Here is a 144,179-nt window from a genome sequence, read left to right as displayed (position 1 = left end):
GTAGCACTCTAGTTGCTCATTAGATCACTGTACTGAATCTACTGCTCACCAGGGAAGTCTGCTGCTGGTTTTCAAAGTGCATGTTTCAGTCTGCATGTCAGAATTTTTTAATCAAATAGAAGAGGATTTGAGAAGTCAAAACGTGCCCTAATTTTTCATTCTGCAGCACTAATCATAATTTCTAAGGCGAAATGAACCTCCTCATTTTGTTCCTTTGCAAATTAAATGTTTTAAGTGTTACCACTTTATTCCAATCAAGATGGCTTCAGGTGTGCCATACTTTTGTCATCAGAAAGACTGTTAGCGCTCTAGTTGTTCTTTAGAACACTCTGGGACATTCTGACATCGGGCTATAATTGGGCTACATCTGGGTGATATTTGTGCTACATTTGGGCTCTTTTGTGTCTGGTGGCCATCTTGGGAGACTTATTTGTTATGAAGTTTCCTAATTTCCTCATTTACTACAGTCTCCTCAGTAGGAAATACTTTCAGTTTTTTTACTTTGATTCCATCAAGAAGGCATTCAGATGTGTCACACATTTGCCATAAATTCGGAATGTTAGCACTCTAGTTGCTTATTAGATCACTGTAGTAAAGCTACTGCTCACCAGGGAAGTCTGCTGCTGGTATTGAAAGTGCATGTTTCAGTCTGCATGTCAGAATTTTTTAATGAAATAGAAGAGGATTTGAGAAGTCACTCAAAATGTGCCCTAATTTTTCTTTTTTCAGCACTAATCATAATTTCTATGGCAAAATGAACCCCCGCATTGTGTTCCTTTTAAATTAAACTACTCACTCTCTACTACTCACTCGCTACTACTCTACTACTCACTCTCTACTACTCTTTACTACTACTCTCTACTACTCACTCTCTACTACTCACTCTCTACTACTCTCTACTACTCACTCTACTACTCTCTACTACTCTCTACCACTCACTCTCTTCTTCTCTTTACTACTCTCTCTCTACTGCTCCCTCTCTACTACTCACTCTACTACTCTCTACTACTTACTCTCTACTACTCCCTCTCTACTACTCACTCTCCAACTACTCACTCTCCAACTACTCGCTCTCTACTACTCACTCTCCACTACTCACTCCCTACTACTCGCTCTCTACTACTCTCTACTACTCACTCTCTACTACTCACTCTCTACTACTCTACTACTCTCTACTACTCTCTCTACTACTCACTCTCTACTACTCACTCTCTACTTCTCTACTACTCTCTCTACTACTCACTCTCTACTACTCTCTACCACTCACTCTCTACTACTCTACTACTCACTCTCTACTACTCTCTCTCTACTACTCACTCTCTACTACTCACGCTACTGCTCTCTACTACTCACTCTCTAGTACTCTATCTCTACTACTCACTCTCTGTTACTCTCTACTACTCACTCTCTACTACTCACTCTCTACTACTCACTCTCCACTGCTCACTCTCTACTACTCACTCTCTACTACTCTACTACTCTCTACTACTCTCTCTACTACTCACTCTCTACTACTCTCTCTACTACTCACTCAATACTACTCTCTACTACTCACTCTTCACTACACACTTTCTACTACTTGCTCTCTACTGCTCGCTCTCTACTACTTTCTACTACACACTCTACTACTCACTCTACTACTCACTACTACTCCCTCTCTACTACTCTCTACTACTCACCCTACTACTCCACTACTCTCTATTACTCACTCTCTACTACTCACTCTCTACTACTCACACTCTACTAATCTCTACTACACTCTACTACTCACTCTCTATTACCCACTTTCTACTACTCTCTACTACTCACTCTCTACTACTCACTCTCTCACTACTACTCACTCTACTACTCTCTACTACTCACTCTCTGCTACTCTCTCTACTACTCTCTACTACTCTCTACTGCTCACTCTCTACTCTCTATTACTCATCCTCTACTCTCTACCTCTCTCTAACTCTCTCTCTACTACTCTCTACCTCTACCTCTCTACCTCTCCCTCTCTCCCTCTACCTCTCTACCTCTACACCTCTACCTTTCTGCCTATCTCTACCTCTCTCTACACGCACACATATGCACATATATGCATATGCATTTATATATATGTATGTGTTTATATATATACATACATATATAAACATATATATAATCTGCATATCTATATAAGTACAAATATAAATGCACGCATACATATACATATACATATATGCATGCATATGCATGTTATGTACATGAAAGTTTGAAAAACACTAATAAAAGCAAAGCTAAAAAGCCACCTAATTACTAACAGAATTGCTTTAACTTAAACGAGGGCGAGACCTATTGCATTTTCAATGCTTGTTTCCTTTGGTTCCATCAAAAAGGCATTCAGATGTGTCACATATTTGCCATAAATTCTGAATGGTAGCACTCTAGTTGCTCATTAGGTCACTGTAGTAAAGCTACTGCTCACCAGGGAAGTCTACTGCTGGTATTCAAAGTGCATGTTTCAGTCGGCATGTCAGAATTTTTTTATGAAATAGAAGAGGATGTGAGAAGTCAAAATGTGCCTAATTTTTCTTTCTGCAGCACTAATCATTATTTCTATGGCAAAATGAACCCCCTCATGTTCCTTTGCAAATTAAATCTTTTAAGTGTTACCACTTTATTCCAATCAAGATGGCTTCAGGTGTGCCATACTTTTGTCATAAGTAAGACTATTAGCGCTGTAGTTGTTCTTTAGAACACTCTGGGACATTCTGTCATTGGGCTATACTTGGGCTACATATGGGTGATATTTGTGCTACATTTGGGCTCTTTTGTCTCTGGTGGCCATCTTGGGAGACTTATTTGTTATGAAGTTTCCTAATTTCCTCATTTACTACAGTCTCCTTAGTAGCAATACTTTCAGTTTTTTACTTTGATTCCATCAAGAAGGCATTCAGATGTGTCACACATTTGCCATAAATTCAGAATGTTAGCACTCTAGTTGCTCATTAGATCACTGTAGTAAAGCTACTGCTCACCAGGGAAGTCTGCTGCTGGTATTGAAAGTGCATGTTTCAGTCTGCATGTCAGAATTTTTTGATGAAATAGAAGAGGATTTGAGAAGTCACTCAAAATGTGCCCTAATTTTTCTTTCAGCAGCACTAATCATACTTTCTACGGCAAAATGAACCCCCTCATTTTGTTCCTTTTTAAATTAAATGTCACCACTTCATTCCAATCAAGATGGCTTCAGGTGTGCCATACGTTTGTCATAAGTAGGACTGTTAGCGCTCTAGTTGTTCTTTGGAACACTCTGGGAAGCTGCAGTAGAACACAAAGGAATCAACTGACAGTCTCTGCCCTTGTTGGATGTACATGTTTTACTGAGAATGTCAGACTTCATTCTCACATGACTGAGAAAGATAATGTGAATTTACAGAAAATATGCTCTCAGTTTAGCTTATAGTTCACCTGCCAAACCTCTGTGTGAAAAGCATGACAAAATAGTTTTCTCTCAAACATGATTCATGATATCCCAGAAGAAGGCTTTTTCAAAGGGTAAAATCACCTTAGAACATACCACAATTCCTAAAATGAGTATGGTACCATCAACAAATGATTTATAATGTAACTAAAGTCTTAAAACCTTCTATTAACTGCACTGCTTTTTAATGAGGTGCTATCATGTATATTGGTCCCAAGATGGCTGCCAACACTTCTTGGATGAAGTGCTGACAGCCAATCAGATCTCACGATGAGATGTGTGGTTAGGCTTCGCCCAGATATATATGTGATTTTACTTTTGATTTTCTCAGGAACTGCTGAACGGATTTACACCATTTAAGCAAAAGGCAGGACTCTGAACCAAGGTCTACCTTTCTGCCAAATTTGGTGTTATTCCGTTCAGCAGTTCGGGCTGTAGCTGCGGCTAAAGGTCCCTATGGAAAATTGCATGAGGAAAACACGTTTTGGGACCACCTTTTTTCTCGGCCCCGCTTGACGAATCACCCCGAGACTTTCAGGATAGGAGCGGACCGAAGCGGGCCGCGAGTTTTGAAAATTTGGCAAAGATTCGACAACTGGCACCAAAGTTATTTTAAATAGAATGTTGCAGATTTCCTATGGATAATAGGTCCTAACTATAACTACCTACTGGCGACCGGCAGTAGGTAATGCATATATATATATATATATATAAGGGGAGGATCTGCCAAAAGCTCCACTACTCACTTTTAGACGAGCTAAATCCCTACGCAACATATTGGTCCAAAGCCATTGCGAGAGTGACAGTAAAGTTCAACATTTTGGCAAACTTGCAGGATTCTACCCATGTCTTAAATGTAGGGCATGCAAGAATAGCAAAAAAACACTGGAGTACAAGGTACCAGGAATGAGGGAACCTAAGAAAATCAAAACTCTAATGAACTGCAACACAACCCACACGGTATATTGTTTGATATGTCCGTGTGGGTTGAGATATATTGGCAGTACAATTCACCCGACAAAGATCAGAATTTTAGAACATCTCAGGGCCATACAAAATAGAGATCCCACTTATCCAGTGGCACGGCATTTTGAGATGTTCCATCAAAGTAACAGAGACCTTTTAAGTTTCTTCTGTATGGACCAAGTGCCCAATAGTGTGAGAGGTGGTAACAGACTGCTGCAACTACGCAGACTGGAATCACGTCACATTATTGACAATCAGACCAAAAGACCAGGGGGCCTCAACAGTGGGGAGGAAATGGCTGTACATTTATAATATTCTCTACTCTGTAAGGTTTTGTGTCTTTTTGTTTTTCTGTTTTTTTAAAATGAGAGATCAATGGGTTAATTATTATGAAAACGTATATTAGGATGTTAGCCCATCCAGGGCATAATTGCACAGTTTTCGGTTTTGTATGCATTAATGACTACATTATGTTCTTTGTAGTTTGTTTAAGCCCATCCAGGGCATAATTGTTTATGTTTATGTGAGTATAATGCATAGCATGAACCCATTCCAAGATGGATGACACCTTCACTGAAGTAAGTGTAGGTGTCCCTTGTTGATGTCTCTTAATGCAAAGATATTTAAATCTGTGGTAAAATGGCGCCGGCCTCTATTGACAAAGGCGGCAAGCCGAAACGCGTCTAGTGTGTGTGTAGACCTTTCAATTAAATACTTGAGAGGAGCGTTCTTGTGAGTGCTGGTGTTTTTTGGCCACGAGCGGGGGATTTGGAATCCGCACGGTTTCCGTCACCGTGCATGAAAGCACCCGATCGCGAGTGCAGGGCTCAAGACGGAGCGAGAGCACGATATATATATATATATATATCCAAAAATAAGGTTGCCCTTCAAAGTCCAACATACTGAATTCGTTGCCAATACTATGTCTCTCAATCTGGGCCTCCCATTCCGTCAGCGTCTCCAATTACGAGTCACCCCAGATCCGCTGTTTGTCCTGCGGCAGTGCATTTTTGCGGCTGGACCAGATCTTTATATCGCAAAATAAGGTTGCCTTTGCAAAAAAATGCACTCACGGGGAAGGTATTCCTCTTTATTGAGGACTGCAATGAAAACAGCAGCCTACTTTGCCTCACATCCAGGGGGTCCTTACGCATTTCAGAATCACAAGTCCTCGCTCACAGGCCAGTTCAAAGAGGAAACAGCAGCTATATTGCAGCACACCTGCTTAAAAACTGAAGTTCCGCCCCCAGTGGGCATTTGCATGTGAAGTACATTCTGGTACTTGCAGTGCTGCAACATTATCAAATCCCATGTGGGTGTTGCCGTGTCTCTAAAATACATAAAAGTTCTTTACCCTCAGTGGGTATATATCCATTTCACCATTCCACCAATGTTGCCAAACTCCTTAACCCCTTCGCTGCCAGGTCTTTTCCCCTCGTGTGCCACGGCCTTTTTTGGCTATTTGGGGTAGTGCGCGCTGAGGCCCCTGTAACTTTTTGACCACATATGGTATCCACGCCAAATTTGCGTCCTTTTCTTCCAACATCATGGGGATTCTGAAGGTACTCAGGGTTTGTGGATTCCCCTGGAGGGGTCACAGAAATGAGCCAAAATACAGCAAAATTTAGTTTTTTGGGGGGAAAATGGGAAAAACGGGCTGCAAATGAAAGCTTCTGGGTTTTTCCCTGCAAGTGTTATAAAAAAAGGGTTTGTGGGGCTGCAATCACCATTTTCCCAGCTTTTAGGGGATACCAGACTTTTGTCAGAATTCCAACATTTTTTACACAGTTTTGGCATTTTTCTGGGACATAGCCTATTTTTGCTATTTTTTGTGCTTTCGACCTCCTTCCAGTTAATGGTAGAAATGGGTACAAAAGCAATAATGGATCCTGGAAAGCTATACATTTTAGAGAAGTAGACAAAATTCTGAATTCAGCAAGGGGTCATTTGTGTAGGTCCATTAAGGTTTCTTTATAGAAACTAACAGTTAAATACAGGATAAATTGAAAATTTGTTGAAAAAAAGCGCCTTTTGTGTCAACGTTTTCACCGGTAACTTCTTGTAATTATGACAGCTGTTTGAAAGCAATGTACCGTTACATCCGCTGGACATTACTGGTTGTGGGGATACATAAGACTTGTAGGTTCACCAAGAACCTGATGAACCCAGAGCCAAAAACTGGCCAGCAACTTGCAATGTTTTTTTATTATGTACCGGGTATATAGTAATTATTCTGTAAAAATGTGTACATGGAAAAATCGGTATGAAAGACACCTATGTATTTCTGAAATGGGAACAAAATATAGAGTTTAGAAACAGTAGATATTTGCACATTTCCGAATTTGGGAATACTCATACTAGCATGAGAATTATCAGTCATTTTTCAGAATGACTTCTTTTTTACACAATGTCTTTCATTTGGAAGGCAGAAATGCATCGAAAGTCAATAGGTAATAACAGTTCCTTTACAAAACTGAATTACCCTAAGTCTCCCGATAAAAATGGTACCTCACTTGTAGGGGTAGGCATAGTGCCCACAACAGGAAATGGCTCAAAACCCAACGTGAACACACCACATTTTCACAATGCAAAATTACCCTTTTTTAGCAAAGTGCCTAGCTGTTGTTTTTGAACCATAGCTCTACCGGCACCTAGGGAAACCTAGCAAACCTATACATTTTTTAAAACTAGACACCCAAGGGAATCCAGGATAGGGTGACTTGACTGCCTCCCACCAGGTTCTGTTACCCAAAATCCCTTGTAAACCTAAAAAATTGCCCAAAAAAAAAAATTCTCCACATTTCTCTGGTGGAAAGTTCTGGAATCTGCGTGGATCCACAAATTTCCACCCACCCCGCGTTCCCCAAAGTCTTCCGAGAAAAATGGTACCTCACTTGTGTGGGTCGGCCTAGTGCCCGCGACAGGAAACGGCGCAAAACACAACGTGGAAACACCTCAATTTCGCTGTGAAAAATGACCCTTTTTTGGCAAAGTGCCTAGCTGTAGTTTTTGAACCATAGCTCTGCCGGCACCTAGGGAAACCTAGCAAACCTATACATTTTTGAAAACTAGACACCCAGGAGAATCCAGGATGGGGTGACTTGACTGCCTCCCACCAGGTTCTGCTACCCAGAATCCCTTGCAAACCTAGAAAATTGCCAAAAAACCCAAATTTCCCCCACATTTCTGTGATGAAAATTTCTGGAATCTGCGTGGATCCACAAATTTCCACCCACCCCGTGTTCCCCAAAGTCTTCCGATAAAAATGGTACCTCACTTGTGTGGGTCGGCCTAGTGCCCGCGACAGGAAACGGCGCAAAACTCATCGTGGACACACCTCAATTTCTCAGTGAAAAATGAACCTTTTTTGGCAAAGTGCCTAGCTGTAGTTTTTGAACCCTAGCTCTGCCGGCACCTAGGGAAACCTACCAAAACCACACATTTCTGAAAACTAGACACCCGAGGGATTCCAGGGAGGTATGGTTTGCGTGGATCCCCCAACGTTTCCTTACCAAGAATGCCCTGCAAACCTCAAATTTAGCTGAAAAAATCACCTTTTTCACACATTTTTGTGTGGGAAAGTTGTGGCATCACCGGGCTGACACAAATTTCCTACCACCCAGCGTTCCCCCGGGTCTCCTGATAAAAACAGTGCCTCAATCGTGTGGGAGGCCCAAGTACCCGCGACAGGCAAGGGCCCACAACGTAGTGAGGCGACATGAAAATTGCCTACCTCAAAACGACCTGGTTTTGCAAGGGGGTCACCTAGGTTTTTGGCCCGGTGCTCGGCGGCCACCTAGGGGAACCTACAAAACCCACACATTTCTGAAAACTAGACACCCGGGGGATTCCAGGGAGGTATGGTTTGCGTGGATCCCCCAACGTTTCCTTACCCAGAATGCCCTGCAAACCTCAAATTTAGCTGTAAAAATCACCTTTTTCACACATTTTTGTGTGGGAAAGTTGTGGCATCAGCGGGCTGACACAAATTTCCTACCACCCAGCGTTCCCCCGGGTCTCCCGATAAAGACGGTGCATCACTCGTGTGGGTGGCCCAAGTACCCGCGACAGGCAAGGGCCCAAAACGTATTGAGGCGACATGAAAATTGCCTACATCAAAACGACCTGGTTTTGCAAGGGGGGGGGGTCGCCTGGGTTTTTGGCCCGGTGCTCGGCGGCCACCTAGGGGAACCTACCAAACCCACACATTTCTGAAAACTAGACACCCGGGGGATTCCAGGGAGGTATGGCTTGCGTGGATCCCCCAACGTTTCCTTACCCAGTATGCCCTGCAAACCTCAAATTTAGGCAAAAAATTCACATTTTTCACACATTTTTGTGTGGGAAAGTTGTGGCATCAGTGGGCTGACACAAATTTCCTACCTCCCAGCGTTCCCCTGGGTCTCCCGATAAAAACGGTGCCTCACTCGTGTGGGAGGCCCAAGTACCCGCGACAGGCAAGGGCCCACAACATAGTGAGGCGACATAAAAATTGCCTACCTCAAAACGACCTGGTTTTGCACGGGGGGTCACCTGGGTTTTTGGCCCGGTGCTCGGCAGCCACCTAGGGGAACCTACCAAACCCACACATTTCTGAAAACTAGACACCCGGGGGATTCCAGGGAGGTATGTCTTACGTGGATCCCCCAACGTTTCCTTACCCAGAATGCCCTGCAAACCTCAAATTTAGCTGAACAAATCACCTTTTTCACACATTTTTGTGTGGGAAAGTTGTGGCATCACCGGGCTGACACAAATTTCCTACCACCCAGCGTTCCCCCGGGTCTCCTGATAAAAACAGTGCCTCACTCGTGTGGGAGGCCCAAGTACCCGCGACAGGCAAGGGCCCACAACGTAGTGAGGCGACATGAAAATTGCCTACCTCAAAACGACCTGGTTTTGCAAGGGGGTCACCTGGGTTTTTGTCCCGGTGCTCGGCGGCCACCTAAGGAAACTTACCAAACCCACACATTTCTGAAAACTAGACACCCAAGGGATTCCAGGGAGTTATGGTTTGCGTGGATCCCCCAACGTTTCCTTACCCAGAATGCCCTGCAAACCTCAAATTTAGCTGAAAAAATCACCTTTTTCACACATTTTTGTGTGGGAAAGTTGTGGCATCACCGGGCTGACACAAATTTCCTACCACCAAGCGTTCCCCCGGGTCTTCCGATAAAAACAGTGCCTCACTCGTGTGGGAGACCCAAGTACCCATGACAGGCAAGGGCCCAAAACGTAGTGAGGCCACATGAAAATTGCCTACCTCAAAACGACCCGGTTTTGCAAGGGGGGTCACCTGGGTTTTTGGCCCGGTGCTCGGCGGCCACCTAGGGGAACATACCAAACCCACACATTTCTGAAAACTAGACACTCGGGGGATTCCAGGGAGGTATGGTTTGCATGGATCCCCCAACGTTTCCTTACCCAGAATGCCCTGCAAACCTCAAATTTAGCTGAAAAAACCACTTTTTTCACACATTTTTGTGTGGGAAAGTTGTGGCATCACCGGGCTGACACAAATTTCCTACCACCCAGCGTTCCCCTGGGTCTCCCGATAAAAACGGTGCCTCACTCGTGTGGGAGGCCCAAGTACCCGCGACAGGCAAGGGTCCAAAACCATCTGCCCTCCCGGGGGGGCAGAAAGACTGGAATTTCTCTGGGGGTGGGGTGGGGTGGGGTGGGGTATTGTCATGCCCATTTTGGGGAGCCCTTTCCCATCACTAATAAAACAAACAAATCCATGGTTTCTAGTGGGCATTCTGCGCCCCCAGGGGGGGCCAGATTGGGGGCTACAGCTCCCATCTGCCTCCTGGGGGGGCAGAAAGACTGTCATTTTTGTGGGGGGGAGGGTGGGGGCATTGGCGTGCCCGTTTCGGGCAGCCCCCACCCTAAAAACAACTGAAAACAAATCCCTGGTGTATAGTGGGCTTTCTGCCCCCCCGAAGGGGCAGATTAGGGGCCAATGCCCCATCTGCCCCCCGGGGGCAGAAAGACTGTGTTAATTGGGGGGTGGGGTGGGGGCATGGGCCTACCCGTTTTGGGAAGCCCCCACTCCTATTTTTTTTTTTTTACAATTCCCTGGTGTCTAGTGGTCTTTTTGCCCCCCCGGGGGGCAGATTGGGGGCCGATGCCCCATCTGCCCCCAGGGGGGGCAGAAAGGCTGTAATGGTGGTGGGTGGGTGGGGGCATTGGCGTGCCCATTTCGGGCAGCCCCCACCCTAAAAAAAACTGAAAATAAATCCCTGGTGTATAGTGGGCTTTCTGCCCCCCTGAAGGGGCAGATTAGGGGCCAATGCCCCATCTGCCCCCCTGGGGGGCAGAAAGACTGTGATTATTGGGGGGTGGGGTGGGGGCATGGGCCTGCCCATTTTGGGCAGCCCCCCCCTATTTTTATTTTTTGGAAAATTCCCTGGTGTCCAGGGGGGCAAAAAGACTAAATAATGCCCAAATTATTTGGGGGGAACAAAGGCCCTTGCTCCCCCCTCCCTGGTGTCTAGTGGGTGGATCCCTGCTTGGGGATCGCCCTCCTGTGGCGATCCCCAAGCAGGGATCCTCTTCCACTGGGGAGGGGTACCATTGGAAAGGGGAGATTCTCCCCTTTCCAACGATACCTCTCCCGTCTTTCTACGTGCTCAGGGGGCTGAGATAGCCCCCTGAGCACGTACAAAGTGAAACCTGAAATCAGCCTCTTGGCTCATTTCAGTTTCACTTTCACTGTAATGACATTGGCGCGATGTCGGTGCGACGTGCGCGCCCATCGTCATTACAGTGAAAGGGGGGGGGGGCCTCAGGAGCTGGGGAAGCTCTTCCCCAGCTCCCGAGGCTATTTGCAGTAAAAGGGAATCCCTCTGGTGCGGGCACCAGAGGGATTCCCCAGGAAATGCCTCATGACGAGCTGGACTCGTCATGGGCACAGCGCGACTGTCCAGCTCGTCATGGGCACACAAGGGGTTAAGGCAGGTGCTCCATTTGTGAGGATAGAGCCTCACATGTACATACCACCAAACCCTACAAAAGCAGGACGGTCACTCACGGGGTCACGTACTGGAATGTATTGGTATTGAATGAGCAGACACGTTTTGGCGACCTTGCTTCCTCAATGCTCATGACAATAAAACACACACCATTGCAGTTCCTTTAAAGTTCATCGAACTGTGCTCCCATTGGATTGTGCAAATCGGGCAAAAGAGGAGGAACTAGCCTTCATAGTTAAATACTTGTATTCCTGCGACAGCCATATTAGCATGTCCATCAATCTTAAATGCCAGATGGCACAACGCTCTACATCTGACCCATGAGGCACAGGGCCATGACTGTTTTGCATATGGCTGGGTCCAAACTGGGGTGGCGTAGTGGGCAAAAGAACGATGGATTTAACCCAGATCTCTTGACTGGGGGAGAATGTTTGAATCATTCAGCATTTCATCCATCATTTGTTGCAGTTACACTACAACATTCTCCCACCACTCACACAGCCACTCACAGATCCATTCAGACACTCATGCACCCAATCACATACCCACTCAGACACATACACCCACTTCCATAGCCATTCACAGACCTACTTAGAAACTAACATAGCCATACAGCTACTCACACAGTTATTCACAGACCCATACAGAGACTTACACACCCACTCACAGATCCACTCAGAGGCTAATACACCCATTCACAGACCCACTCATTCACTCTCACAGCCATTCACAGACCTACTTAGAGACTAACCCACCCACTCGCAGACTCATACAGCCACTCCCACAGCCACTCACAGATCCATTCAGACACTCATGCACCCACTCAGACACATAAACCCACTCACAGACCCACTTCCATAGCCATTCACAGACCTACATAGAGATTAACAAACCCACTCACAGACCCATACAGCCACACACAGTCATTCACACAGTCATTCACAGACCAAGACTAACACACCCACTCACAGACCCACACAGCCACTCACAATCATTCACAGACCTATGCAGAGACTTACACACCCACTCACAGATCTACTCAGAGGCTAACACACTTGCTCACAGACGCACTCAGACACTCATGCACTCACAGACTGACTCACACACTCATGGAGGCACCCACAATTTCACTGAGACACTCTCATACCTACTCACATACACAGTGAAACACTTATGCAACCACTCCAAGACCCATACAGACACTCGAACACCCATTGAGATAGGCACACACTCCATCACACACCCACTAAGCCACTAATGCACTCACTCACAAAGGTTACAGGTTACAGTTAGGATTTTTTTTTTAACCTTATAAATTAATTTAAAAAAAACAAAGGCTACAAGGATATTATAGTTAGAAAAGAACATTAAAAACTATAGAAATTCATTTTAAAAAAAGGGATGTTATAGTTTGGCTCACATTTCACTCTTACAAAGCCAGTAAAATTCACCAGTTATCGATAGTGGAGCTAACTATAACTTACGCCCCTGCAATGCACTGCTTATGACATCACATATTACATCACTCATGACATGGTCAGTGACATCACAGATGATATCGCAAATGACATCACTGATGACATCATCAAGTGAGTGTAAGTGTTTTTAAGAGATTATGGGTGTTAAACATATATACTAAGCTACTACAAAAGCTAAATTAATTTACTAGGTGCACTACTATTGAGTGACATTAAAACAAAAAGGAAGGTGCACCAGTACAAAGTCCAAGTTCAAAATGAAGTCCTTATACAATTCCTTTATTCTTGTAAAAAATGTATGGTAAAACTTCAGCCAACGCGTTTCGTTCTTAGCACAAGAACTTCTTCAGGGCGAATTGGAGTATTTGTGGCAACTAACAACGACCATATAGTGTAAAAGGTCCCATAAGTATTCCTTAAACAAACAGTTGTTACGATAATCCGAAATAACGGTGATGGTCATCAAAAAGTAAGTATATATCAACAAGTACGTATTAGAAAAAGTCCAAGAAACTCTCATTGAGTCACTCAATGATACGAGTGAACAGACCCATACACGGAATCCAAAATCTAGGAAATTCCGCAGCACCAACTGACAGCACGATAAGTAACAATGTAAGTTACTTATCGTGCTGTCGGTTGGTTGAGTGACCCAATGAGAGTTTCTTGGACCCCCCTTTTTTCTTGCCCCACTTGACGGCTCTCCCTGAAACTTTGAATACACTTTTCTGGGTGTGCGAGTAGCTGTGTGTGTGGTTGTATGGGTGTATGAGTAGGTGTCTAAGTAGCTGTGTGGGTGTGTAAGTGGTTGTGTGAGTGGATGTGTGAGGTGTTGTATGGGTGTTTCAGTGGGTATGTGAGTGGTTGCATGGGTCAGTAAGTGGGGGTGCGAGTGGTTGTATGGATCTGTGAGTGGGTGTGTGAGTGGTTGCATGGGTATGTGATTAGATGTGTGGGTGTATGAATGGGTATGTGAGTGTGAGTGCTATCTGTATAAGTGCTTACTGTTCAGGTTTAATTTTTGTAAAATTAGCATCAGGGCCAGAATGGACCTGGGGATCCCACCCCCCAGGGCCGGCCACGAATCCCAACCCCGGGTACGTGCATAATTTATTGGGGGAGGGGAGCCATGAGGTTCTTCTCCCTGGACCATTTTTTGCCCTGTGGATCCCATTCCCAGGGCCCGGACACAAATCAGTTGGGAAGGGGGGGGATCACTGGGGTCCAGCCTTATTTGAATGCAGGAATTACGTACAATCACTCACACACCCACTCACTCACCCTTACAACTACTCACACAGACATACACACTCCAATACAACCACTCACTTACCTATACACATTCAACTAGCCACTCACTCACCCATACAGCCACTTACACACCCATACACCCAAATCCTAGTAGAACATATCTTTAGTGAGTCATTAAATTATATTATTAACCAGTGCATGGTAGAGTGGCGAGATCTAGTTAATGTAGTTAATGTAGTGTGGTGAGTGAGGAAGCACGTAAGTGATATGAATTGAAAGGTGGTACGTAAGAATAAATGTGAGTGATAAGTATGACTTACAGTAATATGAAAGCAGTGTGTAAATGATCATTTGAACCGATAAGTCTAAGTTATGATTTTGTTATTGTTGTGCAGTGTAAGGTCTGTTTGGGAAAAATTAGTTAGAAATAAGTGTGTAAGTGGTGCATAATTAATAAAATAACTAGAACTGTAGAATGTCTACTGTTTGTGGATTTTAATTTTGATTTGTATACCAAACCTAAATAAAGTTCCCTAGCTATAACTGCTGTCTAACCTTTGTTGTTTTGTGAATTTCACTGGTTTTTACAATGTTAGTAACAATTTTGTAATATTTGTCTAGTTTAGTTTAGTGGACTAGAGTGTTACTAAGTGGAGTGTGGTACAATATTGTGGCGGATACTGTTGTATAGTGGGCTGTGGTGCAGTATATTGTGGTATAGTAAAGTGGAATGAGTTTTACTTGGGTACTGTACAGTCAAAGCCATACAGTGGAGTGGCAGAGAGTGGAGTGCCACACAGTGGAGTGGCATAGAGAGTGCTCACATACAATAGATTGGCATTTATTGGAGTGGCATAGAGTTTATTGGCATACAGTACACTGGTATGCAGTGCAATAGCATACAGTGTAGTGTGGTAAAGTGGATTGATATCCTGTAAATATTGTACAGTCCATTCGCTTATACTATAGTGACTTACAATGTAGTGGTATACACTGCAGTGGGGTGCAGTTTAGGGGCATATATTGCAATATATTTTACTAAAATGGCACACAGTGGAGTGGTGTATAGTGGACTTCGGTACAGTGGAGTGTCGTAAACTGAAATAACATACACTGGAGTGGTGTATACTAGAGTGCTACTGAGTGGAGTGGAGTAAAGTTTAGTGGTGTACAGCGGGCTTACATAAAGTGAAGTGTGGTAGAGTGTAGTGTTGTAAAGTTAAATTGCTTATAATGGAGTGCCAAATATTGGAGTGCCGATACTGCAGTGGTGCAGAGTGGTACACTGTAGGTTACAGTGGGGTAGAGTGTAATACAGTAAATTGCAATTGCATAAAACTAAACTATTATGAGATAGAGTGAAGCATGGTAGAATGTTGCAGTGTTAACTGTAATATTGTTTGGTTTAGTGGTGTTAACTGTTTAGATGTAGAGTGGAGTGCTAAGTAGTGGAGTAGCATTCATTACAGTGGGGTCCAACTCAATTAGGTTAATTATACAGGTGTAGAGTGTAGTCACATTCTGCGAAGGGTGTTTTATAGAAGTGGCACAGAATGTACTATTTAAAGCAAAATAGCATACAGTTGATTGTGTTCTAGTGAAGTGGCGTTTAGTGTATTTTAGTACAATGCAGTGATGTACAGTGTTGTAGCAGACACTGTAATAGCATACACTCCAGTAGTCTATCATAAAGTGAGCCATCGTGGAATAGCATGTAGTGGAATTGCGTAATTTGGAGTTGGGTACAGTGGAATATCGTTGAGTTGTGAGCACCACTGTTAGTTACCTGGCATACATAAAAGTGAAATAGAATACAGTGGTAAACAGTATAATAGCCTCGAGTATAGTGGTTTACATTGCAATGATGTGCAGTCCAGTTGCGTTGAGTACAGTGGAGTAATATACAATGGATTGGCTTAGAATGTGCTGGCATATACGGTAGTGCCGTAAAGTGGAGTAGCATACTGTAAACTCTGTACAGTGGCATAAACTAAGCAGTTAGACAAGAGAGTGGCGTAAAGTGAAGTGTGTATGTTACAAAAAATGTACTGTTAAAGTGCATGCAAAGATGGAAATGTTTTTTCCCCAAAAAGTATACTATAATATGTAAATGTTGTGGTCTTCCCAAAAGTTGATCGAGTTCAGTGCATGTTGCTTAATTTATTTCAAAGTCTGTGTTGCGAAATCTGTCATTTGGTGAAAACATAGCTGGATTACATATTATGGTGCACAGATGGTTATTTTGGGGAGTACAGGTAAGTAGTGTAACTGTTTTATAACTTATAATTCATGTAAAGGTTGTGAGATCAGTTTGCGCTGCATGTTTATGAAATATGGGTATATTTTGCTGTACTTCCACAATACATAGTGATGCCAAATCATTGCTGATTGGCTAAGACTGCCTTTGCAAAAGTTAAAGGCAGGCATGTTGTTTTAACTACAATTTTCTGATGAATTAATTTGGTATTTTTGCCCTACCTACTGACACTTTACTAAGGTGGCAATACGTTTTGTAAAATATGTATACATTTGTTAATTTTGTTTGTATGAATAAGTAGTTGTGTGGTAATAGAAAATGGTTTTGTAAGGTCACCATTGCTATTTCTCTAGAATTGGTAATGTTTTGTAATTAGCGTGCTACTCTGTACCCTTTTTTGAGCATATTTAAATATGTTAAATTTGTAAAATGCACTTTATTACACTATATTTACTAAATATTGCGTCTTATTGTGTTTTTCATATATAACCAAAAAAGGACAGCTCCTAACTAAATCTACCACATCCAGAAGGTACTGAAAATATGAGAAACTTTTTTAGCATTTTTTTGAAAACTCTTAGCTTTTTTAGAAGAACCCTATAGATTCCATATACAAATTTTACAGGTCATAGGGAAAGGTTCTATGTAACCCTTTCTCTCTTCTTGTTGATTTGATTATAGTGTTTTTCTACATTTTACAACTTTTTATTCTATCTTTATTCATTTTTTGGTTCTATGGTAGCACCGTGGTACACTGTAAATTAAAAATATATATATCTATCAAGTTATAAATATTTTTCCCTACCTATAACTACTTTAATAAATTAGTAAAATGTATAGTGAAAATACAAAACCTAATGCGTACCTTCATTACAAGGCATAATGCAGAACACAAGCAAACTCAAGTTGAAAGCAACATAGCTGCGTTTAACTTTAGCAAAGGAAGTCATTATCCAATCAGCTAATAACTTGTCATCTCTATGTACCTCAGAAGTACCGCAGTACTACAGAACCAACATAATATAGCTAAAAAATGAGTAAAACATATAAAATACTCATCCTGCTTGCTTACTGTACCACAAAGAATCATCTGGGCACCATAATAGATAATCCTTCCATGTTTTGTTAAAATAGGAGTGATGGTTTTTGCACTACGCAAAATACAAAAATATATGGAAAATGTATTTAGTTTCAAGCTTGTTTTGGGTCCCCCCTTTTTCTTTGCACCCCTTTGACGAAATGCTGTTGAACTCTCAGGATTCCAAGAATGAAACATGGGTAGTAGGTCTACAAAGTACCACAGACATTCATCAAACGGGTGCAAAGTTATTAGGAGCCAAAAATCCCAAAAGTCTTAATCTTCGGTCGCCCCAACTAGAAATGCAGAGTGGCTAATGCCAATATATATATAATAAATACACTTAAAAAACCAAAGGTTACAAGAATGATATAGTTAGGAAATAGGATTTTTAAAAAACATTCAAATTTGCTGAAGAAAAGCAAAGGTTACAAGGACGTTATAGTTAAGAAATAGAAATAAAAAAACCTTAGAAATTCACTGAAAAATCCAAAGGTTACATGTGCAAAGGTTACATGTGCATTGTGGTGGCGTAAGTTATAGTTAGCTCAGGTAAGTATAACTGCTGAATTTCTATGGGTATGTATGAGTGAAATCTGAATCTAACTATAAAATCTGTGTAACCTTTGCTTTTTCAGTCTTTTTTAAAGTTTTTTTAAATTCTATTTCCTAACTATAACGTCCCTGTAACCTTTGTTTTTGCAGTGAATTTCTAAGGTTTTAAAATTGTATTTCCTAACTGTAACCTGTAGCCTTTGAGAGTGAGTGAGTGTGTGAGTGAGTGCATGAGTGTCTCAGTGGGTGTGTGCATGAGTTTGTGAGTGTCCACCCGGTCTGCAAGTGGATGCATGAGTCTGGGTGGGCCTGGGAGTGGCTGTATGAGAGGGACTTTGAGTGGGTTTGTGAGTGTCTGAGTGGGTGTGTGAGTGGATGCATGAGTCTCTGATTTGGCTTGTGAGTGGGTCTATGTTTATCTCATTGGGTCTGTGAGTGGGTGTGTGAGTCTTTGAGTGGTTCTGTCAGTGTATGTGTGTGAGTGCCTGAGTGCTCTCTGTTTTGCCCTTTTCTGCTCTGTTTTGCTTATTTTGCTTGTTTTTCTTCCCTCAGTTTTGCCTTTCTTACTTGTTTTTCTAACTGCCATTTTGCCTTTTCTGCAAATTTTCTGCTCTGTTTTGCCTTTTCTGCTTGCTTTTCTGCTCTCCGTTTTGATTTTCCTGTCTGTTTTTCTGCTCTTTGTTTTGCCTTTCCTGCTAATTTTTCTCCCCTCTCCTTTCACTCTTATGAGCCCCGGAGACAACCACCTCCCAGGGCCTTTACTGATATTAAGAAGGGGTCCCAGGGACCCCCTTCAATAGAGCTCCAAGAGCCCCGGTGTCTGCCACCTCCCCGGGGCTTGATTGTAACCAAAGGGCAGATGCTACATGGACCCCATCCTGGGGATTTCATATGGCCCAGGGACCACCACCTCCCTGGAGCTAACTTAAAATTATGTGGGGGGCTGCGCAGACCTCCTATGCCATGGGGACCGCCACTTGCCCTGGGCCACAGACATTCTTTAAAGTGAAAGGGAGCCACACAGCCCCTTTCCCTGGTATCATACAGCCCCAGGGACACCAGGGCCCGCCTTAGGGGAGCTGGGAATCACCATTTTTCAGGCTGATTTTGGCCCAACGGACCCCATTCCCAGGGCCCGGTCATGTCTCCTGTGTGCCCCCCTGGGCACCCAGTGTGCTGCTTTGGGACTGCAGGGGGAACCTGAATGCCCTATCGGTCCCAGCCATCTCCCTGCCTCCTGCATGAGCCAGCATTTCTCTCATAGACAGAGAGCTGCTACACATGCAGCTCCTTGTCTGTGAGAGCAATCATTTTGTCTGTTTTCGTCTGTTTCCCTGCCTACTGAAACAGATGAAAACTCTGATCTCAGCAAGCAGGAGAGGTTTCATAGCTCTCGCTCATAGAGAACGGAGTTTGTATCTACTTGACGTGAGCTGGCAAAGCTCCCACCAAGTCAGAACAAACAGTTATGTACCAGGGGTGGGCACCCAGGAACATAGCATTAGCTGGGGGATGGCGCTACCAAGGGCCATATATGGCTCCAGGAGGGGGCAGTGTGTTTGCATGTGTTGGCCCCAGAGAGGTGGTGGTACCGGGGACCGTAAATGGCCCAGTATATTTACTGTGTGGGCCCCAGGGAGGTGGTGGTCCCAAAGGCCAAGTGGGTCTTTGCTGCCCCCTACATATTTGCAAAATTGATTGCCCCGGGTAGGTGGTGGTCATGAGGGCCTGTAATAAACCCAGTAGGATGTCCGTTTGGCCCCCTCCACAATTAAAATGAAGGCCCCAGGGAGGTGGTTGTCCCCGGAGCTTCAAGCAATCCTAGGAAAGGGGTCCACACAGCCTCCCCTCCATTATGAAAATAAAGCAGTGGGAAGGTGGTGGTCACCGTGGTCTAAGAGCTTTAGGAGTGGGTCCCTGTCCTCCCCCTCCTCTTTTAAAACAATGCCCCTGGGTGCTAGCTCATCTGGGGGCTCATTTCAAAACATATGCGGATCCACCAATATTTTTGGCAAGTATATTTTTTTATTATTTTTTGCCTTGGCAGGGTCCCCCTGGTTCTCCAACACTAGAGTTAAGTGGTCGGGGTATTGGACATAGAGCTACCCTTCTATCAAATTTGGTGTAATTCCATCGAGTGGTTCAGGCTGTAGTCGTGTCTGAAATTTCTATGGAAATTAACACCGGAAGGACGCTTTTTTTGACCTCCCTTTTTTTTGGCCACTGCTTGATAGATCAGCCTGAAACGTTCCATGTTCCACTAGAAGGACCAGGGCACTTTTATGTGGAAACATTATCCTAACTATGACTGACTACTGCTTCCTTATCGCCAGTGGTGCCGTGTAGTAAATGCACCTGCCAGCGCAAACAAGTTCCTCACACTCTAACCTGTCTCCTCCAAGATACGGCACTAAAGGTACTGAAATCACCATTGTAAGTTTAAAGCCTGAAGAAAATCTCAATACGTTTCAGTTGCTTTGTGCAACCTTGTTCATGAAATATACGCCGTCTTTGTTTAAAGATATTTAAGTACAGTGACATCACCAGTGAAAATAAAAAAACACTATGTCCTCAGCTGCAAATTTAGTTGCCATCTTGTAACAATAGGTTCTTATTACAGTGTTGTATACAAAGTAAAGTAAATTCACAGAGAAACGAAAATATAATCATTGTTGCATAATAGTGCATTGTACCTTAATTTCCATGCATCAAATTCTCAGTTCTTACTTGAATTCCATCATATTGCCTAAATGGGAATGTTTATAAAATACATGATCATTTGTATTTGAGCATTTGCTCGACAAAGAATCTGTTGTTGAGAAGGCTTATCTATTATCCAGTCTAGGTTAATAAAATCATTATACTTTGTCATCCCAGTGGGAAAATCATATTAAAGGAATTGCTTAACATTAAATCATTTACACAACCCAGTTTACTTTTTTACCCAGCCCAAATTAATCATTATCACACCCTAGTGGGCACATTAAACCACATATAATGTGTCACTTTTGAGCAATTGTTCAACATTAACTTAATTTCAAGCAGCACAAATGACCTACTTACCTACATAATCACGCACCAGTGGGCACATTATAAAATGACTCCTATAAGTGAAACAATACAATCTGGTTGAATCAACCATTTTGCTGTTGACTTCAAGTATGTACTTAGCTTCTATATTTTCTTAATTCTCTCTCCCTATCCACACCCTTGACATCTTTGGAGATTTGGGCTAGTCACTATATTTTAACATGGATTCATCACCTTCATGAAATCTTTCAAAGTGCCTTGTTACTGGGTAGCTATGGACTTGGTTTTTTATTGCCCTTATATGCTGGAATATAAATGTGTGTATTGGTAGGGTGGTGCTTCCTATATAAACTTTAGGACAAGAGCATTTTAGGAAGTATACTATGAGCTTACTTTTACAAGTGAGTCTGCCTTTTATCTCAATGTTGTTATTGAATGGTGAATATATGTATATATTCACTGAAAAAAACAAAGGTTACAGGGACATTATAGTTAGGCTCAGATTTCACACACACAAACCATAGAAATCCAGCTGTTATAGTTACCTGAGCTAACACAAACAGTTGTTGGCTATGACGAGAATATTTGCATATCTAAATACATAAGTCTGGGATATGGTCATGACAGGATAATAAACAGCATGAAAATTGGAGGTGCTTTCGTGGTACTGGTCACCCAGCCACCTGGGATGTGTGTCTGCCCGGGCGAGACACTTGGAAAAATTTGAACAACAAAAAAGTAGTGAAGCACACATAGAGAGTCCATACAATTAATTAGATCATATACAGTAAAATGATGTACATCAAGGTGATTATATGTTTTCCATTCTGCAGCATTCTTCTTTCCTCAAAGATAGATTTATTCTTTCCAATCAATGTCTTGAGAGGTTAGAAGGACAGAAGCAGCCAACACATGTTTCTTCGTTGGGACTTTTTTAAGGCTGCAGATAATACATATACACATATGTATATAACGTAAATAACACAACTAAACTACAACAGTTTACAAGTTACTAAATAAAAATTGCTAAATAAAGAAAGAGGTACAAAAGGTAAATATACCAAAATAGTAGAGAAGCCTCCTAAGAGGAGCGAAGCACTGAAGTGTGACACAAAATTTAAAAAACCATACATGAAACAAAAAGCGTTTGTGCAATAGTGAATAGTTCATGCAGAGATCATAATTTCAAGAAGCTTTTGAAGCAGCAGTCGGACCGAGAAATTGAAAATATTAAAAATGTGAAAATTGTTAAGTAATAATGGTGATCCAAGGTGTGTTGAGGTAGTCTTTGCACCTGTGCCCCTTGGTGTAGAAAATCAAGGGAAATGTGAAAATAGCAACTCAAATAGTAAAATAATTGTAGTTAGTACCTAAATGACTCATCAAAAGACACAAGGGACATTCTTGAAAACCCAGTTCGTATGTATCCTGAAGTAAGAGGAATGTCACACCGTCTATTAAAGACAGGTGTATCTTGAGGAAAGCAGTCCATTATGAAAACGAGCCATGTTGTGTATCAAACTGTAAAGCAATACAGAATAAAGTCAATATTTAATTTAGTACCTAAGAGTCTAACCTACCAAAAGCAGAAATAACCAGCATTGACAAGAACCATCATCTAAACAGTTGTCCTTTCACGCACTGTGTCAGCAGGTTAGCCGCAAATCACGAAGTAAAAAAATAAAAGAAACTATCGCAATCCTCCACACTCCCGAAACTTCCTCTCGGCGGAGAGAGAGTAACGGACACCCAGGGATGTGTTGGCAAGATGTTTTTATTCCTTCTCACTCCTCACTTTGATGGCTCGGTTCGAGCAGCAAGTGCCAATGTTCACCTACGGAACGCAGTCTGCCATACTCTATTTAAATGCATTGTACACACCCCCTTCCTCCGTGTCACATGTTAATGAATATAGAGAAAATACGTTCAGCATAGACTCACTATAACGACATCCTTTATCCTTAGTTGTTATCATAGATGTTTTTACACATTCTAGGACATCATCAGTATAGTTCTCACTTATACCACATGTCAATAAATAGATAAATATTTCAAAATACAAATGGATTAATAAATATACAAGGCAGGTTATAATTTTCTAAAACGTGTTTCATTTAGAAGTGAGTTCATATTTGTGCAAAAATGCGTTAATGTTTCCACTCATTTGATATGCACTATTTACTCATTAGTGTTGTCTGCCTGCTGGATTCGTATTCTCTCTGCGTCAATGCTGTGCATTCCCTTTACCACCTAGTTGGTAGTTTCCCAGTAGTTATTATACATTTATATTTATAAATAAATACATTGGCTAAGCTAATAACCACAGCTTAAAGCCATGCACTGTAACATGTGTAACGGCACAATGGAAACTCTGCGGAAGGAATGAGAGGCTAAAATATTAAAACACACAATTGAGTCCAGAGCTGCAGTGTGTCAAATTGTGGAATACTAAAATGGATTCCGCAGTCTGGAATATATATATATATATAAAATGTAAAATCAAAATTTACGTCCAAGCCTGACATCGTATGTAATGAAAGAGTTATTAGATTTAAATTGAAATGGCTTTCTGTAGTAACCAGAACCTTACCAAAGCTGCTGTGTACGTGGACATTTCGGTAAATGTGGTAAGGTAAGGACTGCAGCTTAAGTCTGTATACGAGTGCTCCGTAGTAATGTGGCAAAGTAAATACTGTTAACGGTAGGGGAGAATGGCCCGAGAAGCCTAGGGAACAAAAAACCTGAAGTTTGTTACTAAGGAGTCCAAAATGTGGGAAAACCAAGAAATAATCTGGCATAAAAGGGCCGTAATTCTACCTGAAGCTGTATACTCAGTCCGTCCATTTGAGAGGGAGGTCTTCGTACACAGCCATAACCCCTTGTAAATCAAAGCAAACCCATGTGTGTGTGTTAGAAAGTGAAAGAGTGAGTAAACACAAAAAGAGTAGGTAGCCAAAGATCTAAAGAAAGGGGAGAGAGAAAAGTGGTTCATACCCAAAATCCAGAAAAAAATATGTCTTTTATGAGACTAAGAAGGAGGTCTAGAAGACCATCCTTAATGGTACAGGATGTCTCACACACAATATTGTGTCATGCTTCATCATAGACATCCTCTCCCCAACCTGGTAAGATGATACTACCAGGGCGGACTCAACCTCCGCAAAGACTTTTTGCGGTGGGAGTACTTAGATAAATCTTGCAGGCTAAAACGGGATCCAGTTCAATTAAAAGTGCCTTCAGGTTCCTCAGTTATCACCTTTATTAGTGAGGACCTGAGGTACATTAAAACCAAAAACAGTCAATGGACCCTATAGAGAATAATGTCTCTGATCCATCTATTCAACGGCCAACATGTTTCTGCCCACGCAAAGAACCATTTATGTCTGGGGCATTCCTCAGGGTTGTGGGATCCCTAAGGTAAGTCTAAAGGTGGTGCCCCCTATGTCCTACTATCCCATGGAAAGGGGGTACACCTAAGGAGTACCAGAGTAAGGCCTACCTGAGACGGTATTATGTGAGGCTCATCATGTGCCTGTCAGAGTGACAGATAATCAGACGACAATACTTTTAGTGACAGTTGCAAAAAAAACTGGGCTGTAGAACACCATTAGTGAAACACACTATTTTTACCTGAATCCTCCTAAAAGGATCACCCAACGTGTGTACAGACAAACAAAAATGCTAAGGGAATGGGTGGAACAGTCGCAAGGATCATGATAAACCCACTATGGAAAATCCTAGTGACAAACTAAGTGATAACCCACTTGTTCAATCTATGTAGAGAAATCACTTGTACTACACTGAGAACTTTAATTTAAGTTCAAGGAGTGCTGAATCCTACATGTCGGTTGACTGGTACTATATGCTGCTAGCAGTACACAAACAGAAACAAAAACAAAAACAAAAACCCCTTTATTCCTTACCCTTACCCTCAGTTAGAGGGGGTACCTCATATTCAGTCAAAGGGAGGGGTGGTAGCCTTCTTAGTCACACACTGAGAAATTAGATTATGGAAAGGAATGGTAGTGATCAATGTGGATATTGGTAATCCACCTAGTGGGCGATCAAGTTCTTCATAAATACATTCAAGTTGGATTATTCATTACGAATTCCCAAAGCAATTGGGTCAGGGAGGCGTGTACCATTATAATAACCATCCCTACCTGGCTATGTTGGATATATCATTGAATGTATTAGTTCCGATCCAAAGACATACATAGTTGTGCCTGCTGACAGAAAACTCCTGGTTACATGTTACCTCAGAAGATCACGAGATGGTGGCGTCTACTCTACACTGCGGGTGATTTTCACTGAGTACACACGGGGAAGGCTTGCCACAGAAAGTGAAAGAGGACAGGAAAGTCTTTCAAAACTTTTGCCATGTTGGCCTTGATCCCTGTAGCTAGAAATCACACTATGTTGATGTGAACCAGAGGGAAGGCTAAAGTAAGAAGTATATGGAGAAACTTATAGTAAATGTTGATCCACTTGGTAGAGAGATAATACACATATCCAGTCATTACATCATATTTACATTAAATGGGACTGATAGATGGACACGTTCTTGTGCAGGGCGACAATGAGAAATACATTAGGGCATGTTTAGCAAAATTCACATGCCGGGAAAATGCCAGTCTGAAAAAAAAGAAGCGTACATCTGTGGTCATTGTAACATATTTACATAAAGTGAAACATATCAATGTAAATGCTAATGGTCAACAAGATTGTGTGAACATCTGTAATCAATGCATCATATTTACATGAAGTGAAAGATATGGATGGAAATGTTAATGGACATTGATGCAACGTACATTGTTTGTTTAGTAAAGATTAGTATCAAAATTGCTTCATAGTAATACCAATAGACCTCAGACAACCATGTTTTTAAGTGATCAGTTCTTATTTTTACATACATGGAGCCAGTCACAAAGAGGAAGGGGTCCCCTGGGCACCCCTTTCCATATGCAACTTCATTACCACCCTCTTGAAGAGGGTGGTAATTTGCAAGTGTCTTGCGACTGCAATTGTGGTTGCAAAACATTCGTACATGGCTTGTGAGTCACTATTAGGAAGGGAACGCCTCTTCCTAATAGCGAGTCGCAAAACCTATTTAGCGTGTGGCAAATAAATTGCGACTCACTAAATAGGCTTTGTACGTGGTCCTGTAGGTTTTTGCATGCACAAATGGTTCGCAAACCTGTTTGCCCATGCAAAAACGGGTCATACATCCGGCCCTTAGTAATTTAAAAGAGCCATGGACTTGGCTCTCACCAGGAGATTACAAGAAAGAACCCACTCATCACACTCACTACAGATTGTGCTCTGATAGATCAACAATGCATTCAAATTCATCACGGATTTCAGATAATTTTTAGGTCTCAAGAGACATTTTGTGGTTAATCTGTGGGCTTTAGTACACCCACAGACTTCCCATATGCTCGCTCCATCATCTGTCTCAAATTCTTTGTCACCATTTGTTCCTGGCATGCATGGTCATGCCTCTTCTTGTGTTTATCCCTCCCTCCAGAGCATGAACAAAGTACTTGTAAACATTCACTGCTCCTGTTTTAATAACCATTATATGACCTACTTGTTTCTTTCTTTTTAAGCACTCTACACAATGCTCTTGCTTTTATCAGCTTCATCTCCTCCCACCCACCCTCATGTCCTGTTTACAGATCACCCCCGTAACTGCTTTTCCCATTGTTGCAGCTTTCTGTTTCCTCCACCTGCTCCATCTTGCCTCTGCTGCCTCCCTCGCAGCTCCCAATGCATGCCCCATCCACAAACTACCCCCTCCCCCATCACGGATTTAAACCCCCATTGTAGTCTGTTTTGTTCTAGTGAGTGGTGGTGTTCTGCCTTTTAATGTGCTGCTAGTGTATAGCTGATTGAAGCATGTGTGCATGGCTGAGCTTCCAAAGTACCTTTGTCTCCTGCTGTAATTGCATAGCCACATTTCTCCTGTACAAAATGATTAAACTGTTTGTGTCTCAGCTTGTTGCTTCTCATTTCATAGGGTGGGACTCCAGTTCTTCAAATTTCTCCTGTCGGGATACTTTCTTAATTTTTCCAAATTAACTGGTGAAAGTCTGTGCACCATTGTTGCTTAACTTGAATTCTTGTCAAAGGAGCCAAGTGAGTCTTGATCTCATCAAGGTCTGCCTGCCCCTCAGTGTCCATGGCAAAAGTAGGTATTTTAATGTGGTTGCCGATGCAATGTATTTCCTCATGTCCACTACTGTAAACCAGCCTAACACTATGATTCTTTGAGTTTTTTTGTGGAGTTTTATATAGCGCCAACACCACTTGAAGCTAGAGGAGCACTTTACATTAGCAGCAATTACTTTTTTTGTGCAGTTTTATAAAGCACCAACACCACCCTATGGTATTGAAGCACTTTACATTAGCACCAGTTGCTTTACACAAAGACTACACAAAGATGTTTGTTGGCGCAGGGAGATTAAGTGATTTGCCTAGAATCAAGGATGGTAAACCGACTCCAAAACTTGAACCCGGTTTACCAGTTCCACAGTTGCAGCTGTGGCACTTACGCCACATCCTCTCCCTAGAGGGCGCCACATCATCTCCCTATCCTCTGCCTCAGTTCCGCATTTTGTGAGTACGGCCCAATCACTTAATCTTCCTGTGGCAGCCCTCATTTGCTGTTGGTTGCCCGGCCACCTCCCTCCCGTAAGTGGCTGTCCTAATGAACTCGTTTGCACACATCCCATCCTCCCCTGACTGCTTTTCAAAAAAACATTGTGCAGTTTTATACAGCGCCAAAACCCCCTGAAGGTACTGGACAGCTTTACATTAGCACAAGTTACTTTTTTGGGCAGTTTTATATAGCGCCAACACCATCCAAAGGTATTGGAGCACTTTAAATTAGAACCAGTTACTTTACACAAGGACATATTCATTTTTGTAAGCCCGGGGAGATTAAGTGATTTGCCCAGAGTCAAGGATGTTAAGTCGACACTGAAACTCAAATTGGTTTCCCAGCTCCATAGGCTGCAGCGCTGGCCCTTACTCCACATTCTCTCCCTAGCCTCTGCTTCAGTTCTAGATTTTGTGATCACAGGCAAATCACTTAATCTCCCCGTGGCTGCCCACATTTGCTGTTGGTTGCCTGTCCAGCTCCCGCCCATCACTGCTTGCTCCCACTGAACTCCTTTGCACAGACCCCTCATCCACTGTTTTTTAGATTTTATTTGTGCAGGTTTATGTAGCGCCAAGTGATTTTCAAAGAGAGACTGAGGCAGAGAAATATTGCAACTATCACCTATGTGGGTAAAAATTGTAATTATGAATAGGGTTTATGGTATTTATTTTTTTGCCATTTGTGCAAATTTTATCTGTATTTATCCATATTTATTTTGGGTTTTGTGGCAAAATTAAACTGAAATTAGTATATTTCCACATTTATTTAACCAATAAATATGCACTCATGCTTGAATGTCTGCCAGGTTTCAGTGCTGTGAACAACCACAGAAGATAAATCAGTGCACTTATATGAAAATATGCAAATTTCAGTTTCAACCTTGTGCATATCTACTGCTGTTAAAGGCTCTTTACTAAAATTCCTTACTTTGTAACCACCTTATCTATCAATCCACACATCTATTGGCCTAGCAGTCATAGCAAACAGTATTTAGAATTACTCAAGAAGCAACCCGATTTCTGTTTTTATCCACATTTAAAAATAAATACAGACAAGAAAATGAACGTTTTCTGTCTGTATTTATCTGTAAAAATTAAAAACAGTAAGCCTTAATTATGATGCAATGGTGCAAAATTCCGGCTACAATATCTTAAAGAAGAAGCTTTTAAAATAAAAGATCATGAATAAAGAAATCACTTGTTAAAGAGAAACCTTCTTGAGTCTGTGCATTATATGACCTGCTTGCATTTACTCCACGACTTGACCTACTCTTTTGCTAGATTATCATGTGATACTTTAATACTGAGTCATTTAAGTTTGGATAATATTTTTGTAGTGCCAACACCACTCGTAGTTATTCGGCAGGGACCCGGGGGGGGGGTGGCGGTCCCTGGGGCCAAAATTGGCCTGTGGAGTGGGGTAAATGGTGCTCCCATTATAATAATAATTAAACCCCCCAGGAACTGGCCTACTAGGGGGGCATATAGAAAACAATCACTGGAGACAGCACTTGTTTTCTTTCTATTTTGCAGTGGACTTGCAGCTCAATTGTGATTTATGGCAAAATTGAAAACAATACGTGTTTGGCGCCCGGTGGGGTCCCTGTGGAACCCCACCACCAAGTCTAGGGGGTCAGGGTATTCCTACCCTGCACCCTTATGGTTTTTTTTGCCTTTTTTCTTTGGATGAGTCTGAGTCCAACGTTGTCTGCCAACACTTCCTGGTTAAAGTGTCGATAGCCAAACAGACCTCAGCATGGGATCTGCCGGATTCGCGATGGATCTGTGTCCAGAGATATACACATTTCTTTTCCCTTTAATAACTCCAAAAAGATTGAAGGGATTTACACCAAATAACAAAAGGAGATCTTTCTGGACAAAGACCAAGCTTTCTGCCAAGTTTGGTGTAAGTACAGCGGTTCAGGCTGTAGTCGTGCCTAAAATCTCTATCTATGGGAAATAAAATTGAAAATGCACATTTATTTAAGCCCCCTTTCTCTTGGCCTCGCTTGATGGATCATATATATTACTGTCGCTGGGTACCTACAAGGTCTACATTTTCCTTAGGCTAGGTGACTATTGGAAGACTTGGAGCACATCAGCCTAAGTGCACTCAACGGAAGATATCATGAAGACTCTTCACCAGCAGCCTCATTCTACTCGGAAACTTTGTGCTCAACTCTAGATTGCACCCTGGTCTCCCTTCCACTCTCCCATCATGTGGCTAGGTTCTGCCCATGGAACAAGGGGGACAGTAACCATCGGCCCCATGAAGTATTACTCCAAGCAATCATACCAACACCAATACTCCAACAATGGTGTAAGTATGCACCGTTCCTCAATGCAGGGGAGTGAGTCTACCTTTGAAACAGTAGATTGCACTTCAGACCCATGCAGGACGCCCGATACGTCACTGATGTTCGTTTTTGTTGACATGGTCACCGGGGTGACCGCACTATCACCATGTGAATGGTTTGCGGGGGCACATTCAGGTCCTGCTGTGCTTTCTCGTAATAACTGTGTCCAAATTGTACCAGTTCTGTCCTAACTATTCATGTGTGTCTTGTCACCCCTCCCTCCCCTTCCCATCCCCTCTCTCTCGCATCCCTACCCTTCCTACCTCCCCCCTCCCGTTTTATTTCCCCTACAGGTTACACTAGTTTGGTACGTTCTTCTTGTCTCTGCTGACCAGGTCACTGTACCCCGCAGTCCCGTACCTTTTTTAACCTTTTTTCTTAGACGTGAGTTACCCTTCCAATCTCTGGCACTCCCGTCTTCACCGTGCACTACTTTTCACTTGTCTACGGTCCTGAAGAAACGCCACTGACCCGTCCGGGCATCCAAGGCGTGAAACATGTCGACCTTTTTAATTGTAGTCACACCAGCACCTTGAGCTGATTAGTGACCCCGTGACCTTTTGGTCTTTTTAGTCTGCCAGAGGCTCCATACTATTAAATATCCACCTTTTTGGACACCCCTAGGCATTTTTAAATTCACACACTCTGCACGCATCCTACCACTTATCTCTCGGATCCACCTCACTGCTTTTTTTGCCCACACACCCGCATTCACCTTACGGCTTTTCTCTTTAAAAGACCTCCGATAGAGAGACCCTTCGGTGGACCGTCGGGCATTGCAGCGCCGGCCCGACGAGGAGCAACAACTAGCCCAATGATGAAGCAAGACATCCTTCGGGGTGTGTGAGGGCTCACGAGAGGCTTCATAGAGTCCTCCCCTTCAGGAGTGGATCCTTGAGACTGGGGAAATTCTCTCTGCCTCTTTTCATCCCACCTCTATTCCCCTCTCCTCTTCTTTCCCCCCCCCCCCTTGTTCCCTCTCCCTATCTTTACACTCTTCCCACCTTTTTCTCCTCTGTTGAGCAGGTGATCGATATTTTCAGTTTCGCCGCCAACAGGGAACAATGTCCTTATTGATTTAACTGTAAGTATGCATGCCACACAATAAATTGAAAATGCATTAACCCCTTCGCCGCGGCGCGAATTCCGCCGCGGCGCTGGGGGTTTTTTCGGTGAGCGCGGCGCCGCTGTGCTCATGATGGAACCACGCCGTCATGAGTCACGGGCGAGCTGTGCTCATGACGGAGTGGTTCCGTCACGGCGCCGCCCACTTACGTTACACGCCCGCACAGGCGGGGAAAAGGCGCCACATGGGCGGAGCGGCCGCCAACGGCCGCAGCCTGACGGAACCACTCCGTCATGAGCACAGCGCGACCGTGGCTCATGACGGAGTGGTTCCGTCATGAGCAGGGAACGGGTTAAATCCTCACTGGTAAATACAGGAGAGGTCCTTCAAGCTGCAAAGACCTTGCTACAGGAATAGAAAACCCTCACAGACAACCCAGTTAGCAAATGGGAAACGTTTACTGCCAAATTGTTAAGCTCCTTTGCATCTATAGCCAAGTACAAGCCACTCCACGACTCAAGAGATGAGGGTAGGCCTTCTGGTGCATAGCGGATCGAACTGAAAACATAAAAAAAATTGATAAATAAAATGCTTAGATCACTGAGGCACCATCCTGGAGACCAGAAACTCAATTTATTATTACGCCAACGGAGAAGCAAGCTCAAAAATCTCAAGTGGAATGTCAACAGGTCCAATGAATTGTGTGACTGCAAAGCGAAAAACAGTACGCGCTCCTGGGCCACTGTAAACAAAGCACTGCATGTGGCACATGGAGGGGTGACATCACACATCACAGAGGAGATATGGAGGGAATTTTTGGAAACCCACTTCAATCAGCAAACATTTAAGTATAATCCTGGACTTTCAACCAATATATTTTACTCAAATTGAAGAAAACCTTGAGGAAGTGGATAGCCCAAATCATACAATAACTATCAAAAATCTAATTTCAAAATGAAGGAGAGAAGGAGTGCGGGGGCCAAACGGGATTCCACCAGCCTTTTTTAAACAAGACCCGGTGTTTTGGCCAGGTACCCTGGATTCTCTCTTCCAGAGAATCAGACAGCTCGAGCATTTACCAGCCTACTGGAAGGGTTTTATCATCTCTCTGATTTATAAGTCTGGAGAAAAATCCTCCCAGAAAAACTACTGCCTGATTGTGCAGCTCGATATTGAGGCAAAGTACTTCGCTGGTACTTTACTGGTAGATCTTCGGGACTGGGCAAAAGAGAATGCAGAATTCAGTTTGATTTGAGGGAATTATTCCAAAGATAGAGGTACATCTACCAAACATACTAACCATGTCACTGCTTATAAACAGGGCAAAGACAACAAAACAGGTACTCCATTTTCGTTTCATAGACTTCAGGGCAGCGTTTGACAATGTCGATTGAGCAAGACTGTGGAAAAAAATTGGCCTACTGGGGATCCCGTCAGAACTTCTGAACCTGCTAAAATACCTCCACACTGACACCTGGATGCAGGTCAAAATAGCCAATGGTACACACCTTTCAAAGCGCATCCCAACCACCAAGGGGCTTAAACAAGGATACATGCTTGCCCTAACCAACCTTGTTTAACCTTTACATGGCGGATATGACACAAACCCTAAACTCATGTAACGCGCACACTCCGACTGGGCAAGGCCATATCCAGCACTTTATACGCCAACGTCCTAACAAGCCACACGCAAGTGTGTATGCACCGCCTCCTCGATAAAATGCAGGAGTACACAGGGGAAAATTCCCTTAAAGTAAACCAACAGAAAACAAAAACAATGACAATTAATAGGGGCAAGCAACACAACTAGATCTGGTATTTGCATACAACGCCAATCGCAAACACCTTTAACTATAGATATTTAGGGGTTATCATCGACGAAGGTGGCCAATTTTCCAGTCAGCTTGAGACGATCGGAAGAAAAGGGATGGCCATAGCAACAACACTGAAGCAGCTAAAATACAAACTAACAGCCCCTACACTCTCCCCCCTCCTCCAGGGAGCACAATCCAAAATGTTACCTACCATCACTTATGGAAGTGAAGCCCTGAGAAGAAGGGATTCAAAAAGTCTGAATAGCACTGTAGTCAGGGCCTACAGAGTTATGTTTATTATTCGAACCTACGTCCTTCCAGCGCAGATTTGGTTAGAGTTTGGTCTAACCAAACAACATCTGGCAAGGCAAGGATCCTACATAACCTGCTGGCATAAAAGCAAGAATTCACCTCTGCATGCTCTGAATCACCAGCTTTGGCAAGAGCTTCAGGTAAGAGCAACACTGCTGGCTAGACAATTCCTAAAGGACTCCTTGACTACCACCGGTCTCTATGAGCTCTGGGAAAACCCAAACCACCCACACAGTCTTTAAACATGCAGTGAGATGGACTATAAGGAAGCTCTCCTTAGTCGAAGATAAAGCTGTCTTTGCTGGAAGAAGTGATTCCTGGATGACAATCAACAGATATACTTCAGCCTGGGATACTCTAGGAAGACAAAACAAAAATTCATAAAATGCCGGTTAGGAGTACTCCCAGCAACCCTGCATTTCCCACCATGGTTGCGGGAGCAATCCTTGACGACTTGCTGCCTGTGCAGCAACGGAATCAAGGACATGGCACCACTAATCTGCTGTTGCACCAACCTAAAGGAGGAGAGGGCCCGCTTACTTAAACCACAATTCAATCTCCGAGGGATTCGTACCCGTAGACAGGCTATGATTGTATGCTTTAATCCCAAGGACCCGCAGCTAAACGGGAAACTAGTTAAATTTACGACACAAGCAGAAAACAAACTGGAAAAAGCTCAACATTAACAGTCTTGTTAATATCTAACACTGCTACTGCAAGTAACTGCTATTCCCCAAATTTAGGATAAGCTGCTTAGCCAAAGGGGGCCCCTGGAACAGGTTTTGACACAAACAGTCTAATAAACAGAATGGAAATTGATTGAGCCAGTTGCTGTCAAGATTCTTGACTTTTACTGTCCCATTGTTTTTATTCATCTTAAAGCTGAGTTTGTTAGAACTGGGAAAATAATCCAAATTAAGGTCGGCCCCATCCAGCCAAATGCAGCAGCCAAGGCTCTTTAAACCCTTAAACATTTGTGAACTCAATAATTCTGACATTATTCTTCGTTGATAGCCTTTTTAGGTCGAGCCTGAGCCAGCTCGCAAGCGCTGCTCTTGCGATCTGGGGTAGGTACTATACGGAGGAGAAGCCCTGCCCACATTTGTCACTGGCTTGTGCCTATGTCCTTCGTAAATGCAGGTGTGTGATTCCTTTATAGGCTTGTTAGTCGCTCCTTAGGACTGCCATGTCGTCATTTGGAACCTCCCATGGCTACTGGCCCCTTTACTTGGTTGTAACATGGTGCGTGTACTTTTTTCCTTTTTTGAGCTTCTCCTAGTCACACGATTTGCTTACATTGAGCGCGCATGCCTGCTTTCACTTTCAAAGTGCATCCGGGACAATGTGGCCATTTGTATGTGTCTTGCATTTAAATGAAAGACATACAGCATTGCAAATATTGTTTTGTGCGGGGAAGCAATACTGTCAAAACTTTTAGTATTTCTGAGACTCCCTTAGACAGGTAACACACATATTCTCGGTTCTGCTCTTGGACACACCCTTGGGCGTTGCTACCCCAGCCCGCAGTGCATGAATTGTGCAAGTTGGGGGCGCGCAAGGAGTGGCAAGGGCAGTGGGTGGAAAGTGTAACAAACTTGGACGGTGACTGCATCGGTGCGTGTCCTACATGGAAGTGCTTACTCGAAGAAGCAGCGAGGGGTGCTGGCTGTGCAAGAAGAAAAGGCACCACAAGCTTTGCACCCTGGCTGGGGTTTCCCTTCACAGGAAACCAGCAGTTTGAAGATCGAGTTCGGCCCCTTGAACGTCCCCCTGTCTTGCAGGGTCCAGACCGCCGCCCTGTTCCAGTGGGTCTTCTTGTTGCTGCTGCTAGGTACCGTCTGGCATTTTCGAGCATGTTACCGCATTTTTTTAAATCATGGCTGGGCTGGAAGGTGTTTTGTTTCTCGTACGCTACATAGTGGTGCATGCACCTTTAGAATTTGGATCAGTGGTTATGACCAATTGTATTTATAGCATAGGTTGTATTGTAGCACATTACCCAACAATTCCAAGCTTTAATTTTCTAGCTTTGAAGCAGTGCATAATTTGTCACTTATTTATCAGTGCCAAGTCTACACTGCCACTGCAAACTCACAACAACAACACGACTGCACTGCAGTCTGCACGTCAAGTGTCAAATATAATTGAAACTGACTTACTGCAGTGTTGTTCACACTCTGTTGCAGTCTCCCGAGTCCCTCGGTGAAGAAGAGTGTTGCTGTGCTGCTGAGAGAGCAAGCCCGATAATAAATCCATTGTCCATGCATGCGATTCAATTTGCCTTCAGTTCAGTGTTGCCGGTGGGCGGGCCACTGATTGGGTTCTAATTGGTTCCATGGAGATAGGGGCCTGCGGCAGCGTGTGTAACTTTTATTCATTCCAGAGACCACGCCCCGGCACACACGCATTGCACGAGTCACCACAACATCGAGGCGGGCACTAAGAAGCAGCAGCAGGCCTCTTAACTCCTTTGCTGCTAGGCCTCCCCCACGTGCTAAGCCCTTTTTTGGCTATTTAGGGTAGTTCGCACTTAGGCCCCTGTAACTTTTTGACCACATAAGGTATCCATGCCAAATTTGCGTCCTTTTCTTCCAACATCATGAGGATTCTGAAGGTACCCAGTGTTTGTAGATTCCCCTGGAGGGGACTCAGAAATTAGCCAAAATACAGCAACATTTTTTTTTTTTTTTTTAAATGGGAAAAAAGGGCTACAGATGAAAGTGTCTGTTTTTTTCCCTGCAAATGGTATCAAAAAAGGAGTTGTAGTGCTGAAATCACCGCCTTCCCAGCTTTTAGGGACAAGCAGAATTTTGTCAGAAAACCCAAAAATTTGATACAGTTTCTGGAACATAGCCTATTTTTGCTATTTTTTTTGCTTTCAACCTTCTTCCAGTTAATGGTAGAAATGGGTGTGAAAGCAATAATGAATCCTGGAAAGCTATACATTTTCGAAAAGTATACAAACTTCTGAATTCAGCAAGGGGTCATTTGTGTAGATCCTTCAAGGTTTTTTTATAGAAACTAACAGTTGAATATAGGAAAAATTTTAATTTAGTTGAAAAAAACAGCCATTTCTGCCAACGTTTTCACCTGTAACTTCTTCAAATTATGAGAGTTGTTTGAAAGCAATATACCGTTACATCCACTGGACCTTTTTGGTTGTGGGGATATATAGGACTTGTAGGTTCACCAAGACCCCGACGAACCCTGAGCCAATAACTAAGCAGCGCCTTGCAATGGTTTTTTATTATGTACCGTGTATAGAGCAATTCATTTGAGGAAATATATACATGGAAAAATCGGTATGAAAGACACCTATGTATTTCTGAAATAGGAACAAAATATAGAGTTTAGAAACAGTTGATATTTGCACATTTCCGAATTTGTGAGTACCCATACTAGCATGAGAATTATAGGTAATTTTTCAAAATGACATATTTTTTACACATTGTCTTTCATTTGGTGGAAGGCAGAAATGCATCAAAAGTCAAAAGGTAATAAAAGTTGCTCTACAATTCTGTGTTACCCTAAATCTCCTGATAAAAATGGTACCTCACTTGTGTGGGTAGGCCTAGTGCCCGCAACAGGAAATGGCTCAAAACGCAACGTGGACACACTTTTATTTCTACAGTGAAAACTGACCCTTTTTTTGCAAAGTGCCTAGCTGTAGATTTTGAACCCTACCTCTGCCGGCACCTAGGGAAACCTAGAAAACCTATACATTTTTTAAAACTAGACACCCTGGGGAATCCAGGATGGGGTGACTTGACCGGCTCTTACCAGATTCTGTTACTCAGAATCCCTTGCAAAACTAAAAATGTGTCCAAAAAAACACATTTTCCTCACATTTCTGTGGTGGAAAGTTCTGGAATCTGCATGGATCCACAAATTTCCACCCACCCCGCATTCCCCAAAGTCTTCCGAGAAAAATGGTACCCCACTTGTGTGGGTAGGCCTACTGCCCACAACAGGAAACAGCCCAAAACGCAACGTGGACACACCACCTTTTTCAGAGTGAAAACTGACCCTTTTTTTCTAAAGTGCCTAGCTGTAGATTTTCAACCCTGGCTCTTCCGGCACCTAGGGAAACCTAGCAAACCTACACATTTCTGCAAACTAGACACCCAGGGGAATGTATGATGGGATGACTTGAATGGCTCTCACCCGGTTCTGTTACCCAGAATCCCTTGCAAACCAAAACATTTGTCCAAAAAACACATTTTCCTCACATTTCTGTGGTGGAAAGTTCTGGAATCTGCGTGGATCCACAAAATTCCACCCACCCCACATTCCCCAAAGTCTTCTGAGAAAAATGGTACCTCACTTGCGTGGGTAAGCCTAGTGCCCGTGACAGGAAAGGGCACAAAACGCAACGTTGACACACCACATTTTCACAGTGAAAACTGACCCTTTTTTTGCAAAGTGCCTAGCTGTATATTTTGAACCCTAGCTCTGCCGGCACCTAGGGAAACTTAGCAAACCTATACGTTTTTGAAAACTAGACACCCAGGGGAATCCAGGATGGGGTGACTTGACTGGCTTTCACCAGGTTCTGTTATCTGCGTGGATCCGTCTTGGGAAACCTACCAAACCCACACATCTCTGAAAACTAGACACCCCGGGGAGTCCAGCGAGGTATGGCTTGCATGGATCCCCCAACGTTTACCTACCCAGAATGCCCCGAAAACCTCAAATTTAGCTGAAAAAATCACTTTTTTCTCAAATTTCTGTGTGGGAAAGTTCTGGAATCTACGTGGATCCACAAATTTCCTACCACACAGTATTCCCCCAGGTCTCCTGATAAAAATGATACCTCACTCGTGTAGGTGGGTCAAGTACCCACCACAGGCAAGAGCCCAAAACCTATTGAGGCAGCATCAAAATTACCCATCACAAAACAATCTAGTTTTGGAAGGGGGGTCCCATGAGTTTTTGGCCCTGGGCTCGGCGGCCATCTAGGGAAACCTACCAAACCCACACATTTCTGAAAACTAGACACCCGGGGGAGTCCAGCGAGGTATGGCTTGTGTGGGTCCCCTAACGGTTTCCTACCCAGCATGCCATGCAAACCTCAAATTTAGCTGAGGAAATCCATTTTTTCTCAAATTTCTGTGTGGGAAAGTTCTGGAATCTACGCGGATCGACAAATTTCCTACCACACAGTGTTCCCCCAGGTCTCCCGATAAAAATGATACCTCACTCGTGTGGGTGGGTCAAGTACCCGCAACAGGCAAGGGCCCAAAACCTATTGAGGCAACATCAAAATTACCCATCACAAAACAACCTGGTTTTGCAAGGGGGGGTCCCATGAGTTTTTGGCCCTGGGCTCGGCGGCCCTCTAGAGAAACCTACCAAACCCACACATTTCTGAATACTACACAGGCCTGGGAGTCCAGCGAGGTATAGCTTGCGTGGGTCCCCTAACATTTTCCTACCCAGAATGCCCTGCAAACCTCATATTTAGCTGAAAAAATCACTTTTTTCTCAAATTTCTGTGTGGGAAAGTTCTGGAATCTGCATGGATCCACACATTTCCAACCACCCAGCCTTCCCTAAGGTCTCCCGATAAAAATGGTACCTCACTTGTGTGGGTAGGCATAGTGGCTGCAACAAGAAATGGCCCAAATCGTACTGTGGAGGATTCAAAATTACTTTTAACAAAACGACCTGGTTTTGGGGGAGCAGGCACCTGGGGTTTTGGCTAGGCCAGGGCGGTAAATTCCGTTCCGCTTGCAGAATTTGTGGAATTTGGGTAATTTCGCGTTCCGTGGAGAACACGAAATTGCCCAAAATTCTGCGTTCTGCGGCTTCGCAGAATTTTTTGCTTGTTCGCGTTCTAAAAATGCACGTTCAAGAGATATTCCCCCCAAGCACGCAAAGAGCATTCGCGAACAGGAAAAAATCATTGAGAACAGGTAATTTCGCGTGTTTGCGGAATTTCTGCGTGCTTGTGGGGATTTTTTACCGTTTCGCAGAACTTTGCGTAGCGTGACTACGCAAATTCCACCAACTGCTAGTTTTGGCCCCGGGCTCGCTGCCCTCTAGGGAAACCTACCAAACCCACACATTTCTGAAAACTAGACAACCTGGGCAGTCCAATGAGGTATGGCTTGCGTGGATCGCCCAATGTTTTCCTACCAAGAACGCCCTGCAAACCTCAAGTTTAGCTAAAAAAAACACATTTTCACATATTTTTGGGTGGAATCACCGTGGCGGCACAAATGTCCTACCCCACAGCGTTTTCCTTAGTGTCCTGAGAAAAATGATACCTCACTTGTGTGGATGTCCAATGCAGAATTGGCTAAAAATGTATTTAAAAAAAAATGTAGCGCTTAGAATTCTCGGTGCTAAACCCTTATTCCCTATGTTTTGGGCTCTTCCCAGTCACAGGCCCTTGCCCCACCCACACAAGTGAGGTAACATTTTACTCAGGAGACTGAGGGGAACGCTATGGGGTAGGACATTTGTGCCAGCACGGAGATTCCACCCAAAAATATGTGGAAAATGTGTTTTTTTCAGTTACATTTGGGGTTTGCAGGGCATTCTGGGTAGGAAAACATTGGGGATCCACGCAAGCCATACCTCATTGGCCTCCCCAGGGTGTTTAGTTTTCAGAAATGTGTGGGTTTGGTAGGTTTCCATAGAGGGGGGCGAGACCAGGGCCAAAACGCTAGGTGCCCCCCAAAACCAAGTAGTTTTGTTATAGGTAATTTTGAAGTCTCCACAGTACGATTTGGGCCATTTCCTGTTGCAGCCACTATGTCTACCCGCACAAGTGAGGTACCATTTTTATCGGGAGACCTTAGGGAAGGCTGGGTGGTAGGAAATTTGTGGATCCATGCAAATTCCAGAACTTTCCCACACAGAAATTTGAAAAAAGTAATTTTTTAGCTAAATTTGAGGTTTGCAGGGCTTTCTGGGTAGGAAAACGTTTGGGGACCCATGCAAGCCATACCTCGCTGGACTCCCCCGGGTATCTAGTTTTCAGAAATGTGTGAGTTTGGTAGGTTCCCAAGATGGCCGCTGAGCCCGGGGCCAAAAACCCAGGTGACCCCCCATGCAAAACCAGGTTGTTTTGTGATAGGTAATTTTGATGTCTCCTCAATACGTTTTGGGCACTTGCCTGTCGCCGGTACATAACCCACCCACGCGAGTGAGGTAGTATTTTTATCGGGAGACCTGGGGGAAAGCTGGGTGGTAGGAAATTTGTGGATCCACATAGATTCCAGAACTTTCCCACACAGAAATTTGAGAAAACTTGATTTTTTCAGCTAAGTTTGAGGTTTGCAGGGGATTCTGGGTAGGAACATTTTGGAGGACCCACGCAAGCCATACCTCGCTAAACTCCTCCGGGTGTCTAGTTTTCAGAAATGTGGGGGTTGGGTAGGTTTCCCTAGATGGCCGCCGAACCCGGGGCAAAAAACTCATGGGACTTGCTTTGCAAAACCAGATGTCGCCTCAATAGGTTTTGGGCCCTTGCCTGTCACGGGTACTTGACCCATCCACACAAGTGAGGTACCATTTTTCATGGAGGACTTTGGGGGACGCGGGGTGGGTGGAATTTTGTACATCCACGCAGCTTCCAGAACTTTCCACCACAGAAATGTGAGGAAAATGTGTTTTTTGACATATTTTTAGGTTTGCAAGGGATTCTGGGTAACAAAACCTGGTGAGAGCCAGTCAAGTCACCCCATTCTGGATTCCCCTGGGTATCTAGTTTTCAAAAATGTATAGGTTTGCTAGGTTTCCCTAGGTGCTGGCAGAGTAAGGGTTCAAAATCTACAGCTAGGCACTTTGCAAAAAAAGGGCCCGTTTTCACTGTGAAAATGTGCTGTGTCCACGTTGCGTTTGGGCCGTATCCTGTCGCGGGCACTAGGCCTACCCGTATAAGTGAGGTACCATTTTTCATGGAAGACTTTGGGTGACACGGGGTGATTGGAATTTTATACATCCACGCAGATTTCAGAACTCTCCACCACAGAAAGTGAGGAAAAAGTGTTTTTTTGGACACATTTTTCGGTTTGCAAGGGATTCTGGGCAACAGAACCTGGTGAGAGCCAGTCAAGTCACCCCATTCTGGATTCCCCTGGGTATCTAGTTTTCAAAAATGTATAGGTTTGCTAGGTTTCCCTAGGTGCTGGCAGAGTAAGGGTTCAAAATCTACAGCTAGGCACTTTGCAAAAAAAGGGCCCGTTTTCACTGTGAAAATGTGCTGTGTCCACGTTGCGTTTGGGCCGTATCCTGTCGCGGGCACTAGGCCTACCCGTATAAGTGAGGTACCATTTTTCATGGAAGACTTTGGGTGACACGGGGTGATTGGAATTTTATACATCCACGCAGCTTCCAGAACTTTCCACCACAGAAATGTGAGGAAAATGTGTTTTTTGACATATTTTTAGGTTTGCAAGGGATTCTGGGTAACAAAACCTGGTGAGAGCCAGTCAAGTCACCCCATCCTGGATTCCCCTGGGTGTCTAGTTTTCAAAAATGTATAGGTTTGCTAGGTTTCCCTAGGTGCTGGCAGAGTTAGGGTTCAAATTCTACAGCGAGGCACTTTGCAAAAAAAGGGTCAGTTTTCACTGTGAAAACGTGGTGTGTCCACGTTGCGTTTGGGCCGTTTCCTGTCGCAGGCACTAGACCTACCCACACATGTGAGGTGCCAATTTTACGGAAGACTTTGGGGAATGCGGGATGGGTAGAAATTTGTGGATCCACGCAGATTCAAGAACTTTCAACCACAGAAATGGGAGGAAAATGTGTTTTTTTTTACAAATGTTTCGGTTTACAAGGGATTCTGGGTAACAGAACCTGGTGAGAGCCAATCAAGTCACCCCATCCTGGATTTCCCTGGGTGTCTAGTTTTCAAAAATGTATAGGTTTGCTAGGTTTCCCTAGGTGCCGGCAGAGTTAGGGTTCAAAATCTACAGCTAGGCACTTTGCAAAAAAAGGGTCAGTTTTCACTGTGAAAATGTGGTGTGTCCACGTTGCGTTTGGCCCGTTTCCTGTCGCAGGCACTAGGCCTACCCACCCATGTGAGGTGCCATTTTTCTCGGAAGACTTTGGGGAACGCGGGATGGGTGGAAATTTGTGGATCCATGCAGATTCCAGAACTTTCCACCACAGAAATGTGAGGAAACTGTGTTTTTTTGGACACATTTTTAGGTTTGCAAGGGATTCTGGGTAAAAGAACCTGGTGAGAGCCAGTTAAGTCATCCCATCCTGGATTCCCCTGGGTGTTTAGTTTAAAAAAATGTATAGGTTTGCTAGGTTTCCCTAGGTGCCAGCAGAGCTAGGAACCAAATTCCACAGGTAGGCACATTCCGAAAGAAAGTCTGTGCCTAGAGGGCTTTCTGCCGCCCTGGGTAGGGGGAAATCAGGGGCTATTGCCCCAATATGCCCCAAGGGGGGCATAAAGACTGTGGCTATTAATTTTGGGGCTCGGGGCATTTGGTTGCCCATTCTGGTCAGCCCCCACCCCTGCATATAAAAAAGCCAGCATAATAGCTGGCACATAGTGGGCTTTCTACACCCCAGGGGGCAGAACAATTGCGACTGCCCCCATCTGCCTCCTGGGAGGGTTTAGAAAGACAGTGGCATCTTTTTTGGGGTGGGTGGAGGCATTGGCATGTCCATTCTTGGCAGCCCCTACCCCGAACTTTGTAAAACAAAAATCCCTGGTGGCTAGTGGGCTTTCTGCCCCCCCGGGGGTGCGGATAAGGAGCTATTGCCCCATATGCCTCCCAGGGGGGCAGAAAGACTGTAGCATTTTTTTTGGGATGGGGGTATTGACATGTCCATTCTGGGCAGCCCCAAACCCTACCTATATAAAAAAAAATCCCTGGCGCTTAGTGGGCTTAGTCTTTTTTTTTCTTTGGGGGTAGGGTGGGGGCAGGTCCCACCCCGGCCTATAAAAAAAATAATCCCTGGCATCTAGGGTGTTTTCTGAACCCTGGGGGGGCAGAAAGACTGGAATTTTGTGGGGGGAGGGGTGGGGGCATTGGCATGCCCATCTTGGGCAACCCCCCACCCCTAAATTTATCGGGGGAAAAAACCCTGTTGTCTAGTGGGCTTTCTGCCCCCTGGGGGGGGCAGATTGGGGGCTACTGCCCCCATCTGCCCCCCAGGAGGGGCAGAAAGAATGTTCTTTTGCGTCAGTGGCCGTGGGGGCATTGGCATGCCCATATTGGGCAGCCCCTACCCCAAATTATAATTTTAAAAACATCCCTGGTATCTAGTGGGCTTTCTGCCCCCCCGGGGGGACAGATTGGGGGCTACTTCCCCCATCTGCTCCCCAGGAGGGGCATAAAGACTACCTTTGCGGTGGGAAGGGTGGGGGCATTGGCATGCCCATATTGGGCAGCCACCACCCCTAATTATAATTGTTTTTAAATCCCTGGTATCTAGTGGGTTTTCTGCCCCCCGGGGGGCAGATTGGGGGCAGAAAGACTGTAAATTTGTGGCCAGGGAGTGGCATGCCCGTTTTGGGCAACCCCCACCCCTAATAAATATCCCATGAAAAATCCCTGGTGTCTAGTGGGCTTTCTACCCCCTTGGGGGGGCAGATTGGGGACTACAGCCCCCATCTACCCCACAGGGGGGGGCAGAAAGACTAATCATGCCACAATATTTATGGGGGGAGCAAAGGCCCTTGCCCAAGGTGTCGCTCCCCCCTCCCTGGTGCCTAGTGGGTGGATCCCCTTTCCAACAATACCTCTCCTGAGTTTCTACTTGTGGAGAAGTGTGGCTCAATGATTAGAGCGGCAGACCCTGATGCAGAGGTCTAGCCCGGGACCAGGGTTCAATTCCCTGCCTCGGTGGGTCTTGGTCTCAAAATTTCCACGGACCTGATAATTCTCTGGGCAATAGCTTGCTTAATCTCCACAACGGCCCCCACAACGCTAAGGATGCCTGGCCTCGACCTTGGGGGTGCCCAGGAGTGGACGCCTCACAGGGAAAGCCAGGATGGGTTCCACAGCGGTATTCGTACAAGCGCCTTGAGACCCTTGCGGGTGAGTAGTGCGCTATACAAGTATCAAATTTACATTTTACATATACGTGCTCAGGGGGCTGAGAAAGCCCCCTGAGCATGTAGAAACTGAAACTAAAATGAGCCTTTTGGCTCATTTCAGTTTCGGTTTCACTGAAATGACATCAGCGCAACGTGCGTGCCGATCGTCATTTCAGGGAAACCGGGGGGGGGGGGGGGGAGGGGAGCCTCGGGAGCTGGGGAAGCTCTTCCACAGCTCCCGAGGCTTTAGGAATTTACGGTGCTGTGGGCCATGACGAGCTGGACTCTTCATGAGCGCACGCCCACTGTGTTGCATGACGAGTCCAGCTTGTCATGAGCACCGAAGGGGTTAATGAAGGCAGTGCCACCAGCAGTAACCAGTAAGTAATGAAATAAACCAATGCGCATGGTGACGGTCATGGAGTCAGAGGCCCGAGCATTCATGCCACTGGCGCCGGGCGGGCACTGTGTGAAATGCTCCGGCTCCCAGGCCAGGAGTCTGGAAGGGCAGGGCCTTGCCCTTGGCTTAACCCCCGGCCTATTGTGACTATAAATACTGGTTTCACTTACTTTTACTTGCATAAATCTGAAATGAAATGCTGTTTCTTCTCTTTCAGATTCCGGATATTTCTATCCTGATTCCTACGTCATCAAACCTCGTTGCTCAGCTGCTCAGGGAGTTTGTGTGGTGTATGCTGTTGAGTCAGTCTCTAACAAATAGAGCAGCGCTATTTATTTAAGCATGTTATATATATTATGAATTGCGGCTTTGTTTATGTCCGAGTTTGCTTATATTCACCCTCCTCCAGGCATTCAACTGAGATGGCTTATTAACCGAGATAAAACACCCCCTGGAGGCTGGGGTCTATTTTTAGAACACCGTAGCATTGCTTTACAGCCCTCATTATAGGAGCTGGTAACACCATGTGAACTTTTATAAATAAATAGTTTCTGATGGCTGTTGCACACCGTAGCGTAGGTACTGCTTTGAGGCCACAGAACTATCCTAAGGAAAGGCTGTGAACCTTTCACTGAGTTTCTGTCTGCCCTCGGTGACTCCCTGGTGCGTCTTTAACTTTATTTGGTCACAAATAGTTCAGAAGGAACAGAGAGAGCTCTCATTCACAACCTTTTCTCTTTCACAGGCAGTGTATGCGAAAAATCTCTACTGTTCATAAGAGTTAACAATCCCTCGCCTGCAACACCTGCAATTCTCATTCCCAGTGGAGGACATTTTCGAGATTTTATGTTTGGTCCTTCCTATTATGTTCTTCTCTCTGAGTCCTAATACAAAATGTCCCATTTCTTTGCTAGTGTTGTAAAAAACAGCTCTCATCCTAGACTAGGCTGCGTCACGCTGGTTTTTGGCTGCCCTTTTGTTTAATTGCTGATTTTTCATCCGTGAAACCCAGCCTAAAATTTTGAATAAATACTTCTGAATTTTTAAACATGCCCTCTTAGCTTATCGTCCTCACGTCTTACTTTTTAAAGCAGTGTGTCATGCTTCCTTTAGTAATTACAGTTGCATGTGCGTCCCTCACACAGGCGCGAAACCACTTAATACTTCTCAAAAATAAAACAACACCTCTATACAACAATAGCGAGAGTGGTCAAAGACTTAATCAAATCCTGTACATCTCTGTCCTCCTACTCTCGTTTTGTCATGATTCATCTCAGCCCAGGCTATATGTGACATTTCCACAGTTTATGGCCTGCATGCCTATGTGTGATATTTCCACGGTTTATGGCCTGGCCCTGGATGCTTATGTGTGACATTTCCATGGATTATGGCATGGGTGCTTATCTGTGACATTTCCATGCTTTTTGGCCTGAAGTCTTATGTGTGACATTTCCACTGCATTTTCCACTGTTTATGGCCTGGGTGCCAAATATGTGACATTTCCACAGTTTATGGTCTGGATGCCTATATGTGAAATTTCCACGGTTTATGGCCTGGATGCCTGTGTGACATTTCCATGGTTTATGGCATGGGTGCTTATGTGTGACATTCCCATGCTTTCTGGCCCAGGTACTTATGTGCTACATTTCCATGGATTATGGCATGGGCGCTTATGTGTGACATTTCCATGCTTTTTGGCCTGAGGCCTTATGTGTGACATTTCCACTGCATTTCCACTGTTTATGGCCTGGGTGCCAATATGTGTCATTTCCACAGTTTATGGCCTGGGTGCCTATATGTGACATTTCCACGGTTTATGGCCTGGGTGCCTATATCTGACATTTCCACAGTTTATGGCCTGGATTCCTGTGTGACATTTCCACGGTTTATGGCCTGGATGCCTATGTGTGACATTTCCACGATTTATGCCCTGGATGCCTATGTGGGACATTTCCACGGTTATGGCCTGGCCCTGGATGCTTATGTGTGACATTTCGACGGATTATGGCATGGGTGCTTATGTGTGACATTTCCATGCTTTCTGGCGTAGGTGCTTATGTGTGACATTTCCACGGTTTATGGCCTGGGTGCTTATGTGTGACATTTCCACAGTTTATGGCATGGGTGATTATGTGTAAAATTTCCATGCATTTTGGCCTGAGGCCTTCAATGTGACATTTCCACTGCATTTCCACTGTTTATGGCCTGGGTGCCAATATGTGACATTTCCACCGTTTATGGCCTGGGTGCCTATATGTAACATTTCCACGGTTTATGACCTGGATGCCTGTGTGACATTTCCACGGTTTATGGCCTGGATGCCTATGTGTGACATTTCCATGATTTATGGCCTGGATGCCTATGTGGGACATTTCCACGGTTTATGGCCTGGCCCTGGATGCTTTCTGGCATAGGTGCTTATGTGTGACATTTCCACGGTTTATGGCTTGGGTGCCTATATGTGACATTTCCACGGTTTATGGCCTGGGTGCTTATATGTGACATTTCCACACAGTTTATGGCCTGGATTCCTGTCTGACATTTCCACGGTTTATGGCCTGATGCCTATGTGTGACATTTCCACGATTTATGCCCTGGATGCCTATGTAGGACATTTCCACGGTTATGGCCTGGCCCTGGATGCTTATGTGTGACATTTCCACGGATTATGGCATGGGTGCTTATGTGTGACATTTCCATGCTTTCTGGCGTAGGTGCTTATGTGTGACATTTCCACGGTTTATGGCCTGGGTGCTTATGTGTGACATTTCCACAGTTTATGGCATGGGTGATTATGTGTAACATTTCCATGCATTTTGGCCTGAGGCCTTCAATGTGACATTTCCACTGCATTTCCACTGTTTATGGCCTGGGTGCCAATATGTGACATTTCCACAGTTTATGGCCTGGGTGCCTATATGTAACATTTCCATGGTTTATGACCTGGATGCCTGTGTGACATTTCCACGGTTTATGGCCTGGATGCCTATGTGTGACATTTCCATGATTTATGGCCTGGATGCCTATGTGGGACATTTCCACGGTTTATGGCCTGGCCCTGGATGCTTTCTGGCATAGGTGCTTATGTGTGACATTTCCACGGTTTATGGCCTGGGTGCTTATGTGTGACATTTCCACAGGTTATTGCATGGGTAGTTATGTGTGACATTTCCACGGTTTATGGCATGGGTGCCTATGTGTAATTTCAATGCTTTCTGGCCTGAGTGCTTATGTCAGGTCATCATTTACGATTTACTATGCTATGAAAGTTAATACAGTTAAATATGTAATGAAAATGTGTTGTGCACCATTTTGGTCTTTCTTTTTACAAATTGTTCTTGAGAGGAGAATCCCACCCAAACCCCTCTAGCAGTCGTTAGGCTTGCTGCTCTCGCTCCGCACTGTATGGGGGCTGGTCTAACAAAACTTACCAGGGCTATTATGGGTTCCCAGTCTGACCCTGTTTGCATGATTTTATTCAATTTTTCAGTTTAGAGTGTTTTTGGAATGTTTTGGTTTATTTTGTCACATAAGATATGTAAAAGTTGTTTCTTTGAACTCATGACACACAATTAGACTCTGTTAAAAATGGCATACCCCAGTATTGTCCTTTCCCCCAATCGGCACAGAGCACTAGAATGTTTCACATGTCCCTTTTCAATGCATGAGTCATTTTAGCTAATTTATTTCAAAATTGTGCTTTAAATGCACTTTTGATTTCATCTTTTCAAAATGTTCACATGGCAAGGGGAACATCCTATCAAAACCTTACTTAGAGGAAGGCTCCTTTGCTGAAATTCAGATCGGGTATTACATCTGACTTTCAGCAGTGCCAGTTGAGGATGTGGGCGGAGACAATAGAGTAAGTGGGTGGAGCCAGTGGAGGAAGTGGGTGGAGCCAGGGGGAGAGTGGGTGTGGCCTCCGACAAACATTTGAGCACCTGGAATTCATTTTTTACAAATTAAGCACTGCTTTGAAGGTCCTTTTAAGTTTTAAGTTCTGTTACTTATCCAAAGAGCATCCTTTCATCATAATCGCCTGTCCCTGGCGTTTCACTTCCAAAATACTCTTTGCTCAAAATCATCCACCACCCATCCTTACAACCTGATGTTAGTGCCAGTTCTCTGATCAAGATTCCTTGTGGCTGCCCCTCCCTGTGCTCTAGATGCAATTCACCTGCCAAGCCCTGCTATGTATGCTTCTTTAAGTTTATGAGTCCATACACAATAACTTCAAAGTCTGTTCCGTAACAAACTGTCCACATCGCATAATTCATGCTTTTTTATTTCGTTATTAAGTTCCCTTCTCTACTTCTCAGTAGTGCTGTGTGTCCTGCAACTCAAATCTAAGCACATAGTATAGTATTAAAATAGGCTGCAGAATTGTGCATCTGGCCGCCAAAGCCAATTATATGTTCGAGAAGAGCTGACCCAGTCTATTTTAAATAACTAATTTTGTCCCATGTATAATCAAGATGTGTATCATAATTGCATTCCTATAGCGCTTACTACTTATGAGACGTTGAAGTGCTTTACCGTTGGTTGTTCTCTACGCCTGAACATAGTTGTTTGTCAAGGTTTACAGTTTATAGTTGATTATTGAGATTACCCTGGTGCTCTCAAGAGAGGGGAGAGGATGTGGCCTTATGGCTAGAACGGTTGACCTCGAAGCTAGGGAACAGGGCTCGAGTCTCAGCAATGATGCGCAACATCCTGTAGTTCTGGACAAATCATTTAATCTCCCGAAGTCTAACAAAAATGAATGTGTCGGTCTGTAAAGCAAGTGGTGCTCATGGAAAGCGCAATGATACCTTCAGGTCTAGCTCACTCTATATAAAACTCAGAGGGAAAAAAGCTATCAAGATATATCTTTTCCTGTCACCTACTAGGCTGTTTAACCTTTGACTGACTGCCTACAATAAAAAAAGACAGGAACTTAATTTTATTTTTGCATTTCACAATTTTGCAAATTGGCAATGTGACATAATTGGGGTCACTAGAATGTGTTTCTGTGGTTCCCTCTTCTATCCCTCCACTATTCGTTTTCAATCCATGTGCACAGTATTATATGTGGCTGTGTGTCAATGTCGGCCCTCATGGGGCAGCACCCACAGCATGTGCTGCACTTGTTTAATACGGGACCCATTTCAGACTCTCCACCCAATTCACCCCAACCTTTAGGCCAAGGATGAGCTCAGCAAGAGGGGTGGCAGCACATTGTTGTCTTTTTTTTTCTCAGTGTCTCTTCAGACACTTTGCATTTCACTGCTCTTTAGCGTGCTTATATGTTTAAGCAGTTTTAATGCTAGCCCATTAGTGGTGAGATGCTGGATTTCTTATTTGAAAAGCTATCACACTACATCTTTTCGTCACCCACTGGGCTGTTTAACCTTTAAATGACTGCCTACAAAAAAAAAAGACAAAAAGTCAGGAACTTAATTTTAAATTTGCATTTCACAAGTTTGCTATTTGGCAGTATGACATAATTAGGGCAATGGGACGGGGGAAGGCGAGCACTGCACACACCTACATTTGTAAAGTGGATGAGGTGAACATTTATGCCAGTCTTTGGAAACACATTTCATCATTCTAGTATACATTTATGGAAGTGGAGTGATCCCAATTATAGATGTTCTGCATGGTGTTCAGCCTCGCACAATGGCACTAAAGTGAGCCAGTAGTGCCTAGTGTAGGATTTGTACTCACTGTACGTCCTCCAGCACAAATTCCTATGTGTAGACAACACAACAAACTTCAGACATGTAAAATGCATAATGTAAGGTAAACCCTACGTTACAAAAAGTATTTCACCCAATATACACACCATGTACCTCCAACGCACACCACAGATTCCCACATCATATCACAAAATGTCATAGCACATCACATAATTCAACTCCACAACTTCCCAATACACAAAACACAATACATCCTATATAATTAACTTTATAACTCACAATCTAACGATACATCATTCAACTACACTTAATACTATTTAATTACTATTCACACAATTCTACAGTACACCATGTTATACATTTCCACTACAGAACTCCACATCATACAATTCCATAACACACAATTCCACTACCAACAATTCCAATACAACCCATCTCTGCCTTGCACTTCCACCAACCCTATCATCTCTCCACAACACACCCACTGCCCTTCTCATCTCTCCCTCTCCCTCACAATGCCACTACCTCCTCTCATCCAGCAATCCCACTGCCCCCTATCATCCCTCCTTTACTCCCTATCTCCTTTCTATACTACCTGCTCACACATGCTGCCTTCCTGTACCTCCTCAGGCTGTGCACTAGTCCACCTTTTGCCCCCACTCCTCTGGTGCCCCTTCCAATCGTCTATCACTCGCTCTCTCTTTCATACCATCTCTCTCCACTCTCTATCATTTTCACTCACTCTTCCTGCTTCTCTCATGGGGTTCACTTAAGGACTTCGAGCACAATATCTTCCCTGTGCCTTTTCAGTGTTTTCGTAGTCAATCCCATGCTGTCCTCATCTTCTTGCGGTGTCGTCTACGTCTGTAGCCACTCCCTCTTCTTCCTCTCTCACACACTCTTTCTTCTCCTTTATCTCTTTCTGTCTTCCTGTCTATAAATTCTCTGCACCTCTCACCCCTATCTATTCATCATGCCACATAATTCCACTACACAAATACACTAAACTCCACACAAAACCACCCCACACAATTCAACAACTAACAATTTCAATCCAAGCCACATAATTCCACTCCACACCACATACTTCAACAACACTCCAAATAAAAGCACATGGGTAAAATACATTATCATTTACAACACCAATAGCTCTAACTCTCACAAATGCGGGATACATTGCCTTGCAAATTCTTGTTTATTATATTTATTGTACATGATTTCATTATGCATTTTTGTAACGGTTTTAATTAACCATATAAAATAAAGTTTACTTACTTACTTACTATATACATTACTTCCGCCGCGTAGCTATAGGGTCTTCATTGTCCTTAGGAAATGGCATTGTTGGTTTGCTAATATCTTTGATGCTGTTTGACGAATTTTCCCAAAACTTTCCCCCAAAATTCTATTTTTTGCCAGTTTCTCCTTGGAAAGTTTTGGGGTAATCTGTCAAGAGGGGGTGGGGGGACATGGAAAGGGCGATTAAAAAACAAAAAATCCTCATGCAATTTCCAAAAGGATTTTTGAAACAGGCCCAAACTGCTGTACGGAATTACACCAGATTTTGCAGGAAGGTACATCTTGGTCCAGAAAGTATGCTTTTTGTGATCAAGGGTAAATCCGTTCAATTTTTTGAGAAATTATGGTACAAATATATTTGTATACCTAGGCACTTGGGTTCAAGGTAATCTCGTGAGAGTCCAGTGAGCTCAAATTAAAAAAAATAGCTTTCTCATTTGCCTTGGGGGCTTTTTTCCTTTGTGCCATCTCGATCTATCTTGCTCCCGTGGAAGTGAGGGTTCAATGAGAGTGAGAACTTTGATTGGCTAGCCACAACATGAAAGAAAGTGTTGGGACAGGCATCACAAGACTCCAGGGACCCTGTCCGGTATTTAAGTAAAAAACATATAAGGGGGCAGTGTAAGAATATCCTACCCCGTTGCTCTTGTTTGTTGGAGGATCCCAGCATGAAAATGGTTAAAAAAGTGAGGTGTTTCCATTCTTGTGGCACTCAGCAGGACTGCAGCAAAAAAGAAAAAAAAATGGCAGCCACCATTATTTTAAAACCTAAAATCAACCTCGGTTTGGGCAATAGCCCAGGGATCAATTAAATAATGGATTGGAGAGGGGTGTGTGTGGGGCCCCCATCCCCAAGTCAATCACAGCTCTGGGGAACCTGTTCCCGGCTTTACTATTCAAGGGGAGGGAGGTGCATAGCCCCCTCCTTGAGCCCATCCCAGCCCTGGGGAGCTCGTTCCGCAGGGCCTGGCATAAAAATTGAACTGGAGGTGGGAGCACAGATCCCCTCCTTCATCCAATCACAGCCCCAGGGACCTTATTCCCCGGAATAAATATTGAAGAGGCGAGGCGCATGCAGCCCCTCTCCTTGAGCCTCCTAAGGCCCCAAAGACTCCATCCCCAGGACCCGGCTCTACTGTGATGCCAGGGGACCCTACTCCCGGGACACCATTGCCCTGCCTGTACGAACATGGTCAGGGAAAACTTGTCTTTTTCCACCCAGTGGGAGCAGACATTTATTTACCTTCTTGCGCTTTTGCGGGCAGGGAAACTAAGATTGCTCTACCCTGGAGAGAGCAGTGTCAAATGTTTGCTCCCGCTGGGTGGGAGCAACACCACCTTCCGATGCACCTAGGATGGCTGCATGGGGAAAGCCAGCGGGGTCTCTGGGGCCCTGGGGTTCTCCGACATCCCCAACGTAGTGTCTTGTGGGTGCCCTGGGAGTTCACAGTAAAGACCTGGCTGATGGGGTCCCTGGGACAACTATTGGCTCAGGGATGGGGTCGCTGAGACCCTATGGACTTGGGTATGGGGTCAGATGCACCCTTCTCTTGATAAAAGCTCCAGCCCTGGGGAATGGGGTACCTGGGGCCAGTAGAGGCTCAGTGAATAGTAGGATGCACATGCCCCCTTCACCATAAAAAACAATTTGATGCCAGCAGATGGGAGACCCTGAGGTATGTATATGCTCAGGGGGTCGCCGGGCGCCACCCTCCCCGTAATAAATCAGTACCGTCCAAAGGGATGGGGTTCCTGTGATCCGTAAAGGTTTGGGGAATGGGGATGTATGACCCTCTTCTCCAATAATTGTAAAACAATGTTGTCCCGGGTGGGCACTCGGATATGCAAAAAATAAAACGGAAAAGTGAATAATAAATTAACAGCAGGAGCCGCTCTCCTTGGAAGAGGCACCCCATAATGCCCTTCAAAGGCATTTCAGCTTGTTGGTGCTCCTAGAAGACACGGAGCACAATCAAGCAATATTTACTGCTGTGGGGGGCTGCAGTAGGTATGTATCAAAACAGTAATTGTCAGAAATATGGGTCTTTAGTTGGTAGTGGTAGGTACCTTTGTCCAAATAGGGACCCTTGCTTCTAGTCAGGGTCAGGGTAAGGGGGATAGACTCCTAAAATAACCCTGTGCACCCCCTTGGTAGCTTGGCATGAGAGACAGGCCTATGTCAGAGGCAGTGTATAAAAGATTTGTGTGAACACATAAAGTAATACAGTGAAAACACTACAAATGGACACCACACCAGTTTAGAAAAATAAGTTTCTTTATCTAAACCAAAACAAGACCAAACGACAAAAATCCACAATACAGTGTCAAAAACATCCTTTAAAATTATTCACTCAAATATAGCTTCTCGCAACAAATAACTCCACCTGGAGTCATAACGACGCCGTGACAGATGAGAATCCCAAAGTACGGTGCCGACTGCGAGGTGCGCGGCGTCGGGCCTGGAGTCAAGCAGACCCAAAAGGAACAGTACCTTGGAATTAATTAAAGCAAAGGCGGAGCACAGCATCATGGAGGTGATGGTTTGTTGACCCCTGCGGCATTGGTTACTTACGACCCCAGGGGAGGTGAAGCTTTGGTTCCTTACTGTACCGCAGGGGAGGTAAGATGTCGGTTCCTTATTGTGTCGGGGATGTGACGTCACAAATGGCAGCGAGGTGGCGGTTCCTTACAAAGGTGCGATGTCGATGGATTCGGGAGTCACCCACGTTGATGAAGCACCGCATTGGTGAAGTCAGGGCTGCAGTGAGAGTAGGGATGGTGCGTCGTGGATGTCATGAGCGGTGTCCTCAGCTCCGGTGCAGGCAGCGGCCTCGTGGACGGCTTTGTAGTCGATGCAGCACAGCGTTGGCAGGCCTCAGGCCTACAGTGCAAGTCAGGGCGGTGCGTAGTGCTTTTCACGAGCAATGCCCACGGCTTCGGTGCAGGTTACGGCGTCGCTCACCAGCATTGCAATTTCCTTCTGTGGCAGCTGAAACAGCAGTTCCAGATGTAAAGAGACAGGAGGGTTGAAGTCTTTGTGTCTCTGAGACTTCAGAACAGGAGGCAAGCTCAGTTTCAAGCCCTTGGAGATATTTTCTTCAAGCAGGTGACAAAGCAAACAGCAAAGACCTTTTTCTCCTTTCCATGGTAGCAAGAATCCACTGCAGGCCAACCCCAGACAGCAAACAGCACAGGGGCAGTATTCTTCCTCAGCTTGTCCGGCTCTTCTCCTTGGCAAAGGTTCCTCTTGATTTCCCAGAAGTGATCTAAAAGTCTGGGCCCCTCTTTTTATACACCAAAATCTTTTGTTCTCTGAAGGCAGAGAGTCTCTACCCTGCCAATACCAGTTCTGTCCTCACTGGTGCAGCTTCCTGGTAGGAGGTGGAGACAGCATTATTGAAGGCAGACCTGGCCCTTGCAGGTAAAGGGAAGTCTCCTCCCCCTACTCTAAATGCAGCCCAGGTCTATTCAGACCCGGGCCTGACTCCTCAGACTTCTGGAGACACTGCCCCTCTCCAGCCCCTGTCATCCAAAAGCCAGACATGCAATACACAAACCTAGCAGAGGCACACTGGATGGTTATGCAAGACAATACCTACTTTCTAAAAGTGGTATTTTCAAACAAAGAATGTAACAATCACCCTCACTAAAAGATGCACATTAACATTCTGAGTCCAGGCATACTAAACTTTTTTTTTCCTCTTGTTCCCTGGGTCAGTTGTGTTTATAAGATGTTATAAACAAACTCCCCAATCTGTCCTATGGGAACAGGTAGCCGAGCAATAGTGAAAAACAAAATTGGCAGTATTTCACTATCAGGAAATGCCACACACATCAGGTCACGTCCTACCTTTCACATACAATGCACCCTGCCCACAGGGGTACCTTGGGCCTACCTTAGGGGTGACTACTGTGTAGAAAAGGGAAGGTTTAGGGACAGGCAAGTGTGTGCACTTGCCAAGTCGACATGGCAGTCCCAGACTGCACACAGGCTCTGCAATGACAGGCCAGAGTTACATTTTACAGGCTGTGTCAGTGGGTGGCACAATCAGTGCTGCAGCCCACTAACAGCATTTGATTTAAAGGCCCTTGTCACACACAGTGCAATATACTAGGGGTGGGAGGAATTTGGTAGTCACGCTATGCAAAGCTCCGCGAAATGGTAAAAAATCTCTGCAAGCACGCAAAAGTTCTGCGAACATGCGGAATTGCTTGTTCCGCCCCATTCGCGATGCTTTTTTCTTGTTCGCGAACGCTGTTGGCGTGCTCGGGGAGAAATAGCTCGCGAACACGCATTTTGAAAGCACGAACAAGCACTAATTCTGCGAAGCCGCAGACCGCAGAATTTTTGGCAATTCCGCGTTCTCCGCGGAATGCGAAATTACCCGAATTCCACGACCGGAACGGAATTTACCACCCAGGCCTACAATATACTAGGGTCTGAAAAGTAAATTGAATAGCCAAATCATGGAAACACTAATCCATAACAACAATTTACAAAAGGGAGCACTTGCACTTTGGCACTGAACAGCAGTGGCAAAGTGCCCAAAGTATCTAGACCAGCGAAAATTAAGTCCAACACAGAGCAAAACACAGGAAGCAAAGGCAAAAAAAATGGAAGGGAGTCCCACGCCAATGGTGCCAGGTGTAACATGTGTCCCCTCCTACCCACCCTTTTGGGAGTTCTCTTCACTAAGGCGGAAAAATCTGGACAGACCATCAGCATTGGCATGTTCAGTACCAGGGCGGTGTTCCACTGTAAAGTCCTTCCCCTGTAGGGAAATGGCCCACCTCAACAGCTTTGGATTCTCACCCCTCCTTTGCATCAACCATCTGAGGGGCCTGTGGTCTGTCTGAACTCGGAAGTGAGTCCCAAACAAGTATGGTCTCAGCTTCTTCAGCGCCCAGACCACAGCACATGCCTCACGCTCAATCGCACTCCACCTCTGTTCCCGTGGAAGTAACCTCCTACTAATGAAGGCTACAGGTTGGTCTAGGCCCTCTTCATTCAGCTGTGAGAGCACAGCCCCCACACCATGTGCTGAAGCATCTGTTTGCACAATGAATTTCCTTGAGAAGTTGGGCGCCTGAAGCACGGGCGGCGTGCACATGAAACATTTCAGGGCATTAAAAGCTTTCTGGCAGGCGTCAGTCCAATTCACCTTCTTGGGCTGCTTCCTGGAAGTCAGCTCTGTCAAGGGGCAACAATGATACCATACCCCCTGACAAATGTCCTGTAATACTCTGTGAGTCCTAAAAAGGCTCTCACCTTTGTCTGGGTCTTGGGGGGTTCCCAAACCAGAATGGTATCAATCTTGGGCTGTAGGGGTGCCACCTGGCTGCTCCCTACCTGGTGTCCCAAGTACACCACTGAACCCTGCCCAATCTGGCACTTGCTTGCTTTGATCGTGAGTTCTGCCTTTCCGCACTGCCTTCAACACTTCCCAGAGGTGGTGCAGATGTTCCTCACAAGTGGCACTGAACACTGCACTGTCGTCCAGGTAGGCGGCACTGAAATCTTCCAGCCCAAACAACACCTGGTTGACCAACCTCTGAAAGGTGGCAGGGGCATTCTTCATCCCAAAGGGCATCACCCAGAATTGGTAGTGCCCGTCTGGTGTGGAGAATGCTGAGCTCTCTCTTGTCCCCTCAGTCAAGGCGATCTTCCAGTACCCAGATGTTAAGTCAAACGTACTGTGGTACTGGGCAGCCCCCAACCGATCGATGAGCTTATCAACTCTGGGGATGGGGTGTGCGTAATTGAGCCCTCGGTAGTCCACACAGAACTGGAGTTCTGGTGTGGCACCGGGTGCGGCAGCCTTCGGGACCAAGACCACTGGGCTGGCCCAAGGGCTGTGTCAGGGCTCAATCACCCCTAGTGCCGGCATCTTGGAGACCTCCTCCTTGATGCAAGCTCTGACCCTGTCAGTCGCCCTGTAAATCTTATGTTTTACTGGAGGACTGTCCCCAGTGTCCACATCATGGACCCACCACTGAGTGACACCGGAGGTCAGGGAGAACAGGTCAGCAAACTGTCCTAACAGTTGGCAACAGTTACTCTGATGTTTAGGGGTCAGAGCAGTAGAGAGGTTCACACCCTCCACTGACCCATCTTGCTCCTTTGCAGACAGGAAGTCAGGAAGAGGCTCAGTCTCCTCTTGCAACCCTGCATCTGTTGCTAGGAGCATGCCCACTTCGGACCTCTCCAAGTGGGGCTTCAGGCGGTTCACATGCAGGACCTGCAAAGGGTTCCTAGGAGACTGCAAGTCCACCAAGTAGGTGATGTTACTCTTGCGCTCCACCAATTCAAATGAACTGGTCCACTTATCCTGGAGCGCACAAGGCTTCACTTGGGCCATGACCCAAACCTTCTGTCCAGGCTGAAACTCGATCAGAGTGGCCTTCTGATCATACCAGTGTTTCATTTCCTCCTGGCTGGCTTCCAGGTTCGCCTGAGCGAATTGCCTGAAGCGCTTCGTCTGGTTTCTGAAGGCCAGCATGTAGCTATGTACATCCTGGGGAGGTTTACTGGGAGCTTTCTCCCAGTCTTCTTTCACCAGACTCAGAGGTCCTCTTACAGGATGCCCATACAGGAGCTCAAAGGGACTGAACCCTAAGGACTTCTGCTGTACCTCTCTGTAAGCAAACAGCAGGCATGGTAAGAGGATGTCCCACTTACGCCTCATGGGACTGAATCTTTCAAGCATCCCATTACCTTAGGGGCGGTAAGGAGTGGTGAACTTATAGGTTACACCACACTCCTGCCACAGGGACTTCATATACTTTGATATTAAGTTGGTACCACGGTCGGACACCACCTGTCTGGGGAACCTCACATGGGAGAAAATCCCCATCAACGCACAACCCACCATGGGGGCGTCACAGTCCGGAGAGGGATGGCTTCCAGGTACCGGGTGGCATGGTCCACCAAGACCAGGATGAACATGTTGCCCATGGCTGTCTTGGGATCCAGAGGCCCCACAATGTCAATACCCACCCTCTCAAAGGGGGGTTCTGACCACAGGGAAACGTTGGAGCGGAGCCTTACACTTCCTCCCACTCTTACCACTTGCCTGGCAAGTCTGACAAGACCTATAGTGAGCATTGGAATGCTTGCACATTTGTGCCCTGTAAAAGTGGGTGACAAGCCTCTCAAAGGTCTTGTCTTACCCCAAATGCCCTGCCAAAAGCATATCATGAGCCAGAACCAGTAGGAAGGCTCTGAAGCGCTGGGGTAACACCAGCACACGGGCTGACCCAGGCTAAGCAACCTTAGGCTCGCTGCACAGGAGAACATTCTCCCTGTATATTCAATGTGACCTGGACTGATCACCTGCTGGCTGGTTTGCAGCCTGTTGCCGCAAGGAGGTGGAGACAGCAGGCCCATGCAGGTGAAAGTAAATCTCCTCCCCATGCTCTAAATGCCACCCAGGTCTTTTCAGCCCAGCCCTGACTCATAAGACTTCTGGAGCCACTGCCCCTCTCAAGCCCCTGTCATCCAAAAGCCAGACATGCAATACACAAACCTAGCAGAGACACACTGGATGGTTAGGCAAGAAAATACCTACTTTCTAAAAGTGGTATTTTCAAACAAAGAATGTAAAAATCACCCTCACTAAAAGATGCACTTTAACATTCTGAGTTCAGGCATACTAAACTTTATTTTTCTATCTTGTTCCCAGGGTCAGTTATGTTTATAAGATGTTATAAACAAACTCCCCCTTCTTTCCTATGAGAACAGGTAGCCTTGTAATAGTGAAAAATGAAATTGGCAGTATTTCCCTTTCAGGACACGCCACACACATCAGGGCATGTCCTACCTTCCACATACAATGCACCCTGTCCACAGGGGTACCTTAGGGGTGACTACTATGTAGAAAAGGAAAGGTTTAGGGGTCGACATGGCAGTTCCAGACTGCACACAGGCTCTGCAATGGCAGGCCAGAGTTACATTTTACAGGCTGCTTCTGTGAGTGGCACAATCAGTGTTGCAGCCCACTATCGGCCCTGGGCACACACAGTGCACTCTACTAGGGTCTGACAAGTAAATCAAATAGCCAAATCATGGAAACACTAATCCATAACAACAATTTACAGAAGGGAGCACTTGCACTTTGGCACAGAACAGCAGTGGCAAAGTGCCCAAAGCATCTAGACCAGCAAAAATGGAGTCCAACACACAGCAAAACACAGGAAGCAAAGGTGAAAAAATGGAATGGAGACCCCTGCCAATGGTTCCAGGTCTAACAGTAAGTCTTTTGGGTCATTAAATCGAAGACTCCAGGAGAACTTACCATATTTTTTAAAGCAATCTGAGCTGGAGCTCAGATCTTCTTAGGGTTCTCTATATGATTGTATTTTGTGGGCTGAAAATGTTAAAAGAAAGACTCAGAGACATGTTGGATTTATTTATTTTTTTAAAGACTCTGAGTCTTACTTTTACCATTTTTTAGACCCCAAACTGCAATAATAAAAACTATGTTGAAAAAAGAATCACAGACATGTTAATTTTTATAGTAATCACCTTATTAAACATTGCATTTTTGTGAATTACTGAAATATACATTTGATTAAAAATGTTGGTGAGTTTTGAAGAAAGACAAACGATCTGTTTTATAAATTTTTATATTCTCACCTGTTGATGAAGCCAATAGGCCCACTTGTTATATTTTTGTGTTGTGACTTGTTGACAAAGTCAGTAAGTCTGCCTGAGTGCGACCAGGACCAGTGAGACCAACCTCCATGCGGAAGGACGTCAGTGACATGGAGTTAGCAGCTTGTAAGGGGTTGGCTGCAGGCAGGAAGCATGGCCAATTCCGCGCCATGTATGGCTGAAGGCAGGGGGATGGCTGTCCACGTTGGGGTTGTAATGGAGGGCCTGCAGCTAACTCCACACCACGCCAGGCAAAGGCCATGCGCAGCAGGTGGCTGGCTTTATGCATGATGGTAAAATATTACTTTACGTTAAAACAACCCTAGAAATTCACTGAAAAAACAAAGGTTAAAGTGACTTTAAAATTAGGACATATCCGGTCACTGTAACTTTTAATTTTTTTTTTCAGTGAAATTTGCATCCTGTGTAAATTTCTGTGTTTGATATGTAACGATGACTGCTCTGAATTTCTGAGTTTTTTTTTCAAACACACGTGCTATTACAACCAAAGCTAATCATCTCTTTACCGAATGTGGATGTAACTTTGAGTTCAACATGGTAAGCTTCATGCAGGTTTATTGGGGACGGGTTGGAGGTCAGAAAGTTACATTTCCCATTTTATCACCCAATGGAATCTTTGCTCTATGCTACCGAAAAATGGTTTAAGGGAATTATACCAACGTTGCCAGGAAAGCAGAACTTTACTCAAACAAGTGTCTTTGTTTAGTTTAGTGTAAATGCATTCAATAGTTTTCGAGCAATCCTATCCAAGAGTGTGGCCTGAGCTGTGGGTCCTAGCAGAGTTCCACAGGTCTCAATGGTCATGCTAAGTGTCATAAATGGACATCCAAGTTCACTTGCCTTTCCTAGGATAAATCAATACCAAATGGGATGATGGACGGAGCGTTAGAGCTAATCAAACACTCACCCCCCAGTCAACTGATCTGGGTTTAATCCATCATCATTCTTTAGCTCACTCCACCATCCCAGTTCAGACATAGCCATATACAAATCAGTCTGACCCTGTGCCTCATGTGACCAGTCCAGCCCGAACTGCCAAGCCATGTCTTCCCTGGACCGGAAACAAGCATCCTGGGACGGGTTTCGGTTTCATAACCCTCATCAGCCAGGCTTTCTTGAATTCAGTGGCAAAGTGAGCAAGGGACCCACGTCTGCACATACCCTGCCAACTTAGGGCGAAGAAAGCGATACCAAATGGGATGATGGACGGAGCGTTAGAGCAAATCAAACACTCATCCTCAGTCAACTGATATGGGTTTAATCCATCATTATTCTTTAGCTCACTTCACCACCCCAGTTCAGACATGGCCATAGGCAAATCAGTCTGACCCTGTGCCTTATGGGAACAGTCCAGCCCGAACTGCCAAGCCATGTCTTCCCCGGACCGGAAACAAGCATCCTGGGACCGGTTTCGGGTTCATAACCCTCATTAGCCAGGTTATCTTGAATCCAGTAGCAAACTGAGCAAGGGACCCACGTCAACTTATTTTGTAATAACTTAATTTTTTAATCACTTAATCACATTTTTCTTCACATTCTCTTTTATTTGTTATGATTAACTTCTTTTGTATGACTTGCGAGCTCACTTTTACCGTGAATTTTCAGTCCCGTTGTTTATTTGATTAGCTTTCACTGGGAGGTTCTAATTTTTAATGCTCGCACGGTCCTATTTCTATTTTTAGGTTTTTCGTCACTACGTATGTATACGCAGCAGACGTGCGGGCTCACTTGCTGAAGCCGGCGTCTTCCTGGTAGCAGTCTGTTGTTTCGCTCTTCTTGCCACTGGTAAGCTTTCGTATTAAGGAGGTGCTTTTTCCCAATTTTTTCGGTTAGCCTTGATATTTTATTTACACGAGTTCCGTTTTACAGGCACTGCGAACCACAATTTTGACACTTTGGATTCCTTGTCGTGTAATTTGCTATCTTCAGGTAAGCGCCGTAGCATGTTCTCGGCGTCTTGTCGTTTTTGATCATTCACTTTACTTCTACATAGATTTTGTGTCACAATACAGTTCTTTTTTTTTAGGTGCTGTCAAATTTTTGTTTATTGAGACAGCGCGGCTTATACTGCTTTAGGTAAGCACCGTTGTTCTTCCACGTGTTTTTATTTCTCCTCATTTTTAAATACTCACTTCAGTTACGGTTTGGTTACTTTACAGCCTGCAGTGGCATTCCGCTGGCTTGTATTTCCGCTGTGATTGTGCTCACTCCAGCGTTTGGAGGTACGATTGTTTCATATTCTTTTTCTTTTTTTCACTTAGGGTATTTTGACTAAAGTCACTATTTGGTTGTTGTTTTGGGCATTTTTCACGTTCAGTCTCTTTTCGGATTCACGCTATTTTTGGTGTGGTTGACACATTGCAAGAGGTGATGATTATGTGAGGAATTCTTCCTGCTCTCTTGTGAACCCATAAGTTATTTCATTGATGTTAACTTCATGTTGTTGTATACTGTTTATTAAAATCAGCTTATTGATATATTGCAGATTCCCCTGATGAAGGGCTTATGTAAAAAGCCTGAAATGCATTGGGATATGTCAAGGTTTTTGTTGTTATACGCTGAATACAAGCTATACATTTTGTTATTCTTTTGAACTTGACTTCATCTGCGACTATCAATTATAAAGCAGATTATTACCAACCTCATGGTCTGAAGATCTGATTTTCAGCTTTTGATTCATTGGAAACTGGTTGGAGGACTGTTATTGATTGAAGATGCTTACTGCAGACATGAAATGTGCTATGCTCTTCTCTGCTAGGTTGCAAGTTGACTATAATAGGAATGCTCATTTCTTCAATACATCTGCTGAAGCCACTAAATTTATCAAGGAACATATTGATTAGATGAAAATGGACGCCGCACCATCCAAGTCTTCTATAGAGTTCGGACCTAATGATTCATTGATAAAACCAGCAATATTGATTAGATATACCTCAAGATACCAGCTAGTATAGCAATGATGTTTGCCAATTTCTTGCAAAGTTAGATTACTGTCATTTTTGTGTTCCAGTTGACGGCTTTGCAAATTCCTATACTTTTACTGTGAAGCCACATTGTTCTATGTCTGACTGGTCTTTTTCACCCTTCTTTATAGCAGGGTTTCTTCAGGTATGTAAGACCACCATTCTGTACTGAAAACAGATGGCTGCGAGTGCCAATTTCTTTCTGCCTTGAGTGTTTTTGATAATTGCTAAAAAATGCATTATCATTCGAAGCGAGTGTTAGCCTTCTGCAAGTAATAATGGCATTATTCCTCAATAGGTTAGTTAGGTCTCAATAATTTAAACTTCAGATTAACCCTTGGTGGATATAGTACAGAGCAGACAGGCTTAACGTATGAGAAATGTGTATAGCATTTATCAGTACAAAAACAGTTAAGTTGAAAACATAACACATTAACAACCTGACCTGCTTGGCGGTCCTTTCTAAATCTGGTGGGCGGCATCTATGCCAGCGAGATGGAGTAATTTACTCTGTCGTCCTGGCTGAGAAAAAGGCCTCCTGTCAGTATATAAGACTGGCCCTTAGTCTTTTTCATGGAGAAAGCTTTGTTGATGAGCTGTCGGCTGACGTGAGTTGCCTGGCGGATCCAAAGAGTGGTTTGATGATGGCGGCCAGCTGCAGGTCAGGACCTCGGGGATGCCTCGGCATTGGTGGAATGTTTGAGGCACTCAACGTTGACGAAAGGAAAACTCCTAACGGGCAAAGTCCGAAGATCATTCCCAGGAAGATAACGTAGGTGGCAGTGTGCTGCTTAAGGTTGGTACCGGACCGGTAAAGTCTTCTATGTTCAGACTTAGAAACCTTTCTGGAAGTCAGGATCCTTTCAGCGTGGTAAACCATCAATTTGAGCCCAACCAGCAGTTAGAAGTTGGGTGCTGTGGCTTGGCAGCTGTCAGCTGCTAACCTCTGCTTCCCCTGGCAAAAATGCTTCAAAGATTTTTTAAATCCTTTAAAAAGTTTCGTAATCCCAGCACTTCGATTTAGGCAGGAGGAGTGCACTCTGACACTTACCCAAGACCCCAAGGACCTTAGACACACCACTGGAGGATCAAGTCTCACTCCTGAGGGAAGCCAACAGCAGGGTACAGGGCAGGTCCAGTTGGAACTGGCAGCTGGGAAATTCAAAATGATGGGCAGCTTTTGTATGCCTGTAGATTCCCAGGTAGATTGCTATCTACATCTTGGATTCGAATCTTCTGTCCTGGGTTAAAGTGGGATCAGGTCCAGCACTTGGGGTTTTTCACCACATGTTACAGTAGCTGCTGTCCTCATTCTGAATTCCCAAAGGGTTCAGCAGGTACATTCCTTCTTGTGTCTTCCTTAGGTCCAGCACTAAAAGTGTAAATTTCAGAATTGTGATTTGAAATTAGACTTAAAGAGGATTTTAAATTTCAATTCATTTTAGTCTAAACAGCATAGCTCTTTCTGCTCCCAAACCAAAGTTAGGCCTTTTTCAATGTAATAAGGTAACCCAGTGTTAAATAGCGATTGAGATAAGCCTTACAACATTCAAAACTGACTTTAGAAGTTTTTGACTACCTCGACATGAAAACTTAAGTACACATGTCCTACTTTGTAAACACAATGCACCCTTCCCCCTGAGCCTTTAGGACCTACCTTAAGGTGGAATATATGTAACAAAGATGAAGGCATGTTTTAAAAGGCTACTTTAGTGGGTTACACAACGAGTACTGCAGGCCCACTGGTAGCGTTTAATTTACAGGCCCTGGGTACATGTAGTACCATTTACTAGGGATTTAGATGTAAATGAAATGTACCACTCCGGTAGATGCCAAATGTACTATGAATTGGTTAGCGAGCACAAGCACTTCACCACTGATTACCAGAGTGCTAATGCCAACAACAACGGGTTCAGCTGTTAAATGGTAGCGGCAGTCGTAGTCGATAACCTTTCAAGTATTGCCCGGCGGTAATTGCCTCTTATACCATTCGATGCTAAACCAACAAAGAGGCAGGCGCCGGAGACTGGAAGGCAGGAAACAAGGTTTTATTCTCTCCGGAGGAGAACACATCAGGTCAGACAGCAAGGTATCGTCATGAGGTGCTCTAACTGCATCTCTGAGGCCTGGCCTCTTATACACAGGTTTATGACTTTATTGCAGGTTTATCATACATGGCAAATTCTTGAGATCGCTTTGATACATGAAAGAACATCCTCAGAATCCCCACTTCAAGCTCGTTCCCACACATATCTACAGTGGAAGTCCCCACCCCACCCACAGTAGGAGATGGCTATCACACAGCTGGACATTCCGCCAATTCCCGGGGGTGTGTGCGACCGGTCGGGTCTCAGGGGGTGGGGGGCCTTGATATACTGTAATCCCTTTGATGTGGGGTGTTTCCCTTACAGTAGTGTCGTACTTTAATATTCGGGACCGCGTAGGGGACAGGGCCCTACCCCTGTCTATCTTGGTATTAGCGAACCGCAAATGGTAAATGCGGCATGTACGAGTGCTTTATATATCGTTCTAGCTATGAATGCACTGTGTACACGTTATTCAGCTTCACTACGCGGGTTCCATTTTGGAAGCAGTGGCCATCTTGTCATTGCCCTCACATAGGCTATAATGGAGTAAATACGGGCCTCACAGTACATGGGCTTTCCCTCTGACTTCTCTGTGACCTGGGCAGCTGGCTCTGCTGCCCCAGGCCAAACCGGTCTCACGAGCTCCCCTTCCTCCGTCCACCTGTGATTAGCATCAGGGCTTGACCCGTCATAAAACCCTTTCATTCTACACAATCCCCCGGCTAATCTCTTCCACACCTGCTTGTTCCTGCTTTATGACTTGTTTCCCAAAACAGGAGATGCTCATGTTTATTGGGGGGTCTATTGACATACAATGTGGGATCTGAACCTTACTGTGTAAATCATTGTGGGCTGGCCGAACTGGAATGTGGGATGGTCATCATGACTCTGCTTTTTCGTTTGTAATGTATACTTATAATGGCCATATCGTAAACCAAGGAATGTGTGCCTGGAGCATGATATTTTGTACTTAAGGAGAAGTCCGTTCCTATGATTTTCAGCAGTCTCCTGAGAACATACACGCTGTTGTACTTCTAGGATACCTGTCATTGGTCTGCAGCCAATAAACGAATCTTTGACTTCACCCAGAAGACTCTGTGTTTCTGTAGGTCCGGAACAGGGTGAACCCAGAAGTCATAGGGTGTGTGCCCCTGCACCGCTGGGTCTAAAATACCCAGTACTTCAGTTTGGCGCCCAACTCGGGACGATTTCAGCGGTACCAGTCCAAGCCAGAGGTTCGTGAGGAGTTTCGTGTGGAAATTCCGGAGGAAGGCCGCCACTTCATCGACCCCTGCATGTCGACGTGGTCCGAAAGTCTTTTCTGCGAGGTTCTCCGCGTCCCGACGGCTACGAAGGACTGCTGCCCTGATTAATCGACCTGTTTTGGACCCTTGACGAGTTTTGAGAGAGCGAAACTATCGAGAGAGTCTTCTGGTGACGCCATCGATCAGCAATATTCAGTTAAGTATAAGTGGAGCGTCTCCCATTTGTTTTTGGTATCCTTCGGGATCGTTTGATTTGGTAATTTGGTACTTTGGAGTTTGCAAACGCCAAAACCAGAGGACTCGTGTATTCACGAGGCTATCGTAATCGATAATCCTTTGACGTTTGGATCTAGACTAGTGAGCAAAGATGCCTGGTTCTGGACTATTTGGTAGATTATTCTGTTTGGGTTGTGGAAAAGATTTCCAGCTAGAGGAATCATGTCCGGTTCCTCCGGTTGGAACTCCAACTTATGAGCTCTATGTAAAACATGGCGTAGGCCCCATTGCATATAACGAAGTATGGATCCACTACACCAGGAAAGATGGTGTTTTAAAATGGCCCCAAAATGGTAGTTTCGATACCGATATTTTAGATAATTTGGAAATTAAATTGTTTAAGAAGAAAGCCCGGCCGGCGATGTTTGACTCTTTCCGCTTATGGCGAAAGGAAGCCAAACAAAAGGAAATTAAGCTAGCAAAAAAGAACAAGAGAGAGAGAGGTATGTCAGTAATGCAAGCAGCTGTACAATTTAAAGACAATGAAGAGGAGCAAATGAATGAGCAATTGCACAGGCAGCATAAGTTAGGGATTGACAAATGTTACCCAGCTTTACCACATTCTAAGCAGAATGAGTCCGAAGAAAAGGAGAAAGATCCCCTGATGTCACATTTGTTGAGTTCGCCACCCCCGTATGCTCAAACTGCCACAGCGCCTCCCCAGCTTGTAAATATGCCGCCTCCAGTGCATATACTGCAAGCCTTGCCGCAACCGCCAGTTGCTTTGCAGCCGGTTCCTATCCCTGTAGCGCAGCCCTCTCAAGGGCCGCCAGTTGCGCTTCCAACTGCCCCCGCACTTCCTGCGACTTTGCCTAATTCAGCAGCTGCCTCCCTTGACACTCTTCCTTCCACCACTCCAGTACCTGTCTCTACATCCTCTTTTCTTCCCTCTGTTTTTCCCCCTGTTCTCGCCTCAGCTTCTCCTTCAGCGCGACAACGCTTAGCTAATGTGGTTACTACATTAATGTCTCCTCTCTTTGAGTCATCTGGTGCGACTCCTGGTTTACAGCGTAAGCAGTTGCGCAGCCAATTGCCTAATTGTGGGTGTCGTATCTGCCTGGTCTCTTGGCTGCTCCTGCTGAGCCTGAGCTCGGCTCCCCTAGCGTGGTGCTGTGGTTGCTGTTCCTGGTGTTCCCTCCCTCCCGCCGCCGCGTTGGTCGTCGCGTGGTCGCGGTGGGGAGGGGGGAGAGAGGGCTGCGTTTCCCGGGCTCCCCGGATCCCGGCATCCCGGAGGCAGCCTCACCATCGCCCGCGCCCGGAGGCGTTTTGGATCAGGACCTACTCCCGGCGGAGTGGGTGTCGTATCTACCTGGTCTCTTGGCTGCTCCTGCTGAGCCTGGGCTCGGCTCCCCTGGCGTGGTGCTGTGGTTGCTGTTCCTGGTGTTCCCTCCCTCCCGCCGCCGCGTTGGTCGTCGCGTGGTCGCGGTGGGGAGGGAGGGGAGAGGGCTGCATTTCCCAGGCTCCCCGGATCCCAACATCCCGGAAGCAGCCTCGCCGTCGCCCGCGCCCGGAGGCGTTTTAAATCAGGACCTACTCCCCCCGTCGCGGGCTCGCGCGCGGGCTAAGCCCGGGCAAAGGGCGGGCCCTCTGTGGCCCTCAGGGGACTGAAGGAGACGGGACGGGCTACCCCCCTAACAACTCTTTCTGGATGCCATTGCTGTAAGGTGATATTATCATTGTGTCTCGTAAATGCCATAGGTCTGATTGGTGTGCCTTGGAAACTCTATCTTGCATCATCTCGGCACTTATATCCAATTGTATTTCCAAATAGTTGAACATCAAGCTTGAAATGTCCAAGTCTAGGAAAACCAATATGGCGACAAGATCAACGACGAGAAACAAGTCCGTGCCTGTAACTCCATTGCCTTCCCTTACAGCTATAGACTTAATGCTGCAAAAAACCATCGGAGTGGTCGCTGACGCAATTCAAAACACGGAGAGACGCCTCTCACTTACTCCTAATCTGTGTTTTCCTAATCTATCCATGCATACTTCAGTGCAAAATAACACTGCGGAGTCTATCATCAGTGTAGAGGACTCGCTATTACAGCAGTCCTTTTCAGGATTGCCAAATAGTAATAGCTGCAGAAGAAATACGTCTCCAGTCCTTCCCACTCTACCAACCAATATTGAAGGCAGCCCCCAATCCGCTTCTATTGGCGGGGCTATTCCATGTGCATTACATTTGGAAAATACGTCACTGACTCCTTCAGGGGTTGTGCTCGCAGAAAGCTCCCTTCTAATCAATACCATAGATGCAGATAAATCCCCTTCCCCAAAAACAAAGAGACCACGATATGGTAGGCAAAAAACAAAATCAAAATCGCTCATGAGGAAAATATATAAACCTATAGGCAAACGCAAGTCTTCAGCTAAAGATGTATGGCTCAATTTTAAAATGGCTAAACCAACAACCAGTACCTCTAACGATATTACAACAGTTGGAGAGCAAGCAGTAACGTTGCCTAATAGAAACTTGTTCAAGAACAGCAAAACTGTTATAAATGAGACAACGCAGACTGATGAGATGTGCGTAATTGATAGATCATATTTATTGAATTTGGAACAGATGTTTAAATCCATACTCCAACCCCTAAATGAGAAAATTTCTAGTATAGAACAAATTTTAAAGAACTCTGATAAACTTCATCCTAAGGATCGCCCGAATTTGCCTCAAGGTATTAACATCTATACCCAGACAGATAACCTTGACATTACGGGTTATAACATGAATTCCTCTATGCTATTGAATGCCAAGGCTCAGATTAATCCTAACCAATATACAAGTACATGTAATACTACTTTAACCCCTCCAGTCATGCCTACCACTATGATGGGAACCCCATCTGGCGGTGATGAAAGTGAATGGGCTACGGAAGGCACATCTTCCATACCACCTGACGCTCAGGTTGAGCCAGACAGGCCTATCCTTACAGTACCACCACCTCAGAATACTCGGCCAGTGCAAAAGCATATGCAGCCCCAACAAAACAAGAAACCCATTCACATTAACCTCCCTCCAGAATCCCAACTTCACACCATAGTAATGATAGGTGTACCACAATTAGAAATGGGTAAAACGGAGAGATATGGTGATTTAAAGAATAAAGTTAGTCACTGGTTAACCAGTCATAGACCGCTCCCCTGCCATATTAATGGTAAGATCACAAATGTTAGGAGGGTCGACTGGGTGGGCCATAGATTTAAATCAACCGAGGGTGACTGCATTATAGTCACTTTCGATGACACCAGAGCGGTAAGGCATATTTCTAGCTGGAAGGATAATTTGATCCATAGCTTGATTCGCACTAAGGATTTAAGCTATTTTTACCCCTCACGAAATCATAGCAATTCATATCCTAACATTGAGGATGAGGCAAACTACACTATGCATAACCCAAATTACAATGGTGCAATTCAGAGGAATCGCGAACCCTTTACTATAAAGGATCGACGTTATTTTAGAAATGATACACTAGATATGCCCAGCAAAGTTAACTTCTCAACATTTTACCCGGAGAATCAGGAGTATATAAATGCATCATATAACAATCATAACACCCCCCGTTTCATATATTCTAACACCCAATATAATGTCCCTATCTCAAACAGGTACAATGCCCTTTATGAGCGTAATGGTATGGAGGGTGTCGATTGACTGTGTGATCTATCAGCTTCATCTCTGCCTATCGATTTTAAATTTAGTAACCTTGTCCATGATGAGAATCTCTCCCCCCCTTTTATTAATTTAGATAGTAGCGTCCCTACAGATTTGGTCACAGATTCTTTTCCAGCTAGCCCCGAACTTGATGGCTTGGAGCATATTAGTACAATGCAACACCAGATAGAAGCTTTTAATATCCATCCAATTCATATAGACTCAGAACCCTCTGCAGCAGTAACTGTGGGAGCTATCAGCGCTGAACAACCTGATCATACATTAGTTCCCAGCGGCATCGAGGCCGCTCCCTTTAATATGAATACTGCTGTCTTCAATATGAACTTAGTCTCCTGGAACATAGCAGGTCTGGATGACAAACTAAGTGATCCATCCTGGCTCGCATTTGTTAGAAAATTCGCAATTATATGTCTCCAAGAGACCTGGATGGAAGGAAATAATGCCTTCATTGAAGGATATCAAAGCTTTCTTAGGCCAGCAGCCCCCTCAGCTAGCGGCAGAGCAAGGGGGGGTCTTGCTATTTTTGTCAATCTGGCTCTTATGTGTGATATAACCAGTCTTAAAACTGTTAATTGTAATATCCAATTGCTTGTACTGAAGCGAGGCAAACATGTTTTAACACTAGTTAATTTCTATAATGCTATAAATGACGAAGGGGAGTGTAATATATTGTCATTGAATGAACTATTGAAAGAAGGTCCAGGTACATTGCCGTGTAATGCTTTAATTGTGGGGGATTTTAATGTTCATCCCTGCGGTAACCCCCGAGACACCCCTATGGGTGCCCTGGGATGCAACAGCATGGATGGATTTCATTTCCGCCACACTAGGCAAGGGTCATATTTAAATGACATGCTAAATGAAAATAACTTGCTTGTTGCCATGTCGCTGGTCCCTGAGACCAAGGTCTATGATGTCCCAACATTTAAAGGCTCTGGTTCTGGGTCGTTCATAGATTATATGTTACTATCCGCCAATCTTGCCAATCAGGCCTCTAATTTCGTGATTCAAACTAGCATCCACAGCGATCATAACCCACTTTCTATTAATTTAAGTGGGGGTGTATTTGAACAACGGAAGCACTGTGAAGATGCGGGTATATTAAATTGTATTAACGGAAAGCGTCGCTTGAAATGGCAGATGGTAAATCAAGAAAAATTTTATATAGAAATTAACCTGACATGTGGTAGGGACTTAATGGATTGTGTATTAACATGTTTGCCCCCAGAACAAATCTTAGATATTTTTGAACGAATCGTGACAACAGTAGGGTCGCTGCTATCAGTCCCAGTAAAGGGGACGGTTAAAAATAACCCTAAATGGTTTGATAACGCATGTTCCTCGGCAAGTAATAACTTAAGAAAGGCGCTAAAAATCAAACCCAGAGACCCAGGAAATATTAAAAATCTCCGTATGACATATAAAAAAACTCTTATCAAACGGAAAAAGGAAATAAAAGCCTATACCTGGGAGCGTCTACTTGATCCCTCAGTTTTGGGTAACAGTAGCAAATTCTGGGAAATTATAAATAAGCCAATGTATGACAACCCGAGTGATACTGCATTAGGCACAAACATTTCAGAGAAAGACTGGGTTACTCATTTTAGTGCAATTTTTAAAAGTAACGACCAACAGACAGTAACTGATCTTTTAATACCTAAGGAGAACTTTTTATCTTTTACAGACAATGAAATAGAAAAGGCTATCCAAGGTTTAACTGGAAATAAGGCCCCAGGTCCAGATGGCTTGCCACCGGATCTTTTTAAATCTTGTACCTCGGTATGGGCACCTGTCCTTACCAGGGTGATAAATGCAGCTATAGTCTCTGGTTGTCCAAAGTCCTGGGGACAATCAACCATAGTTCCTGTATTCAAAAAGGGCGACCGTGGTAGTCCACTATGCTACAGGCCAATATCGCTAATTAATTCTGTAGCTAAAGTAATAGGTGGTGCAATCTTGAATAGGTTATCAATATGGGCATCAGAGAATAAAATTATATCCCCTATACAATATGGTTTCAGACCTGGTCATTCTACTATAACCCAATGTCTGAATCTATATTTAATAGTGGGCAAATACACCCTGGCCCGGCAGGGAACGATTCACTTGGCCTTCATGGACCTATCGTCCGCTTTTGATTGCGTCGATAGAGGTAAACTGTGGGACATCATGTCCAAGATGGGCGTTGAGCAGAACCTAATTCATATTTTGGCTGACCTGCATTCAGACACTAGAGCTAATGTACGTTACACGCAAGATCTGAAAGTAACAAGTGACATTAGAATTAATCGGGGAGTCCGTCAAGGGTGTATCCTAGCCCCATTTTTGTTCAATTTATACATTAATGAGCTAGAAGATTACCTGATAAAAATAGGAGCAGATTACCCCTATGTCGGCCGAAAAGGCGTCCCGGTTCTGCTATACGCGGACGATGCCGTCCTTATTTCTAGGACGGCAAATGGTCTCCAGTTACTTTTAAACTCATTTCAAGATTTTATGTGCTCTCGAGGCTTGAGTATTAATAACTCAAAGTCATTTGTGATGAAAATAGGCCAAGGAATGCGAAAGCCTAATTTATTATCCATAAACGGTGGAAAAATCCCAAACTCTAAAACCTTCTCTTATCTTGGTGTCCTACTTGACAATCAATTAACTTGGGGCCCAGCTGTTGTTAAAAAGAAGGGTGAGGTAACACGAACTAACGCAGCCATACTCGGGTTCGCTAGAAAAATGGGTAATAGCCCGGTGGCTGCTTTACTTAAACTTTACCAAGCCAAAAGCGTTGCCATTGCCTGTTACGGCAGCGAGCTCTGGGGCTACAGCCAAACACAAGCCCTGGAGACTGCAGAAAATAACTTTTTAAAGAAGGTTTTGAGGCTGCCAAGGGGAACTGGAAACTTCTCGGTGCATGAGGAGTTAGGGGTACCCTTTCTAAGTGATAGATTAGCAGCAAGTCCCCTGTTATGTTGGTTGACCTCCTGGCTAAATAAAGATATACCACTCACTCATGACATCTTAAAGGAAGCCTTAACCTGGGACGGCAGGTTTAAGGTACCATGGCTGAGGTACATAAACGACCGTCTTACGGAATTAGGACGACCTGACTTGTTCTCAGCCCCAGAGACTATAACTAGAGCCGATGTATCCTTTGTGAAAAAAACATTGTTACTCACTAGGTCCTTTGCCCGGGAGGAGGGTGAACTGCTGAAAGCTAGCATTAGGAAACATGCTTTACTTCAAACAACCCTAAGTATGGAACCTTATCTAACTTGGCCTATGTCCGGCTATGAGCGCTTTTTATTGATAAGGTTCCGCTTTGATTTATTCCACCTCCTGTTAGCAACTCCGAAAGGGGCATACCGAGGTCAAGTGCTTCCTGCTTGCGGCTGCGACGGGAAGTCTCCGCAAGATTTGGTGCATTTTTTATTTATTTGCCCTTATTATACAGTACCGCGGAAGTTATACCTAAAGCCTTGCTTAAAAAAACTCAATTTCACACAGATCAAACCAGCACTTTTTTACCTTCAACTTTTAAATAGTGACTGCACTTTATATATTTGCAGCTTCCTGAAACTAGCTATCACTTTCAGGAATAGTATGGAGGGTTAATTATGCTGTATCTAATATTGTACTTCTCCTTCATTTTAAACTTGCATTCTTATTTATATTTTTAACTGGTTCGTTTCGTCTGTTGCTCTGGTTTTAATATAGTTTCGCAACATATTTTGTCTCATATTTTTGCTGCTCAAAAAAAAAAAAAAAAAAAAAAGGGGAACCGAAGGGCTTACCTCTTTATCTGTGTAATCTTGCTCATGATTGTATATATATGATATGAATTTTTTAATTGTCTATTTGTGAAATTTGTTCTATGTATATATATTTGTGATATGTACTTTTATGATTGTAAAAAAAATACAATCGAATAAAGATATTTGATATTGATATTGCCTAACCCCGATGAGAAAAAGGTAATAGATAACATGGCGCGTAGATGGATCGTTTTTCCTTCACTGTATAATGTGGAATCAGTTGTCAACGTTTTCCATCAATGGGATGCCCCGAAACAGAGATATGTGTTCGAGAAAATGTGCGAAATTCTCTGTGAAGAATTGGAGGATAGTGGTAAAAATCCGAACCCGCAGGAATTGTGTAGAGTGAGGTTCGATTTTGGAACTGGTATAATTGTGGACCGCGAAGTAGATAAAGCAGTTGCGGTTGTATTGTCCTTTAGGAATGATGATTGCCAACAATCATTGTTTGAACAAGATGTCCTTGTGGGGAAAAAGGCAAAAGCGCGACAATACCCTATGAGAGAAGTTCCCCCGGTATGGAAGGAAGCGGTTGCAGCTGTCGGTGGTAACCCCGCTGTGGCAGCGCATTTCCAGCGTGTTTGGGTGCATGTTCCATGGAAGCGCTCTGAGGTGTTAGCGCTTAAGCAGTCCTTGCCTGATCCCCGTAAAAACCCAGCAGGTTATTATAAAGAGTTGTCACAGGCGGCAGGGTGATGTATTATGAATCTGGCCGACATAGACATGTTGTTTGGTAATGTTGTTCCACAGCCTCTATGGGGATCAATTCGTAATGTAGATCACAATGCAGAACTAGGGGATACATGGGCTAACATTGTTGCTGCTGATGCTAGACAAACTGGTGGCGCGAAACCAGAACCTTTAGTAGCTGAACTGCCTGGTAGAATCATCACGTATATGAAGACAATAATGCCTGCGATGCGCGTAAATTGGGACAAGTTATCTGCATGCAAGCAGAAGAAAGATGAGACAGTGTCAGACTTCTTTACTAGGTTTGAAGAAACATTTATTGACCACAGTGGGCAAGATATGAGTACTGAGGGTGGCCAACGGCTGTTTGTGGATAAGTTTGTGCAGAATTTACTTCCTGACCTGTGTAAAAAGTTAAAAGATTCAGAAAGTTCTTGGGCTGTTTCTTCTTCAGCGCAAATACTGGCTACTGCACAGTATTATGAAAACAGAGATAAAGACGAGAAAGATAGAACAGAGAAAAAAACGAAAGAACTGAAGACAAAGGTCCTTTTACAGCAGGCCTATCCGCCACGTGGAGGTCAGAATAATTATAGGCAACCCCAAGGTGTCTATCACCAACCCCAACAGTTTCAGAACAACCAGCAAATGAATGGGTATTATCAACCACGTGTCCCTGTAGGTCCCAACCAATGTTCATACTGCAAAGAGGAAGGTCATTTTAAATATAGTTGCCCTAAATTAATGCAGCGGAACGGTAATGCGTATGGCGCAAGAGGTAGGGGTGGTCAGCAAGCTCCTAGAGGCAGAGGGCGTGGAAGTGTTCCTCAGAACGCGCGTCCTCTGCCGCCTCAAAATACCATCAATAGCTTTGATCAGCAAGCTAACGCGATTAGTAATACGGCCCAGTATTATAATAATGATTATTATGCAGAGGACAGTGATGCAGAGAATAATGATTACTAGGACAGCCGTAGACAGAGAGAGGGAGTTGTTTCAGTGCCAGTGGATCAGAGTGGACCGTATGTTGAGGTGACTACAGCAAATGTAACGGAGCCTTTTCTGCTAGACACTGGTGCTGCAAAGAGTTCAATCATGCATTCAAAACTCCCTGGCGCACCTTTGTCTGGCGATATAAATGTTTCAGTAGGTTTTTCTGGCGCCCCGGTTAGGAACCCGATTTCCAGTCCCATGTCACTTTCTGTTGGACCTTGCGAGCTGAAAGCACCCCTGATTCTGACAACAGGTTGTGGTGAGAATTTGCTGGGATTAGATTTGTTGAAAAGATTGCACGCTACACTGTATTGTTCTCCTTCAGGAGTACAACTTACATTAGGCAAGAAAGTGATTTCCCCAATGTATTTGTCTAAAAATACAATGCCACCTGAATTGTCATCCCTTCCGGATGCCCTTTGGGCTACTGGTCCCAATGATGTGGGCCTCTTGGAGATACCGCCATATGTGGTGACTCTAAAGGCTAATGTCAGACTGCCACGTATTCCCCAGTACAAGATCTCTAATGAAGGGCAGAAAGCATTGTTAGACATTGTCAGCGACTTGATTAATAAGGGTGTGATTGAGGAGACAAGAGGCAACGTTTGCAATAGTCCGATTTTACCTGTCTTGAAACGAACGGATCCTTCACAGCCACCTGTTTACAGATTTGTGATTGATCTTAGAGAGGTTAATAAGATTGTTGTGCCACAGTTTCCGGTTGTCCCCGATATAACTGCCTTGTTAACAATGATTCCAGCCTCTGCTGCATGGTTTTCAGTGATCGATTTAAAGAATGCTTTCTTTAGTATCCCAATTGCAGAAGAGAGCAGAGACATTTTTGGTTTTAGTCTGGGAGGCCGAAGCTTCCGCTTCAAACGCGCTCCCCAGGGCTACTGTGAGAGTCCATCCATATACAGTCAGGCTTTGAAAGCGCAGCTTGATGCACTTGTTTTACCTAGTGGCGCTATTCTGATTCAGTACGTGGACGATTTACTGATCGCTGCGGATACTGAAAAGATCTGTAAAGAAGCCACATTGTCACTGTTGCGCCATTTATCCGTTTTCCATCACAAAGTGTCTCTCTCTAAGCTGCAATATTGTCGACAAGAAGTGACCTACTTAGGTCATCTCTTATCGAAGGAGGGAAGGAAACTGACCCCAGAAAGAATTCAAGCCATTGCACAGTTGAGTGTGCCGAAAACACAGAGAGAAGTGCGTGCTTTCTTGGGCATCTCTTCATACTGTAGGCATTGGATCCCTAGTTTTTCTTTATTGGCAAAACCTTTGTTAGCCTTAACATGCAAAGACACACCGAATCCTATCCCATGGTCTGAAGAGTGCCAGAAAAGTTTTGTGGAATTGCGTAATGCATTATGTTCAGCACCTGTGTTGGGTACCCCTGACTACAGTAAGCCCTTTACATTGTATGTTCACGAGAAAGATGGATGTGCGTTGTCAGTGTTAACACAGCCTTTTGGTGACAGACCGCGCCCATGCGCATATTTTTCATCTACCTTGGACCCTGTAGCGAGGGCATTGCCAAGCTGTCTGAGAGCGACAGCTGCTGCAGCGATGTCTATCCGACAATCTGCTGGTTTGGTAATGGACAACACATTGATTGTTATGGTTCCACACGCTGTAGACACATTATTAAATAGGACCAAGACACAACACTTGACTAGTGCGCGGCTATCAGGTTATGAACTTACACTGTTAGCTAATCACATACACATAAAGAGATGCAATACGCTGAATCCAGCCACATTGTTGCCAATTCCAGCAGACTCAGATGAGATTGAGCAACATGACTGTCTGTTCAGAACGGAAGAAGAGACGAAAGGGAGAGTAGATCTAAAAGATACTCCCCTGACTGAGTGTGATGGCACTTTATGGGTAGATGGGTCATGTTTCAAGCTCCCTAATGGTGACACGACTGCTGCATATGCTATCACGACTTTGCACACGGTTGTGGAAACTGCACGAGTGCCACATAATTCGGCCCAAGCAGCAGAATTAATCGCCCTCACGAGAGCATGTGTGTTGTCCGAAGGAATGAGAGTGAACATATACACAGATAGCCAGTACGCCTTTGGCGTGGCTCATAATTTTGGGCGACTGTGGAAAGAGCGTGGGTTCCTGACGTCACATGGAGCTAAAATTCAGAATGGCAAGTTGGTGAATGATCTCCTTGAGTCACTGACCCTACCGTTGCAAGTTGCGATCATGAAATGCAGTGCGCACAGGAAAGTCACAGATGATGTTGGACGTGGGAATGCGTTTGCTGATGAGACCGCGAAAGAAACGGCACAGAATGTGAAGACTAGAATGTATGTTGCAGGTCCCGCAAGATGGGTTAATGATGTGGGAATGTGTGAGAACACAATAGAGAGTGTGAAGTCGCTTCAAGCTGAAGCCACAGAGGAAGAGTTAAGCAAGTGGAGAGAAAGTATGGGTAAGTTGGATGAGAATGGTTGCTGGATTGATCTGACAGAACATAAGCGATGGTTATTGCCTGATGCATATGTGCTTCCAGTGGTTACTATGGCACATGGAATGGCACATATCAGTACGAAAGGTATTTGTAAGTTGTTGGCTCCAGTATGGCAGAATGCTGGGCTTCCCAAGTGTGCAGAGAATGTGGACAAGAATTGCATAGTATGCTTGAAGTACAACCCTGGTAGGGGAACCCCAACTCCGGCTGGTCACTTTGCACCCCCATCATGTCCATTTGAAGTTTTGCAGCTGGACTTTATTCACATGGAAAGATGCAACAACCTGAAATATGTACTGGTGGTTGTTTGTGCTTTCTCAAAATGGCTAGAGGCTTATCCTCTGAAAGATAACACTGCCCTATCCACAGCCAAAGCCCTTGTGAAGGAGTTCTTCCCTAGGTTTGGGATGCCAAGAATGGTGTGGTGTGATAACGGAAGTGAGTTTGTGGGTAAAGTGATGAAGAATGTATGTGAAGGGCTAGGGATAAAGCAGAAGTTCCACGCTGCAAATCACCCCCAATCAGCTGGATTAGTAGAGCGCTACAATGGAGCCTTAAAGCTCAAGCTGGCCAAAATCCAGGCGAGCACCGGTCTTAAATGGCCTGACGCTCTGCCTTTAGCACTCCTGTCCACCAGAATGACCATACACTCACGAGTGGGGCTTAGCCCTTACGAGGTCGTCTTTGGCCGTCCGGCCAATGTATGGGGTGTACCGAGGCCCATGAAGTTCAGTGAGGTAGAACATCCAGTACTACTCGATTACCTGTATGATTTGACTGTTAAACTGCGTGTTTTGCACCAACAGGTACATGATACTCTTCCCCAAGCCTCTGAACCTCCTGGACACCCTATCAACCCTGGTACGTGGGTGCTAGTCCGAAATTTCCAGCGCAAGAGCAACGACGAGCCTCGCTGGATCGGCCCTCATCTTGTTCTTCTTTCGACAAGATCAGCAGTGCGAGTGAAAGGGAAGAAACACTGGATTCATGGTACCCACTGCAAAGTAGTCCCTTTGCCTCTGCCATATGACCAGTGGGTCAAGGAGGGTATCGCCGACTCAGAGACAGACATTGTACCTCATTTTGTACCATTCAGTGACGCACGCTTAAGAGGCACAGTTTCAGACCAAGAGATTGACAATATTCTGCAGGAAGCTGTGCCACCATCAAATCGACTGGACACCACTGAGCCTGAACTTTTGTTTCAAGACCAAACAGCACCTGGCCGTCTCCGCTATAATTTGAGACCTAGGCCCATGGACAAATAAAGATTTCCTTACGATTTCCCTTTTGACATTTTTTGCTCTCCCATCTGAAGGACTTTCTTGATTTTTGTTTTTGGAACCACCATCCGGGTTCTGCCGCAGGGTCGCGGTGCCAAGACTTTGGGGTACAGGCCGAAGACGCTAGGTCGACGGTTCTGGTTGGTCTAGGGCGTTTCCCTGGACTGACAGGCGTGCCCCTTAGCAGAAGAAACTCATCCACCGCGAGCGGCCCGAGTAGAGGATGGAGTTTTTTAAGATGGAGAGACCGATTGAGGAAATGAACTCTAACGCAAGGATGTGTAGAATTGTAAAAAGTAAATGTTTTGTCTTTTTGTGTCTTTTTATACTGTGTAGTATCATAATGTTTATTGTAGGATTTGTGTTTTTCTCCGCTCAAAAGCCCATTGCACCCACTGAACAGCCTATATCTCCTTCTACTGCCTCCTCTCACTCTTTTCACCCTTTGCCTGAGCACGAACAGACCAGACGATCAGAGTTCGCAAATAACTCGTTTATCCAGCTCTTGCACCAGCACCAACTGGTAATGAATACGACCAATTGTTGGGTGTGTGGGTTAATGCCACATACCATTAACAAGGGTATTCCCTACCTGGTGCTGCCGTACAGTTACAATGGATCGTCATGGGCATTCCAAACCATGTTTCTCTATGCTCTAGATACATACTCCCCTCGCCAACCGCGTTCCATCAGACCTATCACCAATAATAAGGCTTTGATGAAAGGAGTTGCCGATATGAGTAGGGATATCGATGCATACTCATCCATTCCCAAAGAAGAGTTGAGACCTTATGTAGGATGGAACGCGACGGGGTATAGTATTAGTCTGGGTGAAAGACAGCGAAAAATCTCATCTCCAATCTGGGTCGTACCCCACATGGGTCGGTTCTGCTTACAGGGTAATGGTCAGAATCCTAGAGCTCAACTGGGAAGAAGTGACTGTACTGAAACGTACACCTTCCCGTCACAGTTTTCCCCTGCGTTTCTGGCTGCCAAGGGCACATATTTCATCTGTAATGACCGAGCATATACATGGCTGCCCCCTGATTTATCGGGCACATGTTATATTGCGAACTTGCTACCGCCGACATTTACTGCTGCCTCTGACTATCACAAGACCAGAGTTGTGAGAGGTGTGATTAGTAAGGAGGATACTGCTGGTCAGGAAGCAGGAGACTTCTTCTTGGGTTTCCTGCCGTTTTGGGGACCTATGGTCAACAGTAGGAACCTGAGACAGCTGACTCGTGTGGTTGAATCCACTGTCAATGTAACGGCTGGTGCCCTTAGTAATCTGACAGCTGAGCTCCAAGCGGATCGCCTTATGACTCTGCAGAACCGCATGGTTCTAGACATTATTCTTGCAGACCGCGGTGGGGTATGCAAGGTCATCCAATCCAGTTGCTGCATTTTCATACCAGATAATGCTCCAACAGTGTATCAAGCCATCTCCAAACTCCATAAAATATCTGAAGCCATACACGTGGATAAGGGAGATTGGTCACTGGTGGGGTGGTTCTGGGAATTGATATCTGCCTGGGGTTGGAAAGTTCTGATGGTCATTGGAATGATCTTAGCCATTCTTTTCCTGTTCTGTCTGTGTATACAGTGTGCTCCTGCGATATGTGGTCTCTGTGCTACCTTATGTGTAAGGAAACCTGTATCAAGGGACGAGCTAAGTAATAGGATGATGCTACAGCAACATCTCCATGACTTTGCGGACATTGACCTAGACTCGGATTAAGATGAGTATAGTGATTGCCTATGTAAGGGCAAAAGGAGGGTCTGTCGTACTTTAATATTCGGGACCGCGTAGGGGACAGGGCCCTACCCCTGTCTATCTTGGTATTAGCGAACCGCAAATGGTAAATGCGGCATGTACGAGTGCTTTATATATCGTTCTAGCTATGAATGCACTGTGTACACGTTATTCAGCTTCACTACGCGGGTTCCATTTTGGAAGCAGTGGCCATCTTGTCATTGCCCTCACATAGGCTATAATGGAGTAAATACGGGCCTCACAGTACATGGGCTTTCCCTCTGACTTCTCTGTGACCTGGGCAGCTGGCTCTGCTGCCCCAGGCCAAACCGGTCTCACGAGCTCCCCTTCCTCCGTCCACCTGTGATTAGCATCAGGGCTTGACCCGTCATAAAACCCTTTCATTCTACACAATCCCCCGGCTAATCTCTTCCACACCTGCTTGTTCCTGCTTTATGACTTGTTTCCCAAAACAGGAGATGCTCATGTTTATTGGGGGGTCTATTGACATACAATGTGGGATCTGAACCTTACTGTGTAAATCATTGTGGGCTGGCCGAACTGGAATGTGGGATGGTCATCATGACTCTGCTTTTTCGTTTGTAATGTATACTTATAATGGCCATATCGTAAACCAAGGAATGTGTGCCTGGAGCATGATATTTTGTACTTAAGGAGAAGTCCGTTCCTATGATTTTCAGCAGTCTCCTGAGAACATACACGCTGTTGTACTTCTAGGATACCTGTCATTGGTCTGCAGCCAATAAACGAATCTTTGACTTCACCCAGAAGACTCTGTGTTTCTGTAGGTCCGGAACAGGGTGAACCCAGAAGTCATAGGGTGTGTGCCCCTGCACCGCTGGGTCTAAAATACCCAGTACTTCAGTAGGGGCAATAAACTGCATCCGCAGGGCTAGGTGAAGGCCTGGGATCGGTTCGGACAATTGGGCGCAGAGGAAGGGGGTTATCAAAGAGATGCATGACCATGTATGGGATGTCGGTCAGGCGTGGGATGTGGTTCCATGGCAGGGTCGCGCAGAAGGAGAGGGTTTATGGCCCGTGTATGAGAGAGCGGGGGTGGCCGGCGCGCGGGGGAATGCCCGCAGCGCCAGGGGGACGCGCTGGCGATCGGCAATGAGCAGGGAGAGACCAGGGTGCCTAAAATGGCTGCCGTGCGCTTTCCTGTGTGTCGCGCTGGGGAGAGACAAGATGGCGCAGATAATGTTCAGTTCGCAAGCTAAATTTCCACAGTCCTCCCTTTTAACATATCTCGCCAGCTTGTCTAGTTCGGATCTATCCCCATAATACTACGAACTTCCACCTCATACAAAGCTTTCATTCGCTCCGCTTCAAAGTTCCGAGTTTTAGGGCGGATGGGAATAACCTGACACATTTGTACATAATTACATGTAGTTGATGGGATAGGCGAGGAGGCAGTGCATACAAAATTACATCAGCTGCGCCACATGTCAGACCCAGAGATAGGAGGAGAGAAGCGTGCTCGAGCACAAACATGATACCGTAAAGTAAAAATGTTTCTGGCAAAACAAGGGATATTTCGTATATTACTTAACCCCTTCGGTGCTCATGACGGAATGGTTCCGTCATGACCCACGGTTGAGCTGTGCTCATGACGGAACCATTCCGTCATGACCCCGCCCGCGCAAGATTCCGCCAGCATAGCGGCGGAATCTGCGCAGCATCGAAGGGGTTAAGGCCCAGACTTCGTGTGGATCAAAAATAGTCAGCATAGTCATGTGCACGGCTGGTGCTATACAAATGTCATTATACAAGGTTAGAGTTTCTTAACTTATCAGTGTACAGTTGGAAGTGACTGATGCAATATCACGAAAACTCGATTGGAAGATAGTCAATATAAAAGCGGTTGGGAGAGGAATTCAACTTAACATGAGTTACAGTCAGGGAAGGGAGTTCTTCTTTCCAGTGTCCTATTATAACGAGCCATCACTGGTAAGCTCCTATTGTTCTTCTTCTTTTGTTGGCACTGTTGAGCACCGGCGGTGGAGCTAAGGTCCAGCTCAATCCAAGTTTTCACGTAGCAGGGTGTGACCATTCGTTGTTCTCGGATCACAGTCCTGTTCCCTAACACATTTTATCGTCAAATTCAAAATCCATATAAAAGAGAGAGAGAGAGGAAGGGTGTGGCGTGCTTTGGGATGCCGAGGGAAGAGGGGGTGGAGTGGGATCGGATCAAAAAGCGGACCAAGGAGAGCAGAATCTTTCAGCACTGGGCCCATCAATCGGGCCCGACGGGTTGGGACTACAGGCACGCTGGTCAGCGAGCAGGGGGCCTCGAGATAGCCCTTCGTTCTATCGTTTATCATGCTGATAATGGTGCCTCGTCTCACGCCCTTTTTGCTTCGTTGCTCCCCCCTTGGTCGATGCCATAGATGTTCCATGGTCCGCAGCCAGGCTGTGCGTCACGTCCGACCCCTCTCTTCCGATGGCCGCAGGTTATCTTTGAATGAGTACAAGAAACAAAATCTTAGAGAGTTGGCAGGGAAGACATTTACACACTTCATCCTCTCTCCCAACCACCGAGTAGTTGGGGAAATGCTTTTATCGGTCGCTGTATGATTGATGTCTATTAACTCTTATGTCGGTGTGTGTTACTAATTTATTAATCATTGCTGTGGTGCAGGTTTCTGTGGGTGTTCCTGTCCATCGTCTGGCCTGCTAGGTGTCGATTCCTGTGCCCTATAATCGTTGTAGGAAGCCTGATATCTGTCAACTTTCTGGTCTATCAAAAATTCGAACCGGCTTCTCCGGTAGAGACTCGTTCTTCTTAACACAAGTTCTGTTAATACACATTTTCCTCCGAGGACTGCTAAGTTTATGAAAAAAAGAAAAGTGTGAGGTGCTACTGTCATGGGTTCACAGGGATCTATTTCGGGGAAGGACACAAGCTAAACATTTTTCTTGCTGGAGACAATAGGTAACCCTCATTAGTTTAGGCGATGTACCTTTAGAAAATAAAGTCATCAGCTGTTTTGTTCGGAATGCTCTGGGACGGCTAGTACAGAGCTGGGGTGATTCTGGGAGGACAGGGTGCTTGGACATTCTAGTTCGGAACAATTGGGCGGGGGCAATTCTGGGCGGTGGAGATGGTGTCGTTAAAGCTCTAAAAATGAAAACCACTGACATATAGTCCCCGTGATGAGGGCCAGATTGGGAGACATCAGTCGTCTTACCTGTCCTTTCTTTCTCAGCCAATTAAATTCAACATTTTGCAGAAAGGAGAGGTAGTAACGTGGTAAAGTACGGTCGTTTTTGTTCCTGTCAATTTGTTCGAACACCGCCGTGTTTGAGGCCAATTATACACATACTGAGGAGGTATAGTGTCGTTAATTTATTCAAAAAGAAAAAGGGGCAAGAGAGCCTTCAGCGAGGGAGGGAGAGAGAGTAAGAGAGAGAGAGAGAGAGAGAGAGAGAGAGAGAGAGAGAGAGTGAGTGAGTGAGTGAGAGAGAGAGAGAGAGAGAGGGAGAGAGAGAGAGAGAGAGAGAGAGAGAGAGAGAGAGAGAGAGAGAGAGAGAGAGAGAGAGAGAGAGAGAGAGAGAGAGAGAGAGAGAGAGAGAGAGAGAGAGAGAGAGACGTGCGCATCAAGTAGGCTATTTGGCATACGTACGACACAAAACGAGAGAGAGAGAGACATGTGTACGATAATAGGCTACTTGGTGCACACACAACATGGGGTAGCATGGGTCAGTTCTATGTAATAAAACACAAGTGGGGGAAAGACCATAAATTCGGTGATCACGTACACACAAATACCGGATAGGGCGTGACAGTACATACATCAAGCGCAGAAACTTAAGACGGAGACACAGGGCTACGTTGAGTATGGGGACCTCTCCTTTCCTGTCCTCTTTCCTATGCACGCTGCGTATTTTCAGTACTTTTGTAATTTATTTTGGGGGGGGGGGTGTCGGACCTTTTACTCCCCTCCCTTTGATCGATAGACAAGCACTTCAATCATACGATGACGTTCTCTTCAAGCGACCCAGGCATATGAAATGCATACACATTTATACCGTCTAATCGTAGCACACACGCACAGTCATACCATACAGTTTTTCACGTTCCCAAATGGTGGACTGCACTTCGTGCACTATCCCACAACGTTTGTCTATGTTTTTCCTTATATTGAGCACGGTGCGGTCCATGTCCACTCCATTCTTCAGTCGGAACTTCGTTGTGACCTATAGAGAGGGAAAAGAGGGGGGGTGGGATGTGCAGTATTCAAAGTACGTTAGCGCGCGTAGACACGAAAAAGTTCTACCTACCACGTACCAGGCTAGTTGCAGGGGCGGGTAATACCACAGACCTACTATATCCTTCCCTTCGACTATACAAGACGCTCCATTTTATTCGCCTCCTAAATTCGGGTTCCCTTGTCGTGCATTTGTTTCTCAATTGGTCGCATATTATAAGGTAGGGTACCGTACCTTGCATTCGGCAGATACCTTAAGCTATAGTAAACCATTTTCTAACAAGTCTGAAAAAAGATAGGCGTGATGGGTACAAATTTCATTAATTCAAAATTCAGGCAAAAAGAAGAAAAAAAAAAAGGGTCTGCATTATCTGCCTTCTATTGCTCGGGAGTAACAATCATTAAAAACCTCTACCAACCTAGATGATCAGTTATGACGCCGATTCCGTAATTCCTTCGAAGAGCCTTTTATTTAAAACAATGTCAGTATACAAATACGGGCCTACAACCGTTACAGGCCGGCCACGGTGTGCGAGGCGTTGGGTATCATGAGCAACTCTACCTTAACATGAAAAAAATTAAAAATGACAATAAAAATGAAAATGCCAGCATTAATAAGGTTGTTTGTATGCTCGATCAGTACCCTCCCCGTCCCTCCGCCCATCATGTGTGAAAACATCGCGTTCATATCCTGTTAACATGAATGTCAAATAACTGAGACGCCATAGGGAGTTGTAGGCCCTTCCTACATCGGCGCCATTTTGGGGCGAGGTCGGGCGGGTCCAGCGTACAGTCTAAGTCCTTCCGCTAACTAGCTGCCAGACCAGAATCCCTTTCGGCAGTTCGAGAACTTTCGTTAGAGCCAACGGAAAGAATAGACAGCATGAATCGTGGTTCGGGGGTGGGGAAGCACAGTTTTTGGTCCTACCGGGTCATGTTGAGGTTCCACCGGAACTGATCCGAGCGGCTAGGCTACAGTGTCTCTTGATAATTCAAACAGAAGCTTGCGTCAGCATGGCGTCACCACGGTCTTGCAGCAATGCCATGATCCATTCTCAGGGCGGGACAGCAGGCGGGTCTCGCTGCCGACGCCTTGAATCAGTCTCTCTCAGGGCACCAAAGGGACGTAAGATGGCTGCCGCCCGGGGCAAAGACAAGTTAATGTGGAATGATCGAGCAATAGCGGAGGTTGCCCCCACCGGAAGTCCACGGGATTCGAATGTCAATGACTCCCGCAGAATCTGCAAAGTTGAGAGGGTGTTTTTCGAGGGTGGGGCCCACGCCCGAGCAGACAAGCTTCCGAGTCCAGGGCCGTCTTTCGGTGAGCCAGGCCTGGATCCGAAGAACCGACCGCCAGAGTCCAGAGGCAGCAGCAGCAGCAGCTCTTCGTTACAGCCACCGGAGTGGGTCCCCCGATCACTCTGCTGCGGGGACCCACCTCTCGAGTCAAGCGCTAATGGCAATCTTGGTGCAGAAAGGAACCCGCGCCTGGGTGGCTGTCCGGCAGGCAAGACGTGAATGGCTGTCTTGCTGCAGCTGGCCGGTGAGTGCAGGGGCTGAGGAAAATAAAAATCTATGAGGCCTATATGTCCCCATGTGCCCCCCAACGCCTATGTGCGCATGCATGTAACCTATGCATTTCCCCTCCATGGCCTTTCCTATCATGAGACTTATGCTATAACGTGGCCTGTCATCATTCAGTTCCCCATGAGGGAAACGACAAATCTGTATTGAGGCCTACACGTTTTGCATCATGTTTTCCTGCACCACATACAAACCCGTGTTTGTGGCTCAGCTAGACCCGAACAGAGGTTTCAGGCCTCAGACGTTCAGAAAGCTGCAGCTGCATATCCTTGGCCTTACACACTTGGGCCTCAGCCAAAGGGGCCCTGTCACAAGGTGCCGAGACAGTATTGAGCACGGTTATCTGCTTACTCCTACAGAGCTGCATTCCTGCCTGGAGAAGGAGGGATCAGCAAAGGAAAAAGCCTAGCCTTTCTGTCTCTCTTTATGAGATTGCAAGCAAAGCTCACGTCAGTAAAAAGCCCATAGCCCCCATGTACGGCCTCTGCAGTAAATGAAGTAAATGAAGAAATAGATGCCACATCGGCTTCTGGTGATGAGCAACCTATGTCACAAATCAGTCCCTGCTCCAGACATCAGATATCAGATAATACAAGATGTGCTGGTCGTCCTGACACTGAAGGCCTCACTCACTGAAGGCCTCACTTCCAGGCTTTTCCGGTTGCATAGCAACCCTCCCCACGTCAGTTACACGTCATGCTCGAGTTGAGCACAAGTAAGGCAAAGTTCCAGTACAATTCCAGCAGATCACGCAACCCCCTCCAGGTATCCACCCACACTATGACAAATTACCCATTATCATCAAGTGGACGCCCACATGGACGCCCACCTTCACACCTACTTACACGCCCACATGCTCTTATCTCATTCTCTTTTGCTCTTTTTGTTTCCGATGTATATATACTGTACTCTGTGAATAATTTTTTGAGAATACTTTTGAGTCCCTTCCAGATCCCTTGTGGTGATGGTAATATTCTCCCTTTGACTCGAGTTATTGGAATAAAGCCCTTTTTAAACCTGATACCACAGACTCAGCCTCTTGCTTTATGCATGATCTTATTTATATACTGAAATTCTGAGAGCGTAATATTTTATTTACGACATAATGGCGCCCGAACAGGGACTATTCTCTTTCCCCACACGCCGGAGATGAGGGTCCAGTTTTGCCCCCTTCCACAGCCGTGACGGACTTCAAGTGCGCACGTCGCGGGTTTTCCCGCCAACTCCCTCAGGCCAGCGAAGGAGACGGACTGCGACCAGGCATCCACACGAGGCGGTGAGGAACGCAGATTGTCCTACCCAGAGCCCACCTGCGAGAGAGCTGTGTCCGAGGTTTCTGGAGATCCACCTAGGTTACGCCATTCCCCGCGCAGCGTCAAGTTCCGGAGGCCTCCGATGTCAAGCACAAGTTTTCAAGTTTTCAAGTTTTCAAGTTTTCAAGTTCCGCTTCCCGGTGAGTTTTCTCATGGGGGTTGCAATCAAGATGGGTTCTTACTTGTGAGACCTGTATTCAAGTTCAAGTGCATGCTTTACGAGTTATAGGAAATAGAGATCTCAAAATGTTCAGGGTGCACCGATATAACTGTATGAATGTTATTGTCATAGCCAGGTTCAGTTAGGTTTGAATGTGTCAGGTTTTATGTAAGTTTGTTTTATTATAGTTTTTGTTTTTACAGCGCTATTGTGATTTTTTTTGTTTTTGGCTACATTCCATCATGCCGTTATTATCGAAACTACGTAAAATATGTACCAGAAAAGGTGTACTAGAGGAACCAGTTAACATTCCTCCTAGGGACACACCCGGACATTTCATGTACTGTAAGCATGGTTTAGATGCCGTGTTGTTCTTGGAACTATGGGTAGATTACACGAAGGATTTAGAGACAAAATATAGATGGCCCATCACGGGAACGTGGGATTCGGAAAGCATTATGAAAGTAGAGGAAGAGATATGGAAGAGAAAATCTAGACCTGCTCAGAAAGATGCCATTGAGTTGTGGCGCAAGGAGTCACATAGAAGAACAGAAAAAGAGTTCCACAAAATAGAGAGAAGCAAGCAAGAATCAGATAAAGCCAAAGAACAGAACTTACGAGAGGAAGGGGAACGAGTAAAAAGAGAGCAGACTGAAAGAAAAATGAATACTGTCGTTGCTGGTATTTACCCCGTCCTTTCAGAGGAACTAGCAAAAGTGACTCCAGTAGAAAGACCCAGTAGAGAGCCTCCGCCAGTACCCCGAAAATTAAAAATAGCATCCGACAGGTTTATTGACACCTATCTAGAGGAATCCCCACCAGCCTACGTGGACGGATCTTTCCCTGCACCACCAACGCCAGAACAGCTCCAGGAGCTCGATGACGGCGGGGAGGGGGGATCCGGGACAGCGTCAGGAGGGGTGTCGACAGTAAAAGTAGACATCCCCGAATGTATATATGATCCAGACCCAGGGAAGGGCAGGATGCTTGTGTTTTCACTACGGCTTAGAAGAGCAGTCACAGATCTGGAAAAACTACCAGATATGGATAAACATCTAAAGAAAATGTACACATTCATAAGAACAGGGGAAGGTCCTGAGAGCATAGCAGATGCTATACAAAATAGAAAAGTGGTTGTTAAAAATTACATCCTTCGCTTCCTAATTAATTGTCTGATCAGAGAAAAAGACGAAGGAAACGGGGATGTAGACCATCGTTATACTGGTTGGAGTGATCGCATAGATGCCGGTCAGCATGATAAATCAGGACAGACAGACCACATGTTGACCAAAATCCGAAAAGCAATAATAGCATCACACGAAGCAGGACCGCACGATAAAGCTGCCTTATCATCTGATGATGAAACAGGGGACCAAGATAAAATACAATACGTGGGCCATGCCCGACGATTCGAGAAACCCAAAGGCCTGAATTACCGTAAACAGGGAACGGCTATAAAAAAGAGATTTTCCCTTGAAAATTTGTTCCAAATCACCGACAAAGCGGTGAATGAATGGTTAGGTAATGAACAGCCCTTAACCCCGACCGAACTCGAATTAGCACGATCAGCCACTCTGTGGGTATCCCAATACGATTTATATAATAATGATGTCGTTGCACAGACGTTTTTGAGCCTTCCACCGAATGAACAGCGCTTAGTTGGTGTTTACATGGTCCAACATTTAATAACGTTATATGAAAGTCAGTACTCTGGTCCTGGTATATTGTATAGGTTACTGGACGACATAATACTCGACAGATGGATGAACTTGGGTACTGAACTGATTAATGTCATCTTGGACCAGCGACACAAATATATAGTATATGTAACTAGATCCCTGCTTCCCGTCCCACCGCAGGTTAAAGGACAGACCTACGACAAACTGAACCCCCTACGAGAGGTACATCCCGTAAAGGATGCAAACAATGAACTACAACGGGTGTATGTCTACACCCCTCTGTCAAAATTAGAGATACTGGAAATGAAAAAAATGTTGCCCTCTCATGACAAAGACCCAGGGGGTTTTCACAGGGAATTAAAAGACATTCTACGCTTAGGGGAATATACATATGCGGACGTTCTAAAGTTATTAAAGGTACTATTGCCTGCTGGTATTTACGAGAAACTTAAAGAAAAAGACTGGGAGGTGGGAGAGAGCAAGATTAGCTGGGATGTGTTACAAACAGAAGAAAATGCAAGAGGCCCGGGGGTTGGTCTGGGTCCCCGAGTTAAAGAATTGCCTGAACTCCTTGTACAAGTTCTGCCAAGATTATTAATTACCAAAAAGGAAGACTGGGATGCTATTTCGGCTTGTAAACAGAAGCCAGACGAGGACACTAGCGACTTTTATTCTAGGTTTGAAAAATGTTTCACTATCAACAGTGGCCTTAAGCCCGGTAGTGATTCATATCCCCATCTTTTTGTGAGCAAATTAGTGGAAAATTCCTTACCCGAGGTAAAGTATAGAGTACTGAAAGTTGAGAGTACTTGGCAAGCTAACAGCCCTTCCCAAATGTTACAGATGTTACAGTACCACCAGAATAGAATTAGAGAGGAACATGACCAAGAAAAGAGACGCATGAAAGACACGAAGATGAAGATGCTGGTTGCCCAATCGACGCCGGCAACGACGAATTCTAACACGAACAAGAATAGCACAAAACAAAATGGTGGCATTTGTCATTATTGCAAGAAAGCAGGCCACTTCGTAAATGAGTGCGCAGTGCTGAAAAACAATATAGCGCTAGGTAAAACGAAGCCTCGTCAATATCATCCCAAGGACAGTAACACAGATACATTTCCACCGCCGCCACCGCCTGTCCATGCACCTGCACCAGCCCGAGCTACAACACAAATGTATGAACATGCTCAAAATAACTATCCAGAATACCAGGCATATTCATGAAGCTGCCCAGAGAGGGAATTCGACTTGCCCCTCATTCCAGTTCCTGTGGATCAAGCGGGTCCCTATGTAAATGCACGGTTACTGGGACAAAATAAAAGGTTTTTGATTGACACTGGGGCCAGTAGAACTACCATTAGTCATTCCGAGGTGCCCGGGGCACCCCTCTCGGGCTCAAAGAGTGTATCCCTGGGATTTTCGGGTAGACCTATCGTTAATGAGGTTTCAGAACCAGTCTCCTTAGGGTTGGTCCACTGATACACACTACAGACTTACTACTTACTAAATCATGTCCGGAAAACTTGCTTGGTATAAAGACATTAAAAGAACTAGGAGCAGTAATCTGTTGCTCTCCAGAAGGAGTCCGACTGTATTTACGTGATTTTAAGGGACATTTTGTTATGAAGGAACTCGACATCAGGCTTCGAGATGTACCACAGCACCTATGGGCACAAGGCCCAACTGACGTAGGTTACATGGACATTACGCCACACCAGGTCACCCTCAAGGACGGTGTAGTGCTACCACGGATCAGACAATACAAAATACCACCTGAGGCTGAAGTAGGTTTACTAAAAATAATAGATGACCTGATTGCACAAGGGGTGGTGATTGAGACTGATTCAAACATATGTAATTCACCGATCCTTCCTATTCTTAAAAGAACTGACCCCAATATACCACCTGTATATAGATTAGTTGTGGACCTGCGAGAATTAAACAAATGTGTAGTACCACAGTACCCTGTGGTCCCGGACATCTCTTCGATATTGACTGCCATTGATGCGAGTGCTACGTTCTTTACAGTAATAGATCTGAAGAACGCATTCTTTAGTATTCCGATACATCCGGACAGTCAATATCTTTTCGGTTTCAGTTTAAAAGGTCGCAGCTTCAGATTCACAAGAGCACCACAGGGCTTCACGGAAAGTCCTAGCATTTATAGCCAGGCTCTGAAACGACAACTTGATAGTATCCATATGCCTAGCTCTACGGCACTGATCCAGTATGTCGATGACATTCTCGTTACTGCACGTTCCGACCATGATTGTGAGGATGCTTCCCTTATGGTTTTGCATTTCCTGGCTGACAAGGGGCACAAAGTGTCCCCTTCGAAGTTGCAATTCTGTGAACAGCAAGTGGCGTACCTTGGGCACTTGCTCTCCAAGGAGGGTAGGAGACTGACACCTGAACGAATACAATTGATTTCAGGTCTTTCACCTGAACTGGCTGTGAAAGACCTGAACGAATACAATTGATTTCAGGTCTTTCACAGCCCACGACACAAAAGGAGGTACGTGCATTCATTGGCCTCACTTCATACTGCAGGCAGTGGATTCCCCAGTATGCTTACATAGCCAAGCCCCTAATACAGTTGACGACACAGGAGGCAGCCTCTACTAAAGTCCTCCCTTGGACACAAGAACACACTGTGGCATTTGAAGAATTAAAGAGAGCTTTATGTCAAGCACCAGTTTTAGCAATCCCTGATTACAACAAATCGTTTATGCTTTTTGTGACAGAACGGGATGGAACAGCACTATCTGTCCTAACACAAGACCATGCAGGAAAACACAAGCCCTGTGCTTATTTTTCTAGTACATTAGACCCAGTAGCACAGGCTTTGCCTGCGTGCCTAAAATCAGTTGTAGCAACGGCCTTAGCCATAAGACAAAGTGACTCGATAGTGCTGGGCCACCCTCTGACAGTACAAGTACCACACGCAGTAGAGGTTCTCTTGAACCGGAAACAAAACACAACACCTGACTGTAGCTAGACTGACAGGCTATGAGCTGACGTTATTTCAACCACACATAGGGCCAGATTCACAGAACAAACTTAAGACTAAATCCTAAACTTAGTACCATTCTGGTATTCACAGAATGCACTTAGTACTTCTGGTATTCACAGAATGAACTTACTACTTTTGCTATTCACAGAATGAACTTAGTACTTTTGCTATTCACAGAATGGATTTACGACTCCTAAACTTACGTCCGCACTCGGGCCGGAAATTCCGGCCCGGAGGCGGAGCTTCCGGGCCGGAGGCGGGGCTTCTGGGCCGGAGGCGGAGCTTCCGGCCCGGAGGTGGGGATTCCGGCCGATTTAGCTATGGCTGAAATCTCCACCTCCGGGCCGGAAGCTCCGCCTCCGGCCCGGAAGCTCCGCCTCCGGCCCGGAAGCCCCACCTCCGGGCCGGAAGCTCCGCCTCCGGGCCGGAATTTCCGGCCCGAGTGCGGACGTAAGTTTAGGAGTCGTAAATCCATTCTGTGAATAGCAAAAGTACTAAGTTCATTCCGTGAATAGCAAAAGTAGTAAGTTCATTCTGTGAATACCAGAAGTACTAGGTGCATTCTGTGAATACCAGAATGGTACTAAGTTTAGGATTTAGTCTTAAGTTTGTTCTGTGAATCGGGCCCATAGAGATCAGACGATGCAACATACTGAATCCCGCTACTCTATTGCCCTCCAGTACAGAAAGCCTTTCACCACATGACTGTGTTGAAGTAATACATACCGTGACTAAGCCAAGACAAGACTTGACAGACGTTGCACTCCCAGACCCCGACCTAACACTATATGTTGACGGCTCATGCATGAGGACAGGGGCGGGAGAATTAGTGGCAGCATATGCAGTGACTACTGATACTGAAATAATAGAGACTAAAAGAATAGACATATTGTCAGCACAAGCAGCAGAACTCATCGCCCTAACACAAGCATGCATAAGAGCTGAGCACCTGAAAGTAAACATTTACACCGACTCCCAATATGCATATGGGGTGGTTCATGATTTCGGGGTGCTCTGGCGAGAAAGAGGTTTCTTGACCTCTCATGGGGCCAAGATACAGCATGGCCCCCTTATTCAAGCCCTTCTGGAAGCGATACATTTACCAACAGCCATAGCTATCCTAAAATGTAAAGCACATACTAGAGCCACAGATACCATTTCCCAAGGCAATGATCTGGCAGACCGAACTGCTAAACAGACAGCTCAGACCCCACTAGACATGACAAAGTCACAGGTACCATCAGTGTCCAAAGCCATGACAGTCAGGGATCCTTCCAAGGATGTACAAGACATACAGACACATGCTACTATAGATGGATTAAAGAAATGGTCGGAACAAGGAGGGGTACTGACTGATCAGGGTTGGATGACTAAGGGCCACTCCACATGGTTTCTACCTGATTCAATGGTACAAGTAATCATAGATACCGCACATAGTCCTGCACACTTAGGAGAGAAAGCAATTCTAGACAGCTTACAGAATATATGGTTCAACAAGCACCTGCGTGCAGCAGCGAAACAAAAGGTTAGAACATGTATGATCTGTTGCCAATTCAATCCAGGTAAAGGCATTCCAATGGAACAAGGTGGATTCCATCCACCTGACCATCCTTTTGAGGTCCTCCAAATGGATTATATCCAAATGGATAGATGTAGAGGTTACAAATATGTCCTGGTAGTAGTATGTTCATTATCCAGGTGGACCAAAGCCTATCCAGTCCCTGATTACACAGCTGTAACTACCGCCAGACAATTGGTACGAGAGTTTTTCCCACGTTATGGATTACCGCGTGTCGTATATTCCGACAACGGTCAGCCTTTCTCCTCTGAACTCATGAAACAAGTTAGGGTATACCTGGAAGTTCCATTGTGTGCGACATCCTGAAGCAGCAGGCCTTGTAGAAAGACATAATCAGACTTTAAAAATAAAACTGGCAAAGATTTGTGCAGACAAAGGCGTGGATTGGATGGTAGCCCTACCAGTTGCCCTCTTTTACATGCGAATGGTAGCTCATTCTAGAACAGGCTTATCTCCCTATGAAGTGGTCTTCGGTAGACCACCGAATATGTGGGGCACTCCAATGCCTAAAAAGATTACTGATGTTGATAGTAACATGCTGACAGATTACCTGGCTTCCTTGATGTCTGTTTGGGAAAAAGGGGGTGGTGATGGACAGAGTTTCTGAATGATGCAGAATACTCTTACCAAGTCAAGAGATCATGGTTTTATTCCATCACCGTTTTTTAGCTCACTGCACCATCCCAGCTCAGAACTTGGCTACATGCAAATTAGTCTGTACCTGTCCCAGTGCATGATGGGAACAGGGCAAACCAAACTACCAAGCCAATTCTTATACTGGGAAGGAAACAAGCTTCCGGGGACCGGTTTCTGGCATCACAGCCTTCGTCGGCCCGGCTTGCCTGAATCCTGATGGTGCAATGAGCAAGGGACTCACGTCTGAGCATACCCTCCCACACTGAGTGGGGATAAAATCGAATTGGGAAAAAGGGGGTGGTGATGGACAGAGTTTCTGAATGATGCAGAATACTCTTACCAAGTCAAGAGATCATGGTTTTAATCCATCACCGTTTTTTAGCTCACTGCACCATCCCAGCTCAGAACTTGGCTACATGCAAATTAGTCTGTACCTGTCCCAGTGCATGATGGGAACAGGGCAAACCAAACTACCAAGCCAATTCTTATACTGGGAAGGAAACAAGCTTCCGGGGTCAGACTGATTTGCATATGGCCATATCTGAACTGGGGTGGCAGAGTGGGCTAAAAAATGGTGATGGATCAAACCCAGATCTGTTGACTGGGTGTGAGTGTTTGATTGGTTCTGATGCTCCGTCCATCACCACCCCTTTTGTACTGCTTTGTTTGCCATAAGTTGGCAGGGTATGCTCAGACGTGAGTCCCTTGCTCACTTTGCCACTGGATTCAAGCTAGCCTGGCTGAAGACGGCTGAAATGCCAGAAACCGGTCCTAGGAAGCTTGTTTCTGGTCCAGGGAAGGCATGGCTTGGCAATTCGGGCTGGACTGTTCCCATGAGGCATAGGGTCAGACTGATTTGCATATAGCCATGTCTGAACTGGGGTGGCAGAGTGGGCTAAAAAATGGTGATGGATCAAACCCAGATCTGTTGACTGGGTGTGAGTGTTTGATTGGTTCTGATGCTCCGTCCATCACCACCCCTTTTGTACTGCTTTGTTTGCCATAAGTTGGCAGGGTATGCTCAGACGTGAGTCCCTTGCTCACTTTGCCACTGGATTCAAGCTAGCCTGGCTGAAGACGGCTGCAATGCCAGAAACCGGTCCTAGGAAGCTTGTTTCTGGTCCAGGGAAGGCATGGCTTGGCAATTCGGGCTGGACTGTTCCCATGAGGCACAGGGTCAGACTGATTTGCATATGGCCATGTCTGAACTGGGGTGGCAGAGTGGGCTAAAAAATGGTGATGGATCAAACCCAGATCTGTTGACTGGGTGTGAGTGTTTGATTGGTTCCGATGCTCCGTCCATCACCACCCCTTTTGTACTGCTTTGTTTGCCATAAGTTGGCAGGGTATGCTCAGACGTGAGTCCCTTGCTCACTTTGCCACTGGATTCAAGCTAGCCTGGCTGAAGACGGCTGAAATGCCAGAAACCGGTCCTAGGAAGCTTGTTTCTGGTCCAGGGAAGGCATGGCTTGGCAATTCGGGCTGGACTGTTCCCATGAGGCACAGGGTCAGACTGATTTGCATATGGCCATGTCTGAACTGGGTGGCAGAGTGGGCTAAAAAATGGTGATGGATCAAACCCAAATCTGTTGACTGGGTGTGAGTGTTTGATTGGTTCTGATGCTCCGTCCATCACCACCCCTTTTGTACTGCTTTGTTTGCCATAAGTTGGCAGGGTATGCTCAGACGTGAGTCCCTTGCTCACTTTGCCACTGGATTCAAGCTAGCCTGGCTGAAGACGGCTGAAATGCCAGAAACCGGTCCTAGGAAGCTTGTTTCTGGTCCAGGGAAGGCATGGCTTGGCAATTCGGGCTGGACTGTTCCCATGAGGCACAGGGTCAGACTGATTTGCATATGGCCATGTCTGAACTGGGGTGGCAGAGTGGGCTAAAAAATGGTGATGGATCAAACCCAGATCTGTTGACTGGGTGTGAGTGTTTGATTGGTTCTGATGCTCCGTCCATCACCACCCCTTTTGTACTGCTTTGTTTGCCATAAGTTGGCAGGGTATGCTCAGACGTGAGTCCCTTGCTCACTTTGCCACTGGATTCAAGCTAGCCTGGCTGAAGACGGCTGAAATGCCAGAAACCGGTCCTAGGAAGCTTGTTTCTGGTCCAGGGAAGGCATGGCTTGGCAATTCGGGCTGGACTGTTCCCATGAGGCACAGGGTCAGACTGATTTGCATATGGCCATGTCTGAACTGGGGTGGCAGAGTGGGCTAAAAAATGGTGATGGATCAAACCCAGATCTGTTGACTGGGTGTGAGTGTTTGATTGGTTCTGATGCTCCGTCCATCACCACCCCTTTTGTACTGCTTTGTTTGCCATAAGTTGGCAGGGTATGCTCAGACGTGAGTCCCTTGCTCACTTTGCCACTGGATTCAAGCTAGCCTGGCTGAAGACGGCTGAAATGCCAGAAACCGGTCCTAGGAAGCTTGTTTCTGGTCCAGGGAAGGCATGGCTTGGCAATTCGGGCTGGACTGTTCCCATGAGGCACAGGGTCAGACTGATTTGCATATGGCCATGTCTGAACTGGGGTGGCAGAGTGGGCTAAAAAATGGTGATGGATCAAACCCAGATCTGTTGACTGGGTGTGAGTGTTTGATTGGTTCTGATGCTCCGTCCATCACCACCCCTTTTGTACTGCTTTGTTTGCCATAAGTTGGCAGGGTATGCTCAGACGTGAGTCCCTTGCTCACTTTGCCACTGGATTCAAGCTAGCCTGGCTGAAGACGGCTGAAATGCCAGAAACCGGTCCTAGGAAGCTTGTTTCTGGTCCAGGGAAGGCATGGCTTGGCAATTCGGGCTGGACTGTTCCCATGAGGCATAGGGTCAGACTGATTTGCATATGGCCATGTCTGAACTGGGGTGGCAGAGTGGGCTAAAAAATGGTGATGGATCAAACCCAGATCTGTCGACTGGGTGTGAGTGTTTGATTGGTTCTGATGCTCCGTCCATCACCACCCCTTTTGTACTGCTTTGTTTGCCATAAGTTGGCAGGGTATGCTCAGACGTGAGTCCCTTGCTCACTTTGCCACTGGATTCAAGCTAGCCTGGCTGAAGACGGCTGAAATGCCAGAAACCGGTCCTAGGAAGCTTGTTTCTGGTCCAGGGAAGGCATGGCTTGGCAATTCGGGCTGGACTGTTCCCATGAGGCACAGGGTCAGACTGATTTGCATATGGCCATGTCTGAACTGGGGTGGCAGAGTGGGCTAAAAAATGGTGATGGATCAAACCCAGATCTGTTGACTGGGTGTGAGTGTTTGATTGGTTCTGATGCTCCGTCCATCACCACCCCTTTTGTACTGCTTTGTTTGCCATAAGTTGGCAGGGTATGCTCAGACGTGAGTCCCTTGCTCACTTTGCCACCGGATTCAAGCTAGCCTGGCTGAAGACGGCTGAAATGCCAGAAACCGGTCCTAGGAAGCTTGTTTCTGGTCCAGGGAAGGCATGGCTTGGCAATTCGGGCTGGACTGTTCCCATGAGGCACAGGGTCAGACTGATTTGCATATGGCCATGTCTGAACTGGGGTGGCAGAGTGGGCTAAAAAATGGTGATGGATCAAACCCAGATCTGTTGACTGGGTGTGAGTGTTTGATTGGTTCTGATGCTCCGTCCATCACCACCCCTTTTGTACTGCTTTGTTTGCCATAAGTTGGCAGGGTATGCTCAGACGTGAGTCCCTTGCTCACTTTGCCACTGGATTCAAGCTAGCCTGGCTGAAGACGGCTGAAATGCCAGAAACCGGTCCTAGGAAGCTTGTTTCTGGTCCAGGGAAGGCATGGCTTGGCAATTCGGGCTGGACTGTTCCCATGAGGCACAGGGTCAGACTGATTTGCATATGGCCATGTCTGAACTGGGGTGGCAGAGTGGGCTAAAAAATGGTGATGGATCAAACCCAGATCTGTTGACTGGGTGTGAGTGTTTGATTGGTTCTGATGCTCCGTCCATCACCACCCCTTTTGTACTTCCTTGATGTCTGCACTACTCTCTTGTCGTTCGCAGGTTGCCGCCGCTTTCCCTGACAACACCCAGGTCAAAGAATACTCAATCGCTCCTGGCGACTATGTCCTAATCCGGAACTTTGATAGATCAAGTCCTCTTGAACCGAGGTGGAAAACGCCGAAACTGGTGTTGCTAACAACAAGGACCGCCGTGAAAGTCGAGGGACGGAAAGGTTGGATACACCTTCACCACTGCAAACGCTACTTCGGGAACGACTGTACTTTTAAAAAGAACACTGACTGCTCGGACTATGAGCCCCCTTTGCTAGAGGAGACTCCGCAGCAGAAATATAAAGCGAAACTCAGATCCCATAAGTCAGAACCCGTTTGATCGATTAAGTCCACTAGGTGGTGAAGCGGTTGAACATGTATTCTGGCTTGCATGAGATCTCGAACAAAGCGAACGAGAGAAAGAGCAGGATGAAAAGCAAATACTGTAAATTATTACGTGGTAGATGTATAGTTACTTTGATTGTTCTATCTCTTCTATGTATCACGATAATAAGTATCAGCTTAATACTACATGCTATTTTTCCTCCTATTGCCTCACTTTTACACTCCTCCACTAATGATACCACTAAACACACATTTAGTGATCTGCCATCCCATGAATTATCGTATCGACTTGCCTTACGCAACAATACCTTTATTCAGATGCTGCACCATTCACATCAGACTAGCAATGCTACAGACTGCTGGGTCTGTGGCCGACTTCCCCCATATCAGAAGGTAAAGGGAGTGTTGCCTCTTTTCCCTTTTCCTTTTTCCCATAATGGTTCTTGCGGAGCATGGTTTGCCTTAATGACATCCATCAACGGTGATGCCAAAGAATGTCAAGAGGAAGATTGTAGGGGCGAGTGGGTATGGGGTAACTTGAATAAAGTCCTGAACGAAGCATGTTTCCCAGATGAAGAGGGTCTTCCCCAAATGAAAGGTACAGATCTAGAAAATGAAGAGTATCTGCAAGGAAACGCGACCCTCGATTTCATGGTGTTGAACGTAAAGCCCCAACACATGTCAGGTCCGCCTTCAATTACTGTTCTGCCAGTGAAAGGGAACTTGTGTGTCAGAAAAGAAGGCTCAGTACATTTGGGGCACAGTGAGTGTGATACTATAATAGTATTCAAAGACAAAGGAAAGTCCTATTTCAGAGCATCACGACACACCTACTTTATTTGTGGCCAGACAGCCTATGTGCAGCTGCCCTTGGACTGGGGTGGGACGTGCTACATATCGTTTCTCCTACCACCCGTTTTCTTGGCCCCATCGAGCTATCACCAAGATCTTCGGCTCACACTTGTCAGACACAGACGAGGGCTCGATGCCTCTGGCATTGACCAGACTGAGACAGCTTGGGAGCAATATACAGACTTCAATAAAGGATTCTTTTTCTTCATAGGTCCCGTCCAGAATAGTAAACTTATCAGAAGGCTAACAAGGATTCTAGAAACAGTTGCTAATGTGACTGCATCGGCCCTGGGGAATCTGACCCAGGAACAGTATGCTATGAGACTGGTCGTTCTTCAGAATCGTCTTGTTCTTGACGTCATCCTGGCGGATAGGGGCGGGGCTTGTAGGGTCATCGGTTCTAGCTGTTGCGTTTTCATACCTAATAACGCACCGTCTGTATACAAAGCAATAACAAGGCTCCACAAGATTGCCCAAAGCATACATCAAGACCCAGGCACGTGGACATGGTCCGGTTGGCTCTGGGGATTATTTTCTGCTTGGGGTTGGAAAGTGTTGACCGTCTGTGGGTTGATACTTTTAATAATATTCAGTTGTTGCCTGTGTCTGCAGTGTGGCCCGGTCATTTGTGGCCTGTGTGCTACTGCATGTGTTCCACATCCCCATTTACAAAGCATTGAAAATGGAAAAATAATGCTGCAAGAACAGATCGACTGTCTCATGAAAATAGACGTTACATAGGGGGTTCACTAGGGTACAAGGAGGGAATGAGGAAAATAAAAATCTATGAGGCCTATATGTCCCCATGTGCCCCCCAACGCCTATGTGCGCATGCATGTAACCTATGCATTTCCCCTCCATGGCCTTTCCTATCATGAGACTTATGCTATAACGTGGCCTGTCATCATTCAGTTCCCCATGAGGGAAACGACAAATATGTATTGAGGCCTACACGTTTTGCATCATGTTTTCCTGCACCACATACAAACCCGTGTTTGTGGCTCAGCTAGACCCGAACAGAGGTTTCAGGCCTCAGACGTTCAGAAAGCTGCAGCTGCATATCCTTGGCCTTACACACTTGGGCCTCAGCCAAAGGGGCCCTGTCACAAGGTGCCGAGACAGTATTGAGCACGGTTATCTGCTTACTCCTACAGAGCTGCATTCCTGCCTGGAGAAGGAGGGATCAGCAAAGGAAAAAGCCTAGCCTTTCTGTCTCTCTTTATGAGATTGCAAGCAAAGCTCACGTCAGTAAAAAGCCCATAGCCCCCATGTACGGCCTCTGCAGTAAATGAAGTAAATGAAGAAATAGATGCCACATCGGCTTCTGGTGATGAGCAATCTATGTCACAAATCAGTCCCTGCTCCAGACATCAGATATCAGATAATACAAGATGTGCTGGTCGTCCTGACACTGAAGGCCTCACTCACTGAAGGCCTCACTTCCAGGCTTTTCCGGTTGCATAGCAACCCTCCCCACGTCAGTTACACGTCATGCTCGAGTTGAGCACAAGTAAGGCAAAGTTCCAGTACAATTCCAGCAGATCACGCAACCCCCTCCAGGTATCCACCCACACTATGACAAATTACCCATTATCATCAAGTGGACGCCCACATGGACGCCCACCTTCACACCTACTTACACGCCCACATGCTCTTATCTCATTCTCTTTTGCTCTTTTTGTTTCCGATGTATATATACTGTACTCTGTGAATAATTTTTTGAGAATACTTTTGAGTCCCTTCCAGATCCCTTGTGGTGATGGTAATATTCTCCCTTTGACTCGAGTTATTGGAATAAAGCCCTTTTTGAACCTGATACCACAGACTCAGCCTCTTGCTTTATGCATGATCTTATTTATATACTGAAATTCTGAGAGCGTAATATTTTATTTACGACAGGGCGCCTACTCATCTGGACGGCGAGTGAAACGGCTGGGTGCAACTCAGCTGGCCGGCGAATGAAACGGCAGGGTGCAACTTAGCTGGCCGGCGAGTGAAACGGCAGGGGTGCCTTCTCTGCTGGCGAGCCTCCACCTGGGGAGGCGGGGGAGGCCCGTCCGCGTCGCTTCCCCCCTGCCAAGGCACCCTTCGCTGCCGGTCGAAGCGGAGAATGGGAAGGCCAGTACAACGTGGTGGACTCCACCTTGGCGCTGCCAGAGCCTCGGCGCTGCGTGTAGCCTCCGGCCTGTTCGCACAATCGTCCGCCACTGATGTCGATGGATTTTGCATGGCTTTTATAGCCCAAAGCCGACTAAAAGGACCGCCCAAAGCAGGTCAATGTTGCTATTTCGAAGAAGGAGGGGCGAGGACTGTCATGTAAATAGTTGTTTAAAAACGTGTTTTAATGTGTTTTACCCTGTTGGCGTGTTTGTTATACCTATAAGTTATAAAAATGTTATAACTATACTACTTTGTTGGAGTGTTGTACATATTTGCAATCTGGTAACGAGCACAAGGATGTTACTGCGTAATCGGAAAAATGACATAGCCCAATTGTGCGTGATCTAGCCCAGTTCGGTGACGTCGATGGTGGGTATCAGCAGGCTTCCGGTTGTGCAGGATTTTGTCGTGTTTACTGGGCGGGGTGGGTGGTAGGGCAGATATGTTTAGGCAGCGAGAGTGATGGCGCTGAGCTACCTCGTGGCCATCTTGACCGTGAGCTTGGCTCCTTCCCCTAGTTTCATATTTTTCGCAAAGGGCTATTTCCTAGTGTTTCTTAAAAGAAAAAGGATCCCATCAGTGGTCTACTGGTTTTCAGAGTCCTTCTTTGTATATTTAGGCTATAGTTTGCTATAAGCTATAGTGACTAGTCCATATTTAGTGAACATGTCCTTATTAGGGGTGCCTTCCAATGGAGCCGGATGGTTCACCTCTAATAAGCGGTCCGGGCAGAACCAACTACCAATCAGTGGGGAGAAGATAGGCATGACGGATTACTACGGGGACAAAAGTCAGCACTACCTATCTTTTCACTGCTTGCAAAGACTAGATAGAATATCTCTATTCCTCGTTATTTGTAAGCAGAGAATACCTCCAAAGAACCAATATCGAACAACTAGTGTTCGGACAATCAATCAATCAGTGGGGAGATAAAAATAGGCACGACGGGTTACAATGGGGACAAAAGTCTGCGTTACCTACCCTTCACTATCTGCAAAGGAAGAGAGAGTATTTCTACTCCTCCCCGTTTGTAGACAGCGAATATCTCAAAGAGAACAATCAATAAGCAATACTAGTATTTTCAATCAATCAATCAATCGTTTCGCAATTTGTCGTGTTTCACGACCTTACCCGGACCGCATGGAAAGTTTCTCGTCTTCCGCCTCCAGCGCCCGATCGTCCTCTACTCTCCGTATTTGCCGCGGCACTCCTGATGGTTCCCAGTCAGGACCGTAGATCACTCGAGAGAGGTCTGCTCGGAACCAGTGAAGTTCGGATGATCGGCTGCCAGACGAGGGTCTATCGGGCAGGAGCTCTCCCGATCGTTGCAGTCGTTCACTCTTTCGTCGGGACCTCTCTCTTTGGATCCACGTGTCGCTGATGGGCCCCACGCTTGGGACGCCAATTGTTAAATGGTAGTGGCAGTCGTAGTCGATAACCTTTCAAGTATTGCCCGGCGGTAATCGCCTCTTATACCATTCGATGCTAAACCAACAAAGAGGCAGGCGCCGGAGACTGGAAGGCAGGAAACAAGGTTTTATTCTCTCCGGAGGAGAACACATCAGGTCAGACAGCAAGGTATCGTCATGAGGTGCTCTAACTGCATCTCTGAGGCCTGGCCTCTTATACACAGGTTTATGACTTTATTGCAGGTTTATCATACATGGCACATTCTTGAGATCGCTTTGATACATGAAAGAACATCCTCAGAATCCCCACTTCAAGCTCGTTCCCACACATATCTACAGTGGAAGTCCCCACCCCACCCACAGTAGGAGATGGCTATCACACAGCTGGACATTCCGCCAATTCCCGGGGGTGTGTGCGACCGGTCGGGTCTCAGGGGGTGGGGGGCCTTGATCTACTGTAATCCCTTTGATGTGGGGTGTTTCCCTTACAGTAGGGGCAATAAACTGCATCCGCAGGGCTAGGTGATGGCCTGGGATCGGTTCGGACAATTTGGCGCAGAGGAAGGGGGTTATCAAAGAGATGCATGACCATGTATGGGATGTCGGTCAGGCGTGGGATGTGGTTCCATGGCAGGGTCGCGCAGAAGGAGAGGGTTTATGGCCCGTGTATGAGAGAGCGGGGGTGGCCGGCGCGCGGGGGAATGCTCACAGCACCAGGGGGACGCGCTGGCGATCGGCAATGAGCAGGGAGAGACCAGGGTGCCTAAAATGGCTGCCGTGCGCTTTCCTGTGTGTCGCGCTGGGGAGAGACAAGATGGCGCAGATAATGTTCAGTTCGCAAGCTAAATTTCCACACAGCCACAGAGGCAAAAATATGGGGGAGACCCTGCAAAAAGGACCAAGTCCAACAGTTACTATTCTGGATAGTTATTTCATGCAAATGGTAATCAAAGTGAATCATCTGGGAGTAAGTTTGCTGTTGCAGTAAGCTTCGCAGCATGTATACTCCTCAACTCACCATGAACTCGAATGCCTAGTTATCAAGTGTAATGTTAAGAGATGTAATATATTATTCAGGTATGACAACTGCATGATTGTTTTCATACATAGGGTTATACCTCAAGAGTTCTAATAACACCAGTTCATCTTTTACCTCAAGATCACATATCAGCACACATCTTTGGCAAATGTATCACGCATGGTATAATGTTCTGTGGACAATGGTTGGTACACAATTGCTAATGTGTGCCCATTTTCTATTGTACAATCTAGTATGTGCAATGCTACAAGTCATGGTGTGATGCAAGGCTTGCATGTATTATCGGAGAGTAAATGGGTGAATGATTATTGGGTTTATCATGTCAGCAAGGGGTGACAAACTTTCTAGTACTAGGTGTATGGGGAACGTATACATATGCTGCTCATCCCATCCATGTCTAGTCTTGCGATCTATGCTTAGGCCACCATAATTCGTCAAGATAGGATAGGGCGTACATTTAGGCATTGTTTTGATGTTATCACAGCATATTACATCCATTCATAAAAATCTCTGGTGTGTGGATCTAGGTACTACAGTGATGGCCATTGCTGTTATCGTGATGTACTATAACCTTAAGAGTGTACCTGGATGCTCACTGCCAGGATGGCAGGGCGGAGCTGGGCACATCCCCACTTACCCTTGAATAGGCTGTGTCCTACCTCCACACAAAGTGCTGTATACCTCCTACGGTTAATTTAGAGCCAGGGCAGGGGAAACAGGAAACCTGTGCACTTCAAAAGGAAACCCCAAGAAACGTGACCACCTCACAGGAGGCACTTGATATAAATATTGGACCTCTGACACCATTTGTTCGGTAAACTTCTGGCCCTGTGGATACTCTGCCAAGAAGAAGGACTGTTGTGCTGCTAAAAGGACTGCCACTCTGCTGGTCTGCTGCTCCGAAGGACTGCTGCCCTGTGGATCTGACCTGTTGCCTGCTGCCCTCTTACAGGGGTGAGAAGGAATAGACCTGCATCTGTTAAACCCAGGACGCCAGAGTAACTCCAAGGGCTAGTTGGCTGGCGTCCGTGCTAGAGCCTCAGTGATAATGGCTCCAGCAGCCATGAACCCAGCACCTGGACTCTGCCATCTGCGAGTCCTACTCTTCTAGGTGGGGCCACACCAGTCCTGAACCCTTGGAAATGGGCCTGAAGATGCTCTGCCAGCCCATCTGTGGATCCAGCACTACCGACGCATTTCCTGCTGTGTGGCGCTATCCCAAGCAGAACTGACATATTGCCTCTGCTGCGAGGATTTTCTAAGCGCAAGTACTCCACATCGACCTTTCACCGCACATCGGAAATACCGCTGTGCAAAGCCTCTCCAATGCAGGCCCTCACATTGCAAATCCCTCATCGATGGCAGCCTTAACGACTACGAAGATTCTCACATTGAAGCCTCACAGGTACTCAGAACTGATGCATTGCCTCAACTGCATGACACATCCGCAAATCCACATTTCATATTACAAGTCCTCATTGATGTGATTCTCAACGATGACGCAAGACCTTGCATCACAGCTTCGCAGCTCCCCAGGACCGACGCCTCGCCTCGACTGCAGTACACATCTCTCGCACGGGATCTCTCAACGCTCCGCAACCAGGATCTAAGGCACTCTTGTTCAGTGGGCCTGTTGGGGTCCCTGTAGACACCCCACATTCCATCGTGGTCGGCCTGAACATGTGACTTTGTCCCAGTCTAGAGCGACCAGATAACCACAGTTGGCGCTTTGTGTTTTTTGGTGCTCTTTTTCACTTAAATCTTTAAAATGTCATATTTCGGGTTCTACTGGTTGGGTCTTTGTCATTTTAGTCTTGTTTTATTTATTAAAGTTTGCACTATGCTTCTAAATTGGTGTCTGGATTTTTCTTGTGTTGGGTTTTCACTTAAGTGCTGCATAAATGCTTTACACATTGCTTCGAAGTTAAACCTGACTGCTCTGTGCCAAGCCACCAGAGGGTTGAGCACTGGCTAATTTGGGGTTTGCTTGTGCCCTATCCTGACAAAGATTGTGGTTGCTGCTAGAGTGGGGTTTTACCTCCTTTAACCAGTAACACAATTTCTTACAGCTTGCTTTCAATGCCACGATCAGTCACACAAAGTTATCACCACCACTCCGTAGTACAGCGATCCCTTCCTGCCTAGTCATATAGGTTCTTTGCATGAGCTGATTATCTGCATGACTCCAGTATACATAGAAAGAAATTCTTAGCCCTTCCTTCAATACTATGCAAATAGGACATTCAATATGTACGTCAGGAGCCAGTTACTATAGATGGAAATAACAGGTAAGTCAACGACCCAGAAGGTTCTGGAAAGATTCTCCATGGACTCTACCATAATTTACTTATCTCTACCACGGAATGGGTCATCTGGACGGCTTGACCATTGTCACTGAGGGTCATCCTATCAGTCCCTCTGAGAAAGCCACATGAAAGACTAAAAGCAAGCAATAAGTCCATCCATCAATCAATCAATCAATCAATCAATCAATCAATTGGGGTTTGTAGAGTGCAAACTACTCACCCAGACTGCGTTTCAAGGCGCTGAGGGAGAACGGAGCACGGGGGGGTGGTGCAGATCCTGGAGGTTCACTGAGTTTCATCGAAGAGCCAGGTCTTGAGGTCCTTTAGGATCTTAGGGAGCGATGCAGTCTGTTAGAGGTGGAGAGGGAAGGAGTTCCATGCTTTGGCTGCAAAGAGGGAGAAGGAGCGCCCTCCTGTTCTGCTTTTCTTGATCTGTGGTACTGTTTCGAGGAAGAGCTGGGCCGAGTGGAGGGAATGCTGGGGAGCGTGGAACGTGAGTCAGTGGTTCAGGTTGGCAGGTCCAGGGTTGTGGAGGGCCTTGTGTGCGTGGATGCGAAGCTTGAAGGTGATTCTCTTTTTGACGGGGAGCCAGTGTATGGTCCATAGGTGCAGGCGTGGCACGGTAGGTTGAGGATTAGTCTGACTGCAGTGTTCTGGACGTTCTGGAGTTTGCAGGTGAGGTTCTTGTTGATCCCGGCATAAAGTGCGTTGCCGTAGTCCAGTCTGCTACTGATGAGGGTGTGTGTGATGGTTTTCCTGTGTTCGGGGGGATCCATTTGAAGGTCTTGCGGAGAAGGCGGAGGGGGTGATGGCGTTGATCTGGCGGTCCATTTTGAGTTTGGAGTCTAGGATGATTCAGAGGTTGCGTGCGTGGTCCATGGGGGGGCCACCAGGTGTCGTTCCAGGCGTCGGGGTGTGAGCCCATGATGAGTACCTCGCTTTTGTCTGTGTTGAGTTGAAGGCTGCTGTTCTTCATCCATCTGGCGACGGCTTCCGAAATGAAAGTTGCGTTTGGTGATGTTGGGTTTGTTGGATAGGGAGAGGATGAGTTGGGTGTCATCTGCGTATGATGTGATGTGGAGTCCGTGTTCTCTGACGATGGATGCGAGCGAGGCCATGTAGATGTTGAACAGGGTTGAACAGGGTTAGGCTGATGGAGGATCCTTGTGGAACTCCGCAGGTTGTTGGAGTTGGTTCTGAGAGAAATGGAGCGAGTCTGACTCATTGCGTTCTGCCGGCGAGGAAAGAGAGGGTCCAGTCGAGGGCCTTGTTCCATATTCCTGCATTGTGAAGTCTGCGGGCTAGGGTGCGGTGAGAGACAGTGTCGCAGGCTTCGGAGAGGTCTAGGAGGATGAGGGCCACAGTCTCTCCTCTGTCGAGGAGGGCGCGGATGTTGTTTGTTGCTGTGAGGAGTGTGGTTTCGGTGCTGTGGTTATTCCTGAAGCCTGATTTGGTGGAGTCGAGGATGTTGTTTTTCTCGATGAAGGTGGCGAGCTGGCTGTTGACAGCTTTTTCCACGACTTTGGCGGAATAAGGGAGTAGGGAGATCGGTCTCAAATTCTTGAGGTCGGTGGGGTCCGCTGAAGGTTTTTTCAGGAATAAGTAGCAGTTCAGAGATGTTTTTAAGGCATGGGCAAAGTGGGCTGTAGCCGAGGGCCCCAGCCATTCTGGGGGGGCCGTGGTAGAGCCAGCTCAGTTCTGCAGACAGTCCTGCCCTGATGACCTTGAATGATTCTTAAACATAGATGTTTTCCTTTAATTTATTATTAATGTGGGTAATGTGTGAGAGTCTGTTACAGACATTTTGCAGAGAAAGAGGGCATGAAGAGTTGTAATTAGATCATAAATTCAGATCTGTTCTGAGCAGAGTCCCTACATTTGGCCTGGGGCCCCCAAAACCCTTAAGATGTCCCTGCAGCGGTTATGAGGAAATTTGTGAACAGAGACATACACGGTACAGAGTTTCCTCTGCATGACCAAGACAGGTCCAGATAAACGTTAAAAACATTATGGTGAGTGACCTGAGAGAGAGAACCTTTGCAAGGACTCCCATGCAGGACAACAAGGTCCACAAGACTGAGTGTGAACGACCCTTCAGAGGAGCACGTTTACAAACTAGCTCTGCGGATACTAGGCTTAATTGTTCCTCGCATTCTTTTGCAGCTGTATTTCGGCCAATCAAACCAATCTGATCTATTGAACGAGTGGTAGGGACTTTTTCTGCTTTTATGAGAACCTCTGGTGAATCATAGGTAGAAATGTTCTTGGTTGGTGTGTAGGTAGGAACATTTTGTAGGCTATGTCTGGCTGTTCAAGTTTTGAGTCTATAATTTAATAAGTGGTAGGTTTACAACAGTTTAAAAGACTACTGATTCCCAGCTCTGCTCTTCCTCTTCTTCCATTTTACATGCAGTTCCAGTCCTACCCATCAACTCTAAAACATGCACTGCTAGTTCTGGTCACTACCGTTTATTAGTCCTTCATCCCAAACCATCGCCTACCCTCCCAGAACTGGTGCATATCCCACCCAGGCTAATACCGAAACATGGTTCTTGTACACATCTGATAACTCTTGTGCATTTCACACATCACCTCTATCCGTTTTCCCTCAATGTGAATGGTATGACCAACTATGTCAAATATAAGAATATGCAGGCATTTTTGGCTATGAAGGCCACAAACATTGCACACATTGCACTCACATATTGGTGCCAGAATCAGGCAAATTGAGAAGAGGCTGGGTGGAGAGGGTGTGAGCAGCAGTCAGGCATAACCTTTGACTGACACTGCACAAGCTACAACCAGTTCCTTATTATTGGACTTGGTCCTCTCTGCAGGGTCACCCCTAAGAATTGTCCCTTCTTCCCTCCTGTTTTCCTGAATTCGTTTTTGCTGGCATTAGACACTGCACATTACCATTGCTCACCAGTGCTAAAGTACTGATGGTTGTCCCCTAAAACATGGTACAATAGACTTAAATCTTATTTGCATATTTCATTTACTCATAAGGCACTAGTAAAGTAGTATACCATATACTTGGTTTAGCTTGTAAATTAAATGGCACTAGTAGGCCAGCTGCACTTTTTTTGCCACCCACTTAAGTAGCCCCTTGAAAATGTCTTAGGCCTACCATTGCCGTCTGTGTGCAGTTTTAAACAACCAATTCGACATGGCAAAATAAACCAATTGCTAGGCCTAAAAATACATTTTGAATACATATGTCACCTCTAAGATTGCCCCCTAAATAGCCCATAGGGAAGGGTACATTGTATTTAAAATATTTGACTTGTACTTTTAAGTTTTCCTACTAGTGAAAAACTCACAAATCCATTTTTCACAACATTATGGCCCATCCAGGCTGGAATGGGGGGGGGGTGGAACAGTACACAACCCCCTTGCTCTTCAAGGCACTCCCTTGGCACTAAAACAGAGAACTTCACACTATATTATTATGCCCCCAGACATCCTGGGACCAGGACAAGGAGGCAGGAAATTCCAGACAATTATGTGGGGTGAGAACTCCAGACATTTCTTTCACTTTCAAGCTGTCACCAGGTATAAAATGAGGACCTTCTTCAAAACAAAAAGATGAGGGGGGGGATCAGAGACGCTTTAAGGTCCAGCACACAAGCCCCAAAGAGTACTTATAGGCGGCCAAGGAGTATGCAGTTCCTGTGGGTGAAGGGAGGAGAAGGAGGCTTGGTTGGTCAACACCCCTACCATAAAGTGGAGACAGAGTGTCTCCCAGATTGGGAAGTGGGGCCCCCACACACCCGGTTGGGTGTCATGCTTCATCATAGGGCTTGCTCCTCGCAGGACGGTGCTCCAATGCTTGATGGGCACCCTATGAAGAGCTCTTTGGTAGAGATCTTTTCCCAAGCCGTTAGGTGAAGTGCAGGTATGGGGCCTCGTGGTGTAGGTGTGAGGAAAGTGCGTAGTGAAGTGGTGCATGGAAGGCTAAAATGAGGTACAGTGGTGCTCAAAAAATAATTTATTCTCCGAGCCCACTGGTCTCAATTAAAAACATAGTAAGCGTCACTGCTGATGTAATGGTCAGAGGTGATTAAGTGTGAAGGGTCAACATGTTTCACCCCTGAAGTGTAAGAAATCACGTGGCGATTCGCCAGGACTGTGGAAAATACACTACCTACACAGTGGTTGGTTACTCAAAGTGAACCAAGAGGACTGTCCTGCTGCCTGAAGCCTGTCTTGTGTCCTCAGAGGACTGCCATGCTCCTGAGACCTGCTGTTCTACTTGAGTCCAGGACGTCACGGGTAAATCTAAGGGCTAGTTGGCTGGTCTCCTGATCAGAGCCACAAGAACTAACCAGGCTCCAACCATCTTGAACCCACACCTGGGCCCAGCCTTAGTGAGTCCTGACTGTCCAAGTGGTTCCTCTTCTGCCCTGGGACCTACCTGCTTGTCGATCCATCCAATGTGCATCGCCGTTCGGCCTGCTTCGTGGTAGCTCCTACTATGTTCTTCTCTGCTGCTGCAATGCTGTTCACCGTCTACTTGCAGAATGGGTATACGGCCTCGTGGAGTCCTTGTTGGCTACAGACTGCAGCTTCGTCGTGCTAGAGATTTACGGCTTCCAGAAAACAGACTAAGGCCCATACTTATGAAGGCTTTGCATTTGCTAGTGAAGCATGGACAACACAAAGGCTTCAGTAATATTTACAAATGCGTGCAAGACCTGATTTGTGTGACCTTGTGTGTTTTGTAAAGAAATGTAATGCAAGGCAGCTGCTCCCTCTGTATTATGCTACATTTCAACTTCCGAGGTGTTCCATGGGTGGAGCATGGGTGTTCCTATGCATTCACCCATGAATTTTTTGGTGCATTCCCAAATTAAAAAAGACTTGTAAACTTCTAAATGTATCAAAATGCTACGCCTTTACAAGTGTGATGTAACAAAGGGAAATATTTTTATTTCTCATTATTTTCTCTTTTCATGTGTGCTGCATTCAGAAGGATGGTGTCCCTTCCTCCACACAAAACAAACCTGCCTGTAATACAGGTATCTTTGTAAATATAGAGCATTTCAGCTTTCTCCCTTACACAGAAATCGGTACAGCAACTTTGCTTGCTGCCCTACGTTTTGTCAAAGTTTAGTAAATGTGCCCCTAATTCTGAAAGTAGAAATCTTCACTGTGACTTTGTCTATTGGCTCCATGACAACGAAGCCTTCTCCTCCTTAGACACCAGTGGCTGCTTTTCCCCGCGGAACTTTACTTTCTCATCCTTTTTCAAAATTTCTACTAAGTGGGACAGTAAGAGGAGACCGGGCCCAATCCACTTTGTGTTTCAGAACCGTGCTCCATCGCAGTCAGTCATAACTTTCGACTTTGCCCAGGTCTGGCTTAGCTAAATGTCTGGCGGTTAGTGCTTTGATCTTTTAGAAGCTATTTTACTCTTTAAACTTAAAACATTCCTAACTCTGGTTCCACTGATTGGGTTTTGTTGTTTTGGCGTCAAATATTTTATTTACATTTTACTCTATTTTTCTAAGTTGGTGTATGATTTTTCTTGTGCTTTGTTTTCACGTTCATTAATACTTTACCCATTAGTAAGTTAAGCCTCACTGCTTTTGTGCCAAGCTACCAGAGCATTAAACACAGGTTAATTGTGCCTTTTTGTGGTTCGCCCTGGCGTAGATTGTGGCTGTTGCTTGAAAGGGGCTTTGACCCGCCCCCCCCGCCACCCTAAATCAACAACCCAATGTCTCACACTTATCTTCCAAGCACTGCAAAGTAGCTATCCTGATCTGAAAGACATTACCCCACTCAGGGCCTTGTTACGTATTTAGGTGCTATCTGCGCACCTGATAAACAATGATACCATGGGGTAGGGTATTTATTAGGTGCGATTCATAACACCTATTACGAGTTACTGGGGAATAATTTACGGATTTTGGTGTTTAAATCACCATAATCTGCATGATACGGTAAACACTGTGGGGCTTATTTATGAGAGCCATGCGTCACTTTTGCACCATATTAAGTGGCACATGCATGATGCAGGTCTCAAAGAATTATGAAGCCACACAAAGCCACCCTGCCTGGCTTTAAGTGGCCTCATAAATCATGAGTAAGGTGACGCAGTGTAAATCGCAGCGTCGCCTTACTCACACCCAGGAGGTGTCCATGGGCGTTGTGGTGGGTTTTCCCATGCATCATCCATGGAATTTGATGCTGCCCCGATTTACAAAGTGATGTAAACCTGGGAAAACATCAAATGCATACACCTCCTGAGGTGAGACTTAATAGGGAGAAATATGTTTATTTCTCCCAGTTTTGGCCTCTTTCCATGCAGCACACATAGAAAGGGGAAATCACCTTGTAGAATTGTTTTTATGCAGAATGGTGCCCCTTCCTGCACAAAAACAATCCTGCCTGCAGTGGAGGCACCCTTGCACCCTGCCAACATTGGCACTAGGCTGCCAAAACGACGCCAGCGTAGGCAGAAAGGACAGGTATAGCTAGGCTTTCCTGTTTTCAGTTTCTATTTTTGGTAAATGCTGGTGGTGTTTTTTCAGTGTTTTCCAGTGATTTCAATACCTCAAAAAACAGTGCTTGTCAGTGGTTACTCATTTTCGCGCTATAAAACTCAACTGAAACTGTGTTTTACCGGTGTTTATGGAATGCTCTGCTTTTATTATTGCTTGCTTTCTTCATTGATGCATGGTGTATAGACAGTGTATGTAAAGTGTATATGAGGTCCAAATACATTATTACAAGTCGAACTTATTGTAGTACACCATACAATATTTCTTCAGTGAGTCTTTGGTCATTGGTGCTCTCTCTTTCCTTCCCATGTAAACTTTTATTTGTGAAAAGGCCCTCTCGACATTGGCACTTGAAACTGGCAATGCAAAAGCAGCCAGTACACAATTTGCCAACTTTGGCCACTGACGTAGCTTTCCATGCCAATACTGGTGCACCTGAAGGTTGACATTCTCTGGGACAGGTTCTGCAACATATGCGTTGAACTGTGTGCACATGCCCTCAGAGGTATTAAAGCGGTCAAAAATGAAGCTGTGCTTTGCAAAGTCTGGAGAAAATTCCCCTTTATGGTAGGGATCTAACACTTGTGCAGAGTACCACAGTGAGGCTTCATTGACTTCGAAACGCCATGGTTGGTGAAGGGACATTTCTATTCTAAAGGAGGAGCAAGAACCAAAGTCTGCAGAGGCCCGAACATGGTGAGCACTCTCAAATTGTCTCTACGCCTACACAGCAGGAGCCACAGAAAAGGCCCTACTTGCTGTGGTGGCTCTCAGCCTAGGCCCGCAATTAACTCAACTGAAGTAGGTGTCTCTACAGATTAAGATAACTTTGCCTGCTTAGATATGAGCTCCGAAGGTGGTGACCTGCCAAAAGTTAACACACAAAAAATAGAAAATATGTTCTGACCCCGGGCTGAGCAACAGAACAGACAAATGTAGGCTCTGAACCATATGACTGCCTGACTGACAGAGCAGAAATGTTTGCCTACACCCGTGCAGGCTGATTAACCCACTAGCTAATATTTGTATTTCAAACGTCTGCTAGAAAATCCCCGATCCAAGCCATTTAGAAGGGCTCTCCACTACAATGAGTTAGTGGGGCCAGCATAGAAAACATTCTAGGCAGAACATGGCGAAAGAGATTCAAGTAGGGGACGAATCTCCAATGCAACACTGACTCGAAGTTTCACCACAATGGAGCCTGCTGGAGTGCCTCTCACTCCATATGTGGGGCCCCCCTGGATGTAGTGCACAGGCCACCCAACCACATGGTTTCTCGAGCTAACCCAGGATGTTTTTGCTCAATAACCCGTTGGAAGTTCGGCTTCTCTCACAAGATGGGGTCAAAAATAAACAAAATGGCACCAACGACAGGGCCTCGCATGCCCTGACCTAATTGTAACTTGGAGAGCCCCTCCCCGTGACATGTAACCCACAACTCATATTACAATAATCCCACCGAATAAACAGTTAAATTGAGTTTCCCACCAACATTTCAAATTATTGTTCTTGGTTTAACTGCCAGATCATGTGGACGGAGCTACAGCCAGCACCAAAATATTTGACTACACAGGCAGTTTCCAGCACTAATGGGGAGGGGCTATTAATGTTCAGGGCACACATTGAGTGGTGATCAAATGGGTAACATTCAAATAACAATAAAACGCATTGTTTAGTCAACTAAGTAGACGAGGCCTGTGTATGGGGCTTGCATACAGATAACATGCCATTCTGTAATGCTTTATTTTGTAATCTATTGACAACTGTCCTAAACTATACACTTTCAAAGAAGCGAATGCGAATAACACCAGTCACACCAAAAAGGGCACATGATACAACAGGAGAGACAGCACAACTGATGCAAAGGGAAATTAACAAATTCTCCAAGGGATGACTCCAATGCCCTGATCAGACACCAAAATAAATCCTAAAGATCCACCATGAAATAAAAGTTTGGGGGTCTCAAAGGTGGGGGGGTGAAGTACCTAGCATGACGTAGGATATGTGCTTGTTACTTCACTGTCCCCAATGGTTTGGCATGACACATCTGTCACGAACATATGTCTACTGCTGTGCTGGACATACGTTCTACCTACCTAGTGACCTAACCAGATGGGAATATTCTATCTGCACAGACACTCAAATTTCATTTACTACATGCATATCTGTACACAAAAGCACGTGCATTTACACGTTTACATTAAAATCAATTGTATTTATGTATTTATTTTTTTATTCTTTTAAACTATTTAATTTTAATTTACATGTAACTATCACATCCATCTCAAAGCTAAACTGTTTAATAGTATATTTAATACAACTTTTAATTGCTAATTGTTTGCTAATCACATTATTAATTGCTAATTGTTTAATAATCACATTGTTTCTTGCAACAAACAAATTATATTCCCAAAATAAATTCTCAAAGTTTACTACAGCAACATGTATACATTTCATTAGCCCAAAACTACTGTATAACAATGTATTATTTTTATAGTAGGGCAATTAAGTGATGTTCTTTGATTAGGCAGAACGATGGGATACATTGTACTAAAACTCCAGTCAGAGAAGTTCTCAATGTGTGGACTGACAGAACCCTAAATGTCTAGTGGACGATTTTGTGCTATATTGATGAGTAGGTTGTTATATTGGTGGCTTAAAGCTGGAACATAATGCATTGAAATATTATCTAAGTCAGTTGTGTGATAATGCTAGTAGACCTATCAACCAGAAGATGCCAAAAATCTCCAAACATGGTCAAAAGTGTAAGCTTCACGCTCATCAATGTCAATTGATTCACCAGAAAAGTAAGATGAAATAGAACAAAGTACAGGTAGATAGCAAACATGAAGCAGAACACAGCACACATAGACTGCCTTTATCCCTGTCTTTATGGACTCCTGTGGTGTCTTCAGAAGCAGACACAGTTGAGGGTATATTTGTATGTGTCAGCCAGCTTCTGAGAATTGGGCCTCTTTTGCATGTCCTGTGATCCCCTAAGATATCTAAGATGTTTGTTTGTGAAGTATCTTTATTGGTATTTTCAATTTGTGTAACACAGGGCTCACACAAAAAGCTAAATCAAGACAGTCCTATATAGGAATATCAGAATAGTGTTCAAATCAATTTTGGAATGCAAAAAATGTATGCAACACCATTAACCGTCACATATGGTAAGACGTTATTTTACAGAAGTTCCTGCAACACATGCGTTCCTTGATCATATCATGACAAACATTTTTAGGCCAGATATCGCTGCAATCAAAATGTACAGCTAAGAAAAATCAGAATATTTAAAGTTCTGCAAAAAACAGAATCGATGTTGTCACGGTACTGGGGGAAAAACACAGAAGGGGTGGCCTGCGCAAACAGGATACAACTGCCAAGAGAAAACAGAGAAGGCTCGCCGTTCAGGGAATCGAATGAGCGGGCTAACCAATGCATATTGCACAGGGAATGCAATTGATTATTCTAACTACCTTCAAAGGAAACCAACCATGTAATCAATGGCAAATATGCACAAACCAACGGGTGGAAAAAGAAACTCCCAATTTAAAAAAATCAAAGAATACCTCTCAAAACACACCGTAGTCAGACAAATCTATAGAACGATTGTGAAATAAAATTTATACAGGTGGAAACTAAAGGCTGCCTAAGGCTGTTTTAATCATTACACATTTCCTTCCACAAACAACGTATATCAATTGCCAGACTTGAGACGCTTGTTGCACGTTAAATACAACACAATTTACACTGCAGGGCACATAGCGCTTTAAACACGGATTTCAGTCATTAGAATGCATCTGTGATTATACAGCGAACAATGTATGGAGTAGTCTCGCGTTTGCCACTGTATTCCCAACAAAAAAGCACTCACACCTGAATTAGAAAAAATAAATGAAGTACCTTTGTTTTTTAGGGGCAGAGTGCTCGCTCTCTAGCTGTTTTCCATGTAAGAGTGTAGCTGCAGGGACTCTAACAAGGGGCGAAAGAACAACAAAGCCTCGTTAAGTAAATTGTTTTTAAAGACCAGTGAAGTACTCGGGTGCCGCCGCAGTAAGACAGACAGCAGACCACAACAGCCAGGCAGGCAGGGGGCCTGATGGTCAGTTCTCAAAGCTTGCAGGTGCTAGCCTTAACATCACCATGTGTACACCCTAATAAAACGAGACCAGTAAAGGCTGGGCCAGGGATAACACAGAGCAAGTTAGGGTTGAGTAGCAGCTGCCTTCTGTGGCAACATGAATGATGAATCATCGAGCGTGTGCATAAAAAAGCACAGCGCATAGGATATAAATTGCTGCCGTTCATCATGGATTTGTGGTATGAAGAATGCGTTGGCCTAACGTTTAACGTTCTTCCATCCGCAATCTTTTTTGAGCAGGCTCTCCTGTGAGTTAGGTTAGGGGGGAAGGGCTAGAAGTCCAACTCTCCCTCGGACTTGGCGAACATTTCTTTATCAGTGTAATTGTAGCAGTCCCATCCCTCGGCTGCCCTCAGTGACTCTCATTGAAAACAAATGTGTTCCATCAATCCTTCTATCCTGCTGTCAGACTGTGGGGGTGCGCGGAATCCAGGCTTGCAATTTCAATCAGTTTGCATGTCTCCAGTCAGCAATAGCAGCATCCCAGGCATCCGGCGTCCTGCACACTCCCCATAGCCCTGCACCATTCCCACCTGGCAGCAGAGGCGCAACTAGAGCCACATTCCGGGGTGGGGGAGGAATCCTTAATTCTTCTAGCATAAGGCAGAGTGGCGATGAAGGGGTGAAAACTCACATTGTTTCACGGTGTTTGCTTCCGCATTGCGAGTTCCAGTATAGTTTTTGTTTGTACTCCTTTGGCTCCCTCAAGTGGCCAAGCGGTGCAACAAATATGTAAAAAATCAGTGATACTCGGTTTAATCCGAGGCAGCTGATTTTCAGTCGGTAGGGTACTGTCGGGCACAGTCGGTTTTAACCGAATTCCGTACAGCCTAGGTATAGCTTAAATAGGGTATATTTCTGCTCTTTCACTTAGGCGTAGGGCAGCCCAGCATGTTGCCATGCTGCCCTGCCCTATGCCAAAATGCCATAAATGAGGCCCTGTATGTTTTATTTTTCAATTTTGAGTTTATTGAGAGTCAGAATAAAAGAACAGCAATACATCAGAGTTTAGCAAATCTCAGTTAACATTGGAAATATAAAAGTATACGGAACTACAACTTTTATAACAATCATGCTGTATGCATAAAAGAAAGGGGAGGAAAAAGAAGAAAAGCAAAAGGGAAGGGACAAAGGGTGAAACAAAATATTAAGAACTTTCAATATTTTTTAAAGAAACAACAGGATATAAAGTTAAACACTGTCAGCACAATAATACCTAGGGAATAAAAATCGTAATGTAGATTAAATATAAAACATATAGGCATGAACATCAATATCTTAGAAGTTTAAGAGAAAGACAACAAGGTGTATTTATTGCAGTTTCTTAACATCATCTGAAGCATTTACACCATTAGAAGCGGACCAAGATAAACGTGTGGTAAGCGGAAGCCACAAAAGATCTCTTTTAATAGCTAAAGAAATAAGGGTGACAAAATTGGTATCAAGTCTGTGATGGAAACATACAGCATTCCAACAAGCTCAAAAAGTTACTTTATTTGCTTGTTTCCAATTTGAAGTTATTAAGTGAAAAGCTACAGCCAATAACAAGTCAAATAGCTTGAAATTTGATGGTGTTTGCGGCACTGAGGTGACAAGGAACCTAAGAAAATATTGGGTAAAGAAAAGGGAATGTTAACTTTAAAAATCTTCCCAATTTGGGACCAGACTTTTTGCCAGAATTGAAAAATATTGGGACATTCAAATAGCATATGTTTTAAATGAGCATTAGAGCAAGAACAGGACCAACAGGTAGGTGAAGTAGAAGCTGAAAAAGATGTTAATTTTGCAGGGGAAAATAAGAGACGTTGATAAACAAAATAAAGGGTTTGAGTTATATTAGCGGCTCTTGATTTTTTGTGGATTTTTAGCCACAGTTTATCCCAAGTGAAGGTAGGCCAGCATTGTTGTAAATCCGTTTCTCACGCCAACTCAGTTCTTGATTTGAGTCTATCCGAGGATGATAATAGGCACTTATAAACGGAAGAAGCTGAGGGGGATGAGTCTAATATAGGAAAGAGAGTGGAACATGTTATAGGAAGTATGGGATTTGTTGGTAACGTAAGGAGTTATTGATTAAGAGAAGGAAGTAGAAGGTTATATTCTTTAAGAAATGAATTAGGTAATACAAATTTTGTTTGAAGATCAGAGAAGGATCTAGGGCGATTATCATGCAAAAGCTGGGGAACCCAAAGCAAGTCCTTGGATCTCCAGGATTTCCAGTAAATGGTACGGTTTTTAATACATAATAATTTATTATTCCAAATAGGTTGATGAAAAAGAGAAGAAGATGAAGGATATGAGGAAGGTATGAGAGGAGTTAAAATCTTACGAGTCTAAGAAATAAAGGGAGAAAGTAAAAAGGAGATATCGTTGGAGGAAGCAAGAATTTCCTGAAAAGTAAAAGGGGAGATTAGAAATTCCTCTATAGAAATCCAAACTGGGGCGATCTAAGGAAAGCCAGTGGGAATGTAATGCCCTGAACGTCTCAGGATCGTTTAACAGACACGATAATGAGAACGCAACCACTTGTGAAGGTTTAGTTATTTTAATGAAGGCAAAAATAATACAAGGAATAAACAAAGGTTATAGTCACTGGAATCCTCCAGGGTAAGTACGTTACCAGCCCACAGCACGGATGGTCCTAACCCTCCTCTGCATATACGCCGATCCCGGCGTATGCCAACAGAGGGCAGAAATGAAATGGCCGACAATGCCAATCGGTAGGCTGTGAGGGGCACGAAGGGTGTTGGGGAGAATCGAGGAGTCAGGGAAACACCCAGCCGGGGTCTCTACCTGAAGGGAGCAGCCGCTCAACCTCTTCCTCAGACTGCACCGGGACGCGGGTTCACCTCCTGGTGATGCGTCACCGATACCCCAATCACAAGCAAAGAAGACTGAACCGAGAGCAGCCACTCGATCGATCCTGTGGACTTCCGAGTCTGTAACGCGGCAAACACCTCCTGGTGTGCGTTACAGCTGGCAGTCCCTGTATCTCTGGTCGGGCTGGGAGTTACGACTCCAACCAGCAAAAGCGCCACTGCGCTTTGACTCAGCCGAGTCAAAAAGCGAAGCTCAATGGTTATCCGGTAGAGCTTCCGGGTCCTTCACAGGTGACGATGGGGCAAGACACGGCCCAGGGAGTAACGACTCGACCTACCTCCGTTCTTGCCTTACTGGAGCACCACTCCGGAACACTGCTCTTCACTAAGCAGGTACGTCGGTTGTAAACACAATATCCAACAGCGTTGTACCTCCCGGTTCCTCCCTTTATAGGGCGTTGTTTTCCTTGAGTTATGTAACAGCTCTCCTGTTTACATAAGGGCGTGTTTTCCTTGAGTTATGTAACAGCTCTCCTGTTTACATAAGGGCGTGTTTTCCTTGAGTTATGTAACAGCTCTCCTGTTTTACATAAGGGTGTGTTTTCCTTGAGTTATGTAACAGCTCTCCTGTTTACATAACCTCTCAACCGCTAAGCATCCTGGGAGATGTAGTCCGTTTTCGCTGGTTACCGTTTTCCTCCCCTCGCATGACAGGAATTCTTGACAGTACATCCTCCCTCTCAGCGGCTCCCCACGGGTCCAGCGCTGGCAGGAAAACGCCGATGGAACAAGGAGACCAAGCGCGGAGCATGAACCCCTTCAGCCGGTTCCCATGACTGCTCCTCCGGGCCATAGCCTTTCCACGCAACCAGGTACCACAGCTTCCCCCTGCGCCATTGGGACGCCCGTATGCCCGACACTTCATACTCCCCCTCCGACTCCACGCATACCGGCCTAGGTGTCCCAGACGGCTTGGAGGGTGCTGGTTTGAGCAATGATACATGAAAGACAGGGTGTATCCGCAATGACTGGGGCAAGCACACCTTCACGTTCACGGGACCCATACACTTGGTAATTCGATAGGGGCCCATGTACTTGGGATGGAACACACTGTTCTTTCGAAACCTCATGTTTCTTGTGGATATCCAGACGTAGTCTCCAGTGCGGTACAGTGGCCCGGGCCTTCTCTTCCTGTCTGCCGCAGCCTTGTATATTCTCTTGGCCTCTATTAGGACAGCCCTTGAGCGCATCAACGTGTCTTTTATGCGTGCCACCCTGTCCGCTGTGGCGGGAATCCTGTCCTCTCTGAACGGATGTAGAAATGGCAAGAACCTGGGATGTTGGCCATAGTTGCTATAGAACGGAGATGACTGTGTGGAGCTGTGAGTGGCGTTGTTATAGGCGATCTCTGCAACCCATAGCAAGTCGACCCATTCTTCCCTGCCCTGGTCCACAAAACATCGCAGATACTGTTTGAGCGTTTGGTTCAGGCGCTCAGTTTGGCCGTCCGTTTGAGGGTGGTAGCTGGTGGACAGGGCGGTCTTAACATGCAGCGCAGTGCACCAAGTCTTCCAGAATTGCGCAGTAAACTGCGACCCCCGGTCCGACACGATCACCCCAGGTAATCCATGCAGTCGTACCACATTCTTTAGGAGTAGTGACGCCAATTCCCCGGCCGTAGGGACTCTCTTGCAGGGGATGAAGTGCCCCATTTTCGTCAAGTAATCCACCACCACCAGTATTGCCGTCATCCCCTGGTCTACCGGTAGGCCCACCACGAAGTCCAGTGATATGCTATCCCATGGTCTATCCGGGGTCGGAAGTGGATGTACGAGCCCTTGGGTTCGGCCATGGTCGGCCTTCATGGTAGCACACGTAGGACACTCCTGTCCCCACCTCCTGACATCCACTCTCATGGTTGGCCACCAGAAATGCCGTCCCATGCTAGCCACCGTTTTTTCAAAGCCCAAATGACCTGCGCATGGAGAGTCATGGCACCAGATGAATGCTTGTTTCCTTAGCCTAGGCGTGGGTATCAATAGGCACCTGCCCTTCAGGGGTATCCCGTCCTTCAGCTGCCATTCTCTGTGACTGAGGAGCCACCTCCGCCATGCGAATGACCTGATCCCTCTCTTTATTCCCCTCAGGAAAGTATCCGGTTGGATAACCCCCAATACCATCCTCGGGGAAATGATGGAATGCTCGGTCGCAGGCAATGGTTCCTTAACTGCAGATTGACGGGACAGGGCGTCCGCCTTCCGGTTTTCCGTCCCCGGCCGATATGTGATGCGGAAGTTGAACCCCGCAAAGAAGATCATCCACCGCAGCTGTCTGGGAGAAAGGTGTCTTGTGGCCGTCATGAACTGTAGGTTCCGATGGTCCGTGTACACCGATACCACATGTCTTGCCCCCATCAACCAATGCCTCCATTCGGTGAAGGCGTCCTTGATTGCGAGAAGCTCCTTCTCCGCAATATGGTAGTTGCGTTCGGCGTCGTTGAGTTTGCGGGACATGTACACAACGGGATGAAGCACCCCTGTGTCGTGGTTGCGTTGGGACAAGATAGCCCCCAGCGCCACATCCGATGCGTCCGCTTCCACCACGTAGGGGAGATCCGGATCGGGGTGAGCCAACACCGGTGCCTTACCAAAGGCGCTTTTCAGGGCCTCAAAGGCTTTGTTCGCTTCAGGGGACCAGACAAACTCCTTGGACTTCCTCAGTAGCTGTGTGATTGGGGCCACCAATCCTGAAAATCTATCTATAAACCGCCTGTAAAAGTTGGCGAAGCCAATTAAACTTTGGACGTCCTTCACGCTTTGGGGCACCGGCCATTCTTTCACCGCCTTGATCTTTCGTTCTGCCATCTCCTGTCCCTCTGGACTCAGCATCACTCCGAGGAATTCCACGGATGTGACGTGGAAGTCACACTTGCTGAGTTTACAAAACAGCATGTTTTCCCTCAGCTTTTGGAGCACAGCTTTGACGTGGTGTACGTGCTCCTCCACACTGGACGAATAGATGAGGATGTCGTCGATATATACGACCACGTAGATATCCAACTCCTCTCTGAATACCTCATTCAAAAAGTACTGAAAGGCTGCCGGGGCGTTGCACAGACCGAACGGCATGACGAGGTACTCAAAAAGGCCGAACCTGGTCTTAAAGGCGGTCTTCCACTCGTCTCCGTCCCTCATGCGCACCAGATGGTATGCCCCTTTCAAATCCAACTTGGTGTAGATACGAGCTTTCTTGACCTGTTCCAGGAGTACACTGATGAGAGGCAAGGGGTACCGATTCTTTACGGTTATCGCATTCAATGCCCTAAAGTCCACACAGGCTCTCAGCTCCCCATTAGCCTTCGGGATGAAGAAGAGTGGCGAGGCGGCCGGAGACTTGGACGGGCGGATGAATCCTAGCTTGAGGAGTTTATCCAGGTACCCCCGGAGATGCACGTTTTCAGGCTCCGTCAGGGCATACAGCCTGCCGCTGGGAACGCTGGCCCCTGGCACCAGGTCGATCTGGCAGTCAAACTGTCTATGTGGTGGTAGCACTTCCGCCTTCACCTCATCAAATACATCCTCAAAACTGTGATAAGCCTGGGGGAGAGCCACATCTTTTTCTGCCGCTGTAGCCACCGTCTGACTCCCGCTCTCATCTGCGTCAAGGGATTCCGTTCCTATTCCACAATGCAGGATGCAATACGGTGACGTCAGTTCGATGCGATGTGTTGGCCAATCCACAGAGGGGTTGTGTTTCTGTAGCCACGGCAATCCCAATATGATGCCATATTGGGGCGCTCGGATGATGTTAAAATCGATTTGTTCCAAATGGTTCCTCCCACATCTCATCGGAAGGACCCCCGTGTGCTGCCCGATGGGCCCCGTCACCAATCGCCTTCCGTCTACAGCATAGACGTCTTCGGGTACAGCTTTGGGAAGAAGCACTAGCCCTAGCCTGCATGCCTCGTTGTGGTCCATAAACATGCCAGTGGCCCCTGAATCCACCATGGCCACAACGGGTATCCACTGGTCATGCACTCCCAGGTGCACCGTGAGAAACAGGTGTCGTTGTCCGTTAGTGACCGAGTTGGAAAGTGAAGGGATGGATGAGTGACTCCGAGATGCCCCTTCTTTGGTCTGGGAGTCCTCTAGTTTTCCGCCGGTACGTCCACCACGGCTGTTACCGACCGGTTGGCCCGATAACGTGACGTCTTCGGTTTGGCAGGGCATTCACGTACGTAGTGGCCTTTTTTGCCACAATATAGGCACAATCCTTGTTTACGGCGTGACTCTTTCTCCGTGGCTGTGAGGCTCGCTCGTATTGCGCCGATGTCCATGGGTTCTCCCTTGGATGCGGTGGAAGTTTCAGGACTTCCCACTGTCACATAGGATGGAAGGGATTTTCCTTTTCTCCCATGATCCCCCTTTCTTTCACTTAGCCTATGTTCCAGCCGTAATACCAGGTTGATAAGGCCCTCACATGTCTTAGGTTGTGGGTCAATATGAGCCACGGCGTCCTTGAGCTCATCGCACAGCCCGTGATGGAAGAGCGCCGTCTGTTTAGCAACAGGCCACTTGGTTTCCGCAACCAGCCTTCGGAACGCGTTGAGATACTGCACCAGGTCGTTGGATCCCTGTCTCAACTCAAGCATTTCACGGTCCGCCGTGTACGAGTCAGCCCTTCTGTCGAAGACCTTCAGGAATTCCTCACGAAAAGCACCCCAATCACATAAGATGGGGTCGTCCCTGCTCACCAGAGGTACGGCCCATTGTGCCGCGTTTCCAGCCAAATAGGATATAAGGAAAGCCACACGAGCCTGACTCGTGGGGAACGCCCTTGGTTTGCACGATAGATGTAGCGCCACTTGTGTGAGGAATACCTGCACTGTGTTAGGATCCCCACTGTACCTCTCTGGTGTTGCCAAGGGGACGGCTACCGGCATTTCCACTACTACCGCAGGGGTCTGGTTCGTGAGGGAGGTGCTGGGCGTGAGCGGGTCCAATTGGATAGCATCCAGTCTGGCTTTTACATCGGCTGTTTCTTGCCTGGAGGCAGCCAATTCAAGTTGCACGGTCGCTAAAGCAGCCAGCACATCATCAAGTGTTGCCATGTCTGTTATCGACCGGGAGACAGTTAGTGTTATTAGGGTCGGATATTTTGTAACGCCCTGAACGTCTCAGGATCGTTTAACAGACACGATAATGAGAACGCAACCACTTGTGAAGGTTTAGTTATTTTAATGAAGGCAAAAATAATACAAGGAATAAACAAAGGTTATAGTCACTGGAATCCTCCAGGCTAAGTACGTTACCAGCCCACAGCACGGATGGTCCTAACCGTCCTCTGCATATACGCCGATCCCGGCGTATGCCAACAGCGGGCAGAAATGAAATGGCCGACAATGCCAATCGGTAGGCTGTGAGGGGCACGAAGGGTGTTGGGGAGAATCGAGGAGTCAGGGAAACACCCAGCCGGGGTCTCTACCTGAAGGGAGCAGCCGCTCAACCTCTTCCTCAGACTGCACCGGGACGCGGGTTCACCTCCTGGTGATGCGTCACCGATACCCCAATCACAAGCAAAGAAGACTGAACCGAGAGCAGCCGCTCGATCGATCCTGTGGACTTCCGAGTCTGTAACGCGGCAAACACCTCCTGGTGTGCGTTACAGCTGGCAGTCCCTGTATCTCTGGTCGGGCTGGGAGTTACGACTCCAACCAGCAAAAGCGCCACTGCGCTTTGACTCAGCCGAGTCAAAAAGCGAAGCTCAATGGTTATCCGGTAGAGCTTCCGGGTCCTTCACAGGTGACGATGGGGCAAGACACGGCCCAGGGAGAAACGACTCGACCTACCTCCGTTCTTGCCTTACTGGAGCACCACTCCGGAACACTGCTCTTCACTAAGCAGGTACGTCGGTTGTAAACACAATATCCGACAGCGTTGTACCTCCCGGTTCCTCCCTTTATAGGGCGTTGTTTTCCTTGAGTTATGTAACAGCTCTCCTGTTTACATAAGGGCGTGTTTTCCTTGAGTTATGTAACTGCTCTCCTGTTTACATAAGGGCGTGTTTTCCTTGAGTTATGTAACAGCTCTCCTGTTTACATAAGGGCGTGTTTTCCTTGAGTTATGTAACAGCTCTCCTGTTTTACATAAGGGCGTGTTTTCCTTGAGTTATGTAACAGCTCTCCTGTTTACATAACCTCTCAACCGCTAAGCATCCTGGGAGATGTAGTCTGTTTTCGCTGGTTACCGTTTTCCTCCCCTCGCATGATAGGAATTCTTGACAGGGAAGCTTGTTTTAGAGAAAAAGCAGAGTGATAGGATTTGAAGTCTGGAAATTTAAGGCCTCCCGCTAGATTTGTCCTTTTTTAAGGAGGACAAGGCTATCCGAGAAGATTTATTTTTCCAAAGAAATTCAATTAAAAGAGAATCAATTTTCTTAAAATAATATTCTGGAAAGTGCATAGGAATCATAGAAAGAATATATAAAATCAAAAGGGTAAGCATCATCTTAATGGAATCTAATCGGTCCCACCAAGAGAGAAAAAGAGGATGCCAACGTGCAATAGTAACATTTAAAGTCTTGATAATTTGACCAAAATTAAATTTTAAAGTCTCTGAAATGGGTGAGGAGAACCATAGGCTTAGATATTTGAGCTTAGAATGTTGCCAGGAAAAACTTGTTAGGGTAAAATAATGTTTAAGAGATAGGACATTTAGAGGTGGAACTTCACATTTATCCGGGTTAAGGTGGTATCCCGATTAAGGAAAAATATCAACCTGCTGGAGGAAAGGAGGGAGAGAAGTATCCGGATTGGAACAATATAAGAGTATATCGTCTGCGTAAACAGACATTTTGACCTGATGTGAACCAAGTTGTAATCCAGAGATCTGATGCTTGATAAAGGACAGCCTTGTCGCACCCCTCTAAGAAGAGAAAAATAATTTGAGACTTTACCATTGACGAAAAAAGAAGCTCTGGGACACGAATATAATAATGAAATTAAGGAAATCATTTTTGGGGGAAAACCTATCATTTTAATGCATGAAACATAAAACCCCAGCCAATCCTGTGGAATGCCTTTTCAGCATCTAAAGCTATAGCAGCAATAGGATAGTCTAAGAAGGAGGCCTTGCTAAAAATGTTAAAAAAGACTCTAGACTTATCAGACGATAAATGGCCCTTTACAAAACCGGATTCTTCAGGTCCTATAAGTTCAGGTAGGAGAGGATCAATGCGTAGTGCTTACATTTTAGCAAAGATCTAATAGGCGGCCGCTGCGGGACAGGCGAGCAAGACCACTGACTCATTGTCAGTAAATTTGCTCTCCGACCCTCGCAGCTCCACCATTAAGTGAGGCCTCGCCTTGAAGAAATCAAAACCTTCTCAGGGGCTTCACTGATACACCTGGTCCTTTTAAACCAACAAAGAAGAGATTGGTACAGAAGCTGTAGTATAAAAGACATCTTTTTATTTAACCTCAGAAGAGGGAAAATGTGTCATACAGTATTCTCAAATCACTGTAGGAGACATTTCTAAGGAGTACAGAGAACAGGGGCCTTATATACCCACACAGGGGCTCAAAAGAAGGCGGTACAAGTACACATGAGAAGAGTTATACACATAGATGGTCATACAGAAAATGCACAGTCAACAAGTAGGAGGAGTAATAATTTGCTGACATCAGTTAGAACAGCCTGACAGTTCTATACTAGGAACAGGTGCATTCTACTAGCTAGGCACTTCTGAGCATGTGCAAGACTCTGGGAGAGGGAAACAGCAAATGGTCAGCACATAGCTAACTAAAATGGCTGCCAAGTACAAAATGGCTTTCAGCTCATGTTAAGAGATTAATGCAATCTTTAACAGATGGTCCTTTTAGCATGAGCTAAAGACATTTCCCATGATCCAGTAGGAAAACAGAAAAACTGCACATCAATGTTTTCATAAATTTATCAATATCCTAATTCATTGCTAGGTGGGCATTTCTCATTCTAAATATTGTTAAGCTTGTATGTATAAGGTATAAGCAGGAGTACAAAGGGAACAAAGCATTGGGTCATACAGATAGCAGGAGAGAGTAATTACTATTATCAGAAACAGAACTATTAGCTTTCTAGTCCTAAGCAAATCCTAGAACCATCCAGCAAAAACATTTTCAAGGCTCCTATGCATTTCAGTGACCATCCATTTCAACTTCAGAATAGCCAACAGCACATATCTAATAAAAAATAATCGCTAGATTTTTCCAGTGTTTCCTTTATGAGGGCTAGAGTATCAATCATTATTCTCAAGGAAATGGCAAAGTAACATTTGTCAACTGCTCAGATGAACTTTTTTCTGGCTGAATAAACATTATTCCTAATACAAACATTAAAGCAGTCAGACATATTATTACAAAAATGATCCTGGATCCAGAGGACCAGGAGGGCCACACAGGACCATGAGAATTAGGACGAAGAGCTGCAAAAATGGGACGACCAATGGGGTACATTTTCAACAAAAAAGAAAAAGAAGTCCTTGGGAAATTAAAGCCACTGTACAACCAGCCCTGTGTCCGTTTGAGCCTCACAGGCAGGGTCTTGTTGTTCCCACGGTGGAGCTGTACAACTCGCAACTCAGGAATCACAGCACAGTTTCAAGGGAAATGTTTCTTCTTTCAAGATAGGGCAGGCAATCACCCACCAGGGCAAATGCTCTCAGCGATCCTGTCCAGTGTCTCAGGCAGTGCACCAGTTTTCTTCACTTCAATCTAACAGGCACCAAAGACACAGCACCTGTACCCTGAACTCAAGTCCTTCCCTGTATTGCTCTGCTGGCACACTGCTCTTTCATTGGGGCCATAGATTGCATTCAGTGTGCCCAGTTATCTCTTGACCAACAAAGGTGAAGACTTTACAGCCAGCATTCAGGAGCGTGATGCTGATGTACCTGAAGCAACCCTTGTTTCAAAGGGGGTCACCTCAAGCAAAAACTTTCTTGCTGTTCTGGTCAGTTTGTGACTCTCAGCTGGGCATCAAAAATGTGATCCACGATTTCTCCTTTCTGATTTGTGACCCCGTCTTTCGCCCAAGACAGTGGCAGGGGTACACACTTCACATCCCAGTGCTTCCGGCCTTCTACCTTCACTGAGGTCTTGGTTGCCAGCAATGCCTGTGCTGGTTACCTTCACCTTGACTTCAAGCAGGACTCATGCTGATTCCCCAAGCTGGATCTGATGCCCCCCCCCTCTGGCAATGGTTGTAAGGCAGCAAATATCTATTGGTGAACAGAACAAAAAGGTCTTTAGACAAGGTACAGAAATAATCTATCAACAGAGAGGATAGTCTCAAAATACTTCCTAGTCTTGGGATGCCCCATATATTAGCAAGGCACCCAAGAACCACTTTCATCTATGTGATAGTAAAAAAACAACAGCCTGGACCTATTGGCAAGTATAAAAGGAACTCTTTGGTGAACTGACAAGAGTAATACGTCACCCAGTCCCAAGCAGCCAAGGAAGTCTGTGTTCATTTACTTAATTCTGAGGAAAAGAGAAAAAAACCAATACAGAATCCTTACATCTGTCTATTCCTCTAAAGACCCTCAAGAAAAAAGAAAATGTTCTACACTTTTACTCATAGACTTTGCATTACTGTGGTAATGTGTTTCTCTGTGTTCATGTATTGGAATGCTATGAGCTCATGGAGCTAGTGTTCTGTTGGCAGCTTCTGGGTTCTAAAGGAGTCAGTTGCTCCTGAGCCCCTTCTTAGATGGATGTCATCTTATAATAAACTACAAACCAACAGTAATCCTTGCCAGACTCATCATTACAAGATTGGCGACGACCGGGATTAAAGAACCTAAAGGATAAAAAGAAGGGGCCAGTCGTTGAAGCGGTGTAATTTCTTTTGAACGAGGAAAAACATTTCAAAGAGGAAAACCATTTAAGAGTTCGTGAACTGTTTTCACATGAGAGGTGAGAATTCCTGCCTTTCCTCTACTGTTTCACGTGAAGACTAAGCAACTCTGCGTGTTTCAAACGAAGTGCGAGATTTTCTTGTGAGCTGAGAGTCGGGAGCCGGGAGCCGAAGTGTTGCCAGGGTAACGAGCTGCGTGTTAGCGACCACGAGTGAGCGAGAAACGAGTAGTTAACAGCTTTTCTCAACGAAGCTACATGAATTAACCAAGTCAAACTAAAGGGGGAGATTTAATGCGCATTTTCAATGCCACAGAGCGCGATCACTAGAAGAAGAGTAATCGCGTAGCTCCACGAGCGGTGTGCTCATGAAGGAACTTTTGAATCTGCTCGCGCACGCCTTCAGCTTACTCCTGCAGCGCGCTACAAGGGTATAAAGGCAGAAATTATCTGTACAAAAACGGAAAGCCTTTGAAACAAAGTCTGAAAGGCTCTTACCTTTGCCTTCTCATCCTTGTTTTTCCTTCGCCTCGTTCCTGATACATCCATCTTAGAGTTGTCGACTGCATGTCTCCTGCCTGGCTTCTTGTCTATAGCACCCCCAGTGGCATGTTGATAAGCTGCAATTTCGTTTTTCTTGATTCGTGAGATTCTTTGCTACGGGCACATTCACCATTCAGTGGTTCCTGTTTTGTGCACACATATATTTGCTCTGTACAGTATTCAAATATAATTTCCTTTTAATAGTTAGTTACAGAGCTGTATTTTATTGCAGTATTTTAAGTGGTGTTTGGCCCAGCGCTGGTTATTTAGCATTTTATCCAGCTCTCTTGATTTTTATTCGCATTTATAATTTTGTGTCAAGATGCAAAACATTACAGCGCCACCCTCCTTCTTGCAAGATCCTGGTGATCCTCCTCTGGAATGGAAACTCTGGATTCGCTCATTTAAAGCCTATCTAGTAGCTATTGATGCCACCAAATTCAAGCCAGAGAGAAAAAAAGGATTAATGTACTACCACCTTGGCGTAGAGGGTCAAAATGTCTTTGACCACCTCCCTGACTATGATGGATCTGACGACGACATTGATGAATTTGATGCAGCTATCTTTCAACTTGACAAATTTTTTGCAAAATCTAAGAATTTGGTTGTCCACAGATTCAAATTCTTCACCAGAACACAGAAACCGTCGGAGAGTATCGACTCCTATGTAACTGCGCTGAAAGTTCTAGCGTCCACTTGTGAATATGAAGGGCTCACTTCTCAGTTGATTAGAGATCAACTGGTGGCTAGGTGCTATTTAAAAAAGATACAAGAACGTCTACTCACGTGTAAGAATCCGTCTCTTGACATAGCGAAAAGTATTGAGGGTTCAGGTCAAGATGTCAAGTCTCTTGAGGAATCCCTTAACAAAACTTGCATCTCAGGGGCTGTTGTGAATAAGCCTACTACGCCTGTTGAACAAAAAAGACAAACCGTTGCAGCTAGACCTAGTTCCGAGAATTTTGCTCAGAGGAAATTTTTTTGCTTTAAGTGTGGGTCACCTAATCATGTTTCTTCTTTTAGGTACTGTCCAGCACTTGGTCAACAGTGTAAAAAATGCAACAGATGGGGCCATTTTTCAAAAGTATGTAGAGGTGGTAGGTCCAGTAATCATGTTCGTTCCGTGATAACTGAAGATAACAATGTGGAAAATGAAGCTGTTGGTAACAATGTTGAATTAGCGTTGGGGGTTAGATGTGTAAAAGAAATTAATTTTTCTTCTGTGGTTGACCCTGAAGTGGAGTTCTGGATCAATGGAGTGTCCATCAAACTCCTGGTAGACACTGGTGCACGCATTACCATCATTGATTACAAGAAGTACATTGGGTCTTGGAGTAATCTTTCTTTGCTTCCTCCTGATGTCTCTACTGTAGCATTTGAGGGCAGCAAAGTGGATTTACTGGGGTTCTTCATGGCCAGCATCAAGTTCTTCGATTCACATACCAAAGGAAAGGTTTATGTTGCTCGCAAGGGCATTAATGTCTTGGGGTTAATTCATCAAGCAGAGTTGAAATTGGTCATTAGACCTGGTTCAACTAATCCAGTTACTGTTGAGAGGCTTGCCTCCAGCTGTGGCTGTTGTTCTGTGAAGTCGTCTGGTGACAGTAAGGCACAACTTAGCCCAGGTTTGGCTTGGGAAAAGAAATTCGAAAAGGTTTTTCAAGACAAATTGGGTACAATTTCAGATTTTGTTTTTACAATAAGGGTCAAACCTCAAGTTGTACCAGTCAAACATAAGCTACGTAATATACCTTTAAGCGTCAGGAAAGAACTGTCCGATATGCTTTTGCTTCTGTGCGAACAAGGTATTATTGAAAAGGTGGTTATCTCCCATAGTTCTTGCGAAGAAAAAAAATGGAGAACTTAGGATGTGTGTGGATTTGAGGAGTGTCAATGAGGCGATTTGGGTGGATAATTTTCCCCTACCGAGGATTGAGGACCTTATCACCAAAATAGGTCATTCTTGTTGGTTCACAAAGCTTGACCTTCGGTCGGCCTACCATCAAGTGGTATTAGACGAATCCTCTCGCTATCTGACTGCCTTTGTCACGCCAGAAGGAACTTTTCAGTTTTGCAGGATGCCCTTTGGCATCGCTTCGGCGGCTGCAGTTTTTCAAAGATTGATGTCAGGTATGTTTAACCATCTATCTCAAGTAGTGGTCTTTCAAGACGACATTTTGGTGTTCATGGAAAGTGAAAGTGAGCATGACACAGTAGTGGGGAATTTTCTGAGTATATTGGAAGCAAGAGGTGCCACTTTAAGGAGGGACAAGTGTATTTTCAAAACCAGGGAAATAGAGTATCTAGGTCATGTCTTTTCAGCTGAGGGTATCAAACCTAAACCTTGCCTTGTTAAAAGTATTGTGGATGCTCCTCCTCCAAAGAACAAAGACAACTGTTGTCTTTCTTGGGTCTTTGTGAGTTTTACGCTAAGTTTTTAAAAAACTTTGCAAACTTAACAGAAGAATTTAGACCTTTGCTTAAGAAAAATGCAGATTATATTTGGTCTGATAATTGTGAACAAACTTTTAAGGTCATAAAAGAAAGGATCATCAATGCTCCAGCTCTGCAATCTTTTTCAGAGAAAAGGGATACTGTTATCACTGTAGATGCATGTGAATACGGCTTGGGAGCTGTACTTACTCAAGTGGAAAATGGACGTGAGTTCACTATTGGATTTGCTTCACACACTTTAACCCCTTCGCTGCTAGGCCTTTTCCCCTCCTGTGCTAAGCCCTTTTTGGGCTATTTGAGGTAGTGCGCGCTTAGGCCCCTGTAACTTTTTGACCACATTAGGTATCCACGCCAAATTTGCGTCCTTTTCTTCCAACATCTTGGGGATTCTAAAGGTACCCAGGGTTTGTGGATTCTCCTAGAGGGGTCACAGAAATTAGTCAAAATACAGCAATTTTTTTTTTTTTTTGTGAAAAATGTGAAAAACGGGCTGCAAATGAAAGCTTCTGGGTTTTTCTCTGCAAATGGTATCAAAAAAGGGTTTGTGGGGCTGAAATCACAATTTCTCCAGCTTTTAGGGAATGACAGACTTTTGTTAGAAAACCAACATTTTTTACACAGTTTTGGCATTTTTCTGGGACATACCCTATTTTTGCTATTTTTTGTGCTTTCAACCTCCTTCCAGTTAACGGTAGAAAAGGGTAACAAAACAATAATGGATCCTGGAAAGCTATACATTTTTGAAAAGTAGACAAAATTCTGAATTCAGCAAGGGGTCATTTGCGTAGATCCATCAAGGTTTCTTTATAGAAATTTACAGGCAAATATAGGAGAAATTAAAAATTTGTTGAAAAAAGCAGCCTCTTGAGTCAACGTTTTTACCTGTAACTTCTTCGAATTATGACATCTCTTTGAAAGCAATGTACCGTTACATCCGGTAGACCTTCCTGGTTGTGTGGACATATAGGACTTGTAGGTTCATCAAGAGCCCAACGAACCCAGAGTAGAAAAATGAGCAGCATTTTGTAATGTTTTTTTTTTTTGGTCCGGGTATATAGCAATTATTGTGGGAAAATGTATACTTGGAAAAATCGGTATGAAAGTCACCTATGTATTTCTGAAATGGGAACAAATTACAGAGTTCAGAAACAGTGCATATTTGCACATTTTCGAAATTGGGAATACTCATATTTGCATGACAATTATTGGTCATTTTTCAAAATGACTTTTTTTTTACACAATGTCTTTCATTTGGAAGGGAGAAATGCATCAAAAATCAACAGGTAATAACAGTAGCTTTACAAATTTGAACTACCCTAAGTCTCCCGAGAAAAATGGTACCTCACTTGTGTGGGTAGGCATAGTGCCCACGACAGGAAGTGGCTCAAAACCTAAGGTGAACACACCACATTTTCACACTGAAAATTTACACTTTTTTTGCAAAGAGTCTAGCTGTAGTTTTTGAACCCTAGCCCTGCCGGCACCTAGAGAAACCTAGCAAACCTATACATTTTTGAAAACTAGACACCCAGGGGAATCCAGGATGGGGTGACTTGACTGCCTCCCACCATGGTCTGTTACCCAGAATCCCTTGCAAACGTAAAAAATTGAAAAAAAAACCACATTTTCCCCACATTTCTGTGATGCAAAGTTCTGGAATCTGCGTGGATCCACAAATTTCCACCCACCCCGCGTTCCCCAAAGTCCTACAAGAAAAATGGTACCTCACTTGTGCGGGTCGGCCTAGTGCCCGCGACAGGAAACGGCGCAAAACGCAATGTGGTTTTGGAGTGAAAAATGACCCTTTTTTTGGCAAAGTGACCAGCTGTAGATTTTGTACCCTAGCCCTGCCGGCACCTAGGGAAACCTAGCAAACCTATACATTTCTGAAAACTAGACACCCAGGGGAATCCAGGATGGGGTGACTTGACTGCCTCCCACCATGGTCTGTTACCCAGAATCCCTTGCAAACGTAAAAAATTGAAAAAAAAACCACATTTTCCCCACATTTCTGTGATGCAAAGTTCTGGAATCTGCGTGGATCCACAAATTTCCACCCACCCCGCGTTCCCCAAAGTCCTACGAGAAAAATGGTACCTCACTTGTGCGGGTCGGCCTAGTGCCCGCGACAGGAAACGGCGCAAAACGCAACGTGGTTTTGGAGTGAAAAATGACCCTTTTTTTGGCAAAGTGACTAGCTGTAGATTTTGTACCCTAGCCCTGCCGGCACCTAGGGAAACCTAGCAAACCTATACATTTCTGAAAACTAGACACCCAGGGGAATCCAGGATGGGGTGACTTGACTGCCTCCCACCATGGTCTGTTACCCAGAATCCCTTGCAAACGTAAAAAATTGACAAAAAAAACACATTTTCCCCACATTTCTGTGATGGAAAGTTCTGGAATCTGCGTGGATCCACAAATTTCCACCCACCCCGCGTTCCCCAAAGTCCTACGAGAAAAATGGTACCTCACTTGTGCGGGTCGGCCTAGTGCCCGCGACAGGAAAAGGCGCAAAACGCAACGTTGTTTTTGGAGTGAAAAATGACCCTTTTTTTGGCAAAGTGACTAGCTGTAGATTTTGTACCCTAGCCCTGCCGGCACCTAGGGAAACCTAGCAAACCTATACATTTCTGAAAACTAGACACCCAGGGGAATCCAGGATGGGGTGACTTGACTGCCTCCCACCATGGTCTGTTACCCAGAATCCCTTGCAAACGTAAAAAATTGACAAAAAAAACACATTTTCCCCACATTTCTGTGATGGAAAGTTCTGGAATCTGCGTGGATCCACAAATTTCCACCCACCCCGCGTTCCCCAAAGTCCTACGAGAAAAATGGTACCTCACTTGTGCGGGTCGGCCTAGTGCCCGCGACAGGAAACGGCGCAAAACGCAACATGGTTTTGGAGTGAAAAATGACCCTTTTTTTGGCAAAGTGACTAGCTGTAGATTTTGTACCCTAGCCCTGCCGGCACCTAGGGAAACCTAGCAAACCTATACATTTCTGAAAACTAGACACCCAGGGGAATCCAGGATGGGGTGACTTGACTGCCTCCCACCATGGTCTGTTACCCAGAATCCCTTGCAAACGTAAAAAATTGACAAAAAAAACACATTTTCCCCACATTTCTGTGATGGAAAGTTCTGGAATCTGCGTGGATCCACAAATTTCCACCCACCCCGCGTTCCCCAAAGTCCTACGAGAAAAATGGTACCTCACTTGTGCGGGTCGGCCTAGTGCCCGCGACAGGAAACGGCGCAAAACGCAACGTGGTTTTGGAGTGAAAAATGACCCTTTTTTTGGCAAAGTGACTAGCTGTAGATTTTGTACCCTAGCCCTGCCGGCACCTAGGGAAACCTAGCAAACCTATACATTTCTGAAAACTAGACACCCAGGGGAATCCAGGATGGGGTGACTTGACTGCCTCCCACCATGGTCTGTTACCCAGAATCCCTTGCAAACGTAAAAAATTGACAAAAAAAACACATTTTCCCCACATTTCTGTGATGGAAAGTTCTGGAATCTGCGTGGATCCACAAATTTCCACCCACCCCGCGTTCCCCAAAGTCCTACGAGAAAAATGGTACCTCACTTGTGCGGGTCGGCCTAGTGCCCGCGACAGGAAACGGCGCAAAACGCAACGTGGTTTTGGAGTGAAAAATGACCCTTTTTTTGGCAAAGTGACTAGCTGTAGATTTTGTACCCTAGCCCTGCCGGCACCTAGGGAAACCTAGCAAACCTATACATTTCTGAAAACTAGACACCCAGGGGAATCCAGGATGGGGTGACTTGACTGCCTCCCACCATGGTCTGTTACCCAGAATCCCTTGCAAACGTAAAAAATTGACAAAAAAAACACATTTTCCCCACATTTCTGTGATGGAAAGTTCTGGAATCTGCGTGGATCCACAAATTTCCACCCACCCCGCGTTCCCCAAAGTCCTACGAGAAAAATGGTACCTCACTTGTGCGGGTCGGCCTAGTGCCCGCGACAGGAAACGGCGCAAAACGCAACGTGGTTTTGGAGTGAAAAATGACCCTTTTTTTGGCAAAGTGACTAGCTGTAGATTTTGTACCCTAGCCCTGCCGGCACCTAGGGAAACCTAGCAAACCTATACATTTCTGAAAACTAGACACCCAGGGGAATCCAGGATGGGGTGACTTGACTGCCTCCCACCATGGTCTGTTACCCAGAATCCCTTGCAAACGTAAAAAATTGACAAAAAAAACACATTTTCCCCACATTTCTGTGATGGAAAGTTCTGGACTCTGCGTGGATCCACAAATTTCCACCCACCCCGCGTTCCCCAAAGTCCTACGAGAAAAATGGTACCTCACTTGTGCGGGTCGGCCTAGTGCCCGCGACAGGAAACGGCGCAAAACGCAACGTGGTTTTGGAGTGAAAAATGACCCTTTTTTTGGCAAAGTGACTAGCTGTAGATTTTGTACCCTAGCCCTGCCGGCACCTAGGGAAACCTAGCAAACCTATACATTTCTGAAAACTAGACACCCAGGGGAATCCAGGATGGGGTGACTTGACTGCCTCCCACCATGGTCTGTTACCCAGAATCCCTTGCAAACGTAAAAAATTGACAAAAAAAACACATTTTCCCCACATTTCTGTGATGGAAAGTTCTGGAATCTGCGTGGATCCACAAATTTCCACCCACCCCGCGTTCCCCAAAGTCCTACGAGAAAAATGGTACCTCACTTGTGCGGGTCGGCCTAGTGCCCGCGACAGGAAACGGCGCAAAACGCAACGTGGTTTTGGAGTGAAAAATGACCCTTTTTTTGGCAAAGTGACTAGCTGTAGATTTTGTACCCTAGCCCTGCCGGCACCTAGGGAAACCTAGCAAACCTATACATTTCTGAAAACTAGACACCCAGGGGAATCCAGGATGGGGTGACTTGACTGCCTCCCACCATGGTCTGTTACCCAGAATCCCTTGCAAACGTAAAAAATTGACAAAAAAAACACATTTTCCCCACATTTCTGTGATGGAAAGTTCTGGAATCTGCGTGGATCCACAAATTTCCACCCACCCCGCGTTCCCCAAAGTCCTACGAGAAAAATGGTACCTCACTTGTGCGGGTCGGCCTAGTGCCCGCGACAGGAAACGGCGCAAAACGCAACATGGTTTTGGAGTGAAAAATGACCCTTTTTTTGGCAAAGTGACTAGCTGTAGATTTTGTACCCTAGCCCTGCCGGCACCTAGGGAAACCTAGCAAACCTATACATTTCTGAAAACTAGACACCCAGGGGAATCCAGGATGGGGTGACTTGACTGCCTCCCACCATGGTCTGTTACCCAGAATCCCTTGCAAACGTAAAAAATTGACAAAAAAAACACATTTTCCCCACATTTCTGTGATGGAAAGTTCTGGAATCTGCGTGGATCCACAAATTTCCACCCACCCCGCGTTCCCCAAAGTCCTACGAGAAAAATGGTACCTCACTTGTGCGGGTCGGCCTAGTGCCCGCGACAGGAAACGGCGCAAAACGCAACGTGGTTTTGGAGTGAAAAATGACCCTTTTTTTGGCAAAGTGACTAGCTGTAGATTTTGTACCCTAGCCCTGCCGGCACCTAGGGAAACCTAGCAAACCTATACATTTCTGAAAACTAGACACCCAGGGGAATCCAGGATGGGGTGACTTGACTGCCTCCCACCATGGTCTGTTACCCAGAATCCCTTGCAAACGTAAAAAATTGACAAAAAAAACACATTTTCCCCATATTTCTGTGATGGAAAGTTCTGGAATCTGCGTGGATCCACAAATTTCCACCCACCCCGCGTTCCCCAAAGTCCTACGAGAAAAATGGTACCTCACTTGTGCGGGTCGGCCTAGTGCCCGCGACAGGAAACGGCGCAAAACGCAACGTGGTTTTGGAGTGAAAAATGACCCTTTTTTTGGCAAAGTGACTAGCTGTAGATTTTGTACCCTAGCCCTGCCGGCACCTAGGGAAACCTAGCAAACCTATACATTTCTGAAAACTAGACACCCAGGGGAATCCAGGATGGGGTGACTTGACTGCCTCCCACCATGGTCTGTTACCCAGAATCCCTTGCAAACGTAAAAAATTAAAAAAAAAAACACATTTTCCCCACATTTCTGTGATGGAAAGTTCTGGAATCTGCGTGGATCCACAAATTTCCACCCACCCCGCGTTCCCCAAAGTCCTACGAGAAAAATGGTACCTCACTTGTGCGGGTCAGCCTAGTGCCCGCGACAGGAAACGGCGCAAAACGCAAAGTGGTTTTGGAGTGAAAAATGACCCTTTTTTTGGCAAAGTGACTAGCTGTAGCATTTGTACCCTAGCCCTGCCGGCACCTAGGGAAACCTACCAAACCTATACATTTCTGAAAACTAGACACCCGGCGGTTTCCAGGGAGGTATGGCTTGCGTGGATCCCCCAACGTTTCCTTACCCAGAATCCCCTGCAAACCTCAATTTTTGCTCAAAAAATCACTTTTTTCACACATTTTGGGGTGGGAAAGTAGTGGCATCACCGGGCTCACACAAATTTACCACCACCCAGCGTTCCCCCAGGTCTCCCGGTAAAAATGGTGCCTCACTTGTGTGGGAGGCCCAAGTACCCGCGGCAGGCAAGGGCCCCAAAGGTAGTGAGGCCACCTCAAGATGGCCTATCGCCAAACCACCTGGTTTTGCAAGGGGGGTCACTTTGGTTTTTGGCCCGGTGCGCGGCGGCCATCTAGGGAAACCTACCAAACCCAGGCATTTTTGAAAACTAGACACCCGGCGGCTTCCAGGGAGGTATGGCTTGCGTGGATCCCCCAACGTTTCCTTACCCAGAATCCCCTGCAAACCTCAATTTTTGCTCAAAAAATCACTTTTTTCACACATTTTGGGGTGGGAAAGTAGTGGCATCACCGGGCTCACACAAATTTACCACCACCCAGCGTTCCCCCAGGTCTCCCGGTAAAAATGGTGCCTCACTTGTGTGGGAGGCCCAAGTACCCGCGGCAGGCAAGGGCCCCAAACGTAGTGAGGCGACCTCAAGATGGCCTATCGCCAAACCACCTGGTTTTGCAAGGGGGGTCACTTTGGTTTTTGGCCCGGTGCGCGGCGGCCATCTAGGGAAACCTACCAAACCCAGGCATTTTTGAAAACTAGACACCCGGCGGCTTCCAGGGAGGTATGGCTTGCGTGGATCCCCCAACGTTTCCTTACCCAGAATCCCCTGCAAACCTCAATTTTTGCTCAAAAAATCACTTTTTTCACACATTTTGGGGTGGGAAAGTAGTGGCATCACCGGGCTCACACAAATTTACCACCACCCAGCGTTCCCCCAGGTCTCCCGGTAAAAATGGTGCCTCACTTGTGTGGGAGGCCCAAGTACCCGCGGCAGGCAAGGGCCCCAAACGTAGTGAGGCCACCTCAAGATGGCCTATCGCCAAACCACCTGGTTTTGCAAGGGGGGTCACTTTGGTTTTTGGCCCGGTGCGCGGCGGCCATCTAGGGAAACCTACCAAACCCAGGCATTTTTGAAAACTAGACACCCGGCGGCTTCCAGGGAGGTATGGCTTGCGTGGATCCCCCAACGTTTCCTTACCCAGAATCCCCTGCAAACCTCAATTTTTGCTCAAAAAATCACTTTTTTCACACATTTTGGGGTGGGAAAGTAGTGGCATCACCGGGCTCACACAAATTTACCACCACCCAGCGTTCCCCCAGGTCTCCCGGTAAAAATGGTGCCTCACTTGTGTGGGAGGCCCAAGTACCCGCGGCAGGCAAGGGCCCCAAAGGTAGTGAGGCCACCTCAAGATGGCCTATCGCCAAACCACCTGGTTTTGCAAGGGGGGTCACTTTGGTTTTTGGCCCGGTGCGCGGCGGCCATCTAGGGAAACCTACCAAACCCAGGCATTTTTGAAAACTAGACACCCGGCGGCTTCCAGGGAGGTATGGCTTGCGTGGATCCCCCAACGTTTCCTTACCCAGAATCCCCTGCAAACCTCAATTTTTGCTCAAAAAATCACTTTTTTCACACATTTTGGGGTGGGAAAGTAGTGGCATCACCGGGCTCACACAAATTTACCACCACCCAGCGTTCCCCCAGGTCTCCCGGTAAAAATGGTGCCTCACTTATGTGGGAGGCCCAAGTACCCGCGGCAGGCAAGGGCCCCAAACGTAGTGAGGCGACCTCAAGATGGCCTATCGCCAAACCACCTGGTTTTGCAAGGGGGGTCACTTTGGTTTTTGGCCCGGTGCGCGGCGGCCATCTAGGTAAACCTACCAAACCCAGGCATTTTTGAAAACTAGACACCCGGCGGCTTCCAGGGAGGTATGGCTTGCGTGGATCCCCCAACGTTTCCTTACCCAGAATCCCCTGCAAACCTCAATTTTTGCTCAAAAAATCACTTTTTTCACACATTTTGGGGTGGGAAAGTAGTGGCATCACCGGGCTCACACAAATTTACCACCACCCAGCGTTCCCCCAGGTCTCCCGGTAAAAATGGTGCCTCACTTGTGTGGGAGGCCCAAGTACCCGCGGCAGGCAAGGGCCCCAAACGTAGTGAGGCCACCTCAAGATGGCCTATCGCCAAACCACCTGGTTTTGCAAGGGGGGTCACTTTGGTTTTTGGCCCGGTGCGCGGCGGCCATCTAGTGAAACCTACCAAACCCAGGCATTTTTGAAAACTAGACACCCGGCGGCTTCCAGGGAGGTATGGCTTGCGTGGATCCCCCAACGTTTCCTTACCCAGAATCCCCTGCAAACCTCAATTTTTGCTCAAAAAATCACTTTTTTCACACATTTTGGGGTGGGAAAGTAGTGGCATCACCGGGCTCACACAAATTTACCACCACCCAGCGTTCCCCCAGGTCTCCCGGTAAAAATGGTGCCTCACTTGTGTGGGAGGCCCAAGTACCCGCGGCAGGCAAGGGCCCCAAACGTAGTGAGGCCACCTCAAGATGGCCTATCGCCAAACCACCTGGTTTTGCAAGGGGGGTCACTTTGGTTTTTGGCCCGGTGCGCGGCGGCCATCTAGGGAAACCTACCAAACCCAGGCATTTTTGAAAACTAGACACCCGGCGGCTTCCAGGGAGGTATGGCTTGCGTGGATCCCCCAACGTTTCCTTACCCAGAATCCCCTGCAAACCTCAATTTTTGCTCAAAAAATCACTTTTTTCACACATTTTGGGGTGGGAAAGTAGTGGCATCACCGGGCTCACACAAATTTACCACCACCCAGCGTTCCCCCAGGTCTCCCGGTAAAAATGGTGCCTCACTTGTGTGGGAGGCCCAAGTACCCGCGGCAGGCCAGGACAACAAACGTAGTGAGGCGACCTTTGGGATAGGCAATGTTGATGTTGCCTCACTACGTTTGGGGCCCTTGCCTGCCGCGGGTACTTGGGCCTCCCACACAAGTGAGGCACCATTTTTACCGGGAGACCTGGGGGAACGCTGGGTGGTGGTAAATTTGTGTGAGCCCGGTGATGCCACTACTTTCCCATCCCAAAATGTGTGAAAAAAGTGATTTTTTGAGCAAAAATTGAGGTTTGCAGGGGATTCTGGGTAAGGAAACGTTGGGGGATCCACGCAAGCCATACCTCCCTGGAAGCCGCCGGGTGTCTAGTTTTCAAAAATGCCTGGGTTTGGTAGGTTTCCCTAGATGGCCGCCGCGCACCGGGCCAAAAACCAAAGTGACCCCCCTTGCAAAACCAGGTGGTTTGGCGATAGGCCATCTTGAGGTGGCCTCACTACCTTTGGGGCCCTTGCCTGCCGCGGGTACTTGGGCCTCCCACACAAGTGAGGCACCATTTTTACTGGGAGACCTGGGGGAACGCTGGGTGGTGGTAAATTTGTGTGAGCCCGGTGATGCCACTACTTTCCCACCCCAAAATGTGTGAAAAAAGTGATTTTTTGAGCAAAAATTGAGGTTTG

This window comes from Triturus cristatus, chromosome 3_1 (genome assembly GCF_964204655.1).
Source record: "Triturus cristatus chromosome 3_1, aTriCri1.1, whole genome shotgun sequence".
NCBI classification, from domain to species: Eukaryota; Metazoa; Chordata; class Amphibia; order Caudata; family Salamandridae; genus Triturus; species Triturus cristatus.
This window is presented reverse-complemented; position numbering follows the sequence as displayed.